Source organism: Homo sapiens, chromosome 6 (genome assembly GCF_000001405.40).
Source record: "Homo sapiens chromosome 6, GRCh38.p14 Primary Assembly".
In the NCBI taxonomy this organism is placed as follows: Eukaryota; Metazoa; Chordata; class Mammalia; order Primates; family Hominidae; genus Homo; species Homo sapiens.
Genome location: NC_000006.12, coordinates 85,908,743 through 86,052,921, shown reverse-complemented (window position 1 = coordinate 86,052,921; position 144,179 = coordinate 85,908,743). Strand labels below are relative to the sequence as shown.

The 144,179-nt window shown below is 38.8% G+C and overlaps 1 long non-coding RNA gene and 1 pseudogene across 5 annotated transcripts, besides 1 other annotated feature; one reads left to right on the top strand and one right to left on the bottom strand.

Moving 5' to 3' along the window:
- Positions 1-54,243: 54,243 nt before the first annotated feature.
- On the bottom strand, positions 54,244-142,562 carry LOC101928842 (uncharacterized). Of its 5 annotated transcripts, XR_002956361.1 has the most exons (9): positions 142,158-142,562; positions 140,322-140,460; positions 137,877-138,881; positions 136,626-136,788; positions 103,128-103,264; positions 102,830-102,971; positions 59,362-59,542; positions 58,869-59,097; positions 54,244-54,758 (listed from the first exon to the last, which is right to left on the bottom strand). It is a non-coding gene; the product is annotated as an uncharacterized LOC101928842 (long non-coding RNA). The 5 variants fall into 5 exon arrangements; XR_001744239.1 differs by lacking the exons at positions 136,626-136,788; positions 137,877-138,881; positions 140,322-140,460; positions 142,158-142,562 and adding an exon at positions 107,128-108,417; XR_001744243.1 differs by lacking the exons at positions 103,128-103,264; positions 136,626-136,788; positions 137,877-138,881; positions 140,322-140,460; positions 142,158-142,562 and adding an exon at positions 107,128-108,417.
- RNU4-12P (RNA, U4 small nuclear 12, pseudogene) lies at positions 59,763-59,912 on the top strand (annotated as a pseudogene).
- Positions 141,800-142,410: an enhancer, noted in NCBI's record as "H3K27ac-H3K4me1 hESC enhancer chr6:86620230-86620840 (GRCh37/hg19 assembly coordinates)". NCBI's record gives its function as "activates a minimal SCP1, AML or CMV promoter by ChIP-STARR-seq in naive H9 embryonic stem cells {active_cell/tissue: H9 hESC(naive)}" and the evidence as "EXISTENCE:reporter gene assay evidence [ECO:0000049][PMID:30033119]".
- Positions 142,563-144,179: the final 1,617 nt, after the last annotated feature.

Below are 144,179 nucleotides of genomic sequence, written 5' to 3'. Positions count from 1 at the left end.
CCTAGGCATTACCATTCAGGACATAGGCATGGGCAAGGACTTCATGTCTAAAACACCAAAAGCAATGGCAACAAAAGACAAAATTGACAAATGGGATCTCATTAAACTAAAGAGCTTCTGCACAGCAAAAGAAACTACCATCAGAGTGAACAGGCAACCTACAAAATGGGAGAAAATTTTTGCAACCTACTCATCTGACAAAGGGCTAATATTCAGAATCTACAATGAACTCAAACAAATTTAGAAGAAAAAAACAAACAACCACATCAAAAAGTGGGTGAAGGACATGAACAGACACTTCTCAAAAGAAGACATTTATGCAGCCAAACAACACATGAAAAAATGCTCATCATCACTGGCCATCAGAGAAATGCAAATCAAAACCACAATGAGATACCATCTCACACCAGTTACAATGGCAATCATTAAAAAGTCAGGAAACAACAGGTGCTGGAGAGGATGTGGAGAAATAGGAGCACTTTTACACTGTTGGTGGGACTATAAACTAGATCAACCCTTGTGGAAGTCAGCATAGCAATTCCTCAGGGATCTAGAACTAGAAATACCATTTGACCCAGTCATCCCATTACTGGGACTATACCCAAAGGACTATAAATCATGGTGCTATAAAGACACATGAACACATATGTTTATTGCGGCACTATTAACAATAGCAAAGACTTAGAACCAACCCAAATGTCCAACAATGATAGACTGGATTAAGAAAATGTGGCACATATATGTCATGGAATACTATGCAGCCATAAAAAATGATGAGTTCATGTCCTTTGTAGGGACATGGATGAAATTGGAAATCATCATTCTCAGTAAACTATCGCAAGAACAAAAAACCAAACACCACATATTCTCACTCATAGGTGGGAATTGAACAATAAGAACACATGGACACAGGAAGGGGAACATCACACTCTGGGGACTGTTTTGTGGTGGGGGGAGTGGGGAGGGATAGCTTTAGGAGATATACCTAATGCTAAACGACGAGTTAATGGGTGCAGCACACCAGCATGGCACATGTATACATATGTAACTAACCTGCACATTGTACACATGTACCCTAAAACTTAAAGTATAATAAAAAAAAAAAATCTCGTCCGGGCGCGGTGGCTCATGCCTGTAATCCCAGCACTTTGGGAGGCCGAGGCGGGCGGATGACGAGGTCAGGACATCAAGACCATCCTGGTTAACACAGTGAAACCCATTTCTACTAAAAATACAAAAAAAATCAGCCAGGCATGATGGTGGGCACCTGTAGTCCCAGCTACTCGGGAGGCTGAGGCAGGAGAATGGCATGAACCTGGGAGGCAGAGCTTGCAGTGAGCTGAGATCATGCCTCTGCACTCCAGCCTGGGTGACAGAGCAAGACTCCGTCTCAAAAAAAAAAAAAAAAAAAAAAACTCAAAAAATAGGCATAGAAGAAACATATCTCAAAATAATAATAGCTGTATATGACAAACCCACAGCCAACATAATACTGAGCAGAAAAAAGTCAAAATAATTCTCGTATGAACTGGAACAAGATAAAAATATCCACTTTCACCACTCCTATTCAAAGATAATACTGGAAGGTCTAGCCAGAGCAATCAGATAAGAGAAAATATATAAAAGTCATTTAATTTGAAAAAGGGAGAGACAAATTATCTCTTTGCTGATGATATGATCTTGTGTGTAGAAAATCCTTAACAATACTCCAAAAAACTCCTATTTGATAAACAAATTCATAAAGTTTTAAGATCTAAAGTCAAAGTGCAAAATTTAAAGGCATTTCAATACCAATAACAATCAAGCTGAGAACCAAATCAGGAAGTCAATTTCATTTACAGTAGCTACAAAAATCTCACCTAGGAATATATTTTTTGTTGTTGTTGTTTTGTTTATATATATATAATTTATGTTCTGGGATACATGTGCAGAACATGCAGGTTTGTTACAGGAGTATACACATGCCATGGTGGTTTGCTGCACCTATAAACCTGTCAACTACATTAGGTATTTCTCTTAATGCTATTCCTTGCCTAGACCCCCATCTCCTTACAGGCCCTGCTGTGTGATGTTCCTGTCCTCGTGTCCATGTGTTATCATTGTTCAACTCCTACTTATGAGTGAGAAAATGCAGTTTTTGATTTTATTTTCCTGTGTTAGTTTGCTGGGAATGATGGTTTCCAGCTTCACCCATGTCCCTGCAAAGTACATGAACTCATCCTTTTTATGGCTACATAGTATTCTGCCTAGGAATATGTTTAAACAAGTAAGTGAAAGATCTTTACAAGGACAACTACAAAACACTACAGAAGAAATCATAGATGACACAAATGAGTGGAGAATCATTCCATGTTCATGGATCAGAATTAGTATGGTTGAAATGACCATATTGCCCGAAGCAATGTACAGAGTCAAAGCAATCCCTTTCAAAATTCCAATGCCATTTTTCAAAAAATTAGAAAAAAAGAAATCCTAAAAATCATATGAAACCAAAAATGTACTTGAATGGCAAAGCAATCCTAAGTAAAAAGACGAAAGCTGGAGGCATCATATTACCTGACTTCAAGTGTTACTACAAGGCGACAATAAGCATGGTACTAGTATAAAAATAGATACACAGATCAATGGAATAGAACAAAAAATTCAGAAATAAAGTTACATATCTACAGACAACTGGCCTTTGGCTGTCAACAAAAATATACAATGGGAAAAGAACACCCTTTACAAAAAGTGGTCTTGGGAAAATTGGATTGCCATTTGCAAAAGACAAAAATTGGATCCCTATCTCTTACTATATGCCAAAATCAACTCAAGATGAATTATAGGCTTAACTGTAAGACCCGATACTGTAAAAATATTAGCAAAAAACCTAGGAAAACTCTCCTGGACATTGGTCTCAATAAAGAAGCCATGACTAAGACCTCAGAAGCATAAGCAATGAAAACAAAAATAGACAAATAGGATGTAATTAAACTATAGAGCTTCTGCACAGCAAAAGAAATAATTGACAGATTTAACAGACAATCTGCAGGATAAAAGAAAATATTTGCAAGCTATTCCTCTGACAGCAGAGTAATATTCCAAATATACAGGAAACTCAAACAAGTCAACAAGAAAATATCTCCTAAATAATCCAATTAAAAAGTAGGCAAAGGACTTTAATAGGTATTTTTCAAGGACGTCACACAAACGGCCAACAAGTATATATAAAAATTATCAATATCAGTAATTATTACAAAAATACAATCCAAACTGCAATGAGATATCATTTTACCCCAGTGATAACGGTTATTATTAAACAGAAAAAATAATACATGTTGGTGAGGATGTGGAGAAAGGAGAACGCTTATACACTGTTGATAGAAATGTAACTTAGTACAACCTCCATGAAAAACAGTATGAAGATTTTTCAAAGGACTAAAACTAGAACTACCATTCAATCCAGCAATACCACTACTGAACATACACTCAAAGAGAAAAAAAATCATTATATCATTACATTATAAAGATATCTGCACTCATACGTTTATAGCAGCACTATTCACATTAGCAAAAATATGAAAACAACCTAAGTATCCATCAGTGGATGACTGACAAAGAAATTGTAATTCAATTCTTTGCCTTCTACTTTTAAACTTAACTTCCTCGTAAAGCAACATTTTCAATTACCTACTCCACCCTAACTCATTCTGATCACCTGCTCCACCCTAACTCATTCTGATTACCTGCTATCTGCTTTGCCCTGACTCTTGCCAAAGCACTCACCCCATCATTCTCTTTAAATTAGCTAATTGGAATTAGTTTAGCCTGTGCTGTCTAACACTAGTCAATAGGGGAACCACACAGCAGCAGGGGCCATGTGTGTCAGGGATAAGAACTCCTTCCCCTCCCTTGTCCAAATGTGCGCTTGCCATTGTTCCATCTGTAAGGGTACACCCTTCTATATAGAAGTAAATTGCCTTGCTGAGAATTAAAAAGAAAATTAAAAAAAGAAATTGTAATAAATATAATAGTATAAAATACACACATGCACACGCTAGAATACTATTCAACCATAAAAAGAAAGCAATCATGTCTTTTTCAGCAGCATGGATGGAACTGGAGGCCATTATTTTAAGTGAAACAACTCAGAATCAGAAAGTCAAATACCATACGTTCTCACTTAAAAGTGGGAGTTAAATAAAGTGTACATATGGGCTTAGAGTATGGAATAATAGTCATTGGAGACTCAGAGGGTGGAAAGATAGGAGGGGGTTGAAGAATAAGCAATCACTTAATGGGTACAATGTACACTATTCCAGTGATGGATACACTAAAAGCCCAGAGTTCACTGTTACTCAGTATATCCATAGAACAAAAGTGCACTTTTACCACCTAAATTTATACAAATAAAAAGAAACCAATTCAATCTACAAAAAAAATAAAATACCTAGGATTTAATTGAACCAAAGTGAAAGATCACTATTAGAAAAACTAAAATACTGATGAAAGGAATTGAAGAGGAAACCAAAAAATGGAAAGATATCTCATGCTTATGGATTGGAAGAATCAATATTTTGAAAATGTCTATACTGCAAGTGTTCTGCAGATTCAATGCAATCTCTATCAAAATACCAATGACATTCTTCACATAAATAGAAAAACAAATTTTAAAATTCATATGGAACTACAAAAGACCCCAAATAGTTTAATCAATTCTAACCAAAAAAGATGAAGCTGAGGTATCATACCACCTGATTTCAAATTGTACTATAAAGCTATAATATCCAAATCAGCCTGGTAGTGGCATAAAAACAGACACATAGACTACAGGAACAGAATAGAGAGTCAGAAATAAATCCACACACTTACAGCCAACCCATTTTCAATAAAGGTGCCACAAACATACATTGAGGAAAGGACAATCTCATTAGTAAATGGTGCTGGGTAAACTGGATATACGTATGCAGAAGAATAACCCTAGATCTCCGCATTATAACATATACAAAATTCAACTCAAAATGGCTTGAAGACTTAAAAGTAAGACCTGAACCTATGAAACTACTAGAAGAAAACATTGGGAAAATACTTCAGGACATTGGTCTGGGCAAAGAGTTTTTAAATAAGACCTCAAAAGCACAGGCATCAAAAGAAAAATAGATGAATTAGATTATATCAAGCTAAAAAGCTTCTGTATAGCAAAGAAAATAATTAACAAAGTGAAGAAACAGTTTACAGAATGGGTAAAAATATTTACAAACTATTCATATGACAAGGAATTAATAACTAAAATATATGAGGAACTTAATAGCAAATAAATGAAGATAATAATAGTAATCCAATTTTTAAGTGGGCAAAAACCCTGAGTAGATATTTCTTAGATGAAGATATACAAATAACAACCAGTTACATGAAAAAAAATTCTCAACATCAGGTAAATACCAATCAAAACCACAATGAGACATCATCTCACTCAAGTTAGAATAGATATCATCTAAAAGACAAAAAATTACAAGTGCTAGTAAGGATGCAGAGAAAGCATACACTATTGATGGGCGTGTAAAGTTGTAAAGCCACTATGGGAAATCAGTATGGCATTCATCAAAACACTAAAAATAGAACTACCATATGATCAAGCAAGTCCACCACTGGATATATATCCAAAAGAAAGAAAATCCATTTATCAAAGAGGAATCTGCACTCCCATGTTTACTACAGCACTATTCACAATAGCCAAGACATAGAATCAACCTAAATGCTCACCAACAGATGAATGGATAAAATAAATGTGGTATATATACAAAATTGAATACTATACAGGCATAAAAAATAATAAAATTCTGTTGTTTGCAGCAACATGGATAGAACTGGAGATCATTATGTTAAGTGAAATAAGCCAGCACAGAAAGACAAATAGTGCATGTTCTCACTCACATGTATGTGTTAAAAAAGTGGAACTCATGGAGGTAGAGAGTAGAATGGTGCTTACCAGAGACCAGGAAAAGAAAGAGGTGGGAGACGTAGAGATGTTGCTTAATGGGTACAAAAATACAGTTAAATAGAAAGAATATGTTCTAATATTTGATAGTACTGTAGGAAAATTATAGTTAACCATAATTTATTGTATATTTCAAAGTAGCTAGAAATCTAGAATTTTAATGTTCCCAACACAAAGAAAAGATAAGCATTTGAGTTGATGGATATCCCAATTACCCTGATTTGATAGTTACACATTGTATACATGTATCAAAATATCACATGTCCAATAAAATGTACAGCTATGATATATTGATTAAAAATAACCAAAAAAGTAAAGTGGCTCATGAAGAACAAATTTAAGATACAAAAGTTAACATCCTTAATGCATTAAAAACTCTTAAAAATGAATTTTAAAAAATTAACAGAAAATTGGCAAAAGACATGAGCATACAAGTCACACATCCAACAGAAACACAAATGGTTAAAAAATATATTCTAAAATGTTCAAACAAATTGAAATTAAAGCTGGGAATTGTGACTCTCACCTGTAATCCCGACACTTTGAAAGGCTGAGGTGGTAGGACTGGTTGACCTCAGAAGTTCAAGGCTATAGTGAGTTGTGATCATGCTACTGCACTCCAGCCAGCCTGGGCGACATAACAAGACCCTGTCTCAAAGGAGGGAAGGGAGAGAGACATTTTTCATCTATCAAATAAAACGAAATGGTACTGTGGGTAAAACACTGGTGCTATGAGAGATGAAATGTCAAAGTCTGCTAGTATGAGTATAAATTGATACTTGTTTGAAGGATAGAGTGGATTCATTATTCAGTCTTTAAATTGTTCATACATTTTCAATCAATTATCCCACTTCTTGAAACCTTATGCAAATAATCAAAGAAAAAAATTTAATGTGGAAAATAAGATATATAAAGGTAAAAAAACTTGAAAATAAACTGAATATGAGAATAGCTAAATACATTATGAACCTCTATAAAATGGAATATAATGTCATTCAAATCATAATTTTGAAGAATATTTAAGGCAAATTCTCAAGATATAATGTTAATGAAAGAACAGGATGAAAAACTACACTAAAAACAACGATGTATTTTTAAACTCTTCAGATACATATCAAACAAAAAAGACCAAAAAAAATGTTTTAATGGTTAACAGACATCAATTCTGGGTGTGGTAGTTTTAGTAGTTTTTAATTGCTTTTTACCCTCTTCAGTACATTTCAGGTTTCCTACAGAAAGCATCTATTACTTTTATTTATTATATTTAATAGCATAAAAAGATATTATAACATATCACATTGTTATGTATGAAGGGACTCTGGAATCTATTATACTGACTACACACTGATGATAAGTGCACCATTGGGTAATTCAAGACCAATTACTCTAAATTGCCAACACTGAGGCAAATACACAGGTTGATCTAATCATTGTGTTAAAATTGTATTTGAAATTGAGATAAGTGGTACAAATCACACATTTTCAGAACCACAATCTGTTAGCAAAACATTTTTTTAACATCAGAAAACATCTTGATGTTTATTTGGGTACAAGAATTAAAGGTGAAGTAAGAGAAGATAAAAAACAAGTTCAAAATCATTTAACTGCAATTACCCAATCTAGAATTTTGAAAATTCAATAGTAATTGGACCTTGATCTTTCATTAACAGTACTGAGTCTGGGACACTGAAATCACATCACTCTTCTAACTTTGGCATGTCATTTCTACAACTGATTTATCACCAAAGCAAATCTGACTCCAGCCATATCTAGAGCAACAGAAGTCTCACCTCTGAGGAACAGAAAAGCAGCCAGAACATCTGATGATCTCTTTTGATTACAGTTAATATTAGTGGTTAACTTAATGTCTTCTGGAGCTAACTTAAGTTTCTGAAAATCAGTGCCATTATAATCTTCCTCTGTCCTAATCCTAAAAATAGACAAAGATGGTTTCTAGATCTAAACATGTAAATCCTCTTTTACAGTTGTTTTAAAAACACCAATACATGGCAAAAGCCTGAGAAAGGGTTTTAATGAAGAACATGAAGAAAACGTTGGTGTGGAGACAACTGTATTAATGAATTCCACTTTACATTCAGTGATACTGAGAAAGGAAGAAGTTTCAAGGGTTAGGAAAAGGTTGATAGCCTTTAGACATTCACAATGATTCACTTTCCCAGCACTTTCTGAAAGAGAATCATGAACTGAGTAACAATCAATAAATACATGCAAAACTATCTTCACTTTATTCTCTTTCTGGTAAGAAGACTGACATCTATATAACCATGGATTTTGAGAAAACCATAATTTATCACTTTAGAAGGAAACATAAGAATAAGAGTAGAATTGAGGCTGGTCACAGTGGCTCACACCTGTAATCTAACACTTTGGGAGGCTAAGACAGATGGATGACTTGAGCCTAGGAGTTCGAGACTAGCCTGGCCAACATGGTGAAACCCCATCTCTACTAAAAATACAAAAATAGCCAGGCATGGTGGCCCATGCCTGTAATCTCAGCTACTCAGGAGGCTGAGGCAAGAGAATCCATTGAACCTGGGAGGCAGATCTTGCAGGGAGCCAAGATCGTGCCACTGCATTCTAGCCTGGGTGACAGAGCAAGACTCCGTCTCAAAAAAAAAAAAAAAAAAAAAAAAAAAAAATGTTATTTGAAGAGAAGTAAAAGGAAAATAGCAACTGGGAGAATAAACAGAATATAACTTACTGATATTTCCTCATTTTTTCACATAAAGAATATGTTGATAATCTTTCACCTCAAAGCAAATCCTAGTAAGAAATATATTTACTTTGACTGATTTTTGTAACTTCTAAAATTATGTAAAATGTAAAACACATTTTATAAGTTTTAGGAAATTTATATAAAAGGAGTCAGCATATCTACCAGTAAGTATGGTACCTGATTTTACTTGTGGTTACTTGTGATTTTCAGTAAATAAGTTTAATGAGACATATGAAAATGGTACTAAATAGAGATTTTCTCATTTTTGCAGGCTTTACTTTTGGTATTATATTATCTTTAAGAGAAAATATTTTTAGCAGGGAATAATATTACTAACATATATAACATTGTCAGGAATTGTTATAAAAAATAAAAATTCAACATTGGTTTAATGCAGTAAAATAGTGTACTTTTGATTACAGATTTTTAAAAATTGTTTCCCTAATGGAACAGAAAAAAAAGTAAAAAAGAAGCAGCATTAATTCAAGAAGAAATTAAGTATCTAACACCAAAAACATTTTGAGTCAAGACTTGACATAGTATTTACACCATAAACAGTCAAACCCTAGCATGGTGAATCTTCATACACACACAAAAACAGAAGAAAAAAAAAAAAAAAAGGTAACAATTCTCAGGGAAAGTTAATCACACAAAATAAGCATGTGAAGAAAAAGTGAGTTTATAATATGCTTTGTTATGTATACAACCAGCATTTGATGGTAAATTATCAGCCAAAAGAAAAAACATTTTTACAAACACTGTGAAAATGAGATTTATTATAGCTTAATTAAGTATAAAGAGTTATTTGTCAAAATACTAAGTAAAATCTGACTAAATCCATTATGTCATTTGCTTAAAACAATAATTTAAAATAGTATCTTTTCTGAATCCTTTTCTTTTTGTTCAAATTTTATTTAAAAAGGAAAGCAACCACTAACTCTGAAATCAGCAACTTGTATGTGTAGTAATAATCCTTGGCTATTTCTGTGTGCTATAAAGATGTGGGCCTGGGAATTTTCACTGGATTGAGGGTAGATTTTTATTTTCATTTACACATAAAAAATCATTGAGTTTGATTTAAGGAAACCTGTAACTGTTAGTATTTCTATTGACATGACATATATACTTCAAGGTTTCATTCTGTCCCTTGACAAACAATAAATAAAAATAAGATTATCATTCTATAAGTGGCTTTACACATTGTCATGACAAAAATAAAAGAACTAAAGATGAATGAGAAGGAAGAAGAGAAAATTAAGGAATGGAAAGAGAGAAGGAGAAAGAGAAAAAAAGCAAACATGAGCTTCATGTTCTTGAAGGAAAACTTGACTTTGGGATTAGATTTTTAGATATGGCAGTTACTGCCACAAAAGTACAGTCATCATTCTTAGGTAAGAAGAACTTATGAACACAAAGAAGAAAATTACAGGCACCGGGGTCTACTTGAGGCAGGGGTGGAAAGAGGGAGAAGAGCAGAAAAAATAACTATTGTATACTGAGCTTAATACCTGGGTGATGAAATAATATGTACGGCAAACCCCTATGACACGTGTTTACCTATCTAACAAACCTTCACGTGTATGCCCAAACCTAAAAGTTAAAAAAAAAAAAAAAGAAAGAACTGGAGTCAGACACAGTCTTGGGGAACAAATGACAATTTCTATGCAACTCAAAATTTCTGCTTGTTTTTTAAACTAAAATTGACCACCACTAAAGCCTAGGTAGCTTAACAGTGCTTGATCCACAGGAAACACTCATTAAATACACTTCTTGATTGACTGAGTGACTGAGGACTTTGAAAAATCAATATTTTATCTATGTTAGTATTTATATAATCACTTTTTAAACTCTGATCTGTGGAAATTAGTTGTGTCTGGGACTTACCCTGGGATAGTAACCATATAAAAGCAGTGACCATCTAGTGACTTATGGTAAAATAAACCCTTAAAAAAATGCATGTTCTTAACTTTAAAGAAATGTATAAAAATATATTTAATAATATTAATACCTCAATGAAACATTTGACAGATAAAGAATTTTAAAGATACATTTAAATTTTTTCTTATTCTATTTATCATCAGTGAAAACAAACCTCATTAACATTTTCTTTTAAATCAAGGTCAAAAAAGGCAGTGCCATAATTAATTTTTAGTGCCTCATGACTAGATCAGGTTTTTAGTTTTATTTAATTTAAAAATTATAATCACAGACCTCAGAAACTTCACAGCATTTCTCAAGGAGACTAAATTCTTCCAATATATAATTTTATGATTTCATCTTTTATTTCAGATTCAAGGGGTACATGTGCTTGTTTGTTAGGTGGGTTTATTGCATGATACTGAGGTTTGGGTTATGAATGACCCTGTTAGCCAGGTACTGAGCATAGTACCTAATACGTAGATTTTCAGCCCTTTCCCCCTTCCTCTCTCCCCGTTCTACTAGTCTCCAGCTTCTGTTGTTGCCATCTTTATGTCCACGTGTACCCAATATTCAGCATTTACTTATAAGTGAAAACGTGGTATTTGCTTTTCTGTTCCTATGTTTATTTGCTTAAGATAATGGCCTTCTGTTGCATCCATGTTGCTGCAAAGGACATAATTTTATTCTTTTTATGGCTCTGTAGTATTTCATGGTATATATGTACCACATTTTGTTTACCCAGTCCACCATTGATGAGAACCTAGGTTGATTCCCTGTCTTTGCTATTGTGTATAGTGATGCAATGAACATAAGAGTACATGTGTCTTTTGGTAGAACAATTCATTTTCCTTTGAGTATATACACAATAATGGTATTGCTGAGTTTAATGGTAGTTCTGCTTTATGTTCTTTGAGAAATCTCCAAACTGCTTTCCACAGTGAATAAACTCATTTACATTTTCACCAACAGTATATAAGAATTACCTTTTCTCTTCAGCCTTGCTAGCAAGTTATTTTTTGACTTTTTAGTAATAGCTGTTCTAACTGGTGTGATATGATATGTCATTGTGGTTTTGATTTGCATTTCTCTGATTAGTGATGTTGAGCATTTTTTCATATGCTTGTTGGCTGCTTGCTTGTCTTCTTTTGAGAAGTGTCTGTTCATGTCTTTTGCCCACTTTTAATTAGGTTTTTTTTGGCTTGTTCAATTGTTGCTTATAGACTGTGGATATTAGAATTTTGTTGGATGCATAGTTTGCAAGTATTTTCTTCCATTCTGTAGGTTGTCTGTTTACTCTGTTTATCGTGGTTTTTTTTTTTTGCTTTTTTCTTTTTTTTTTTTTTTTTGCTGTGCAGAAGCTATTTCATTTCATTAGGCCTCATTTGTCAATTTTTATTTTTGTTGCAATTGCTTTTGAGGAGTTAGTCATGATTTCTTTCCTGGGTTGATATACAGAATGGTATTTTCTAGGTTTTCTTCTAGGATTCTTATAGTGTGTGGTCTTACATTTAAACCTTTAATCCAACTTGAGTTAATTTTTGTTTATGGTGAAAGGTAGGGGTCCTGTTTGCATATTCTGCATCTGGCTAGCCAGTTATCCCAGCACCATTTATTGAATAGAGAGTCGTTTCCCCATTGCTTATTTTTGTCAACTTCATCAAAGATCAGATGGCTGTAAGTGTGTTATGTTATTTCTGGGTTCTGTATTCTGTTCCATTGATATATCTATTTTTTTCTTTCCTTTTTTTTTTTTACCTTGGCTAAATCCATTTATTTATTTATTTATTATACTTTAAGTTTTAGGGTACATGTGCACAATGTGCAGGTTAGTAACATGTGTATACATGTGACATGGTGGTGCGCTGCACCCACTAACTCGTCATCTAGCATTAGGTTTATCTCCCAATGCTATCCCTCCCCCCTCCCCCCATCCCACAACAGTCCCCAGAGTGTGATATTCCCCTTCCTGTGTCCATGTGTTCTCATTGTTCAATTCCCACCTATGAGTGAGAATATGCAGTGTTTGGTTTTTTGTTCTTGTGATGGTTTACTGAGAATGATGATTTCCAATTTCATCCAGGTCCCTACAAAGGACATGAACTCATCATTTTTTATGGCTGCATAGTATTCCATGGTGTATATGTGCTACATTTTCTTAATCCAGTCTATCATTGTGAGACAGGGTCTCACTGTGTTGCCCAGGCTGGAGTATAGTGGCACAATCTCAGCTTACTGCATTCTAACCTCCTGGTTCAAGCATCCTCCCACCTCAGCCTCCCAAAGTAGCTAGGACCATAGGCATGCATCGCCACACCTAGCTAATTTTATTTTTTATAGAGATAAGTTCTCCTTATGTTGTCCAGGCTGGTCTCAAACTCCTGGGCTCAAGTGATCCTCCCGCCTCAGCCTCCCAAAGTGCTAGAATTACAGGTATGAGCCATCACACCTGGCTAATCTATTTTTCTATATAATTTTTGTAATCTATTTTTAATATATTTTAAAACTTACATACTAATTATGAAAGTATTTTTAGAATTTAATCAAATTGTTAAAATCATTTTATAATATATTGGCATTTACCTTAAACATATTTTTGCCTTCACACAGAAAAGTGGTAACTAATATTTTTATCCACTGCTTAAGTTTGTAATTAGCTGCAAATCAAGTAATGTGGCAAATAACAAGCAATGATTAGTATGAAACTGAAATAATTAAGTAATTCCAAAATATGTTTTTTAACCACTGGGTTTTCTCACTCTTCAATTTTCCAATCAGGTATTTAATTGGAGCTATTAAATATTTTCAAGTCTATTTTTACTTCATTTTCCATATTTCTCTCTCAGATCTCTAGTAGAGATAAGAGAAGAAAAATGACCGCTAAGCATCAAGGAGACTAGACATCAACTGACAACTGTGAGAGCCAACTACACATGAGGCACTATCCTAGGCCATTTTGAATTTGATAAATTTAGCAATCTTTAAATGATTGATGATGGCAAGAGATTTCTACCTTTTCATTTTTCTAAATTAAAACATTTGAAAGCAACAACCATCTAATCTCAAAATCATTTCATGTTTAAAATAAAGATACTTTGACAACAAAAAAATGTTAAAAATTATCTCAGAATCAGTTACAATCCTTTAAATTCTGCATCTTCAGGTTTATGGAAGACAATGGTTTTACTTTTCTCATTTGGCTGAAGCCTAGAACAAATTTTATCACAGTTCAGTGTTTATCTATGGATCTGTTCTTAGGAAAACCTGGTTTGTGAGTTTGTGGAATGAAAAGATGAATAATACACAGTAGCTGCCTTTAATAAATTTAGGATCTAGGAGAGAGATAAGAGTAGTGTACAAAAAATTAAAATGGACACAGCAGTTGCACATAATAAAAACTGCAAAAAAGGCATAATTTGCATAGTTATTATGTATTAAGTCATTCCAGTTGCTTGTCATGAACCCTATGGTAGATACTGTTACTGTTCTCATTTCAGATGAGGATACTAAGGCTGGGAAAAGGTATGTAATTTATTCTAAGTGACAGTTTCTAAGTGATGAGCTGGGATTCTCACATATATCAATTTGACACTAAAATTCTCTGTTACTGGAAGAATTCAAGCAGAACCTATAGAATTTGATTTGTGGAAGAAGTTTCAAGTAGATGATCCCTAACCTTTCTCCTCCATTTGTAGCAGGCTATGTTCTCACAGGAGGTTGAAAACTAAAAAGAGGATGCTCGACCAAGAATTCAGAGAGGGGTGTGTGTGTGCATGCATGCATATGCAGGCAAGCACGTTCCTGTGTGTGGAGTGGGGGGATGGTTGTTGTCCATATAGAGGGCAGAGTTGCAGCAAGCTGTCTTGAATGAGACTTTTCACTGTACAACGTGGAAAGAAAAGAGTAGATATTTTAGAGCCAAACCTTGTGGAATATTTCCATTTGGGGAACAGCAAGATAATATTGTTAAAGCAAATAGAAAAGGAGTAATCAAAGTAATAGAAGAGATAATATTTATGGATAAACCACCCACAATGAAGCATAGGCAACTGTACATGTATTGAAACATTTGTCATCCCTCTTCAACTAAGACATATTTCCATATCATTATAAACTGAAGTCATATCACTCTAAATTTCCAGTGAAAGGCTTTTGTAGAATTATAAAATCATAAATCAGAGTGGATCTCAGATTCTGTTCCTTTTAAGGCTTAGAGATTTTAGAAATAAATTGTTAGGAAATTTTAAATCCTTTAGAAAGAAGAAGTTGGGAAATTTTAAATCCTTTCTTTTTCTTTTCACATGAGAACCCTGAACTTGCACAATAGAAACATCCTGTCCTTTGAATTTGATTGTCTTTATTTTTTAGTCAATTTGAGGATAAGCTTCAGAGTGTTTTATATTCTCTGAAAAAAAATGTGTCTGCTTCTGAAGCACGTTTCCTATTGAATATCTTTATAACTCATCATTAAATTTTCAATCTTCTATTCATTTTCAACCTATCTAATTTTCCCAAGCCTTTTGATCATGAATGTGAATTACTAGACTTCTAAAAGTAATTATATAATTTATCCAAATATAAGTTGAAAGGCTTAGAGTTTATTTAGTCTCTCGGTGGTATCAAGGATTAATGAAAGCCCCCAAGAAAAAGCAAAGGAAATGACATAATTTCAGTATTAGTTTGAGCTCAATATCTCCATATTAAAAAGGAAGAACATCTGAAAACTTTTTCTTGGCAAATCTAAATATTGCTAGGAAAGAGTTCTCAGAACCAGTGATCCAGAGTTTATCAGATCTGAAGGATTTCTCAGACAGAGCCTAAGATGCTGACTAGTGACCATTTCTAAATTATAGAAAAACAAAAACTTAGATATCATAATTAATACATTTTTGAGAAAAAGTTAGTTGTAATTTTTCTCAAGGTAACACTGTTACCTGAGTTAATATATATAACAGCAATGCCTCTTTGATCCAAAACCCTGCGGGAAAGTGGTACTGCACCAAAGCAGTGTCCAGCTAACCGAAGCTTACTCCTTTAGGCAAGATGCTATTTGAGTCATTCTTATTAGAAATCTTTTAATACCTTCATTGATACCCACCTTATTAAACAGAAAACACTGCTCTTCATCTTTTCTTCATGATTTGAACACTCTTACTATGATCCTCAGTTATTGTCAGGAGAGATGCACAAAAAATAGTGCATGTGCAGCACATGATATAGAAGTACCTCAGAAGCTACTAGGGAATGGTGAGTCATCTGCCTTCAGCTGAGTAGTTTTTATACTTCCTCTGATTCCACTGTCAGCCCTGACAGTGTCTACTGCTGTATCTCTGTCCTTTCTATTTTCAATTATTTTTATTACTGTGTCTAGAATTCTGAAAGAATCATAAGAAGGCCTATTGAAAACTTAAAATGAGTAGTGTGTGTGTGTGTGTGTGTGTGTGTGTGCGCGCGCGCGTGTGTTATTTTTTATTTATTTATTTATTTTGAGATGGAGTCTCGCTCTGTTGCACAGTCCGGAGTGCACTGGCGTGATCTCAGCTCACTGCAACCTCCACCTCCCGGGTTCAAGCAATTCTCCTGCCTCAGCCTCCGGAGAAGCTGGGGCCACAGGTGTGTGCCACCATGCCCAGCTAATTTTTGTATTTTTACTAGAGACAGTGTCTCACCATGTTGGCCAGGCCGGTCTCGAACACCTGACCTCAGGTGATCCACTCACCTCGGCCTCCAAAAGTGCTAAGATTACAGGTGTGAGCCACCATACCCAGCCATGTATAATTTTTTTTACTATATGATAGGTTATCAATAAAGATGTCTTTTGTTTATTCCTGGGATTAAATCTTGTTCCAAAGAAACAGCAGTCCAAACTCCAAGTAAGTAATAATTGTAGTTTTTTGTTTTCATTGCATTGCATAACTTCCCTATTACCATTTTTGTCACTGAAACCTGTCAAACAGAGACAATGAGGAGTGTGCTGAGAGCAGTGGCTTACTATGGCCTCACTTGGAGGTCAAGGCACTGGGGTTACAGGCATGAGCTACTGCACTCAGGAAGATTGCTTAAGGCCAGGAATTTGAGACCAGCCTGGGATCCTGTCTCTACAAAAAAAAAAAAAAAAAAAAAAATTTAAACATTGACAATAATTAGTCAGGCATGGTGGCACAAACCTGTAGTCCTAGCTACTTGGGAGGCTGTGGCAGGAGGGTCACTTGAGCCCAGGAGTTCATGGTGACAGTGAGCTATGATCATGCTACTGCACTTCAGCCTATGTGACAGAACAAGACCCTGTCTCAAAAACAAAAAAAGGTGAAACATCAATCAAAATTATACCATATGGTTAGATAAGCAGAATTACCTTTCATGAACAACTTTTTTTAATATACTTTAAGTTCTGGGATACAAGTGCCGAACGTGCAGGTTTGTTACACAGGTATACACGTGCCATGGTGGTTTGCTGCACCCATTAACCCATCAACTATGTTAGGTATTTCTCCTAATGTTATCCCTCCCCTAGCCCCCCAACCACTGAGAGGTCCTGGTGTGTGACATTCCTCTCCCTGTGTCCATGTGTTCTCATTGTTCAACTCCCACTTATGAGTAAGAACATGCAGTGTTTGGTTTTCTATTCCTGTGTTAGTTTACTGAGAATGATGGCATCCAGCTTCATCCATGTCCCTGCAAAGGACATGAATTCATCCTTTTTTATGGTTGCATAGTATTCCATGGTGTCTATGTGCCACATTTTCTTCATGCAGTCTATCACTGATGGGCATTAGGGTTGGTTCCAAATCGGTGCTATTGTGAACATTACTGCAGTAAACATATGTGTGCATGTGTCTTTATAGTAGAATGATTTATAATCCTTTGGGTACATACTCAGTAATGGTGTTTCTGGGTCAAATGGTATTTCTGATTCTAGATCCTGAAGGAATCACCACACTGTCATCCACAATGGTTGAACTAATTTACACTCCCACCAACAGCGTAAAAGTGTTCCTATTTCTCCACATACTCTCCAGCATCTGTTGTTCCTAACTTTTTAATGGTCACCATTCTAACTGGCATGAGAGGGTATCTCATTGTGGTTTTGATTTGCATTTCTCCAATGACCAGTGATGATGAGCTTTTTTTCATTTTTCTTGGCCACATAAATGTCTTCTTCTGAGAAGTGTCTGTTCATATGCTTTGCCCACTTTTTGATGGTTTTTTTTTTCCCTGTAAATTTGTTTAAGTCCCTTGTAGATTCTAGATATTAGCCCTTTGTCAGATGGATAGATTGTAAAAACTTTCTCCCATTCTGTAGGTTGCCTGTTCACTCTGATGATAGTTTCTTTTGCTGTGCAGAAGCTCTTTAGTTTAATTATATCTCATTTGTCAATTTTGGCTTTTGTTACCATTGCTTTTGGTGTTTTAGTCATAAAGTCTGCCCATGCCTATGTCCTAAATTGTACAGCCTAGGTTTTCTTCTAGGGTTTTTATGGTTTTAGGTTTTATGTTTATGTTTTTAATCCATCTTAAATTAATTTTTGTATAAGTTGTAAGGGAGGGATCCTGTTTCAGTTTTCTGCATATGACTAGCCAGTTTTCCCAATACCATTTATTAAGTAGGGAATCTTTTCCCCATTGCTAGTTTTTGTCAGGTTTGTCAAAGATCAGATGGTTGCAGATGTGTGGCATTATTTCTGAGGCCTCTGTTCTGTTCCATCGGTCTATATATTTGTTTTGGTACCAGGCTATTTTGGTGACTGTAGCCTTGTAGTATAGTTTGAAGTCAGGTAGTGTGATGCCTCCAGCTTTGTTCTTTTTGCTTAGCATTGTCTTGGATAGACTGGCTCTTTTTTGGTTCCATATGAAGTTTAAAGTAGTTTTCTCTAATTCTGTAAAGAAAGTCAATGGTAGCTTGATGGGGATAGCATTGAATCTATAAATTACTTTGGGCAATATGGCCATTTTCACGATATTGATTCTTCCTATCCATGAGCATGGAATAAGTAGGCAATCTTTTCCCCATTGCTTGTTTTTGTCAGGTTTTGATGGGCAGTATTTTATGAGGATTTTTGCATTGATGTTCCTCAGGTATATTGACCTGAAATTTTCTTGTTGTTGTTTTTCCATTTGATTGTGTCCTCTCTTATTTTCTTGAGCAGTGGTTTGTAGTTCTCCTTGAAGAGGTCCCTTACATCCATTGTAAGTTGTATTCCTAGGTATTTTATTATCTTTGTTGCAATTGTGAATGAGAGTTCACTCATGATTTGGTTCTCTATTATTGGTATATAGAAATGTTTGTTATATTTGCAAATTGATTTTGTATTCTGAGAATTTTTCGAAGTTGCTTATCAGCTTAAGGAGATTTGGGGCTGAGACGATGGGGTTTTCTAAATATACAATCATGTCATCTGCAAACAGAGAAAATTTGACTTCCTCTCTTCCTATTTTAATACGCTTTCTTTCTCTTGCCTGATTGCCCTGGCCGGAACTTCCAATACCATGTTGAATAGGAGTGGTGAGAGAGGGCATCTTTGTCTTGTGCCAATTTTCAAAGGGAAAGTTTCCAGCTTTTGCCCATTCAGTATGATATTGGCTGTGGGTTTATCATAAATAGCTTTATTTTGAGATACGTTTCATCAATACTTAGTTGTTGAGAGTTTTTAGCATGAAAGGCTGTTTAATTTTATCTGAGGTCTTTTCTGAATCTATTGAGATAATTATGTAGTTTTGTCATTGGTTCTGTTTATGTGATGGATTACGTTTATTGATTTGTGTATGTTGAACCAACTTTGCATCCTAGGGATGAAGCTGACTTGATCGTGGTGGATAAGCTTTTTGATATACTGTTGCATTCGGTTTGCCAGTATTTTATTGAGGATTTTTGCATTGATGTTCCTCAGGTATATAGACCTGAAATTTTCTTTTTGTTGTTGTTGTTGTTGTGTCTCTGCTAGGTTTTGGCATGAGGATGATGCTGGCCTCATAAAATGAGTTAGTGAGAATTCCCTGTTTTTCTATTGTTTGGAATAGTTTCAGAAGGAATGGTACCAGCTCCTCTTTGTACCTCTGTTAGAATTCGGGTGTGAGTCCATCTGGTCCCGGGTTTTTTTTGGTTCGTAGGCTATTAACTACTGCCTCAATTTCAGAACTTGTTATTGGTCTATTCAGGGATTTGACTTCTTCCTGGTTTAGTCTTGGGAAGGTATATGTGTAAAGGAATTTATCCATTTCTTCTAAATTATGATGGACTTTTCCTTTCCATTTTGTTCATTTTTGTGTAGTTGATATTTTTAGTGATTATATTTATCCTTCTCTAGAGATAAAATTATATTACATACTAAATATCCTTTTTTAAAACTTGTATTCAAATATGTCCCTCTAGGAACACTGAGAGTCACTGATCTAGTTTTTCAACTGGAAATCAGAAAGTTTTATTATTAAATAGACCCACATATTTGTTAATTTAAAATCACTGAACATTACCATAGAATGCTCAGGGAGAAATCTAAGACTATAAGATATACACAATTGGCTGGGTGCTGTAGCTCACGCCTGTAATCCCAGCACTTTGGGAGGCCAAGGTGGGTAGATCACGAGGTCAGGGCCAGCCTGACCAACATGGTGAAACCCTGTCTCTACTAAAAATACAAAAATTAGCCGGGTGTGGTGGCACACACCTGTAATACCAGCTACTCAGGAGGCTGAGGCAGGAGAATCGCTTGAACCCAGGAGGTGGAGGTTGCAGTGAGTTGAGATCATACCACTGCACTCCAGCCTGGGTGACAGCAAGACTCTGTCTGAAAAAAAAAAAATAAAAAATACACACAAGTGAATTCTTAGAGAATTAGTGGCTGATTTTTCAAAATGATTAATGGTATTAGAAGGCTTCTTGTCTTTAGCAAGTATAATAATCACATGAACTCTGCTTCAGTGTGCTTTGGAGTGACAGAATATCTATCCCTTACCCCTGCCCAAGCCCTGCCTCAGGGATGGAAGTTGGTAATAGGCTGTGCCTTACATAGAGTGTGAGGATATTGAAGAGCTGCCAATTTTAAAAGCTAAAAATATTAGTTTGCTTGTTAAAATGTACATGGCCTTTTAATAGCTTTATCAAAATAGCTACATCAAAATATTTCAATGAAAGTGTCCAGTACCTATCCAGACAGTGCATGCTGAACACTGCACACATGCTTGAGCACATAGTAGTGCTCAATAAATGGTGACTGTCAGTATCATTTATCTTCACTACAACCATTCTAGATTCCTAGTGCTGGCAAAAAATTCAGCTAACATTTGCTAAGGACCTACTCTGTCCCTAGGACTGGCCCAGCATCTACGAGGACAGAGAGGAGCTATCAGCTCCAGCAGTAGCTTTCCTTATTTTTCTGGAGCTTTCCCAGGAGCTGACCCAGCAACATAAAAACTCTGCCAAGGCTGGCATGGGGAATGCAAGAACTGGCCTGGAATGTTTTATTTGAACTCCAACTGATTTATTATTGCGTTTTTATTTATGCTCACAGCTGTGGCTATAGTGAGTATTATTTTTAGAAGCTGAAAAACACAAGTAAGGGGAAAGAAAAGGTGCTTTTCCCTACTGAATTCTTTAACATTTGAAAAACAATAAATTGTAAAATTCAGGGGGACATTTAGAGAAAATGGTAAAAACAGAAATTATTTTAAGATATTTTTGTGCTTCCAATGCATTTGGAAAATAGTTTTGAAAAAAGTAATGAAAAATGCAATGCATAGATCCAGGGAGGGCAGGGATTAAAAGCTAAAACATCAGTGTCCGATGCCCCCAATATTCCTACAAAACCAGACACTTGGTTCATACAGTTATAGAATTTTATATTCATAAAAATGATCCAGGAATATTCATATATTTATTTAAGATGAGAAATACTTTACATTATACATGGGGACCTAGTTTGTTATGGAGGAAAAATAAAATGTGCTTTCAGTCTAACTAAAATTCTCTCTAAATCTAAAGTTTGAATATACCTCAAGTAATGAGATCTTCAGAATATTCCTATAATTGAAGGTCAGGGAAAATTATACAGTTATAGTCTGTATTTAAAACTTTATGCTGAATACAAATCTACAGTGTTTTTTAGAATTCTTGAGACTGGAGAAAAGCCTTGGTTAGGTATCATCACACAGCAGGAAAGTCAGAGACCTCAAGAAAAGCAAAACTGACAGTTCAGATTTCAAAAACATACCTAGGTTAATGATTAACTGTCCAGAATTGTGGTCAAGTTAAAGTTTACAGAAGAGGCAGGGATGGATCTAGATTTTTGTGAGATACTGAAGTTTATATAATTGAGAGTAGAGGAGTCCTCTTTAAGAAAAAGAAATAGGCCGGGCGCAATGGCTCATGCCTGTAATCCTAGCACTTTGGGAGGCCGAGGTGGGCAGATTGTCTGAGCTCAGGAATTTGAGACCAGCCTGAGCAACACAGTGAAACCCCATCTCTACTAAAATACAAAAGAAATTAGCTGGGAGTGGTGGCATGCGCCTGTAGTCCCAGCTACTTGGGAGGCTGAGGCAGGAGAATTGCTTGAACCCGGGAGGCAGAGGTTGGTTGCGGTGAGCCAAGATCACATCACTGCACTCCAGCCTGGGCAACAGAGAGAGACTCTCTGTCTCTACAAAAAAAAAGAAAAAAAAAGGAAAAGAAAAGAAAAAGAAATAAAAATTACAAACACAAAATTAGATCCATATGAGTTAGCTATTATGCTAAATGCTGGGGATACTAAAGTTAACAAGACAGGTAAGGCCTCTGTCTTTGTGGGGCTTCATTTGAGTTGAGGGTGAGAGATTACAAATGAGTAAGAAAAAGGTACAGCAAAACGCAGTAATTTCAGCTAGTGTTAATATCTCTTAAGAACATAAAACAGGAGAATGGAATAAGGGGCATTCATTTATTAAATTAACTTCTCTGATATATCATTGTAAAACATGCAAGGGTGAAGGAAATGTCATCATGACCCTCAAGAAGCTTATCTAGTCAAACAAATAAAATATTCTACAATGCATGGAAGGCAAGCAGCATCAAATATGGAATGGAAAGTAGAAGAAAAAAAGGCTGGGATGTTCAAAGGAAGGAGGAAGAACAAGGAAGGTTACCTGAAGAAGGAGTTGCTATTTCAGCTGTGCTTTAAAAGATGGACAGATTTTACCCAGACAACTATAGGAGTAGAAGAAGCAGTACATCCCATGTGAGTATCTGAAATGCTAAAGTTTAAATACTCAAAGTTCAGTGAGATAACATCCCTGTTTAGAATTCACATTTGAGCATCTTTAAATGTCCAGCAAAATATTTTAACTTTTTTATTTTTTCTAGTGTCATCTATATATTTCACATAGCTATGGTACTTTCTTGAGAAAACTTAGTTGATGTGCAAGTTAGAGTTCTGTTAATATATATCAGTATTATTTTTCATTAACTGTGACATAGTTACAGCAGCTTACTAATTAATGTGCAGTTTATTAACACATTGAAACTGTTTCCACTAATAGCAAAAACTCACTTGCATTGCTAAATAGCATTAATGTTATTTATTGTTGAGAGCATCTTAAAGATTTGAGCTGCAAGGATAGTTGTCTGCAAACCAAAATAATTTGAAGACAGAGTTGACATACATTTTAAATTTTATTAAAACATTTTAAATGGAAATAAAATTACTTTAAAAACAAATAAAAGATTAGGCAGCTATAAACCTACTCTAGAAGCCAGTGGCAAACTTCAAGTTCCCATTCGAAGACAGCAAGCTTTCTCTTGTTGTTTTCTTCTCAAACCTAATCCTTTTCAGTTATTTGGTTGTGGTGGTGGCAGTGGTGGTGGTAATAATGGTGGTGGTGGTGATGGCTCTAGCCATCTTCAGCGCCTGTCATAATGTGAGCTGCCTTGGGAATGAGGTGTGTCTGACCTTGGCAATATCAGCCAGGGAGAAAGAGGATTTCACCAGAACCAGGTAACAGATCATTAGGAAACAATATATAGACATTATATCCAGAGCATGGTACATAAAGCTCATAGGAGGGTGAGACCTCAAGGTCTCTTGATTGCCATTGAGAGACAATCTTGCAGGTTTATCACAATCCAAGGAAATTCTGCTCTTATGGGGATGCAGTGCCTGCTCTTTAGGAAGCAATAATTAAGTAAAAACTTCTACTTGTTATTTACTATTAGCAATCAAACTGCTGATATACTTCCTGCTCAGAAACTGAAGAATTCTTGGTCTTTCAGTGGGGACAGAAAGATATTACTATGTAAATATGAAGGGAAAGGCTGGAGCTGATGGCCAGAAATTTAGACACTGTCTTAGAGATGTCTCATCTGTTTTTCAGTTGCAAGGGTAAAGTTACTTTAAATCACTTCTCATCAAAACCATGGTCACAGGCTTGCCAATGAGATAACTTTCTTTCTCACATAGAGTACAATTTTAACTAAGATAATTGCTTCTCCAGATTAATACCAAAGATAAATACTACCCCAAGAAGGAAAACTGCAAAAGAGAGTTCTCAGAAGAAAGGGAGTAAGGTTAGAATCCCATTTTAATCATCTTTTCTTGCATTCACGGAAAATCATTTGCAAGGCATCACTTTGGTGGTCACTAAGGGAATGCAACAGAAGAGTGCCTGTAGTTTGGTTAAGAAAAGCAACATTCAGCAGCCTGCCACTCTCCACTCTGAGAGCCAACTCTGACTCTGGTACTCCTGGACTCTCCATCCTGCTCCTGTTGTAATCACCTTCCTTGCCCAAACCTCAGCCTATATTCAATACCTGAATCTCCTGTGTGACTGCCCCCAGAATCCCTACTAATACTCTCTGCCCATTTCTCCATTTCTGGAGACATCTTGGTACTTCATATTGAGCTCTTTGTTGACAACTGTTTGCAGAAGTCTGACTCTGTTGCAGCCTCCAATGGGTGCAATTTTAAGTTCTAATCCAGCCAACTTCTGTCAATCCCAAGACACAACACCCTGTCAATAAACCCTAACCATTGCCTCACCTTTTCCATGAAAAGAGAATGCCTTGTACATCCTAGGAAGCTCATAGTCCTGGGGCATAGCAACCCAAACTAAAAATAAAGAAAGCATTTAATCGGGTTGGGCGCAGTGGCTCACGCCTGTAATCTCAGCACTATGGGAGGCTGAGGTGGGTGGATCACGAGGTTAGGAGATCGAGACCATCCTGGCTAACACGGTGAAACCCTTGTCTACTAAAAATACAAAAAATTCGCCGGACATGGTGGCGGGCACCTGTAGTCCCAGCTACTTGGGAGGCTGAGGCAGAAAAATGGCATGAACCCGGGAGGCAGAGTTTGCAGTGAGCCGAGATTGCGCCACTGCACTCCAGCCTGGGTGATAGAGAGAGACTCCATCTCAAAAAAAAAAAAAAAAAAAAAAAAAGCATTTAATCAAAAGTAAGAAAGGGGATGTGTCTGTTTTCTATCCTGCATGTAACTGATGAGATCATGCCCAAGATACTCTCAGTATTCTTAAAGAGAATCTGAAATAAGCTAATAAAAACAAAAATGTGTCCAAACATGAAGAGAGTGGTTGATGAAGAAAAACCTTGAAAATATTAAATATCTCAGAAAAGACATAAGGAAAGAAGTGTCAATGAGCATTTAAAAATGTAAACTAAGCAAACAAGTGTTTAGTGAAATAAAACAACCAAAAGAAATATAATTGAATTAAGAAAAACATACCATTAAAAAAGTAATAGAAGTAACGGTGAGTTGGATATCAATAATTAACTTTCAAAGGAAAGTTAATTGGGGGGAAGGAGCCAAGATGGCCGAATAGGAACAGCTCCGGTCTACAGCTCCCAGCGTGAGCGACACAGAAGACGGGTGATTTCTGCATTTCCATCTGAGGTACCGGGTTCATCTCACTAGGGAGTGCCAGACAGTGGGTGCAGGTCAGTGGGTGAGTGCACCGTGCGCGAGCTGAAGCAGGGTGAGGCATTGCCTCACTTGGGAACTGCAAAGGGTCAGGGAGTTCCCTTTCTGAGTCAAAGAAAGGGGTGACGGACGGCACCTGGAAAACTGGGTCACTCCCACCCGAATACTGCGCTTTTCTAATGGGCTTAAAAAAAGGTGCACCACGAGATTATGTCCCGCACCTGGCTCGAAGGGTCCTAGGCCCACAGAGTCTCCCTGACTGCTAGCACAGCAGTCTGAGATCAAACTGCAAGGCGGCAGCGAGGCTGGGGGAGGGGCACCCACCATTGCCCAGGCTTGATTAGGTAAACAAAGCAGCTGGGAAGCTCGAACTGGGTGGAGCCCACCACAGCTCCAGGAGGCCTGCCTGCCTCTGTAGACTCCACCTCTGGGGGAAGGGCACAGACAACAAAAAGACAGCAGTAACCTCTGCAGACTTAAATGTCCCTGTCTGACAGCTTTGAAGAGAGCAGTGGTTCTCCCAGCACGCAGCTGGAGATATGAGAACGGGCAGACTGCCTCCTCAAGTGGGTCCCTGACCCATGACCCCCGAGCAGCCTAACTGGGAGGCACCCCCCAGCAGGGGCACACTGACACCTCACACGGCAGAGTACTCCAACAGACCTGCAGCTGAGGGTCCTCTCTGTTAGAAGGAAAACTAACAAACAGAAAGGACATCCACACCAAAAACCCATCTGTACATCACCATCATCAAAGACCAAAAGTAGATAAAACCACAAAGATGGGGAAAAAACAGAGCAGAAAAACTGGAAACTCTAAAAAGCAGAGTGCCTCTCCTCCTCCAAAGGAACGCAGTTCCTCACCAGCAATGGAACAAAGCTGGATGGAGAATGACTTTGAGGAGCTGAGAGAAGAAGGCTTCAGACGATCAAATTACTCTGAGCTACGGGAGAACATTCAAACCAAAAGCAAAGAAGTTGAAAACTTTGAAAAAAATTTAAAAGAATGTATGACTAGAATAACCAATACAGAGAAGTGCTTAAAGGAGCTGATGGAGCTGAAAACCAAGGCTCGAGAACTACGTGAAGAATGCAGAAGCCTCAGGAGCCAATGTGATCAACTGGAAGAAAGGGTATCAGTGATGGAAGATGAAATGAATGAAATGAAGCAAGAAGGGAATTTTAGAGAAAAAATAATAAAAAGAAATGAGCAAAGCCTCCAAGAAATATGGGACTACGTGAAAAGACCAAATCTACATCTGATTGGTGTACCTGAAAGTGATGGGGAGAATGGAACCAAGTTGAAAAACACTCTGCAGGATATTATCCAGGAGAACTTCCCCAATCTAGCAAGGCAGGCCAACGTTCAGATTCAGGAAATACAGAGAACGCCACAAAGATACTCCTCGAGAAGAGCAACTCCAAGACACATAATTGTCACATTCACCAAAGTTGAAATGAAGGAAAAAATGTTAAGGGCAGCCAGAGAGAAAGGTCGGGTTACCCTCAAAGGGAAGCCCATCAGACTAACAGCGGATCTCTCCGCAGAAACCCTACAAGCCAGAAGAGAGTGGGGGCCAATATTCAACATTCTTAAAGAAAAGAATTTTCAACCCAGAATTTCATATCCAGCCAAACTAAGCTTCATAAGTGAAGGAGAAATAAAATACTTTACAGACAAGCAAATGCTGAGAGATTTTGTCACCACCAGGCCTGCCTTACAAGAGATCCTGAAGGAAGCACTAAACATGGAAAGGAACAACCAGCACCAGCCGCTGCAAAATCATGCCAAAATGTAAAGACCATCGAGACTAGGAAGAAACTGCATCAACTAACGAGCAAAATAACCAGCTAACATCATGATGACAGTATCAAATTCACACATATCAATGTTAACTTTAAATGTAAATGGACTAAATGCTCCAATTAAAAGACACAGACTGGCAAATTGGATAAAGAGTCAAGACCTATCAGTGTGCTGTATTCAGGAAACCCATCTCACGTGCAGAGACACACATAGGCTCAAAATAAAGGGATGGAGGAAGATCTACCAAGCAAATGGAAAACAAAAAAAGGCAGGGGTTGCAATCCTAGTCTCTGATAAAACAGACTTTAAACCAACAAAGATCAAAAGAGACAAAGAAGGCCATTACATAATGGTAAAGGGATCAATTCAACAAGAAGAGCTAACTATCCTAAATATATATGCACCCAATACAGGAGCACCCAGATTCATAAAGCAAGTCCTGAGTGACCTACAAGGAGACTTAGACTCCCACACATTAATAATGGGAGACTTTAACACCCCACTGTCAACATTAGACAGATCAATGAGACAGAAAGTCAACAAGGATACCCAGGAATTGAACTCAGCTCTGCACCAAGCAGACCTAATAGACATCTACAGAACTCTCCATCCCAAATCAATAGAATATACATTTTTCAGCACCACACCACACCTATTCCAAAATTGATGACATACTGGGAAATAAAGCTCTCCTCAGCAAATGTAAAAGAACAGAAATTATAACAAACCATCTCTCAGACCACAGTGCAATCAAACTAGAACTCAGGATTAAGAATCTCACTCAAAACCGCTCAACTACATGGAAACTGAACAACCTGCTCCTGAATGGCTACTGGGTACATAAAGAAATGAAGGCAGAAATAAAGATGTTCTTTGAAACCAACGAGAACAAAGACACAACATACCAGAATCTCTGGGACGCATTCAAAGCAGTGTGTAGAGGGAAATTTATAGCACTAAATGCCCACAAGAGAAAGCAGGAAAAATCCAAAATGGACACCCTAACATCACAATTAAAAGAACTAGAAAAGCAAGAGCAAACACATTCAAAAGCTAGCAGAAGGCAAGAAATAACTAAAATCAGAGCAGAACTGAAGGAAATAGAGACACAAAAAACCCTTCAAAAAATTAATGAATCCAGGAGCTGGTTTTTTGAAAGGATCAACAAAATTGATAGACCACTAGCAAGACTAATAAAGAAAAAAAGAGAGAAGAATCAAATAGACGCAATAAAAAATGATAAAGGGGATATCACCAGGGATCCCACAGAAATACAAACTACCATCAGGGAATACTACAAACACCTCTACGCAAATAAACTAGAAAATCTAGAAGAAATGGATAAATTCCTGGACACATACACTCTCCCAAGACTAAATCAGGAAGAAGTTGAATCTCTGAATAGACCAATAACAGGAGCTGAAATTGTGGCAATAATCAATAGCTTACCAACCAAAAAGAATCCAGGACCAGGTGGATTCACAGCCGAATTCTACCAGAGGTACAAAGAGGACCTGGTACCATTCCTTCTGAAACTATTCCAATCAATAGAAAAAGAGGGAATCCTCCCTAACTCATTTTATGAGGCCAGCATCATTCTGATACCAAACCCAGGCAGAGACACAACAAAAAAAGAGAATTTTAGACCAATATCCTTGATGAACATTGATGCAAAAAGCCTCAATAAAATACTGGCAAACGGAATCCAGCAGCACATCAAAAAGCTTATCCACCATGATCAAGTGGGCTTCATCCCTGGGATGCAAGGCTGGTTCAATATACGCAAATCAATAAATGTAATCCAGCATATAAACAGAGCCAAAGACAAAAACCACATGATTATCTCAATAGATGCAGAAAAAGCCTTTGACAAAATTCAACAACCCTTCATGCTAAAAACTCCCAATAAATTAGGTATTGATGGGACATATTTCAAAATAATAAGAGCTATCTATGACAAACCCAGAGCCAATATCATACTGAATGGGCAAAAACTGGAAGCATTCCCTTTGAAAACTGGCACAAGACAGGGATGTCCTCTCTCACCACTCCTATTCAACATAGTGTTGGAAGTTCTGGCCAGAGCAATTAGGCAGGAGAAGGAAATAAAGGGTATTCAATTAGGAAAAGAGGAAGTCAAATTGTCCCTGTTTGCAGATGACATGATTGTATATCTAGAAAACCCCATCGTCTCAGCCCAAAATCTCCTTAAGCTGATAAGCAACTTCAGCAAAGTCTCAGGATACAAAATCAATGTACAAAAATCACAAGCATTCTTATACACCAATAACAGACAAACAAAGAGCCAAATCATGAGTGAAATCCCATTCACAATTGCTTCAAAGAGAATAAAATACCTAGGAATCCAACTTACAAAGGATGTGAAGGACCTCTTCAAGGAGAACTATAAACCACTGCTCAAGGAAATAAAAGAGGATACAAACAAATGGAAGAACATTCCATGCTCATGGGTAGGAAGAATCAATATCGTGAAAATGGCCATACTGCCCAAGGTAATTTACAGATTCAATGCCATCCCCATCAAGCTACCAATGACTTTCTTCACAGAATTGGAAAAAACTACTTTAAAGTTCATATGGAACCAAAAAAGAGCCCACATTGCCAAGTCAATCCTAAGCCAAAAGAACAAAGCTGGAGGCATCACACTACCTGACTTCAAACTATACTACAAGGCTACAGTAACCAAAACAGCATGGTACTGGTACCAAAACAGAGATATAGATCAATGGAACAGAACAGAGCCCTCAGAAATAACACCGCATATCTACAACTATGTGATCTTTGACAAACCTGAGAAAAACAAGCAATGGGGAAAGGATTCCCTATTTAATAAATGGTGCTGGGAAAACTGGCTAGCCATACGTAGAAAGCTGAAACTGGATCCCTTCCTTACACCTTATACAAAAATCAATTCAAGATGGATTAAAGACTTAAATGTTAGACCTAAAACCATAAAAACCCTAGAAGAAAACCTAAGCATTACCATTCAGGACATAGGCATGGGCAAGGACTTCATGTCTAAAACACCAAAAGCAATGGCAACAAAAGACAAAATTGACAAATGGGATCTAATTAAACTAAAGAGCTTCTGCACAGCAAAAGAAACTACCATCAGAGTGAACAGGCTACCTACAAAATGGGAGAAAATTTTCGCAACCTACTCATCTGACAAAGGGCTAATATCCAGAATCTACAATGAACTCCAACAAATTTACAAGAAAAAAACAAACAACCCCATCAAAAAGTGGGCAAAGGACATGAACAGACACTTCTCAAAAGAAGACATTTATGCAGCCAAAAAACACATGAAAAAATGCTCATCATCACTGGCCATCAGAGAAATGCAAATCAAAACCACAATGAGATACCATCTCACACCAGTTACAATGGCAATCATTAAAAAGTCAGGAAACAACAGGTGCTGGAGAGGATGTGGAGAAATAGGAACACGTTTACACTGTTGGTGGGACTGTAAACTAGTTCAACCACTGTGGAAGTCAGTGTGGTGATTCCTCAGGGATCTAGAACTAGAAATACCATTTGACCCAGCCATCCCATTACTGGGTATATACCCAAAGGACTATAAATCATGCTGCTATAAAGACACATGCACACGTATGTTTATTGCGGCATTATTCACTATAGCAAAGACTTGGAACCAACCCAAATGTCCAACAATGATAGACTGGATTAAGAAAATGTGGCACATATACACCATGGAATACTATGCAGCCATAAAAAATGATGAGTTCATATCCTTTGTAGGGACATGGATGAAATTGGAAATCATCATTCTCAGTAAACTATCGCAAGAACAAAAAACCAAACACCACATATTCTCACTCATAGGTGGGAATTGAACAATGAGATCACATGGACACAGGAAGGGGAATATCACACTCTGGGGACTGTTGTGGGGTGGTGGGAGGGGGGAGGGATAGCATCGGGAGATCTACCTAATGCTAGATGACGAGTTAGTGGGTGCAGCGCACCAGCATGGCACATGTATACATATGTAACTAACCTGCAGAATGTGCACATGTACCCTAAAACTTGAAGTATAATAAAAAAAAAATTAAGAAAAAAACAAAGGAAAGTTAATTGCTGTCATGTCCATTGCCCACATAGAGCAAATTGACTATATCATAAGAAAGCTTTGCCCAATAGCAATAAAGCAATCACTACGTAGCCAGAGCACTTGAATAAGATAGGAGTGAAAGGGCAGCATTATAACCTGTTCCTCTAGGAATTGAGCTCTGCAAACCTCTGATCTAAGTGTGTGTGATTAGATTTTAATATAGGCAACACCCTAAGCCACAAACTACTAAATGAGGCTGTTAATAGATACTCAGTCTAAAACCCCAGTTATACTAGCACACTATTGAATGCCAATTTTTTTTCATAAAGTAAAGCACAATTTTCCCCCAGAAATTGTCCCTCATCTCATCCAAAAATTGCTTTGCCTTATTAGCCTTGCAACTCTGGAAGCTAAAACTTGAAGTTAAATTCCATTCTGGCCTTGCTCTTCCAAAATCAGTGTAGGGTATGGGACTAGAACGCTAGACTTAGTATAAGGACAGATACTAGTCCTGACCCCATCATTAATAAGCTTTTTGGCCCTGAACAAGTCACTTCTCCTGATCCCCTTCTCATTCATTAACTGAGAATGCTCTTAATTAATAGCTGCCTTTCTTAAATCTTTAGTGCTATGAGTATAAAATGAGATGATGGTTGTAAAAGGGGTTGAAGCATGGAGGAGGGCTGCCCAGGGATGCCTAAGCTGACTGAAAGAACAGACAGTAGGCATGTGGCAAGGGGTCATTTAAGGAAGAGGGAACATAGATGCAACAGAAATAATGAGGTTTCCAGAGAACCATAAGTGATGACTTATGTATGTCAGAAGACTGAGCTGCAGAAGGACTCAATTAAGAGAGACTGTGTGCCAGGCTAATTAGCTCACATTTTATCCTTGTGGAGAAAGTTGTGCTCAAGTTTGACCTCTTGCAGTTTTCGTCTCTCAAAGAATCAGCAAGTGCAGAAGCCTCCTAACAGAATGTGGTCACATATATTTTCATTAAAGTATGTTTAACATAGACAAAGGTTGGAGAAAGATCAGCAGTGTGCTGCCTTTTTCAGAGCATTTAGGCTACCAAATCAACAATATTCTGCTGATAACAAACTTCCATGAAGCCATGGAAATAGTTTGATTATATAAAAACTATAACTTAGATGATCTGGTAATCCTGATTCCAGCAAGGATGGGTGGTCAGGGACCTGAGATAAAGCTTGAGTTCTCTTTTCCAAGGCCCTGTGAATTCAATATTCAGATTTAAGGATCTTCCTCTAAAATTACAGAATCGTGATGCCTTAGGCTTTTGAATGAGTGGCACTTCCTCCTAAATTAAAAATGCTTTTGTGGAACACCTTCCACATAGCATACACTGAAGTAGGTACTTTCACATATAATGTCCCTTTTAATTCTCCTAAAAACATGTTTTTTTTCCTTTAAATTTAGTATCAAAAATTAATTATATTCTGAGAACTTCATAATATCCTTTGAGATCATTAGCATAGCTCTAGAGGGTCCTCCCTGATACCATAAGAATCACTAGTTTATGGAGAGTCATCTGTCAGTAGCTTTGGCATTATCTACCATTACTCCTAATCTTTGAACACCTGTTTTGAAATAGTTATTAAATCCTCATTCATGTTACTGCTATTTTCTCTCCTTTTTATTAAATTGCAATAGAAATGGATAGTCAATCCATCCAACATTTTAAGATGTCTCTCTTTTTTGTGAATAGAATGAGTAGCCAATAGCAAAACACATCCTCACATAGAATTCTAAGTTACACTTCTTTTCACAAAATTCTGGTGCCAAAAAATGTCCCCAGAAATAAATAATCTGCAAATATCACTGAAACAGATCAGGACTGATGGATGAATCAACCATGATCATAAATCTTGGGTGAAAGCTGAAAGGAATAAATAACTTTCCTTTTACTTTCTCATGTCACCAACTCGGTAATGACAAGATCCTCTTTGAAAAGATATAGATTTAAAAGCTGTCTCTCCCATTATATTTTGAGTACATTTTCCCTTCCTCAGACATCTCCAGTTAGGGAGGTATAGAATACCAAATAAAAGGTGATATTAAAATTATTAGCCAAGTTTTCAGCAGTCAGCTAGAATTATGAATATGTTGCAAGAAGTTTCCAAAAGTATTGACTGCTGCCCTTAAAAATATTTCAATAAAAGTTACTTCTATGGACAGTATTGTTTATAGTTTCACACCTATTGACCCTTCATAGCTTGATATATTGGGGGAACCTGCCCCCAATATTTTAACATAGGTTCTTTCTATTTTCCATAAGTGTTGGCCAGCTGAAAAATAAAGAGAAAGAGTACAAAGAGAGGAATTTTACAGCTGGGCCACTGGGGCTGACATCACATATGGGTAGGACCGTGATGTCCACCTGAGTCTCAGACCAGCAAGTTTTTATTAAGGGTTTCAAAAGGGGAGGGGGTGTAAGAACAGGGAGTAGGTACAAAGATCACATGCTTCAAATGGCAAAATGCAGAACTACCAATAAGGGTCTAACAAAGATCACATGCTTCTGAGGGAATAGGACAAAAGGAAAAAGCAGAACCACTGATAAGGGTCTATGTTCAGCAGTGCACGTATTGTCTTGATAAACATCTTAAAAAACAGAAAACAGGGTTTGAGAGCAGAGAACCGATCTGACCACAAATTTACCAGGGTGGAGTTTTTCCCCACCCTAGTAAGCCTGAGGGTACTGCAGGAGACCAGAGCATATCTCAGTTCTTATCTCAACCGCATAAGACAGACATTCCCGGAGCCGCCATTTATAGACCTCACCCCAGGAATGCATTCCTTTCCCAGGGTCTTAATATTAATATTCCTTGCTAGGAAAAGAATTTAGTGACATCTCTCCTACTTGCACATCTGTTTATAGGCTCTCTGCAAGAAGAAAAATATGGCTCTTTTTGCCCAACCCCGCAGGCAGTCAGACCTTATGGTTGTCTTCCCTTGTTCCCTAAAAATTGCTATTATTCTGTTCTTTTTCAAGGTGAACTGATTTCATATTGTTCAAACACACACGTTTTACAATCAATTTGTAGTTAACACAATTATCACAGTGGTCCTGAGATATCCTCAGCTTATAAAGATAACAGGATTAAGAGATTAAAGTAAAGACAGGCATAAGAAATTATAAAAGTATTATTTGGGAACTGATAAATGTCCATGAAATCTTCACAATTTATGTTCCTCTGCTGCAGCTCCAGCTGGTCCCTCCGTTCAGGGTCCCTGACTTCCTGCAACATTGATATGTCTAAAGTTTGCCATTCATGTCAAATTCTTTTCATGAAATTTTGATTACTTTCAGAGCTGCCTCCTCTGGAACATTTATTTATACTTGATTTTTTTTCTCAAAAAAAAAAAAAAAAAAAGTACTCCACTAGGGGTTAGGAAAACAATTATCTAATCTACTTAAACTTGTAAGTTAATTAAAATTAATAAAATTCTGTATGTTAGAACTCCCAAAAGCAGTTTTATGGCCTAAAATTCTGCGTTTGTTTTAATGGAAGCAAGTTTAGGGGCAAGGAATTAACATCATTTCAACTAATTCAAATAAAAAGGAACTCACAGGCTCACAGGACAGGGAGCTAGGGATAAGGAAGCCATCAAGAATCCAAGAAAATATTCCCTTGGCCACTTGGTCTGTTTCTTAATCTCTCTCCCCACCACTCCCACCTCACCTCTCCTGCAACCCAGCATTGGCTTCCAACTCTGTTTCTCTTTGCTATATTCTCTCACTGCATTTCTACTCTTATCCATAATTTCTTTGCCCACAACTTTAGCTTCTAGTTGGTTTTGGCTCTAAAAACACAGACCCTGACCCCAACGTTACATAAACTCAAGATCCAGCACCCATCACAAACTGAGTCTTTTGACTCAAGTTCTTGAGAGGAAGAATTTTGGGGGCACATGCCAGACAATAGAGTCAGCCTGCTGTCCAGATAACCACTGTGGTCCAAACTGCTTGGCCAGATAACAAGGTCACATGGACACTTAGGCACATCATAGCACAGCCTATGTAGGGTGCAGCCCCCAGAGAAAGTGGTGAAGCTGGGCAGCCTCTAGTGTTGCTTCTGAGGTATCATTAGGTTCCCTCAGGAAACTGATGATTTGCATAATTCCTCAGCTACACCCCCAAAATGACTGGAGCTGAATAAAACTGAGAATCTTGGTAGCACTTGGCATGCTGAACTCAGCTTTTCCACTCCTGACACACTCTGCCTCAAAGGACAAATAAAAGCCCCCTGAGTTAGGCAATACTTTTAGTTACAAAGTGTCCCACCCTTACCCTTAATATGACATTGGGTTTAAATGAAATTTCTCCTGAAAAGCAAAACAGTTTTTAGAAATATTACTAAAGTATTGATGTCAGTTGACATTTTTCTCTCAAAAAAAAAAAAAAAAGTACTCCTTTAGGGGTTAGAAAACAATTATCTGAGCTACTTAAACTTGTAAGTTAATTAAAATTAATGAAATTCTGTAATACATTAAAACTCACCAAAGGTACAGGCATTTGCTTCTGCTACAAGCACAGCTGGCCTCTCCCTAGCTATTCACATACACCTGCCAGATTTATTAGCCTGAAATGACCATGAAACCTTAACAGAGCTGGGATCCTGGGACATTCGCAGCCCTCCCAGCCCCACCGCCCCCCTTCCTCCCTGGTCTGTGCAGAGCTCCCAGGTCTTTCTGACTAAACCTCAGCAACAGGCTCCAAACCTTTTGCTACAGCGGCCTCACCTGCATCCCACTGCTTGTTTGTCAGAGTCTCTTTGACTGCCTTCCTCATCTCTGGGATTCTGACCTAGCTGACCCACCAGGAGCTCAAAATCCTGTCTCTACCACACACCCCTCTTTCTCACTTCTCACACCTTTTTTCCTGTGTCATGCCTCACACTTGTAAACTGATTCTAACAACTCCAGATTTCGTTTTCCTGCCCATATCTGTGGTGTTTTTCCACCTGCTCCCTGTCCAACTGCTCTGATCCCTTGGGCTGACCAGACCTTCCACATCCTGCACCAGCCTGCCTCCACACTTAATTCTCTGCTGTTCATTTACCAGATTAAGTGCTGTTATTCAAGTTAATGTCTCAGAGAAATTAGTTCATTTGCCTCTGAGATAAGAACTAAAGAAACTCGAAAGTACTGCATATGACTCAGAACATTTACCAGACTTGTCAAAGCATCCAAACATGAACAAGGAAAACTGACCTCTGAGGTGAAAGTTGTCAAACATTTCAGTCTGCTTGGAAATGCCAACATGGTTGATGTTTCCTATACAAATTCCACAAGGCTGTGAATAGAAATAAAAACATAGTTGGCCAGGCACAGTAGCTCAAGCCTATAATCCCCGCCCTTTGGGAGGCCGAGACGAGTGGAGCACCTGAGGTTAGGAGTTCAAGACCAGCCTGGCCAACATGATGTCTCTATTAAAAATACAAAAATTAGCCAGGTGTGGTGGCGGGCGCCTGTAATCCCAGCTACTCGGGAGGCTGAGGCAGGAGAATCACTTGAACCCCTGGACTGTCAAGAGATGGAGGCTGCAGTGAGCCGAGGTCGCGCCACTGCACTCCAACCTGGGCGACAGAGCGAGACTTCATCTCAAAAAAAAAAAAAAAAAGAAAAGAAAAGAAAAGAAAGAAAAACATATTTAACCAAAGAAAAAGACCAGAAGACTAACAGAGTTAAAGGATGACCTGCTCTTTCAGATTCAGATCTTAAATTGCATTATAAAAATCATATTTAAGAATTAAACCTAGTAAAATATCAGTTAAATTATATATTTGAAATTTAGTCCATCAAGTAAACTTGCTTGGTAAAACTGTGTATGTACTTTGAAAAATAATTGCACTCACATCATAGAGTAGAAAAAAATTATTTTGAAGTGTGGCTTGAATCTTGGACTTGGTAACAATCTTCTATGTTAATTTCCTAAAACAGGTAAAACTTGGAAATACTGTCTTAATAGGGTCTATCCCATTAAACTGTATTCCATTTTATAAAGCCCTCAATGGGGTGACACAGAAAAGGTCTGATGTCTTTTGGAGTACTATTCTCACTGTGTTATATACCAAACTTTTTTCTTTTTATTTTTTTGAGACAGGGTCCCACTTTGTCACCCAGGCTGGAGTGCAGTAGCATGATCTCTGCTCACTGCAGCCTCAACCTCCTGGATTCAAGCAATCCCCCTCCCTCAGCCCCCCAAGTAGCTGGTACTACAGATAAGCAGCACCACATCCAGCTAATTTTTGTAGAGACAGGGTTTCATCATGTTGCCCAGGCTGTTCCCGAGCTCCTGGGCTCAACCAATCACCTGCTTCAGCCTTCCAAAGTGCTGGGATTACAGGTATAAGCCACTGCACCTGGCTATAATGAACTTTTTAATGTACTTTCTATAGCCTTAAGTCTTACTTAAATGAGAATTAGTTAATAGTATCGGACAAAAGTGTAATGAAGTATAGGCTAAGATAGAGAATACTGATAACCCACACATTTAAAAAGTTTTTTTTTGTTTGTTTGTTTTGAGACAGAGTCTCGTTTAGTCACCCAGGCTGGAGTGCAGTGGTGCGATCTCAGTTCACTGCAACCTCTGCCTCTCGGGTTCAAGCAATTCTCCTGCCTCAGCCTCCCAAGTAGCTGGGATTACAGGTACACACCACCATGCCTGGCTAATTTTTGTACTTTTAGTAGAGATGGGATTTTACTATCTTTCTTCAGCTTCAGGTATATATGTGCTGTTGAGAGGCCATTTTTCCCTGATTAACAAATTTGGGGAATGAGAAAAATTTTCAACAACTACTGAAACTGAAAAATTTTTGTCAAGCCAAGAGAATTATTGGGAGACTTGCTGTATTAGTCTTCTAGGGCTACGATAACAAGGTACACAGACTGGGTGGCCTAAAAAACAGAAATTTATCTTCCACAGTTTTGGAGGGTGAAAGTCCAAGATCAAGGTGCCAGCAGGTTTTGTTTCTCCTGAGGCCTCTTGTCTTGGATGGCAAACAGCAACCTTCTCTCTGAACCCTCATATGGCCTTTTCTCTGGGTGTCCCCATCGCTGGTGTCTGTGTGTCCAAATTTCCTGTCTTTATTAGGACACAAGTCATATTGGATTAGGGCCCACCTGAACAACCTCATTTTAACTTTTCACCTCTTTAAAAGTCCTGTCTCCAAATACAGTCATATTCTGAGGTACTGGGGATTAGAGCTTCAACATAAGAATTTTGGAGGGACACATTTCAGCCCATTAAACTTGCCAAGAGATGTTCATAAAATTTAGAATAATTATTAATCAAACTGAGATTCTTAAATAGAGGAGACAGTCTACTCACAGCTTCCATAGCATTACCCTGCTGAATTCACAAAACAAAGGAGGACTGTGTTATATCCACCAAGGCCACAAAGCAATGTACTTGTTGATTATGATAGTACAACTGTCACAGGATGCCCTAATTTACAATGCCATAGAGAGCTCCTACATTTACTAAAACTGTGATTTGATTGTTAAACTCTTAAAAATCTAGTTGTATGCCTTCCAAAAGGACAGTGGGGTAAAATTTTTTGCCACATATTCTGATTTTGAGTCTTGAATATTATAATATTCTCATAGATATGGATTTTCAGAGATTCTTTTTAAACAACTTTAAAGCAGTTATTTACAGATTATAAGTGTATATAATATAATCAAAATAAATGAAACGTGGTATTAAAACTTCTTACATTATTCAACAAAAATGAACCATTAAAAAGGGCTTTATAGCTTTAATTTGCTATAGCATTAATTAAAAGGAACAAATAAAACAAATTATTGGTAACGCAGACAAAAAGTAACAAAAGCATGTCAATTTCTTAAAAATCAAAGTACTAATGCTTCATACAGAAGGAAAGAATACATTTATGAACAAGAATTAAGGCAATATATGAAATAGAAATAGCAAAATAAAGTTTCTAGTTGTATAGTGTTTCACCAGTAAATCAATTAGAAATTATTTGCACTCTGCAGACAGATAACCTACAAAATGGGAGAAAATATTTGCAAACTATGCATCCGACAAATGTCTAACATCCAGATTGTATAAGAAAATTAAATTTACAAGCAAAAAACAACCCCTTAAAAAGTGGCAAAGGACATGAACATTTTTCAAAAGAAGACATACATGTGGCCAACAAGCATATGAAAAAATGCTCAACATCACTAATCATTAGAGAAATGCAAATCAAAAAAACCACAGTGAGATACCATCTCACACCAGTAAACAGCTATTATTAAAAAGTCAATAAATAACAGATGCTGGTGAGGTTCTGGTAGAAAGGGAACCCTTATACACCGTTGGTGGGATTGTAAATTAGTTCAACCATTGTGGAAAGCAGTATGGCAATTCCTCAAAAAGCTAAAGGTAGAACTACCATTCAACTTTGCTATCCCATTATTGGGTATATACCCAAAGGAAAATAAATCATTCTGTCATCAAAACACATGCACATGTATGTTCATTGCAGCACTATTCACAATAGCAAAGATATGAAATCAACCTAAATGCCTATCAGTGAAAGCCTGGATTTTTAAAAAATGTGTTACATTTGCACCATGGAATACTGCACAGCCATAAAAAAGAATGACATCATGTTCTTTGCAGCAACATGGATGGAACTGGAGGCCATTATCCTAAGTGAACTAACACAGGAACAGAAAACCAAATACTGCATATTCTCACTTGTAAGTGGGAGCTAAACATTGAGTACATATGGACACAATGAAGGGAACAATAGATACCAGGCCTACTTGAGGGTGGAGGGTAGGAGGAGGGTGATGATTGAAAAACTACCTATCAGGTACTGTGCTTATTACCTGGATGACAAAATAATCTGTAAACCAAACCCCCATGACACAGTTTACCTATGACAAACCTGTACATGTACCCCTGAACTTAAAATTAAAAAGGAAATCATTTGTATTCTGGGACAAAAAATAAAAATCACTTTAAAAGATTGAAATGACATGCCAAAAGGAATTTTAAATCACAACTGATGGACATGTAAGGAAGTAGAAATAAACTAAAAATATGAACCTGAATTATAGAAGTAAATAAAATAGATTTCTCTTTAAAAGGAGTTATTATGGGGATTTCAATAAAAATTAGAACAAAACAAGCCAAGGAAACAATGACATTAGAATTAGTGTCAACTGAGCCACGTATTTTGTTGCAATTCTCTGCAAAATAAAGGATGATGCCACCATTGAATGCCTAGTTTAAACTGTGCTTTTAAACTACTGTGGAAAAATCTATGGTAATCAGAATAATACATATACAAAAATCTAAGATTTAGAATCTTTCAAAAAATATAAATTTCTCCCCCAAATTTTTTAAATTTAACTCATAGGTATGAAAAATGTTTTAAGTTTGATTTTTTTTTTTTTGGTTCTTTGCTAACAAAATACAGCAAAGAGATGCCACTCCCAAAAGAGATATTTTCCAAAACAAATGAAATGAAAATGGAATTCCTACTATTTGGCAATTCAATATTTATTAAATACCTAACAGAAAACACCTGAAACCAGGCCAGGCTTTGTGCCAGGCAGATATATCAATGATTAAAATATCAAGTACTTACTAACTGATTCCTATGTGCCAGGCACTGTTGTAAACATTTTATATTCATTATCTCATTAAATTTTCACCAAAAAAGCCTTTGGGGTCACTCCCATGACCAGAGGCAAGGACAGGTGAATGACAGAGCTAGAGCTAGAACCTGGGACATGTGATTTCAGGGCATAAACTCTTCAATGTCACTACCAAGCTAAGGAGGACCCGTTACCTGTGGAAGGTATCTGAGTTACCGGTGGCCTATCCATACAGGTCTGCAGCGATGTCAATACTTGTCTCCTCAGAAGAAGGAATTCGACTGAGGGCCATAAGGCAAAGGAGCTGTAAGTGAGTTTTCGAGCAGGAGTGGGAGTTTATTTAAAAAAAAAAAAAAAGGCTTTAGAACAGTAAGGAAAGGAAATAAAAGAAGGAAAGTACAACTTGGAAGAGGGCCAAGCAGGCTACTTGAGAAACCAAGTGCTCAGCTTGACCTCTTGACTCTGGATTTTATATGTTGACATACTTCTGGGATCTTGAGTTACTTCTCCCCACTCTGAGATCTTATTGGGAAGCTGCTGATCAATTTCAGGTGTTTTCTCTTTCTTTTTTTTTATCTTGCAATCTTATTGGGAAGCTGCTGATCAATTTCAGATGTTTTCTTTTCCTTTTTTTTTTTTTTCCTTTGGAGACAGAGTCTCACTCTGTTGCCCAGGCTGGCATGCAGTGGAGTGATCTCAGCTCACTGCAACCTCCACCCCCCAGGTTCTAGCGATTCTCGTGCCTCAGCCACTGCCACCCCCCACCACCCACATTCCCCGCTATAGCTGGGATTACAGGTGTGTGCTACCACCCCTGGCTATTTTTAGTATTTTTAATAGAGATGGGGATTTCACCGTGTTGGCCAGGCTTGTCTCAAACTCCTGGTCTCAAGTGATCCACCTGCCTTTGCCTCCAAAACTGCTGGGATTACAGGCATGAGCTGCTGTGCCTGGCCTGGTTTCAGGTGTTTTCTGTTGGGGGGGCCCTCCATTCCCTGGCACCAGCTGTGACCAATTATTACTTTAGAGAAACAGTTAACAACTACCTGACCATCACCTGATGGTCACCCGACACTCCTAGTGTCTGCGCTGGGGGGTTGGAGAGGGAGCCCTCTCCTGCCCTACTCAAACCTAATGCTACCCACTGTAACAGACCCAGGGCTAGGTCCCAGAGGGGTCATAAGTGAGTTATAGAATCATGAATGATAAAATGAAGGTCATAAAGGACATTAAAGAGTCATTTGTTTATTCATTCAACAAATATTTGTTGGGTGGTTACTCAATAAAGGTTCTGTTTTAGATACACAAAGATCCAGCAGTAAAGACAAAATTGCTGGTCTCATGGAATGTGCATTCACTTGAAGAAACACACAGTAAAAAAAGTGAACAATTTCAGTTAGTGATAAGTTCAAAGAAGAAAGCCCCTCTCTCTAAGGAGATGGCATGTGGATGGAGACTTGAATCTCAGCAATGAGAAGGCACTACTCCTGCAACTACCCAAGGGAGAACGTTCCAGGTAGAGGGAAAAACATATGTAAAGACTCTAAGTCTAGACGAACATGTATGCATTCCAGGTCCCAGGGAGATGGAAAAGCTGAACCAGTCAGATATAAAGTCAAAGAAACAGTAGAAATGAGAGTAAACAGGAACTTTAAGATTACCTTCTTAATCTTCTTTTGGGGAAGAAATTTCATATTTGAAAGAATAACACCACAAAGATCTGCATTCTCTTTATCCAGATTTGTCTAGTGTTAACATTTAACCCATTTGCTTTATCATTTGTTTTCTCTTTACATGTGTCTGGGTGTATGTAGATGCATTTTTTAACCATTTCAGAGTGAGTTGCATGCATCCTGGCCCTTTGCCCCTAAACACATCAATGTGTATTTTCTAACAATAGGAATGTGTCTTACATAACCACCTGATAATAATCAACTTGAGTCAAATTAACATTAATACAGTACTTTTATCTAATCTCCCACCTGTGATCCAATTTAATCAATTGGCCTAAAACTGTCCTTTTTCCCTCTACTCAGAATCTCATCTAGTAATCAGATACTTCATTTTGTTGTTATGTCTCAAATAAAACATTACTCATTTTGGTTTTGTCCAATGGTTCCTTTGTGATTAGGTTCAGGTAATGGATCCCAGCCAGACTAGTACCTTAGTGATGTGTCCTCCTAAGGGTACTGTATATAGAGAAACTCAATGTCCATATGCCCCTCACTGATAATGTTAATGTTGATCACCCAGCCAAGGTGTTATCTGATTTCTCCACTATAAAATTATCATTTTTGTTCTTCCAACTAATAAGCAATCTGGAGAAAATCATGCAAACATCCTAGTCTTTGTCCAAGTCTCCCTCTAGATTTATACCCCATTAATGATTTGTGCCTGACCCTATCTTTACTATGACAGTTGCAAAGTGGCTATCTCAAACTCCAGGATTCCTTCCCCATTTACCACTGGTCTTCGGCATTCTACTATAAGCAAGAGTCCTCTCTTCTCTCTAATTTATTTATGTTACTTGTCATCAGTGTGAATGGATTTGTATTCTTCCAATGGTACACAAGTTACTAAAGTTTCTAATCATTTTAATATTTTCTAGTATTTCAATGCCCACATTTTCCTAGTCTTGGCCAGTAGCAGACCCTTTAATCTGGTTTGTATGTCATTGTGATTATTATTTCTTGGAGCATTCCTTTGTACTTGCTAGCATAATGCCGTCCGGTGAACTTTCGGCAATGATGGAAATGTTCCGAATCTGGGCTATTCAGGAGTTTAGCCACTGGCCATGTGTAGCTATTGAGCATTTGAAATGTGGCCAGTGCAACTGAGGAACTGACTTATTGATTTTATTTAATTTTAATTAATGTAATTTTAAATAGCCACAAGAGGAATGCTTCCAGTTTTTGCCCATTCAGTATGATATTGGTTGTGGGTTTGTCAAAAAGAGGTCTTATTATTTTGAGATACGTCCCATCAATATCTATTTTATTGAGAGTTTTTAGCATGAAGCGCTGTTGAATTTTGTCAAAGGCCTTTTCTGCATCTACTGAGACAATCATATGGTTTTTGTCTTTGGTTCTGTTTATATGCTGGATTACGTTTATTGATTTGCATATGTTGAACAAGACTTGCATCCCAGGGATGAAGCCAACTTGATCATGGTGGATAAGCTTTTCGATGTGCTGCTGGATTCAGTTTGCCAGTATTTTATTGAGGATTTTTGCATCGATGTTCATCAGGCATATTGGTCTAAAATTCTGTTTTTTGGTTGTGTCTCTGCCAGGCTTTGGTATCAGGATGATGCTGGCCTCATAAAATGAGTTAGGGAGGATTCCCTCTTTTTCTATTGATTGGAATAGTTTCAGAAGGAATGGTAACACTCCTCCTTGTACCTCTCATAGAATTCGACTGTGAATCCGTCTGGCCATGGACTTTTTTAGGTTGGTAGGCTATTAATTATTGCCTTAATTTCAGAGCCTGTTATTGGTCTATTCAGGGATTCAACTTCTTCCTGGGTTAGTCTTGGGAGGGTGTATGTGTCCAGGAATTTATCCATTTCTTCTAGATTTCCTAGATTATTTGCATAGAGGTGTTTATAGTATTCTCTGATAGTAGTTTGTATTTCTGTGGGATCGGTGGTGATATCCCCTTTGTCATTTTTTATCGTGTCTATTTGATTCTTCTCTCTTTTCTTCTTTATTAGTCTTGCTAGCAGTCTATCAAGATTGCTAAACTTGATCTTTTCAAAAAACCAGCTCCTGGGTTCATTAATTTTTTGAAGGGTTTTTTGTGTCTCTATTTCCTTCAGTTTTGCTCTGATTTTAGTTATTTCTTGCCTTCTGCTAGCTTTTGAATGTGTTTGGTCTTGCTTCTCTACTTCTTTCAATTGTGATGTTAGGGTGTCAATTTTAGATCTCTCCTGCTTTCTCTTGTGGGCAATTAGTGCTATAAATTTCCCTCTACACACTGCTTTAAATGTGTCCCAGAGATTCTGGTATGTTGTGTCTTTGTTCTTGTTGGTTTCAAAGAACATCCTTATTTCTGCCTTCATTTCATTCTGTACCCAGTAGTCATTGAGGAGCAGGTTGTTCAGTTTCCATGTAGTTGAGTGGTTTTGAGTGACTTTCTTAATCCTGAGTTCTAGTTTGATTGCACTCTGGTCTGAGAGACAGTTTGTTATAATTTCTGTTCTTTTACATTTGCTGAGGAGTGCTTTACTTCCAACTATGTGATCAATTTTGGACTAAGTGCGATGTGGTGCTGAGAAGAATGTATATTCTGTCAATTTGGGGTGGAGAGTTTTGTAGATGTCTATTAGGTCTGCTTGGTGCAGAGCTGAGTTCAATTCCTGGGTATCCTTGTTAACTTTCTGTCACGTTGATCTGCCTAATGTTGACAGTGGGGTGTTAAAGTCTCCCATTATTATTGTGTGGGAGTCTAAGTCTCTTTGTATTTCTCTAAGGACTTGCTTTATGAATCTGAGTGCTCCTGTATTGAGTACATATATATTTAGGATACTTAGCTCTTCTTGTTGAATTGATCCCTTTACCATTATGTAATGGCCTTGTCTCTTTTGGTCTTTGTTAGTTTAAAATCTGTTTTATCAGAGACTAAGATTGCAACCCCTGCCATTTTTTGTTTTCCATTTGCTTGGTAGATCTTCCTCCATCCCTTTATTTTGAGCCTATGTGTGTCTCTGCACATGAGATGGGTCTCCTGAATACAGCATACCGATGGGTCTGGACTCTTTATCCAATTTGCCAGCCTGTGTCTTTTAATTAGAGTGTTTAACCCATTTACATTTAAGGTTAATATTGTTATGTGTGAATTTAATCCTGTCATTATGATGTTAGCTGGTTATTTTGCTCGTTAGTTGATGCAGTTTCTTCCTAGCCTTGATGGTCTTTACAATTTGGCATGTTTTTGCAGTGGCTGGTACCGGTTGTTCCTTTCCATGTTTAGTGCTTCCTTCAGGAGCTCTTTTACAGCAGGCCTGATGGTGATGAAATCTCTCAGCATTTGCTTGTCTGTAAAGAATTTTATTTCTCCTTCACTTATGAAGCTTAGTTTGGCTGGATATGAAATTCTGGGTTGAAAATTCTTTTCTTTAAGAATGTTAAATATTGGCCCTCACTCTCTTCTGGCTTGTAGAGTTTCTGCTGAGGAAAAGAGGAAGTCAAATTGTCCCTGTTTGCAGATGACATGATTGTACATTTAGCAAACCCCATCGTCTCAGGCCAAAATCTCCTTAAGCTGATAAGCAACTTCAGCAAAGTCTCAGGATACAAAATCAATGTGCAAAAATCACAAGCATTCCTATAAACCAATAACAGACGAACAGCCAAATCATGAGTGAACTCCCTTTCACAATTGCTCCAAACAGAATAAAATATCTAGGAATCCAACTTACAAGGGATGTGAAGGACCTCTTCAAGGAGAACTACAAACCACTGCTCAATGAAATAAAAGAGGACAGAAACAAATGCAAGAACATTCCATGCTCATGGGTAGGAAGAATCAATATCATGAAAATGGCCATACTGCCCAAGGTAATTTATAGATTCAATGCCATCCCCATCAAGCTACCAATGACTTTCTTCACAGAATTTGAAAAAAACTACTTTAAATTTCATATGGAACCAAAAAAGAGCCTGCATTGCCAAGTCAATCCTAAGCCAAAAGAACAAAGCTGGAGGCATCATGCTACCTGACTTCAAACTATGCTACAAGGCTACAGTACCCAAAACAGCATGGTACTTGTACAAAAATAGAGATATAGACCAATGGAGCAGAACAGAGGCCTCAGAAATAATACCGCACATCCGCAACCATCTGATCTTTGACAAACCTGACAAAAATGAGAAATGGGGAAAGGATTCCCTATTTAATAAATGGTGCTGGGAAAACTGGCTAGCCATATGTAGAAAGCTGAAACTGGATCCCTTCCTTACACCTTATACAAAAATTAATTTAAGATGGATTAAAGGCTTAAATGTTAGACCTAACCACAAAAGCCCTAGAAGAAAACCTAGGCAATACCATTCAGGACATAGGCATGGGCAAGGACTTCTTGACTAAAACATCAAAAGCAATGGCAACAAAAGACAAAATTGACAAATGGGATCTCATTAAACTAAAGAGCTTCTGCATAGCAAAAGAAACTACTATCAGAGTGAACAGGCAACCTACAGAATGGGAGAAAATTTTTGCAATCTACCCATCTGACAAAGGGCTAATATCCAGAATCTACAAAGAACTTAAACAAATTTACAAGAAAAAAACAAACAACCCCATCAAAAAGTGGGCAAAGGATATGAACAGACACTTCTCAAAAGAAGACATTTATGCAGCCAACAGACATATGAAAAAATGCTCATTGTCACTGGCCATCAGAGAAATGCAAATCAAAACCACAATAAGATACCACTTCAGTTAGAATGGTGATCATTAAAAAGTCAGGAAACAACAGGTGCTGGAGAGGATGTGGAGAAACAGGAACACTTTTACACTGTTGGTGAGACTGTAAACTAGTTCAACCATTGTGGGAGACAGTGTGGCAATTCCTCGAGGATCTAGAACTAGAAATACCATTTGACCCAGCCATTCCATTACTGGGTATATACCCAAAGGATTATAAATCATGCTGCTGTAAAGACACATGCACACATATGTTTATTGTGGCACTATTCACAATAGCAAAGACTTGGAACCAACCAAAATGTCCATCAGTGATAGACTGGATTAAGAAAATGTGGCACGGGGGAGGAGCCAAGATGGCCGAATAGGAACAGCTCCGGTCTACAGCTCCCAGCGTGAGCGACGCAGAAGACGGTGATTTCTGCATTTCCATCTGAGGTACCGGGTTCATCTCACTAGGGAGTGCCAGACAGTGGGCGCAGGCCAGTGTGTGTGCGCACCGTGCGCGAGCCGAAGCAGGGCGAGGCATTGCCTCACCTGGGAAGCGCAAGGGGTCAGGGAGTTCCCTTTCCGAGTCAAAGAAAGGGGAGACGGACGCACCTGGAAAATCGGGTCACTCCCACCCGAATATTGCGCTTTTCAGACCGGCTTAAGAAACGGCGCACCATGAGACTATATCCCACACCTGGCTCGGAGGGTCCTACGCCCACGGAATCTCGCTGATTGCTAGCACAGCAGTCTGAGATCAAACTGCAAGGCGGCAACGAGGCTGGGGGAGGGGCGCCCACCATTGCCCAGGCTTGCTTAGGTAAACAAAGCAGCCAGGAAGCTCGAACTGGGTGGAGCCCACCACAGCTCAAGGAGGCCTGCCTGCCTCTGTAGGCTCCACCTCTGGGGGCAGGGCACAGACAAACAAAAAGACAGCAGTAACCTCTGCAGACTTAAGTGTCCCTGTCTGACAGCTTTGAAGAGAGCAGTGGTTCTCCCAGCACGCAGCTGGAGATCTGAGAACGGGCAGACTGCCTCCTCAAGTGGGTCCCTGACTCCTGACCCCCGAGCAGCCTAACTGGGAGGCACCCCCCAGCAGGGGCACACTGACACCTCACACGGCAGGGTATTCCAACAGACCTGCAGCTGAGGGTCCTGTCTGTTAGAAGGAAAACTAACAACCAGAAAGGACATCTACACCGAAAACCCATCTCTACATCACCATCATCAAAGACCAAAAGTAGATAAAACCACAAAGATGGGGAAAAAACAGAACAGAAAAACTGGAAACTCTAAAACTCAGAGCGCCTCTCCTCCTCCAAAGGAACGCAGTTCCTCACCAGCAACAGAACAAAGCTGGATGGAGAATGATTTTGACGAGCTGAGAGAAGAAGGCTTCAGACGATCAAATTACTCTGAGCTACGGGAGGACATTCAAACCAAAGGCAAAGAAGTTGAAAACTTTGAAAAAAATTTAGAAGAATGTATAACTAGAATAACCAATACAGAGAAGTGCTTAAAGGAGCTGATGGAGCTGAAAACCAAGGCTCGAGAACTACGTGAAGAATGCAGAAGCCTCAGGAGCCGATGCGATCAACTGGAAGAAAGGGTATCAGCAATGGAAGATGAAATGAATGAAATGAAGCGAGAAGGGAAGTTTAGAGAAAAAAGAATAAAAAGAAATGAGCAAAGCCTCCAAGAAATATGGGACTATGTGAAAAGACCAAATCTACGTCTGATTGGTGTACCTGAAAGTGATGTGGAGAATGGAACCAAGTTGGAAAACACTCTGCAGGATATTATCCAGGAGAACTTCCCCAATCTAGCAAGGCAGGCCAACGTTCAGATTCAGGAAATACAGAGAACGCCACAAAGATACTCCTCGAGAAGAGCAACTCCAAGACACATAATTGTCAGATTCACCAAAGTTGAAATGAAGGAAAAAATGTTAAGGGCAGCCAGAGAGAAAGGTCGGGTTACCCTCAAAGGAAAGCCCATCAGACTAACAGCGGATCTCTCGGCAGAAACCCTACAAGCCAGAAGAGAGTGGGGGCCAATATTCAACATTCTTAAAGAAAAGAATTTTCAACCCAGAATTTCATATCCAGCCAAACTAAGCTTCATAAGTGAAGGAGAAATAAAATACTTTATAGACAAGCAAATGTTGAGAGATTTTGTCACCACCAGGCCTGCCCTAAAAGAGCTCCTGAAGGAAGCGCTAAACATGGAAAGGAACAACCGGTACCAGCCGCTGCAAAATCATGCCAAAATGTAAAGACCATCGAGACTAGGAAGAAACTGCATCAACTAATGAGCAAAATCACCAGCTAACATCATAATGACAGGATCAAATTCACACATAACAATATTAACTTTAAATATAAATGGACTAAATTCTGCAATTAAAAGACACAGACTGGCAAGTTGGATAAAGAGTCAAGACCCATCAGTGTGCTGTATTCAGGAAACCCATCTCACGTGCAGAGACACACATAGGCTCAAAATAAAAGGATGGAGGAAGATCTACCAAGCCAATGGAAAACAAAAAAAGGCAGGGGTTGCAATCCTAGTCTCTGATAAAACAGACTTTAAACCAACAAAGATCAAAAGAGACAAAGAAGGCCATTACATAATGGTAAAGGGATCAATTCAACAAGAGGAGCTAACTATCCTAAATATTTATGCACCCAATACAGGAGCACCCAGATTCATAAAGCAAGTCCTCAGTGACCTACAAAGAGACTTAGACTCCCACACATTAATAATGGGAGACTTTAACACCCCACTGTCAACATTAGACAGATCAACGAGACAGAAAGTCAACAAGGATACCCAGGAATTGAACTCAGCTCTGCACCAAGCAGACCTAATAGACATCTACAGAACTCTCCACCCCAAATCAACAGAATATACATTTTTTTCAGCACCACACCACACCTATTCCAAAATTGACCACATAGTTGGAAGTAAAGCTCTCCTCAGCAAATGTAAAAGAACAGAAATTATAACAAACTATCTCTCAGACCACAGTGCAATCAAACTAGAACTCAGGTTTAAGAATCTCACTCAAAGCCGCTCAACTACATGGAAACTGAACAACCTGCTCCTGAATGACTACTGGGTACATAACGAAATGAAGGCAGAAATAAAGATGTTCTTTGAAACCAACGAGAACAAAGACACCACATACCAGAATCTCTGGGACGCATTCAAAGCAGTGTGTAGAGGGAAATTTATAGCACTAAATGCCTACAAGAGAAAGCAGGAAAGATCCAAAATTGACACCCTAACATCACAATTAAAAGAACTAGAAAAGCAAGAGCAAACACATTCAAAAGCTAGCAGAAGGCAAGAAATAACTAAAATCAGAGCAGAACTGAAGGAAATAGAGACACAAAAAACCCTTCAAAAAATCAATGAATCCAGGAGCTGGTTTTTTGAAAGGATCAACAAAATTGATAGACCGCTAGCAAGACTAATAAAGAAAAAAAGAGAGAAGAATCAAATAGACACAATAAAAAATGATAAAGGGGATATCACCACCGATCCCACGGAAATACAAACTACCATCAGAGAATACTACAAACACCTCTACGCAAATAAACTAGAAAATCTAGAAGAAATGGATACATTCCTCGACACATACACTCTCCCAAGACTAAACCAGGAAGAAGTTGAATCTCTGAATAGACCAATAACAGGCTCTGAAATTGTGGCAATAATCAATAGTTTACCAACCAAAAAGAGTCCAGGACCAGATGGATTCACAGCCGAATTCTACCAGAGGTACAAGGAGGAACTGGTACCATTCCTTCTGAAACTATTCCAATCAATAGAAAAAGAGGGAATCCTCCCTAACTCATTTTATGAGGCCAGAATCATTCTGATACCAAAGCCGGGCAGAGACACAACCAAAAAAGAGAATTTTAGACCAATATCCTTGATGAACATTGATGCAAAAATCCTCAATAAAATACTGGCAAACCGAATCCAGCAGCACATCAAAAAGCTTATCCACCATGATCAAGTGGGCTTCATCCCTGGGATGCAAGGCTGGTTCAATATACGCAAATCAATAAATGTAATCCAGCATATAAACAGAGCCAAAGACAAAAACCACATGATTATCTCAATAGATGCAGAAAAAGCCTTTGACAAAATTCAACAACCCTTCATGCTAAAAACTCTCAATAAATTAGGTATTGATGGGACGTATTTCAAAATAATAAGAGCTATCTATGACAAACCCACAGCCAATATCATACTGAATGGGCAAAAACTGGAAGCATTCCCTTTGAAAACCGGCACAAGACAGGGATGCCCTCTCTCACCGCTCCTATTCAACATAGTGTTGGAAGTTCTGGCCAGGGCAATCAGGCAGGAGAAGGAAATAAAGGGTATTCAATTAGGAAAAGAGGAAGTCAAATTGTCCCTGTTTGCAGACGACATGATTGTTTATCTAGAAAACCCCATCGTCTCAGCCCAAAATCTCCTTAAGCTGATAAGCAACTTCAGCAAAGTCTCAGGATACAAAATCAATGTACAAAAATCACAAGCATTCTTATACACCAACAACAGACAAACAGAGAGCCAAATCATGGGTGAACTCCCACAATTGCTTCAAAGAGAATAAAATACCTAGGAATCCAACTTACAAGGGATGTGAAGGACCTCTTCAAGGAGAACTACAAACCACTGCTCAAGGAAATAAAAGAGGATACAAACAAATGGAAGAACATTCCATGCTCATGGGTAGGAAGAATCAATATCGTGAAAATGGCCATACTGCCCAAGGTAATTTACAGATTCAATGCCATCCCCATCAAGCTACCAATGACTTTCTTCACAGAATTGGAAAAAACTACTTTAAAGTTCATATGGAACCAAAAAAGAGCCCGCATTGCCAAGTCAATCCTAAGCCAAAAGAACAAAGCTGGAGGCATCACACTACCTGACTTCAAACTATTCTACAAGGCTACAGTAACCAAAACAGCATGGTACTGGTACCAAAACAGAGATATAGATCAATGGAACAGAACAGAGCCCTCAGAAATAATGCCGCATGTCTACAACTATCTGATCTTTGACAAACCTGAGAAAAACAAGCAATGGGGAAAGGATTCCCTATTTAATAAATGGTGCTGGGAAAACTGGCTAGCCATATGTAGAAAGCTGAAACTGGATCCCTTCCTTACACCTTATACAAAAATCAATTCAAGATGGATTAAAGATTTAAACGTTAAACCTAAAACCATAAAAACCCTAGAAGAAAACCTAGGCATTACCATTCAGGACATAGGCGTGGGCAAGGACTTCATGTCCAAAACACCAAAAGCAATGGCAACAAAAGACAAAATTGACAAATGGGATCTAATTAAACTAAAGAGCTTCTGCACAGCAAAAGAAACTACCATCAGAGTGAACAGGCAACCTACAACATGGGAGAAAATTTTTGCAACCTACTCATCTGACAAAGGGCTAATATCCAGAATCTACAATGAACTCAAACAAATTTACAAGAAAAAAACAAACAACCCCATCAAAAAGTGGGCGAAGGACATGAACAGACACTTCTCAAAAGAAGACATTTATGCAGCCAAAAAACACATGAAGAAATGCTCATCATCACTGGCCATCAGAGAAATGCAAATCAAAACCACTATGAGATATCATCTCACACCATTTAGAATGGCAATCATTAAAAAGTCAGGAAACAACAGGTGCTGGAGAGGATGCGGAGAAATAGGAACACTTTTACACTGTTGGTGGGACTGTAAACTAGTTCAACCATTGTGGAAGTCAGTGTGGCGATTCCTCAGGGATCTAGAACTAGAAATACCATTTGACCCAGCCATCCCATTACTGGGTATATACCCAAATGAGTATAAATCATGCTGCTATAAAGACACATGCACACGTATGTTTATTGCGGCACTATTCACAATAGCAAAGACTTGGAACCAACCCAAATGTCCAACAATGATAGACTGGATTAAGAAAATGTGGCACATATACACCATGGAATACTATGCAGCCATAAAAAATGATGAGTTCATATCCTTTGTAGGGACATGGATGAAATTGGAAACCATCATTCTCAGTAAACTATCGCAAGAACAAAAAACCAAACACCGCATATTCTCACTCATAGGTGGGAATTGAACAATGAGATCACATGGACACAGGAAGGGGAATATCACACTCTGGGGACTGTGGTGGGGTCGGGGGAGGGGGGAGGGATAGCATTGGGAGATATACCTAATGCTAGATGACACATTAGTGGGTGCAGCGCACCAGCATGGCACATGTATACATATGTAACTAACCTGCACAATGTGCACATGTACCCTAAAACTTAGAGTATAATAAAAAAAAAAAAAAGAAAAAAAAAAGAAAATGTGGCACATATACACCGTGGAATACTATGCAGCCATAAAAAAGGATGAGTTCATGTCCTTTGTAGGGACATGGATGAAATTAGAAACCATCATTCTGAGCAAACTATCGCAAGGATAGAAAACCAAACACTGCATGTTCTCACTCACAGGTGGGAACTGAACAATGAAAACACTTGGACACAGGATGAGGATCATCACATACTGGGGCCTGACATGGGGTTGGGGGAGGGAGCAGGGATAGCATTAGGAGATTTACCTAATGTAAATTGCCAGTTAATGGGTGCAGCACACCAACATGGCAGATGTATACATATGCAACAAACCTGCATGCTGTACACATGTACCCTAGAACTTAAAGCATAATAATAAAAATAAATAAATAAATAGCACAAGAGACTAGTGGCTACCATACTGAACCCCACAGTAATCTAACAGAATGAGACTACTGATTTTAGGATCATGTATTACCTTTTCTGCTACAGCACTGGAATCAGCAATTTCTCCAACGGATCCTGTTTTTTTTTTAACAGGGAACAATCTTAGAGACCAAGATCCGCTACAAGATTTTGCTTGTGGACCCTTTCAGTAGACAAAGCTAGGAAATATATACATGTGTACATATATGTATACATATATATTACACACACATTTAAACATACATACATAAACTTCTGGATATATACAAGCATAGACATCAATATATAACTATTTTAGAATCATGGTTCATACTAATGCTTCCAATTCCAATCCATCTCTTCAGAGATCTTCTTTGCCTTCCTTCATTTTATTTTTCTGTGTCTCTTCATCCACTGAGAACTCTGGTTCCCAACAGTCAATATCAACTCATTTCATTGTGTGCTCAAACCTATAGATATCAAAAGTAATTTTAGAATTGTTTCACTCATACCAACATAAAAATCAAACCTATTAAGAAGAGCTGAGGATGTGTTTGCTTTTCCCTCCCTACCTTCCCCCAACTACAATGCAACCCAAGACAGAGGTTATAGTGTTGTTCAAAAAAATTTTTCAAAATTAAACAAAAAGTATACTCAGAGATGTGTCACTGTATGACCTATCCTTTCCACCCTGTTCCCCTTCCCTAACCATTCCATATAGTTAACCAACTTCATCTTTTTGTGGATGATACTTCTGGTGTTTCTTTTTCTAAAGATAGGTAGATTTGTGCACATTTTCTTCTTTCCTCTTATTTGTCACACAAAAGGTAGCATACCATATACACTTTCAGCACTTTGTTTTAGCATTTAACAACAAAGGTGATTAATTTTTACTGTTAGTGTGAGGAGAAGCCATTGAAGAGTTTTAAGTCTAAGAGTGATGGAATCTGATTTATGTTTCTGAAAAATCACTTTGGGCTCCTGTACTGGGAGCATGAGAAGAACTGGGGAGACCATTAGGGAGGCTATTGATATCATTCAGGTCAGAGATGATAAAGGCTAGAAACAGGGTGAAGTTGCACAGAGTATTATTTGTTCCCAACTTTTTTCTTCCACTTGGCCTTTGTTGTGGCTTTTCTGCTGGTGAAGTGTACTTCTCTGATCTACTGACTTGTGGCTTGGCCATGTGATTTAGTTTGACCAATAGAATATGAGCAGAAGTGAAAGTGCCAATTTTGAGCAAAGCTGTTAGAAAGCCTTGCCCATTTCTACTTGCCCACGTGTGCTCCTATTCTGTGAGAATAGAGAGAAACATGCTCTGACTAGACTCCACTCTTTTGACCTGTGTCCAAGAATAAGAAACAGATGAGGCATACCTGAACATCACTCATAGTCTTGCAGAGTCATAGACAACCTATAGACTGGTAGGTCAAAAAAAATTTCAGTTCTTAGCCATGAATATTTCGGAGCTATTTTTTACCATCATTACCACAGCAAAGCCTGACTAATGCAAGTGGCAGTAGTAGTGAGCTGAGAGTTGACAGATTTGGGATGGATTTTTATGATAAAGTTTATTGACACTGCTACATTAGATGTAGGGAGTAAGGTAAAGCAAAAAAATCAAGAATGAGATCTAGGTTTGGAGATGGATAGTGGTCCCTTTTACTCAGGTAGAGAAAAATAAGGAGGTTCAGAATGTGTTGGAAGCTAGAATAAACTACTGGTATTTCATCAGGAGTGATTTTGCCCATGAGGGGAGATTTAACAAGCTCTGGAAACAATTTTTGTTATCACAACTGGGAGGTGCTACTGGCATATAGTGGATAGAGGCCAGGGATGCTTCTAAGCATCCTACAGTGCACAGGACAGTCCCCCAAAACAAGAATTATCCAGCCCAAAATTTCAATAGTCCCAGGACTCAGAGATTCTAGAATACAGTGGTGTGTTATGTTTGAAGTGTCTATTAAATATCCAAGTGGATAAATTGTAAAAGAGATTTCTAGAGATTAGAGGAAGATCAGGGAGATAAAAGGTTGTGAGTAATTAATATACATAGACAGTATTTAAAATCATGGAACTGAATGAGACCACCTAGGGGAGGATATAAAGAGAGAAAAGAAGAGGCTTGAGGATTTGTCCCTCGTCCCTCCAACATTTAGAGATTGTAATGAAGAGGCAAACCCAGCTAAGGAGACTGAGAATGTTTAGTCAATGACGTAGGAGTAGACCAAGAGCCTGATATCCTGGAACCAAGCCAAGAAACTATTTTAAGGAAAAGAACACCTATTATGGTATATTTATTATTTAACATTGAATTTCCATTGTACAATTGGTGATATTTAATATTATAAACTCTGACAATAAAACCTTGCATTTTACACTTTATACATGTCAATGAGCTTTCAGACACCATATCTTGTATGGTTCTCACTACCGCACTGAATGAAATAAGGACAAAATTTGAGGTTACTAAAATTCAAACAGCCTCTGCTCTGATTTTACATAACAAGCTAGTGACAAACACAGGCCATAATTCATAATGGGAACAATCCAGAGACTGAAACAAATATTCCTGAGAAAAATCAATACTTATTGGAGATAATGAATCAAAATGGTTACAAACATGATTTTACTGGCAACAACTAAAATAAATATTTATCCAGTACATCCTAAATATCTGTCAAAGTTCTAAGACTACAGCAGTGAACAAAACAAAATCACTGCCCTTGTGGTGTTTACCTTACAGGGGCTCTCCAAAAGACCTGGGCTTGTATCCCAGTTCTTCTCTGTGACCTTGAGCAATTAACTTCCTGCAAACTTAGTTTTCTTTTCTAATGGCATTGATGATTCCTACCTCAGATTTCTGATTGAACATGGTGGAGCAAACTCAAGGTTCGCCTCTACACTCTCCTGAAACTCTATACTAAAATTACACTAAAGGAAGCAAAAGGAATAAATCCACAAAGACAAAAAGATTGAAAGAAAATAAAATGATAATGAACTTTGAAACCTAGAAAATAGATCAATAAATGGTAAACAATTTAGTAAATCAGAAAGCACTCAAACCCAAGGTAGCAATAGGGGAAATCCAGAAGCAGGTTGATTCATACTGTAGTGTAGTACAGTTGTCAGTACATTTTTTATGTAAAGGTCCAGATAGTAAATATTTCAAGCTTTCCATGCCATAGGGTCTCTGTCACAACTGTCCGTCTCTGCAGTCATAGATAATACATGTCTATGGACATGGCTGTGTTCCAAGAAAACTTTATTTATAAAAACAGGCAAAGATTGAAAGGACAAAGCAAATCATGATTTGGTTGGCAGATTACAGTTTGCCAAACCCTGGTATAACACCTCAGGGATGAAGGTACCAAATACTTCTGAAAGCAGCAGAGTAGGATCTAAAAATAGGATTGAAAGTGTGTAAAAAGAGGCAGATAGAATTCCAGGGCTCCTTTTCCACCCATCACAGACAGCTGACAGACCCCCATATCATACCAGGAGTCTCGAGGATTACTATGTGGAAAACTGAATTCAGCGGATGCCGGATGCAGGCACAGATTAAGGTGAATACGAGATTCCCTGATAAAAACAAGGGTATTAACTAAAAGAAATTCTCAAGCCCTAGTCCCCAGTCAGCTGGCAGAACCTGCAAGCAGGCTTAGATTCTTTTGACAAAAGATTAGTGGAGTCCTCTCTGGAAAAAGTTACCAACCCTCCAAAAATACCTAAAGATACTGCAAGTTGATGGCTCTCCAACAAAAAGGCCCAGCCAGAACCTTCTCGAGTAAAGCCTACCAGTTTATATCCATTCTCCATCCAAATACAGTTTCTAGTCTGTTTTGTTATTACTTCTATCTTAAAGAATAGCCCTCTCTTGAAAGACAGGATTCAAAATGAAAAGAGAGACAAAAATGTTAAAAAGAAAGACAATCCAAGAAACAGAGAAAATAGCCAAGAAAGTTTCAAAATATAATAATTAATCTCCTTGTAAAAGAAGAGAGTATATTGTATCCATGAAATAAAAATAAGAGGCTGAAAAAACAAAGAACCATCAGAGAACAAACAAACAAAAAAGGCTCTTGGAAATTGAAAATACAATATAGGAAGTGAAGAATTCAAAAGAAGGGTTGAAAAATAAAGTTGAGAAAATCTGCCAGAGACTAGAACAAGAAAATAAGAAAAAATAATAATAAAATGAGATGATTGACCAAGGAGGGTCTAACTTCCAAATAACAATCATTCCAAAAAGAAAGACCAGAGACAAATATGCTGTTTTCTAAAACTTTGATGTATTTTTATGAAAGCTTCCATTTTTTGGAGAGCAAAGAAATAATGTTATAAATTCATAACCCTTTAGATTTCTCTGTTGAGGCAAAACCTCCAGACAAGCCAGAAAAGGATCATTCACATTTCACCTCCAGTTTCTTCCGACACATATTATTCAAATCAGAAAAGCACTAACAAGTTAGTTTCCTCTTTTCCCAGACATACAAAAATGTCTCAAAAATTTCAATAAAATTCTCTTAAAATTCTCTACTATTTCTACTGAAAGATTTTATCAAGGCTTGTCATCCCACCTTCATTTGGGCCTGAGCATCCCTAGAATTCAATCTCTCCAGACATAATCCTCCAGTCTTCTGATAGATGTGGGAGGATCTTTCCCTGGCTGCAGTGGTAGGACATGAATACAGGATCCTAGCTGCCTCTTTTGAGCACTTTCAATCCATCATCCTGTTCAGATTCATTGCTCCACCACTTTCAGGTGTATCTCGTGCCTTCGATTCCTGCACCTTTTTCATATGCCTTCTGTTAAATTAGACATTAAACCCTTCAGACATTTGTGCACAAATGACAAATTCCTATAATCAATTATCCCCCAAAAGTTTTCCCATAAAAGTCACTAGACACAGATGCAAAAGGGCTACAGTTATGAATGGACACTTATAAAAAACCAATTCATTTGTATGCAAGAAGAGAAAAGTACTTACAGAGATGTGGCAGCCTGTTTTACAATTTCAGCCAAGGTCAAGAGCAAATACTATAGATCTATGAAAGTCCATTACTGTTTACCTTTCAAATTGTCATGGACCTTCAGATACTTTCACACACAGTTCAAAGACTCTCCAGCACAAATCCTGATTTTCAGTCTCTGAACTGAACTGAACAACAGGCGGTCAATCAGGTCCACCAGGCTCTCATCCTATACACAGCTCCTGGCATCCAGACTAGATCCTTTAGAATGCAGGATTCTCTGTTTAAAAAAAATAGTATTTTTATTATTTAACTGATTTTCAACCAGCAGTCATGATTTATAGAAACAGATTATTTTAGTTTCAATTTTATAAATGACAGAGATGTTTTAACCATGAATGGGTACAAAATAATAGCGTGAATAAGACCTAGTATTTATAGGACAACAGGGTGACTACATTCAATACTAACTTAATTGTACATTTTAAAATAACTAAAAGAGCTTTGCACCATGGCAGTATTGTAGCCAATGAGGTTTATCTGAGGTGTGATTATTGCTAATTGAAAACTTTTCCCAATACTCCACCATGATGACTTGTAACATAGTCAGTATTGGCAATTTTTGACAGTCTCCAGGGATATGGAGACTGAATATTTCAGTAAAAAAAATTATATATATATATATATATATAAAATAAATAAATAAAATACTAATTGGATTGTTTGAAACACAAAGAATAAATGCTTGAGGGGGATGGATACTCCACTCGCCATCATGTGATTATTTCACATTGCATGCTTGTATCAAAACATCCCATGTAGCCCATAAATATATACACCTTCTATATACCCATAAAAATTAAAAATTAAAAAACCTAAAAAGAGACATTTTAACAAAGACAGACATGTCAATGGCCATCTTTGACTCATGAACTTTGAAACTGAACACACTTGTCACCCTCTCATTAAAAACTCAATAGTCAGTAGTAACAGCATCAGAACATGAAAGTCAAGGAGTCACAAAAGGCTTAAAGTTACAGTTGTTGCAATATTCCTTGATCTAGGGACTGCTTCTCTGTTACACTGCATGCTTACAAGGTGAGTGAGAGTTTTGTTTTTGTTGTTGTTGTTGTTGTTGAAACCAAGACAAATAGCAAAGATAATTTTATCAGCCATCAGAAAATCAAATATTCAATGGCACAGAAAGTGGTGTGAGTAACTTGTCAACCCCACAGTTGAGAAAGACTATTAGTCCAACTAAACCAAAATCTGGTGGCCTTGAAGCAAACACATGGGTGTCCCAAGTGCCAGGAGATAAGACACTCCTTGAGAAATAAAAAACAAACAAACAAAAAGGTCATACATAAGTACCTAAATAGTCATCTATATTGCCTGTTATCTTCTACCAAAAGCAAACACATGCAGTGTTTTTGATAGCAAAGTCAAAAAAACAAAAACATATTTCAACGTTTCCTCCATTAATGAAGGCAAGAGAAGGGTGGCTTAAAAAAACAGAACTAGACTTAATCTAGAATCAAAGTAAGTGAAAGTGAAATCTTTATCACAAGATGGTAAGGTTCACCCCGAGAGTTAAGAAAGGCCAATCTGGGTTCAAGGGGCCCATGAGATTGCATATCTCAAACAATACAGTGTAGGTGACTCCAATAATTGGATGGGTCTGCGTAATCTTATCAAGGTCTCCATGGTAACTGTCCAAAGAAGACTCAAAGTTTAGCACTTAAAAAGTAATTTTATTTGCAAAATTTTATAAGGGGTTGTATCTGTTAGACAAAGTGGGTTCTCAATAAAGGGTATACCAAATATTTAAATTTAAAAACCTCTGGCCAGCTGCAGTGGCTCACACCTGTAATCCCAGCACTTTGGGAGGCAGAGGTGGGTGGATCACCTGAGGTCAAGAGTTCGAGACTAGCCTGGCCAACATGGAGAAACCTCTACTAAAAATACACACAAAAAATTAGCTGGTTGTGGTGGTGCACACCTGTAGTTCCAGCTACTCTCGGAGGCTGAGGCAGGAGAATCACTTGAACCCAGGAGGCAGAGATTGCAGTGAGCCAAGATCGCACCACTGCACTGCAGCCTGGGCAACAGAGGGAGACTCTGTCAAAAAACAAACAAACAAACAAAAAAAAACCTTCAAATTTTCAGTCTGTTTATAATTCTCTTTGGTGGAAAATAACAACTACTACACATAATTACCCTGTTTGCAAGGATCTTATGTATCTATCAGTATCAGCATTTTATTTAAGGAATCATCAACTTACAGGAAATGAAATTAAGCCTTCATCTACATTAGAGACTAGAAGAAAATACTGCATTCACAGGCACACATGTGTGTGCATGCACGTGTGTGTGTGGTTTATCTCAGAGAGTTTAAATGTTCTTAAACAAAATTGCAGCAGAGTAGGATATCTGTTTTGCTTCCTCACACTTCTATGACCTAATTACATCTTCTGTTTAAAGTACTTCACAGATAAAGCTCATATTATAGCCAATACCACAGAGAGCTTTATTTGAATGCCAGTTATGTCTTAGGAACTATTCTAAACGCTGGAAATATAGTGGTTAAGAAGATAGGAAAATCCCCTGCCCTCATCTGTGAAAACTGAGTAACATCCCCCAAAGAAAATTACTCAGTACCTCACACGTACACAAAATAGATGTCTAAGAAATATTTGCTGATTTAACTGAATTTTTATTAGAAGTTGAGTTCTAAGTGAAATTGTATTGTAGCAAGCTATTTGTAAATGGATAGTTGGGTGCATTTATTAAATCAACCAAATGTGAATTAATTAAAACTCACTATTTTTCACACACATATACACAAATAATGAAGCTAATGTTTGTTAGAAGGAGTCAGCCAAATTAATGATTGTTACATACTAACACATTAGTACCTAACGATAGCTGCCTTAATCTTAATCTTTTGACTATTTCCATTTCTAAGTCATTACAATTAAAAATCCTCTTATATTTGTCCATAGACACCTGAACTCCTCCTTTTAAATTAAAAATGAAGGTTGGGTGTGGTGGCTCACACCTGTAATCCTAACATTCTGGGAGGCCAAGGTGAGCAGATTCCTTGAGTCCAGGAGTTCAAGATCCACCTGGACAACATAACAAAACCCCGTATCTACTAAAAAGTACAAAAAACTAGCCAGGCACAGTGGTGCATGCCTGTAGTCCCAGCTACTCAGAGGCTGAGGTGGGAGGATCATCTGAGCTCAAGAGATCAAGGCTGTAGTGAGCTGAGATCACACCAATGCACTCCAGCCTAGGCAACTAGAGTAAGACTCTGTCTCAAAAAAATTAATTAATTAATTAAAAATGAATTGTTGGCCGGGGCGGTGGCTCACACCTGTAATCCCAGCACTTTGGGAGGCGGAGATGGGCGGATCACGAGGTCAGCAGATCGAGACCATCCTGGCTAACATGGTGAAACCCCATCTCTACTAAAAATACAAAAAATAAGCCGAGCATGTTGGCAGGCACCTGTAGTCCCAGCTACTCAGAAGGCTGAGGCAGGAGAATGGTGTGAACCCGGGAGGTGGAGCTCTCAGTAAGCCGGGATCACACCACTGCACTCCAGCCTGGGGGATAGAGTGAGACTCCATCTCAAAAAAAAAAAAAAATGAATTGTTGAAGGGATTTCATATATTGCAATTTAGCAAAAGTTTTTTAATGCAAATTTGGCTCACAGTGAGTACAGTTTTTTTCCTCAGTCACTAATATTGACAGATCCCTTCCCAAGTCACCCAAAATTTGTGAAGCTGTGGGCAACTCTGAGGCAAGGATTCTCTCCTCAAAAAGTCCAGCATACCACCAGACATAGAGCAAAACTGCAGCCAATGACTGTTAGATTGGCCAAATTTATTGCTTTCCACTAGAAAGCCAGTGTTAACACAACATTGCAACTAATTTCTTTTCATATTTCTTTTTTAGAATTTGGCTTATGATACAGTGATGTCAGGAAGATGGAGTGAATCCATCCTTTGTCTCTCACATAGAGAACAACTGGACAGCTATCCATGAATAAAAATAGCTCTGGAAGAGCTCAGAAGTCCACTTAAGAAGCTACAGAAATGCAGTGGAATAAATCCAAAAATAACCACATAAAATGGGGAGAAAAAACATTTTTTACTTTACCTGCATCATCCTATCCCCTGGCCATCACTTCTAATCACAGAGAGGGAATACTCTAGCTCATGAGTTCCCCTCAAGGAAAAAAAGAATAAGTTAAACAACCGACTTCCTTAGACTTCTGGAGCACTGCCTGAATTACATTCTTCGGCTTCACCCCATCTAGATCACTGGGGAGACTGGCATAACTAAGATGTCTGGAGACAGCTTGGAACAAAGAGTGGGCACTAACAATATCAGCCACACAATGGGAGCTACCATGGTTCCCCATGGCATACTCTGCACAGGAATTCTGAAGCCCCCTCCACTGAGGACTTCAACAGCCCTTGAAGCCATTGTGCAGCCCCACAGCTTTCACTGCTGAAGAACCATCCCCCAACCCTGCCAGAGTTTGCCATGACAGACCCCAGTGGCCTACTCTGCAGAGGACCCTAGCAGCTTTTGCTGGTGAGGAAACCAACAGCCATCACAACTGCAGCAGAATCCCACAACTTTCACCACTAGGTTGTGCCTGCCACCATCCCTGGCTTCTGCAGCTGTGTGTGCCAAGTAGTGGGTCCCAACTCCCACCACCAGTCCCTACCACCATTCTCGCTTCTACAGCTGGCCCCTGCAGTCAAACATATATATACCAAAAGCCTGGTTCTCACAGCTGTGCACTTTTGGTATCAAAGTCTATTTTATCTGATATGAGTATAGCTAACTCTGCTCTCTTTTGGTTTTAATTTGCTTGAAATATCTTCTATCTCTTCACTTTTAGTCTATGTTCACTGTTTTTTGTCCTTAAAAGTGAAGTGAGTCTTCTCAGCAGCATATAGTTGTGTCTGTTTTTTATCCATTGAGTCACTGTATGTCTTTTGATTGATAAACCTCACCCCCAACATAAGCTATCACAACCAAATATGGGACCATAGCTGCCTGTGTAGCTATGCACATAATCAGCATCATTCCTGGCCCCTGCAGATGCAAACACACAATCAGCTTGTTCTGACTCCTATTGCCAGCCCCTACTACCAAACACATGCCTGCAGCTGGCCCATGCAGCTATATACATGTTCGCCAGCAGCCCCAGCCCCCATAGCTGCATATGGGCATGCAATCAGCCCCACTCCCCAGAACCTACACCCACCAGCATGTTTGCACTCACAGCCAGCCCCTGCAACCACACATATGCCCACTGCTAACTTGGGCCCACAGCTGCACACAAACACAATCCCTGTTGCTGTTACCTACTTTTGGGCATGTACTCATAGCTCTCTTTGCAACCACACACATACATGCTGCTCTGGTTCCTATAGCCATGCACATGCATACCACTGGCCACCACCACCATATGTCTGCCTATAGTCTGCCCCAGACCTCCCCCTTGACTCTGGCCCTCACTGCTGTACATGTGCCCTCAACTAGCCTCTATCATCACAAATGTGTTTCAGCCAGCCACTTCAGCCAAGCGTATATACAATGACAGCCCCTACTGCTGAATACCTCATTCCCTTGATGCTGGACTCACAGGCAACATAGAGGATGACAACAGCCCTCACAGCTACTGCAGACATTCTGCAGTTCTTGCCTCCAAGGACCATGTAGTTGTCAATGTCGCAGACCTCAGCTGTGTAAGAAGACAAGTCACCCTGCTCTTCCATGACCTGGAGCCACTGCATTCCCCCCAGCCTTGGTGTCCCACATCTCTAGATCCAATGTCACAGCACACTTCAGCATGCTCCCCCATAGGTGAATGTCTTTTACTATCAAAGCCAGTCCATTAAGTCTGGAAGATATGAATGCATCTTCAAATGTGTAGAAAAGACTACAAGGATCACAATAAATCAGGAAACATGACATCACTAAAGAAATACAATAAATTTCCAGTAACAAATCCCAAAGAATTGGAGATGTGCATATTTCCTGACAAAGAATTCAAGATAATTGTTCTAAAGAAACTCAACAAGCTACAAGAGAACATAAATAATTTTATGAATTCATAGAAGAATAAAATAAGTTCAACAAAAAGATAGGCAATTTTTAATAAAAGTTTTGAAGATGAAGAATACAATGACAACTATAAAATACAATAGAAAGCTTCAACAATATAATAACCAAACACAAGAGAGAATAGGCAACCTTGAAGAGAGATCATTTTGAATTATCTAGTTGAAAGGGAAAAAAGAAAAAAATAATGAAAAGGAATGTTTTAAGCCTATAGGATTTATGGGACACCATCAAGAGACCTAACATTTACATTATAGGGGTTCCAAAAGAAGAAAAAAGGATAGAAAGTTTATTTGAAAAAATAATGCTTGAAAACTTCCCAAATCTTGGGAAAAATATGGATACCCAGATACATGAAGCTCAGAGATCTCTAATAACATTCAACCAAATAATATTTAATCAAGGCACATTATCATCAAACTCAAATATCAAAGAAAGAGAGATGTGTTTGAAGGTATCATGAGAAAAGAAGCATACCACATCCAAAGGAACACAAACAAAGCTATCAGCTGATTTCTCAGAAGAAATCTTGCAGGGCAGGAGAAAGTGGGTTGACATATTCAAAGTGGTAAAAGAAAAAGAACTGTGAGCACAAATAATTTACTCAGCAAATCTGCCCTTCAGAAACTAAGGAGAGATAAGGGCTTTCTGAGACAAACAAAAGCTAAGGGACTTTATCACCACTAGGCCGGCCTTACAATAAATGTTAAAGAAAATACTTCTAGCTGAAGAAAAGCCACTAATTGGCTGCATAAATGTCTTCTTTTGAGAAGTGTCTGTTCATGTCCTTCGCCCACTTTTTGATGGGGTTGTTTGTTTTTTTCTTGTAAATTTGTTTGAGTTCATTGTAGATTCTGGATATTAGCCCTTTGTCAGATGAGTAGGTTGCAAAAATTTTCTCCCATGTTGTAGGTTGCCTGTTCACTCTGATGGTAGTTTCTTTTGCTGTGCAGAAGCTCTTTAGTTTAATTAGATCCCATTTGTCAATTTTGTCTTTTGTTGCCATTGCTTTTGGTGTTTTGGACATGAAGTCCTTGCCCACGCCTATGTCCTGAATGGTAATGCCTAGGTTTTCTTCTAGGGTTTTTATGGTTTTAGGTTTAACGTTTAAATCTTTAATCCATCTTGAATTGATTTTTGTATAAGGTGTAAGGAAGGGATCCAGTTTCAGCTTTCTACATATGGCTAGCCAGTTTTCCCAGCACCATTTATTAAATAGGGAATCCTTTCCCCATTGCTTGTTTTTCTCAGGTTTGTCAAAGATCAGATAGTTGTAGACATGCGGCATTATTTCTGAGGGCTCTGTTCTGTTCCATTGATCTATATCTCTGTTTTGGTACCAGTACCATGCTGTTTTGGTTACTGTAGCCTTGTAGAATAGTTTGAAGTCAGGTAGTGTGATGCCTCCAGCTTTGTTCTTTTGGCTTAGGATTGACTTGGCAATGCGGGCTCTTTTTTGGTTCCATATGAACTTTAAAGTAGTTTTTTCCAATTCTGTGAAGAAAGTCATTGGTAGCTTGATGGGGATGGCATTGAATCTGTAAATTACCTTGGGCAGTATGGCCATTTTCACGATATTGATTCTTCCTACCCATGAGCATGGAATGTTCTTCCATTTATTTGTATCCTCTTTTATTTCACTGAGCAGTGGTTTGTAGTTCTCCTTGAAGAGGTCCTTCACATCCCTTGTAAGTTGGATTCCTAGGTATTTTATTCTCTTTGAAGCAATTGGGAATGGGAGTTCACTCATGATTTGGCTCTCTGTTTGTCTGTTGTTGGTGTATAAGAATGCTTGTGACATTTATGCAGCCAAAAAACACATGAAAAAATGCTCATCATCACTAGCTATCAGAGAAACGCAAATCAAAACCACTATGAGATACCATCTCACACCAGTTAGAATGGCAATCATTAAAAAGTCAGGAAACAACAGGTGCTGGAGAGGATGTGGAGAAATAGGAACACTTTTACACTGTTGGTGGGACTGTAAACTAGTTCAACCATTGTGGAAGTCAGTGTGGCGATTCCTCAGGGATCTAGAACTAGAAATACCATTTGACCCAGCCATCCCATTACTGGGTATATACCCAAAGGACTATAAATCATGCTGCTATAAAGACACATGTACACGTATGTTTATTGCGGCATTATTCACAATAGCAAAGACTTGGAACCAACCCAAATGTCCAACAATGATAGACTGGATTAAGAAAATGTGGCACATATACACCATGGAATACTATGCAGCCATAAAAAAGGATGAGTTCGTGTCCTTTGTAGGGACATGGATGAAATTGGAAATCATCATTCTCAGTAAACTATCGCAAGAACAAAAAACCAAACACCGCATATTCTCACTCATAGGTGGGAATTGAACAATGAGATCACATGGACACAGGAAGGGGAATATCACACTCTGGGGACTGTGGTGGGGTGGGGTGGGGGGAGGGATAGCATTGGGAGGTATACCTAATGCTAGATGACGAGTTAGTGGGTGCAGCGCACCAGCATGGCACATGTATACATATGTAACTAACCTGCACAATGTGCACATGTACCCTAAAACTTAAAGTATAATAAAAAGAAAAAAAAAGAAAAGCCACTAATTAGTACCATAAAAACACGTGAAAGCATAAAACTCACTATTAAAGTGAATTTGTGCTCAGAATATTCAAATACTGTCATGGTGGTGAATAAATTACCTATAGCTCTATTATAAAGGTTAAAAGACAAAAGTATTAAAAATAACTATAGATACAATAATTTGTTAATGATACACAATATAAAACGATGTGAATTGTGATATCAAAAACATAAAATGTGGGAGGGATAGTAAAAGTGCACAGCTTTTATATGCTAAAGTTAAGTTGTTGTTAACTTAAAACAGGCTTGTAAAACTATAAGATGTTTTATGATGTTTTATGCATGCCTCATCATAACCACAAAACAAAAACCCATAGTTGATACATAGAAGACAAGGGAATCAAAGCAAACCACTACAGAAAAATCATCAAATCACAGAAGAAGGCAACAAGAGAGAAAGAAAGGAGTTAAGGATCTATAAAACAATCAGAAAATAATTAATGAAATGGCAATAGTGAATTCTTACCTACCAATAATTGCTATAGATGAAAATGGATTAAAATTCACAAATCAAAAAACATAGCATTATGTCTACAAGAGACTCACATTACCTTTAGAAAATGCTGTGATGGTTAACATTAGTTGTCATCCTGACTGGATTAAAGGATTCCTAGATGGCTGGCAAAGTATTGTTTTGGGGTGTGTCTGTGAGGATGTTGCCAAAGGAAATTTACATTTGGGTCAGTGGACTGGAAGAGGAAGACCTAGGTGGAAGAAGTCATGGGGGTAGTCTTGCTTGCTGAGTCTTCTGGCTCCCACTTTCTTTCCATGTCAGATGCTTGCTTCCTCTCCTCCTGCCCTTGGACATCAGACTCCAGGTTTTTCAGCCTTTAGACTCTGAGACTTGCAGAAGTGCCTTTGATATGGGAAAGGGAGTCAATGGAGATTATTTTGGACCTTTTAAGATGTAACAGCTACCCTGCTGGGTTTTGAACTTGAATGGGGACTGTAGCCCCTTTCTTTTCTCATTTTTGGAATAGGAATGTTTATACAATGCCTGTATTCCTATTGTATCTTGAAAATAAATAATTTGTTTTTTATTTTATAGGCTCATAGGCAGAAGGAAATTGTGATATCTGAGCATACTTTGGACTTTGGACTTTTGAATTGATGCTGGAATAAGTTAAGACCTGGGGAACAATTAGGAAGGCGTGATTTTATTTTGCAATGGGAGAGGGACATGAGATTTGGGGGTGCCAGAGGCAGAATGATAGAGCTTGGGTATTTGTCCCTGCCCAAATCTCATGTTGAAATGTAATACCCAATGTTGGAGATGAGGCTGGTGAAAGGTGTTTGGATTGTAGGGGAGGATCTCTCATGAGTTGGTGTTGTCCTCATGACAGTAAATGAGTTCTCAAGTGATCTGGTTGTTTAAAAGTGTGGCACTTCCCCCTTCCTTGCTCCTGCTTTCACTTTGTGACTTACTGCTTCCACTTTGCTCTCTGCCATGAGTAAAAGCTCACCAGAAGCCGAGCAGGTACTGTCATCATGCTTGTATAGCCTGCAAGAACAGCAAACCAATTAAATCTCTTTTCTTTAAAAATTAACCAGTCTCAGGTATTTCTTTATAGTAATACAAGAACAGCCTGATACACGTGCAAACACTTAAAGTGAAGGGAGAGGAGAAGATATTCTATGAAAATGGAAACCAAAAGCATAGCAGGGGTATCTATACTTATACCTAACAAAACAGATTTTAAGTCAAAAACTGTAACAAGAGATTAAAAAATGTTATTATATCATGATAAAGAGGACAACACATCAATAGGACACAACAAATGTAAATATATATGCACCCAACATTGGAGAAATTAGTATATTTTTAAAATATTAACAGGGCTGATGGGAGAAATGCACAGCAGTACAGTAACAGTTGAGAACTTTAATGCCCCACAACAATGGGCAGATCATCTAAACAGAAAATCAATAAGAGAACACTGGACTTGAACTATATACTAAACAGACCTAATAGACATAAAGAACATTCCATCTAACAGCAACAGAACACACATTCTTTTCAAGCACACAGGAAACATTCTCCAGGATATATTATATGTTAGGCCAGAAAATAAGTCCCAAAATACTTAAGAACACTGAAATCATATCAAGTATCTTTTCTGACCACAATGTTATGAAACTAGAAATCAATAAAAGAAGGAAAATTCACAAGTATGTGGAAATTAAATGACATGCTCATAAACAATCATGAATCAAAGTAGCAATTCAAAAAGGAAAATAAAAAATATATTAAGAAACACAACATATCAAAACTTATAAGATGCAGCGAAAGCAGTTCTGAGGGAAGATTGTAACAATAAATAACTACATTAAAAAAGACGCCAATTTTTTAATCAGCGTGGCAGATTAGAGGCTTTTAGCATGCCTTGGCCACTTGAAAATAGCAAGATAATGTATAAAGATCAACTCTGTGAGCTTTAATCCAAGAAGTAAAATGGGAATCCACTGAATCATGAAGGACAACCCAGATCCCAGTGAGGATAAAGCTGACAAACAACCACTGTAACAGTGTCCTCTGATAAAGCTGACAAACAACCACTGTAACAGTGTCCACCTGATAAAAATGAGTAAAGCCCAGGTATGTAAGAGAGGCAGAGAGCTTCCCTCTGTGATTCACCTCTCTACTGGTGATCAGAGCAACCCATGCCATGGTAGAGCAATTTGATTTTCCCTAGCCCTTGAGTTAACTTGGGGAGAGGCTTGGAGACATCATGAAGAAAAGACACTGGGAAAAGGTGTAGACATTTCCTCAGACCCAGGACCAAGTGCAGGATGCCATTTTTAATATGAGTGCATATAAATTTAGCCATTCTTTAGCAACCTGGCAGCATGGCCATGCAGGCATTTTAGTCTCGGGCCAGAGACAGAAGCGCCTGCTCAAGTGTGGGGAAGGAGCCACCACAGCCAGAATTACGGAAAGAGTCTCAGCAGTAGGAGCTGGAAATTTGTTTTCACCTGTTGCAAGCCTGGGGCAGGAGGAGAGCAGGTAGCATTGCAGATTCTTTTGAGCAGTAAGATTTCAGCCAAGCCTAGCTTGCTGTCCTGGAACTGGTCTGTATGTGACATTGCTGGGTGCCCCATACTGCTCACCGGAAATTGTGGTGCAGCAGGACCCTCTCTAATCCATCCCAGGCAGAAATCCAGGCATTTAAAGCACATGTTTGCCTGGACTAGAAGGCTGAGTTGCCCCACAGTTTATGGAAATAGATCAGGGTACAGCAACACCCTCTCTGCCCTTTTACCAGACAGATCACCAGGAATCTCGAGCACTCATGTGCCTAGTTCAGCAGCCTGAGCCATGTCAACCTTCCCATATGTAGATTGAGGTACCATGGGTCCTTCTCCACTCCATGCACATTCAGATATCCAGGGATTTGGAGTACCTAGTCACCTGGATCACTAGCCTGAGCTGCCCTACACTTCCTGTGCAGAGATCCCAGTGCAAGGAGGCCGTCTCAGATTCATGCTCAAGCAGATCTCCAGGCATTCACAGTACCTACTCATCTGGCTCAGTGGCCTGAGCCACTTCACACATTCTGAACATAGATCATGGTGCAGTGAGGCCCTCTCTGTGCCAAACCCAGGCAGATCTCCAGGCATTCGAAGCACCAGTTCACCTTAATCAGCAGCATAAGCTGCATCACCATTTCTTGTGCAGAGATCCATGTATGAGGGGGAAGGAGGCTGTCAGCTACACACCCAGGCAGATCTCCAGGCATTCAGAGCAACTGTCTACTTGGATTAACACCCTGAGTCAGTCCACCCAATCGTGCAGAGATCTTGGTGCAGTGGGACCCTCCCCACAAGCCACAGCAAATCTCCAGGCATTCAGAGCACACACTAGCCTGCAATAGCAGCCTGAATTGCCCAAATATTCCTGTCAAAACTGTGATATAGGGAACTCTCCCTGCTCCATGTACAAGCAGGTCTCCAGGCATCTGGAACACTCACTCTCTTGGGTTAGGAGTGTAGGCAACCTCCCAGCCCCATGCAAGAACCTGGAGGCAAGGAGATCTAACAGATTCATGCCTAGGCACACCTCTGGGTACTTAACAGCTGCTCACTAGATTCTCCCCTGGCATGCCTGTCATTTGGGGACCTGTAGGTGGTCTAACCCAGTTCAATCCCACCCATTTTTGTCCTCACCACCTGGGGACTGAGCAGGGAGCTCAGACCACTGTGCACTGAATTTTGTTCAGTTCTGCTCTGATCATAGTTTTTTCTTTTCTTTTGCTAACTTTGGGGTTAGTTTGTTCTTATCTTTTTGGTTTCTCTAGATGTGGTGTTAGATCGTTAATTTGAGATCTTCCTAACACTTGGAGGTAGGTCTTTAGCATTACGCTTTCCTCTTAACACTGCTTCTGTTGCATCCCAGGGATTTTGGTACATTGTGCCTCTGTTTTCATTATTTCACAGATTTTTTTGATTTCTGTGTCAATGTTGTTTACCCAAAAGTCATTTAGGAGCAAGTTGTTTAATTTCCATGTAATTTTGCTGTTTTGAGAGATCTTCTTGGTATTAATTACTGTTTTTATTTCACTTTCACTGAGAGTGTGCTTAGTATGATTTTGACTCTTAAAAATATATTGACATTTGCTCTACATCTGTGCATGTGTTTGATCTTCGAGTTCCATGTGGAGACAAGAATGTATATTCTGTGGCTGATGCATGGAGTGTTCTGTAGATGTCTATTAGGTCTACCTGGTCACATGTCAAGTTAAAGCCCAGAATTTTTTGTCAGTTTTCTGCCTCTATGGTCTGTCTAGTGTTGTTTGTGGGGTTTTGAAGTTCCCTACTATTATTTTGTGGCTGTCTATGTCTTTCCATAGGTCTGTAAGTACTTGTTTTATGCATCTGGGTGTGCCCATGTTAGGTGCAGATATATTTAGAATAGTTAAGTCTTCTTGTTGAATTGAACCCTTTATTGGGTTCAATTTATCCTTTTTTTTACTTTCGTTGGTTTAAACTCTGTTTAATCTGATATAAGAATAGTGACCCCTGCTCTTATTTGTTTTCCATCTGTGGGGCTGATCTTTCTCCCTTTACTTTGAGCCTATAGGTATTGTTAAGTGTGAAATGGGTCTCTTGAAGACAGCAGACTGATGGGTCTTTTTTTAGCCACTGTGCCATTCTGCAATTTAAGTGGGGCATTTAGAACATTTATATTCAAGATTCATTTAGATTCAGGATTAATATTGATATGTGACCTTTTGATCCTATCATGAAGTTGTTAGCTGGCTGCTTTGTAATTTCTATTGTGTGGTTGCTTTGTAGCATATATGGACTATGTACAAGTGTTTTTGTGGTAGCAGGTATCTTTGCTTTGTTTCCATGTTTAGAATTCTCTTAAGCATCTCTTGTAAGTCTGGTCTAGTGATTAAGAAAATTCTCTTAGTGCTTGCTTGTCTGGATAAGATGTTATTTCTCCTCTACTTATGAAGCTTTGTTTGGTGAAATATGAAATTCTTGGTTGGAATTTCTTTTTTTAATGAATGCTTAAAATAGGCCCCCAATCTTTCCTGGCTTGTAACTTTTCTGCTGAGAAGTCTGCTCTTAGACTAATTAGGCTCCCTTTTTAGGTTATATGACATGTTTCTTTAACTGGCTTTAAGATTTTTTTATTGAGCATTGACCTTGGACAGTCTGGTGACTCCATGCCTTGGTGATGTTTGTTTTATACAGTATCTCGCAGGTATTCTCTGGATGTCTACCTCTCTAGTAAGATTTGAGAAATTTTCTTGAATTATTCCCTCAAATATGTTTTCCAGGTTGTTTACTTTTTCTCTTTCACACTCAGGAATGCCTAAACTTATAGGTTTCCTTGCTTTACATAATCCCATATTTGTCAAAGACTGTTCATTTTTTAAAATTCTTTTTGCTTTATTTTTGTCTGACTGGGCTAGAGTTTGAAAGACTAGTCTTCAAGCTCTGCAATTCTTTCTTCTGCTTGGTCCAGTCTATTACTATAGATTTCAATTGTATTTTGAAAGTCTTTAAGTAGGTTTATCAATTCCAGCAGCTCTGATTCATTCTTTTTAGTATGCTTATCTCTCCCTACATTTCCTGGAGTGCTTTAGAAATTTATTTGTATTTATTTTGTCTCAGAGCTCATTGAACCTTCCTTGCAGTTGTGAAATGAAAATATCTTGAGCCCCTTCAAGCTGGGAACCACTCAGGGCAAATCTGCTTCCCATTTTATTCAAAGTCATCCCTTTTGCTCACAGAGATAGATGCATATTCTGATTGCCTCCTTTGGAAAGACTTATCAGAAACTCAAAAGAATGCAACCATCTGTCTCTCACCAACCTGTGACCTGGAATCCCCCAGGGAGTTGGGGTGGGGGGGTCCTTGCTTTGAGCTGTCTCCGCCTTTCTAGATAGAACTAATGTACTTCTTACATATTGATTGAAGTCTCATGTCTCCCTAAAATGTATAAAACCAAGCTGTGCCCTGACCACCTTGGGCACATGTCATCAGGACTTCCAGAGGCTGTGTCACAGGCACGTCCTCAACCTTGGCAAAACAAACTTTCTAAATTAACTGAGATCTGTCTTAGATTTCCTGGGTTCACACAGTCGTTTCTTTGAATTCTTTATCTGTCGTTTCTGAGTCTCCATTTTGGTTAGGAGAGCCAGTGCAGTCCTTTGGTGGTATCAGCACATTCAGATTTTTTGTAGTATCAGAATTCTTGTGCTGGTTCCTTCTCATCTGGAGATGTTGTAACTTCTAACTTTTGTATTTATTTTCATAGGCAGGATTTTTTCCTTTCCTTTCTTTTTCCTATAACATTATTAGGGAGTTTCTCTTTTCCTTTACATCCCTGCCCCCTGCCCTGCTCTCTAGTGAATGTGACTGTAGAGAATGCTGGGTAGGGTCTTTTGGCTTTGCTTTTGCAGCCCTATGCACTTCTAATGGCAGGTTTTCTATTGGGCTGTGTAGTGGACCTGCTGGGCTGTAGATGGTGCTTATAAATAAGAGTGAGCTGTAGCCAAAGTGGCTGGGTAAATACTTGATCCTTGTTTACTGGGAGAGGCTTTCTGTTACCTCAGGCAATGGGCTGATCCATGGAGTGCAGAGTGGTCTGAGCTCCCTGCTCAGCCCTAGGGTGGTGGGGACAAAGATGGGTGAGACTGAACTGGGGGAGTCCACATACAGGTCCCCAGATGACAGGCACAAGAACCAATGCCAGGAGAGAATCTAGTGAGCAGCTGCTAAGCACCCAGAGGTGTGCCTAGGCATGAATCTGTTAAACCTCCTTGGCCCCAGGTTCTTGCATGGGGATGGGAGGTTACCTACACTCCTAATCCAGGAGAGTAAGTGTTCCAGGTGGAATGTCTTTCACAATTCCAGTGCATTCCCATTTTCATCTTGAATTAAAGCTCACAGTTTATGTATTATCTTCCTCACAGTTTATCTTTATGTATTATCTTGCTCTTTTCAACTGGCTAAGGCACACTAAAAGCCTCTAATCTTGGAGGAGAAAAGGTTCCTTATGACTTTTAAAAGTAACTCAGAAGTAGCTTTGGTTTTGTCATTTGGGTTTCCTAGATTATATTAGATGCCTCAAGTTGTTTCTTTGTTTCTGAGGAAAACACTCAGACTCCTCATTATTATTTCTTTGTTCTGATTTGTATTGCAAGAAAGAAAACATTTCTGTTCCTCCCAGACACAAAGCTATTCTCTCTAATACAAAAAAGTATCTCCTGATTAAATATGTTTTACACCAGCACTTTCTTGAAAAGAGGGACACTCTGAACATATGTATTAGGATAAATGTCCATATGTTCAGCTATGCAAAAAGCACATATTTATTCTCTTGTAACAATATAATTTTCTTCTTCCTATGAGAGATAATATAATCTTAGGCAAACTTGCTAAATTGGGTATTTTAGTTAAAATTCAAAAAAATTAGTTTAAAAATAGGCATAGGACTGGGTGCAGTGGCTCACACCTGTAATCCCAACATTTAGGAGGCCAAGGCTGGCAGATCATGAGGTCAGGAGATCGAGAACATCCTGGCTAACGTGGTGAAACCGTCTCTACTAAAAATACAAAAAATTAGCTGGGCGTGGTGGCACGCACCTGTAATCCCAGATACACGCGAGGCTGAGGCAGGAGAATTGCTTGAACCCAGGAGGCAGAGGTTGCAGTGAGCCAAGATCACGCAATTGAACTCCAGCCTGGGCAAAAGAGTGAGACTCCATCTCAAAAAGAAAAAATAATAAATAGGCATAGAACTTTCCCATCACCACTTTTTCACTTTAGCATTTTCTAAGCTCCTGAGGCAGGCATTACCTAGCATCATGGCATGAGGAAGAGGCATTTGTGTGTTCTGCATTCTCTGTCCAGACTATATTTGTTTTCCACATTAGCACCCTGTGGTTCTCAGATGTTGTCTTTTATCTACACTGGCATCTATAGAAGTGTCCACACTCTTTGCCAGACTCTGGTTATATACTCTGCTTTATTTCCACCAAAATCATCATTCATCACAACTCTAAACCACTCTAAGTTGGCCATCTCTCTTTCTCAGCCTGGACAGGCAGAAAACCTGACATAATGGGCTAGGGCCCCCTTAGTTCCTGATACCGAAGCTCTCTGTCTACTACGTACAGTGATTATTTCTACTTTCTTGCCCCCACACCAAGGTGGTAACAGGAACTGCAATGTCATGGTTTTAGGAAAGAGGAAGAAAAACCTCCCTACTGTTCTCAGACTCTCACACCTATTGATGGCTCTGTTATCCCTCCTTGGTGTGAATCTGATGGGGAGGGGCAAGAAACAGAGCCTCCATTTCAGAAACCTTCAAAAGTTTCTAAGTATCTTGCTTTTTTCTCCTATAGTTTTTGCCTCCTTCTTACCTTTCAGAATGAGGGGTGGAGTTGGCAGGACTTCCTTGGCCAGTTTAGGGACTTTTGCAAAAGATCCCTATGACTCAGTGTTTTGAGTTCTTAACCAATCGAGTGAAGGATTCAAAATTAACCACTCCAAGAGAGGATTGAAAAAGAACTACTCTCTGGACAAAAAGAAAGAAAGGGGAGGGGGTAACACAGGGATATAAGCCTTAGCCACCCGAGCCAGCAATAGCAACCCTTCCAAGTCCCCTTCCACCATGTGGAAGCTTTCCTTTCACTTTGTTCAATAAACTGTTCTGCTGCTCACTCTCCTGGTCTGTGGACTCTTTTTGAGCTGTAACATACACCGCGAAGTTCCGTAGCTTCATTCTCCGAAGTTAGTGAGACCACGAACCCATCAGCAGGAAAAACTCCTAACTCATCAAGGGGGCTTGCCTGGGATTTCCAAAGTGGTGAGTAACATCGGAACTCTTTCTCTTGCTACTCTGCTCTATTTTTCTTTATAATTGGGGGTGAACAACGGCACCTGTCGGCCATTTAAAAGCGACAAGTGCGGCCGCCTGACTAAAGACACAGGTGGAAGGCTTTCTGGGAAAGGGCTAACAACCCCCCGACCCTTCTGAGTCAGGAGTGTTGGTTTGCCTGGAATGAGTTCTCACTTTCTCTGCATTTTCTGTGTTGAACTGAGGGCCAGCCAAAGGTGGAAAACAGTAGCCCTGGGCTCCTGGTACCACCGGTCGAGATCATGGCGCTGTGTGAAACCTTTGTTAAAAAGCCTCCCAAACGTGCTTCACCCACCCTTCTAGACCCATGCCTCCGGGGTCCAAATGTCTGTAGGGAAGACTTTCTTGAGACCCTGTCTTCCAGGATTTTCTCTACCTCTGGGATGAAAACTCTCTGGATTAGGAATCTAAAACAATTAGGATGGCAACCCTCAGATCCATTTTTCTGGTATCCCATGGCTTATTCTTATGTAGATGGGCAACAATACAAATATACAGGACCTGTTCCTCATATTCAGCACCTGAGGCAACACCCAGGACAATATAGTGTGTGCCAGTGGTTACTGGAAGACTTAGGCCATTTCTCTTTCTGTCATCTCCACCTCACTGGGAACCGTCTCACCTATCATCTTTCTTGTTTGTGATCAGCAATCCGAACTATGGAGCTCTTCCACTTGGGGTACCACTCACTGTTGTGGGAGTTAAGTAATATAATAGACCATTGACTGGGAGATCAAAAGTCATATTCTTATGATGGAAAGCGGGGACAAAAGGCCTTAGTACATGAGATGCTATTTCAACCTTGGCCCAATGCCCTGTTGCCCCCCACCTTAAAATTGCTATGTCTATGTACAATCTTTAAGGAGTTTATCTTACTGGGGCAGTTTCAAGCTCAGAAATATGCCAACTGGAGCCTCGTCAACCACCTAAGAATACACCCTGGACTTAGAACCCACTCACAGGAAAAAAAAACTCTTTCAGGCGTGCTGGTAAAAGGCCATTAAACCCAGCAGCCTGGCCTCCTTCTTTGTGGCTAAGAAGGGAGGGAAAAGACTGTAGTTGAAACTGCTACGTTGGTAAGCACAATTAAATCTGATAAGCAGTGTTCCATGGGTGATTTCGCACCCTGGAAAAAGGACACTAAAACAGTATAGAACTCCCTAGAACCAGTGTCCACAGGGAATGACTAGGGGTGTGGGCATCCCTATGCTCTCCTTTCAGATGGGAGATGTTCCCTCCAAAGCAAAGTCACCCCTGAGGTGTATTCTGAATAACTGGGACCAATTTGGTCCCCAGACATTGAAAAAGAAGCGGCTCATATTTTTCTGCAGCACTGCCTGACCACAATATCCTCTTCCAGGAGGAGAACAATGGCCACCTGAGGGAAGTATAAACTATAATACCATCCTGCAACTAGATCTTTTTTGTAAACAAGAAGGCAAGTGGAGTGAGGTACCATTATGTTCAGACCTTCTTCTCATTAAGGGGTAACCCATGATCGTGTAAGACATGTAACCTGCACCCCACGAGGAGTCCTCAAAGTCTACTCCCATACCCAGGCCTCCCCACAGCTCCTTCTCCTACTAATGCTGAAGCCTCTCTGGGCTCTACAGCCCAAAAGGGAACAAATAAAAGAGCTTCCAAAGAGCCAAGAGACCCCATTGCTCCCTGCTTCCTGTCCCTGGAGCACGAGTTTTTCTTAATGCAGCTAGCCACCAGTTTGCCTTAGAGGAACCCCATAATATGTCCTTGACAAATTCTATTCAGTTCCAACCACTAGGAGTGGCTCATTTGTCCCGAAGCCTTAAATCATGGGAATGAGAAATTAATGCAGACCGACCTCAGCCCTTATTAGATTTTCAGCTACAGGGGTGTATAGAACCCCGGCAAGGAGTTTTCTTTGTGTGTGGAAGATCCTTCTATATTTGCCTCCCCACCAACTGGATGGGAACTTGTACTTTAGCCTACATAGTACCTCCTGTGACTTGTTCCTTTTCAGAAGAGGCAGTAGCTGTGCCCATTCATGCTAAGCTTCAGCCAAGAGCAATCTCACTACTTCCTCTATCGGCTGGTTTAGGATTTACTATCACACTAGGAACTGGAACCACTGGACTCACAGTGTCCTTAACACTCTCTAAAGAATTAAGAGAAAGCCTAGATGAAATCTCTCTCCAACGTATTCAAATCCAGGACCAAATAACTCATTAGCAGCCACGGTTCTCCAGAACCGGCAAGCACTAGATCTCCTCACTGCTGAAAGGGGAAGAACATGCCTTTTTCTGAACGAGGAATCTTGTTTTTATGTCAATAAATCAAGTAGTCAGAGATGGAATTAAATGACTTCAGGATAGAGCCAGCAGACTACACAGTGGGACAACCGAAGCTACCTCATGTTTCTCACAGCATGTTCTCCCCTGGCTTCTTCCATTTTTAGGTCCCCTCCTTGTGATTATTCTGGGAGTAACCTTTGTCCCAAGTCTTTTCAATTCCCTCATCCATTTCATTTCTTCTCGAATAGAATCAATGAAACTACAAATGGTACTGCAGATGGAACCTCAGATGACTTCAACCAGCACCTATTATCAAGGACCTCTAGACCAGCCTGCCAGCCCATACCCGGACGTTGACACCCAAACCACCTCTCATGAGGAAACCTCAGGTGCAGGGCCCCTTCTACACCCCTATTCAGCAGGAAGCAGTTAGAGTGGTCATTGTCCCACACCCCAACAGCAGTTGGGCTCCCCTGTTGAGAGGGAGGACTGAGGGGTGGAATTGGCGGGACTTCCTGGGCCAGTTTGGGGACTTTTGCAAAAGACCCTTGTGACTCAGGTTTTGAGTTCTTAACCAATCGAGTGAAGGATTCAAAATTAATCCCTCCAAGGGAGGATTGAAAAAGAACCACTCTCTGGACAAAAAGAAAGGGGAGGGGGTAACACAGGGATATAAGCCCTAGCCACCCAAGCCAGCAACAGCAACCCTTCCAGGTCCCCTTCCACTGTGTAGAAGCTTTCCTTTCACTTTGTTCAATAAACTGTGCTGCTGCTCACTCTCCTGGTCCGTGGACTCTTTTTGAGCTGTAACACTCACCGTGAAGGTCCGCAGCTTCATTCTTCGAAGTTAGCAAGACCACGAACCCATCAGCAGGAAAAACTCCTAACTCAAGAATATTTATATAGTCAGAGAGGGAGGCAGAAAATACTTATTGTTTATGAGAAAAAATTTGTGTCCCAAGACCTCTGTATTTGAGAAACCAAAATTCAAGGTCTTAAAGCTCAACATTTTTGTCTCTGCTCTGGCCTTGGAAAGAATACTTTAAAAAAACAAAAACATTTATCAGTAGTCTTTCACTCCTGCACTTCCACAGTGACAACCTAACCTGAAGATAACAATCTTGGTATGTTTCAGCTACCTCGGCTTTAGGAAAGCTAAGATACATGCACAGCTCAGGGTCCAGGGTGTAAAATGGATATTTCAAATGCAAGAAGTTTAATACAGGAAATTGTTTAATAGGCTTTTGAACTCAAAGCTAATAGAACAACAATTAGAGTTTTGGGTAACTCTAGAAGGCAACCACTACCCCTAGGGCTTGGAGGACAGAAGAGAAAAGATAGGGCAGAAGAGGTGGTGCTGTGCAGCTGAGGTTCTGACCATACAAGAGGTGCTCCAAACTCATGTACACCCCTCTGGACCTGGGTGGGCCCCACACAGCTGACACTTGGACCTCTGATGGGACACCGCAATTCAGTGCTTGGACTCCTAAGGAAGGCACCACATGTTAGGCTTTCAGAACATAGAGGAAAGCACTGCTCATCTGGTGCTTGGACCTGACTGGGCTCCTTGAACAACTGGTACTCAAAGATTAGAGATGGCACTGCCCATCTAATTTTTGAGGTTTTGTGGGAGGGGATGTATGTGTCTTACAAAGGCACTCAGATCTCTAAATCAGGGCTTCTTTGGGGCTGTTTTTCAAGTATGTTGAGGAAATACTGCACATCTGGTGCTTAGGCCTTTGAGGGGAGTGCCTTGCAGCTGCTGCTTAGCATACCAAAAAATGCAAGAGCTGGAGTTGTCTGTGGCTTCTGTAGCTACTGCTGTTGGGATGCTTACAAAACCTGGGAACAGGAGGAGTGTGCCTTCTCTCTTCCTCCTTTTTTTGAATCTCCTGCCAACTCCTCCCAGTAGAGCTACAAAGGAGTCCTGAAAATTCAGTTTGCAGATTCAGCCTGTCATCATGAAGCCAAGGATAAGTTAAGAAATGGTAAGTAAGTAGCTAGCACAGCACAAAAAGAAAATGTGTCACTGGAGAGGACAATGAGGATACTCCAAAATGTTGTGAAGGACACACTTTTCAAAGTAACAGATACTGCAGAAGTACTTAGACTGTGGCATGAATTTTCTCATCTGTTTTCAATTGAAGGAGCTTATATTTTTATTAACAAAAGGTTGGTATTTGCTGTCTTAAACTACTCAGACTACTAACACTTGGCTATGCTAAGCATTCAGCAACATCCTAATAAAATGAGACACAGGACAAGTATGTTTTGCTGGAGAAATAAGGGAAACAAAATCCTAGCCTCTGCCCACTTGAGCAAGACCTGCAGTGGGAAGCCTTGGGAGTTTTGATCTACTATCTTTACCATCGCCCAGTGAACTAAGCTAAATCTAAAAAGGCATGATGGGGTCAAGCTCAGCATCAGTACAACTTGTATCTTGTGCTTTTCCAGCCCTGACCAACCAGACATAGCTGTTTACTTCCCATCACAGACACTGAGTTTGTCTATGGCTCTTCTCAGGCTTCTGGCCTAGCTCTTCCTTTTCATGTGGGCTTTCACTGTCCCTCTTTTGGTGCCAATCGTGGTTAATTTTATGTGTCATCTTGGCTAGGCTATGGTGCCCAATCATTTTGTCAAATACTAGTCTACATATTGCTGTGAAGGTATGTTTTAGATGTGATTAACATTAAAATCAGTAGACTCTAAGTGAAGCAGATTATCTTCCCATGGTGTGAGTGAGCCTCATCCGATCAGCTGAAGGCCTTAAGAGAAAACAGACTGAGGTTTCTCAAAGAAGAAATTCTGCCTCAAGACGACAACATAAAAACCCTGACTGCCTCCAACCTGCTGGTCCGCTCTAGAGACTTTGGACTTGCTGGCTCCTCAATCGCATTAGCTAATTCTTTAAAATAAATAAATAAATAAATATATATATATATATATAATATTTATATATATATATATAATATTTATATATATATGTGTGTGTGTATATATGTATGTATAACCAATAGAAGATATAGATAAATGTATCTCCTATTGATTCTGTTTCTCTAGAGAACCCTAACAAATAGAGTTACCATAAACCCCGCACTTCTCCCTGCTCCCTCCCACCCTTATTAATTCAAGTCATCTCTGGTTCCAACTATCTGGGGCTTCCAATTTCAACTTCCAGCACAATTTTTGAAATGCACCTTGCTGAGTTAAGTATATCCTTCACCTGATCTATATATGTCAAAACACTTTCAAGGTCTCTGGCAGCCCTAACCCAGCCTCCTGTCCACCTGAGTGACTGGGGATGGAGAGTCATTCCATTATTATTCCATTATTATTTTTTGGCTCCTAATCACTGTGGTATGACCTGCCTAGGGTTCTCACATTCTGGCTGAAATTAGTTATGTGGTTGCTGACAGCCTCTTCCCTGGTCTAACTGAGCAGCTGGGGCCCTGGAGGTCTGTTAGAAGAGTAAGTGGAGATGTTGAAAGGAGGGGTCTGGGGACTTATACAGAAATCTGGCAGGGTGAGGGTTGCTGCCAGGACCTTCACCTGCTACCCCACTGTGTGCCCCCAAGGTTTTGGGGATGAGCCTGTCATGAAGGAAAGAACTGTGGCTTTATACCTATATTTTTTTAACATAACTCAAACAGTGAAAGATTAAGTACTGTTCTCATGATGAAGCATCCAGCTGCCAAATCATTTTTACTTTCCTTAGAAAAGAAAGCAAGCCTTGGGTGTTTTCAGACTGATTACAAAGGTTTTGCTCTGAATTTTATTGAAGCAGATGCATTTGGCTGCTTTTTCATGGCTAAAAGCATGCTCACCCAAATCACTCATATCTTTCTATCACTTTAATTGCCCCACAATTCACTTTGAGAAGCTCTTAACAGCTTTTCTTTCTATTTTGAAGTATTGCAGGGAGAGGTGAGGTTGGTGTTCAAGCATGCAGCTTTACCTTCAAGCCTCTCAATGCCCAGACTGTGAAAGTTAAATATACTTACTAAACCTCCTCTCCCCAAGATCAGCAGAGACCTTCATAAAGACAAATCCAATGACCTTTTATCCATCCTTATTCTATTTAACCTCTTACATTCATTCAGAAAAAAATATTTACTGAAAGCTTACTGGGTATCTGGCTTTAACTAGGCAGCAGGGACAAAGAAATCGGCAAGAAAGATACAGTTCCCATTCCCAAATAGAGTAAAAGAAGAAGGTTGAGATAAACATTAAATAAACAATGTTGAGTTAAACATTAAAATATAATGTGATGGCTCCACAAGAGCATGTGAATTAAAGGTATGCGTGAAGGAGCACAGAGAAACACTGCCTTATTCAGGCTGGGATTTAAAGGGATGGCTTCCTGGTAAAGGTAGCAGGAAATAATTTATAAAGCATAATTAAGAATTAGCTCAATGGATACAGAAAGAAAGGTGACCCAAAAGAATAAATCACCTGTGTAAAAGTAGCAAGGCATAAGAGAGCAGGAAGCATTCTAAGAACTACCAGAAGAATGACTGGAGGAAAACAAGTTTATGGGAAGTAGCTAGATGTGAGACAGGATAAAATGAGGGTAGGGATGGGGCCCAAAGGATTTTAAAAGAGCATTCTGGCAGCAACATGGAGGTAGATTGCTATCATATGGGGGAATAAGGAGCAAAAAGATTCTTTAGCAAGTTATTAGAATAGTCCATGTAAGAAATGATGAGAACCTGGCCTAGGGTATTTACAGTGAGGGTAGAAAGAAGGGCATGGAGAGGAATTGGTAGTGGTTTGGATTGGGAGGTTTGGAAATGGGAAGGTAGGAGGCCAATGTTGGGGGTTCTGGGGAAAGAAGGAGTCTAAGGTGTCAGTGTGGAACTGGTTGAATTCTCCCACCATTAAATGAGATGGCACACACAAGAGAAGAAAGCATTCACTGGTGAATGGGTTCAGTGTGTTGACTTTGAGGCACCTACAGATTAACCAGATACAAGGTTCAGGGTTAGAATATAGATTTGGAAAATCAGGGTATGCTTAGCAATTAAAATAATTAGTATGGTTAAGATCATTCAGTATAGAGAATGAGAGGAACAATGGCCTGCAAATGGAACTTTTGAAAGGAGCAATATTTCATAGAGGCACAAAGGGTGATGAGCCTGAAAATTAGAGAAAGAGCAGACAGGAGAAGAAAAATCAAGAAACAGTAATATCAGAGAACCATTTAAAAACATTGGCCAGCTAGGAGAGGATGGTAGAATATGGGTCAAAAGGTAATTGTTTCAAATTTTACAAATGTGCTTTGTTCCTTTTGCTTTTCTGAGTATATCATACTTTACATTAGGCATCCATCTGCCAATAGGTAGATTAAATTTGTTATATAAGAAATGTAAGGAAAAGAACAAAGAGGAAGTTTGTTTTTTGCCCCTACATACAAATTGGACATACAGCAAGACAATAAATTTTGCTCACCAGAATGTTATCTTGGGGAAGAATGTTTTACTTGTCTTTATTCCCTTCATTAACTTACCAACAACTTAGGCTGATGGATTTAGAATCTAGGGTTTGCTAATGTGGAGGGGTGTCTCATACTCCTACCAACAGCCAGGATCACTCTATAGAAGAAGAAAAGATAAAGGAGAAATAAAATAAGCATCTGGCTTGGGAGACAATGAGAAGAAAACAGAGAAAGAGATTGAAAATTATCAAACTGATGTCTCCCCTTTTACCCTCCCTGGATTTCAGGGGGATGTGTTTCACATAAGTGAAAATAAAATAAATGTTAAAGATAAGAGCTATAGTGACCTACTTCTCATGGAAGACTCTGGAAAATGAGCACCTTTCAAGTTTTTCCCTTCTCCCTAAATACAACAGCCTGGGATGCAGACACAGCTACTTGGCTATGCACTATGTGCAAAAAAAAGAAAGATTATGAGGTTGAGTTTTCCCAAATCTCTCCAGTTCCTGCATGTTTGCACCTGAGAGACAATGGGCCTGCCACAGGGCCTGCTGGGCAGACAAGTGACCTCACAGAGGAGACTTGGGGGTAGACACCAGGGTGGCAGGCTCACAGAGGAGCGAGGTGAGGCCAGGTCAGCCAGGAGCCCTGCTGAGGGACAGCAAATAGAGTTCCATTAGGTGCACACTGTCTATAACAGGGCCGGCAGCACTCAGTCATCCAAGAGACACTGCTCCTAAGACCAGCAGAAAACAGCAAGCCTATATCCCAGGACGAGCACAAGCCAGGGAGCCCTGTCCTTGACACAACTTAGGGAAAGAAGCCAAGACTGGCGAAGGCCATCTGAGAGACTGAGTAAACATTTATCTCAAAAAAGAAACCAAAAACTCGTCATATTGGTCTTTGTTTATCACACATGACATGAGTCCATTTGTTTCCCTGCTACTTCACAGATAAAATCTTGGGAAAAAGAAGAGATTCATTGTAGATAAAATAATTTACTTTTTTCCCTACATTACAATGTCAGACGCAATACAACCTTGCTGTACAAGTAAAAATGAGGAATAATATTTCCCAAAGTATGTTCCACAGAACACTAATTCCTTAGAACACTGAAAGATTTTATATAGGCCAAAAAAAAAAATTGTGGTCATTTAAATTGAGGGAATTGGTTTAAAAAACAAACAAAAAATTTAATGCAAAGTGTTCAGAGAGCATACAGTAATATGGAATGCCTCATTTCCTGAATCTATTTATCCACAGAACTTCATTTTCCTTTTTTTTTTCTTTTTTTTTTTTTTTCTTGTTTTGAGACAGAGTTTCACTCTTGTTGCCCAGGCTGGAGTGCAATGGTGCAATCTTGGCTCACTGCAATCTCCACCTCCCGAGTTCAAGCAATTCTCCTGCCTCAGCCTCTCGAGTAACTGGGATTACAGGCGCCCACCACCACACCTGGCTAATTTTTTGTATTTTTAGTAGAGACAGGGTTTCACCATGTTGGCCAGAGTGGTCTTGAACTCCTGACCTCTGTTGATCCACCCACCTCAGCCCCCCAAATTGCTGTGATTACAGGCGTGAGCCACCATGCCTGGCCCAGAGCTTCATTTTCAAAGATCACCTCTCATAAACACTTTTGGAAGTAATTCTCACATTTAAAAAATGGATATACCCCCAAATCTTTAGAACAGTTAAGATCACAAGCCCTACTCCACTGCTTCCCCTATGCTATAGTTCATCAGTTGGTGACATAAGATATTGCCAAACAGAGGCCAGTCACAATGGCTCATGCCTGTAATCCCAGCACTTTGGGAGGCTGAGGTGGGAGGATTGTTTGATCCCAGGAGTTCAAGGCTGCAGTGAGCTATGGGCATACCCCTACACTGCAGCCTGAGCAACAGAATGCAACCCTATCTCTAATATAAAATAACACAAAATAATACCATATTGCCAAACTGAAAAGTATCGCCTTGAGCCAAATGTTAAGACACAAGAAACAAACATTTGATAAGTACAGAATTCCATCTCCCCTCACTTTGGGCACATTTCTTCCCCCTCCCTACCTCCTAATAAAACTTAACTTGTCAGAATTCTCATTTATTCTAAACTACATTGGATCTATTTATGAATCATGACAGTGGACAAACCACACAAATTTGCCTCATCTTTCTCACAGGAATCAAAGGAGTATTGTGTAGTGGGTGAGAGTCGGGAGCCAGACTATCTGAGTTTGAATCTTGCCTTACTACTTCCTAGCTGTGTGATGATCTTGGGAAAGTTAGTAACTTTTCTGACCCTAGCATCCTTATCTTCAAAGTAGATAGAAGAACAGTACTTACCTGTTGTACTGAGAACAGTTGTTCTCTGTTTATATATATTAAATGAGTGTGTGTGTGTTAGGACATATTTATGCCACATACATTTTAGTGGGGTTTTTTTTTTATTTGTTTGTTTGTTGAGACAGGCTCTTGCTTTGTCACCCGGGCTAGAGTATGGTGGCACAATCACAGCTCACTGCAGCCTCAATCTCCTAGGCTCAAGTGATTCTCCTGCCTCGGCCTCTCAAGTAGCATTTTATCCATTTTTTTAGCTTCCCAAAATATTAGCAAAGGAATAAAAATGAAATGAACTGACAACAACAAAGACAAGAGAAGGAGCCATCAATACAGTTGTATCAATGAATATATAAAAGACACAAAGGAGATAAAAGAACACTACTGACAGAACAGAGCAGAGGACCTACCACCTAGTGTCAGGGATGGCAGACTGTTTCTATAAATGCCATATGGTAAACATTTTAGGTTCTGTAGGCCAAGAGGCAAAATAAAGGATATTATTTAAGTCTCTGTTACCACTACTCAATTATGTCATTGTAGCATGAAAGCAGCCATAGACAACATAGACATGAATAAACATGACTACATTCCAATAAAACTTCACTTATGGACACTGAAATTTTAGTTTTATATAATTTTATGTGTCACAAAATATTATTTCTTGGATATATTTTAAAATTCAATTTAAAATATAAATATTAAAGTGTAATTTAAAATGTAGAAACCATTCTTGGCTCTCAGGCTATACAAAAACAGATGACTGGCAAGATTTGGGCCACAGAACATAGCTTGCCAATCCCTATCCTATGAGATGTTAATGTGAGAGATAGTTAAGAAGTTTCTAGACTTAAAAAAATCAGACACCATGGAAAGCAGAAAAAAAGGAGACTAAAAACAGGGGGATTCACTGAAAGTCTATATATGGAACAGCCATTCCCCTGACCCTCCCTAAACTCCTCCAGAGAAAGAAACTTAACTCGAGAAATAAGAAACCCCTCTCCAGTCCCCTTCTCTGCCATTAATTGGAGGGACCATGCATCCTTAGTTACTTGCTAAGTATTTATCTTACCATATGTGATAAAAGGTTTGGTTTCTTTCTCTTTTTATTTTAACATGTTCCTTTTTGTTACCTATGCTGATACCTGAGTAAGTGTCGTGCTTACTTGATTCCTCTCTGGGTTATTTTCAGCACTGCTGACATTAGGGTACCTCTGGAAATACTTTCATCCCTTCCCTGCCCACCCAAGCTCTTCAGGGCTGGAGAGCTGCTCAAATTAGAGCTCCCCATGGCGGGAGCCTATCAGGCACCTTGGGGAATTGTTCTCCCCTGTAGCTTTTCTCTTTGCTTAGCCTTAGGCTCTGTTTCTTCCCTCTCTTTATGAAATCCTAAAGAACATGACTGAGTTTTTGGAGATGCACATATTCATATACAAGCTACATTAAAAACTATACTACCTTTTGGTAATTTCTTAATATCAACACTATTTGAACATTTTAGGAAATTCTAAAAAGGGGTCAGAGGGAAATATACCTTTTCTTTTCTATAGCAGAGAAGGAACAGATTCTAAGAAAAAAGGGGAAAGAGTGAAGCTATATGAGATCAGAAAAGCTGCCATCCAGGAAAAGAGAAGGGGCTAGGAGGGATTGATTTTTAGAATCAAGGACATATCAGATCCTAAAAATTCTTTAAACACCTTAAAAGGAATATAAAATAAATGCAATGCTTCTAGAATTGATTAGTACAGGTATTAGAAAACTATTAGAAAATCATGAATAACATAGATTTAAATATATTAATGTCTTTTTTATTATATTATTCAATTTACTTTTTCTTATGCAGCTACAGTTATACTCCATTGCCTTGAGAGACTAGGATACCTTCCCAACCAGCTAAGTTTGCAGTTAGAGTTTGAAAATCCTAAAAACAAAAACCCTATCATCATCTCAATAGATGCAGATAAGGCATTTGATAAAATTCAGTATTCCTTTGTAATAAAAACCCTCAACATACTAGATATTGAGGGAACATGCCTTAAAATAATAAAAACCATATAGGACAAACCCACAGCCAACTTCCTACTGAACATGGAAAAGTTGAAAGCATTCCCCATAAGAACTGGAACAAGACATGGATGCCAGCTTTCACAACTGCTATTCAACATAGTACTGAAAGTCCTAGCCAGAGCAATCAGACAAGAGAAGGAAAAAAGGCATCCAAATAGAAAAAGATGAAGTAAAATTAGCTCTGTTTGCTGATAATCTTATACCTAGAACACCCTAAAGACTCCTCCAAAATACTCCTAAATTTGATAAATGAATTCAGAAAAGTTTCAGAATACAAAATCAATGTAAAAAAATCAGTAGCATTTATATATACCAAAAGTTATTATATTAAACTGAGAACCAAATCAAGAAGTCAATCCCATTTATAATAGCTACAAAACAAATATACTTAGGAATATATATAACTAAGGTGGTAAAAGATCTCTACAAGGAAAACTACAAAACACTGATGAAAGAAATTATAGATGACACAAACAAATAGAAAAACATCCCATACCCATGAATGGGAAGAATCATGACCATACTGCCCAAAACATCTACAGATTCAATGTAATACTTATCAAAATTCCAATGTCATTTTTCACAGAATTAGAAAAACCAATCTTAAAATTCGTTTTTAAATTCAATTCATATTGAACCAAAAAAGAGCCCAAAGAGCCAAAGCAGTCCTAAGAAAAAAGAACAAAGCTGAAGGCACCACATTATGGGACTTCGAATTATGCTATAGGTTATAGTAACCACAATCGCATGTTACTGGTATAAAAATAGACATAGATCAATGGAATAGAACAGATAACCCAGAAATAAAACCAAATACCTACAGCCAGCTGATATTTGACAAAGTCACCAAAAACACATACCGAGAAAAGGACATCGTATTCAATAAGTGGTGCTGGGAAAATTGGATTGCCGTATGCAAAAAAAAAAAAAAAAAAAAAAGAAAGAAAGAAACTGGACCCTTATCTCTCGCCACATACAAAAATTAACTCAAGATAGATTAAAGATTTAAATGTAAGATCTGAAACTACAAAAATGCTAGAAGAAAACCTAGGAAAAACTCTTCTGGACATTAACATGGGCAAAGAATTTATGACTAAGACCTCAAAAGCACGTGCAAAACCAATAATAAATGAATGTGACTTAATTAAACTAAAAAGCTTATGTACAGTAAAAATAATAATAATAATCAACAGAATGAACAGACAATCTGCAGAATGGGATAAAATATTTGCTAACTATGTATTCAAGCAACTAATATCCAAAATCTACAAGAAAATCAAACAACTTAACAAATAAAACAACCCCATTAAAAATCTGGCAATGACATGAAAAGACATTTTTCAAAAGAACACATATAAATGACCAACAAGCATGTGAAATAATGCTCAACATCACTAATCATTACAGAAATGCAAATTAAAACCACAATGAGATAACACTTTACACCAGTCAGAATGGCTATTATTAAAAAGTCAGAAAATAACAGCTGTTGGTGAGGATGCAGAGAAAAGGGAATGCCTATATACTGTTGGTGGCAATGTGGGCTAGTACAATCTGATAAAGAATTAACTAATAATTATTAATCCAAATTATTAGATTTAATTTTGTTTTTATGACCTAAACTTTTCCTCTAAAATGGTGCTTAGTCTGAATGTCTTATCTTTACAGAATATCTGATAAAAGAACTATCTTGCCACAGTTTTTTCTCCATACATTTCCTTTCTTTAACCCAATCATCGTTTTGTAACCACTTGTTCTGAGTGAGGCAGGTTGGTTTTGTTAAATCTATAGATCTGGGTTACTTTAAGTCACCAAAATTACAACTTCACTATGGATTTGGCCATTAAACCAGACAATATTTATCAGACATGCCTAGATTCATCAGAGGGATAGTTAGGTTAAAGCCTCACTGAGAATATTTTTTAATCTCGCTCAGTTTGTCCTACTGTAGAGATGTTTGGTTATCAAGTACAGGAGCCAAAACATTCATAAAAGAATGGTCTTTATCAGAGCCTTGTTTAACTTGGATTAATGCCTATCTGTAATTAAAACACTGAGGGTACAGTGGGAAAATAAAAGAAAGCTGTCATGGATTTTTCCCTAAACCCTTACCTCTATCCCTTTCCTCTCTCCCAGAGCCAGTTCTACATTTCCTGGTGACTGCTGGAGACTTCTGCCCAGATATTCCACTAATACCTCAACTCAATATGACTGAAACTAAACCTTCTTCCTCAACCCACTCATTTTACTTACTCAAACATCCATTCAATCACCAATAAAAAGGTCCCATAAAATGCTTTCTTCATCTTGTTACCCATTTTTGTTAACTTGGTAACCAATTATAGAAAAAGCTGGACTCTTCTAAGCAAAGAGAAACTCCTCTGTGATAAACCAGATCTGTTGAAAAGTTATTTCCACCCTCAGATGAGATCTTGGGCAGGTCTCTTCATTTTACAATCTCTTATTAAGAAAAAGTAATCTGATCATTTACAGATAATAGAGTCTAGAACCATCTAATAATCACACAACTTGTTTGGTGCAGTTAATAATTAAAACTCTGCATGCTGATCTAATATGAAACTTCTCCTTCCTTCTCTGTCCTGACATAGGCTTGGGAGTAGACAGTGGATGCTGTTCAGTCTCAACCTACGTTTCCCAGGTTCCTTTGTTTCTAGAGGAGCCATGCAACTAAGTTCTGGCCAGTGGAATACAGGGAGAAGTGATGTTTGCACTTTCCAGTCTAAACCACAAAATCTCCTCTAAAACCCTCCACAGTCTATCTTTCTCCATACACTGGCTTGAAGCTAAAGATTCTGAGGCTCTAGGGGAAGGTGAAATCATGCAACAGAAGAGCCTAGGTCCCTGAGTCACTTCAGGGAAGACTGCCCATTGAACACCCTCTGAACAAAGCAATTGAGTAATAAATCTCTATTTTATTATGCTGCTGATAGTTCAGGAGCTATCTGATTTAAAACTAGCATTACTGTAAATAATATATTTTGCCTATGCCATTTTGTTGCCAGGAATACCTATTCTATTGTATCTGACTGTCAAAATGCGTAAAAGTCCAGCTCAAATGCCACTTCTTTCTCAGGTTACACAGCCAAAATTATCCTTCCTTCTTCTAACATTGAATATACTCTCCTTTTATCTTTTTATAGCACTGATCACAGTAGACTATATGCTTCCAGAAAGCAAGGGTTATATTTCTTTCACCATTATATGTCCCATGGTATCCGGCAGAGTGACTGGAACACAGACACTGTAGACGTATTGAATTATACAGGCAGTCTGTGTTACACATCATTTATCTCCCTTAAGTCACCTCAGCAAGAGAAGGTCATCAGACTGGTCCTCCTGGGGCATAGTTTGTACATTGGAACCTGATTTTCCATTTCTTGAATGTGATTTTTGCTCTGACTCCACCATTTTTTCTCTGTCCTTTTCTCAGAAAAGCATCCAGGCAGCCTTCCTTCCTAAAACTCCTTTTAAACACTAAATTTTTTCCATATAGAAGTTTCTGCTTCTTACAAACATTTGGCTCAGAAAAATCACTAAAAAAAAAAAGATTCATTATAGGAACTCAGTAGGTTCCCCATCCTTCCCACCATGTCTGACAAAAATGAATCATGGTATTCATCCCTAAGCTATACTGTTGTCCAGGGCATCTCTTTGAGTACTACCTCCTAGGACATGTAGAGTCAAGTTTTATTCCCTAGAACTTCCACAGCCAGTTAACTTTGTTTCTCTGCACTACCCTAAGGAATAAGCTTGTTCACTTATCTTATTCTTTTTTTTTTTTTGAGATGGAGTCTTACTCTGTTGTCCAGGCTGGAGTGCAGTGGTGCAATCTCAGCTCACTGCAACCTCCACCTCCCAGGTTCAAGCAATTCTCCTGCCTCAGCCTCCCGAGTAGCTGGGACTACAGGCTCATGCCACCACACCCAGCTAATTTTTCATACTTTGAATAGAAACGAGGTTTCACTGTGTTAGCCAGGCTGGTCTCAATCTCCTGACCACATGATCCATCCACCTTGGCCTCCCAAAGTGCTGGGATTACAGGCACTTTGTTTCTTATCTCTTCTGAAGTCTAATTCTTCTTAAAAATGTTTGTTATAAGAACTAAAAGTATACCTACTATTCAATCCAGCAATCCCACTATATACCCAAAGGAAAAGAAGTCATTCTATCAAAAAGACACCTGCATGCATATGTTTACTGTAGCACAATTCACAATTGCAAAGATATGGAACCAACCTAAGTGTCCATCAATTGATGAGTGGATAAAGAAAATGTGGTATACATCATAGAATACTACTCAGCCATAAAAAATAATGAAATAGGGGGGAGCCAAGATGGCCAAATAGGAAGAGCTCCAGTTTACAGCTCCCAGTGTGAGCAACGCAGAAGACAAACGATTTCTGCATTTCCAACTGAGGTACTCGGTGCATCTCACTGGGGATTCTCGGACAGTGGGGGCAGGACAGTGGGTGCAGTGCACCGAGCCTGAGCTGATGTAGGGCAAGGCATTGCCTCACCCGGGAAGTGCAAGGGGTTGGGGAATTCTTTTCCTAGCCAAGGAAATGGGTCACAGATTGCACCTGGAAAATTGGGTCACTCCCACCCTAATACTGCGCTTTTCTGACAGTCTTAGCAAATGGCACACCAGGATATTATATCCCACACCTGGCTCAGAGGGTCCTATGCCCATGGAGCCTCGCTCATTGCTAGCACAGCAGTCTGAGATCGAACTGCAAGGTGGCAGCAAAGCGGGGGAGTGAAACACACCACTGCTGAGGCTTGAGTAGGTAAACAAGGAAGCTGGGAAGCTCGAACTGGGTGGAGCCTACCGTAGCTCAAGGAGGCCTGCCTGCCTCTGTAGACTCCACCTCTGGAGGCAGGGCATAACCAAACAAAAGGCAGCAGAATCCTCTGCAGACTTAAATGTCCCTGTCTGACAGCTTTGAAGAGAGTAGTGGTTCTCCCAGCACACAGCTAGAGATCTGAGAACGGACAGACTGCCTCCTCAAGTGGGTCCCTGACCCCCGAGTAGCCTAACTGGGAGGCACCCCTCAGTAGGGGCAGACTGACACCTCACACGGCCGGGTACTCCTCTGAGACAAAACTTCCTGAGGAAAGATCAGGCAGCAACATTTGCTGTTCCCCAATATCCGCTGTTCTGCAGCCTCTGCTGCTGATACCAAGGCAAACAGGGTCTGGAGTGGACCTCCGGCAAACTCCAACAGACCTGCAGCTGAAGGTCCTGACTGTTAGAAGGAAAACTAACAAACAGAAAGGACATCCACACCAAAACCCCATCTGTATGTCACCATCTTCAAAGACCAAAGGTAGATAAAACCACAAAGATGGGGAAAAAACAGAGCAGAAAAACCAGAAACTCAAAAAATCAGAGCACCTCTCCTCCTCCAAAGGAATGCAGCTCCTCACCAGCAATGGAACAAAGCTGGATGGAGAATGACTTTGACGAGTTGAGAGAAGAAGGCTTCAGACAATCAAACTATTCCAAGCTAAAGGAGGAAGTTCGAACACATGGCAAAGAAGTTAAAGACCTTGAAAAAAGATTAGATGAATGGCTAACTAGAATAACCAATGCAGGGAAGTCCTTAAAGGACTTGATGGAGCTGAAAACCATGGCACAAGAACTACGTGACAAATGCACAAGCCTCAGTAGCCGATTTGAACAACTGGAAGAAAGGGTATCTGTGATGGAAGATCAAATGAATGAAATGAACCAAGAGGAGAAGTTTAGAGAAAAAAGAATAAAAGGAAACAAACAAAGCCTCCAAGAAATATGGGACTATATGAAAAGACCAAATCTACGTCTGATTGGTGTACCTGAGAGTGATGGGGAGAATGGAGCCAAGTTGGAAAACACTCTGCAGGATATTATCCAGGAGAACTTCCCCAACGTAGCAAGGCAGGCCAACATTCAAATTCGGGAAATACAGAGAATGCCACAAAGATACTCCTCAAGAACAGCAACTCCAAGACACATAATTGTCAGATTCACCAAAGTTGAAATGAAGGAAAAAATGTTAAGGGCAGCCAGAGAAAAAGGTCGGGTTACCCACAAAGGGAAGCCCATCAGACTAACAGCAGATCTCTCGGTAGAAACTCTACAAGCCAGAAGAGAGTGGGGGCCAACATTCAACATTCTTAAAGAGAAGAATTTTCAGTCCAGAATTTCATATCCAGCCAAACTAAGCTTCATAAGTGAAGGACAAATAAAATACTTTACAGACAAGCAAATGCTGAGAGATTTTGTCACCAACAGGCATGCCCTACAAGAACTCCTGAAGGAAGCAGTAAACATGGAAACGAACAACCGGTACCAGCCACTGCAAAATCATGCCAAATTGTAAAGACCATCAAGGCTAGGAAGAAATTGCATCAACCAACAAGCAAAATAACCAGCTAACATCATAATGGCAGGATCAAATTCACACATAACAATATTAACCTTAAATGTAAATGGGCTAAATGCTCCAATTAAAAGACACAGAATGGCAAATTGGATAAAGAGTCAAGACCCATCAGTGTGCTGTATTCAGGAAACCCATCTCACGTGCAAAGACATGCATAGGCTCAAAATGAAGGGATGGAAGAAGATCTACCAAGCAAATGGAAAACAAAAAAAGGCAGGGGTTGCAATCCTAGTCTCTGATAAAACAGACTTTAAACCAACGAAGATCAAAAGAGACAAAGAAGGCCATTACATAATGGTAAAGGGATCAATTCAACAAGAAGAGCTAACTGTCCTAAATATATATGCACCCAATACAGGAGCACTCAGATTCATAAAGCAAGTCCTTAGTGACCTACAAACAGACTTAGACTCCCACACAATAATAATGGGAGACTTCAACACCCCACTGTCAACATTAGACAGATCAACGAGACAGAAAGTTAACAAGGATATCCAGGAATTGAACTCAGATCTGCACCAAGTGGACCTAATAGACATCTACAGAACTCTCCACCCCAAATCAACAGAATATACATTCTTTTCAGCACCACATCACACCTATTCCAAAATTGACCACATAGTTGGAAGTAAAGCACTCCCCAGGAAATGTAAAAGAACAGAAATTATAACAAACTGTCTCTCAGACCACAGTGCAATCAAACTAGAACTCAGGATTAAGAAACCCACTCAAAACCACTCAACTACATGGAAAGTGAACAACCTGCTCCTGAATGACTACTGGGTACATAACGAAATGAAGGCAGAAATAAAGATATTCTTTGAAACCAACAAGAACAAAGACACAACATACCAGAATCTCTGGGACACATTCAAAGCAGTGTGTAGACGGAAATTTATAGCACTAAGTGCCCACAGGAGAAAGCAGGAAACATCTAAAATTGACACCCTAACATCACAATTAAAACAACTAGAGAAGCAAGACCAAACACATTCAAAAGATAGCAGAAGGCAAGAAATAACTAAGATCAGAGCAGAACTGAAGGAAATAGAGACATAAAAAACCCTTCAAAAAATCAGTGAATCCAGGAGCTGGTTTTTTTGAAAACAGGAACAAAATTGATAGACCACTAGCAACACTAATAAAGAAGAAAAGAGAGAAGAATCAAATAGATGCAATAAAAAATGAAAAAGGGGATATCACCACCGATCCCACAGAAATACAAACTACCATCAGATAATACTATAAACACCTCTATGCAAATAAACTAGAAAATCTGGAAGAAATTGATAAATTCCTCGACACATAAACCCTCTCAAGAGTAAACAAGGAAGAAGTTGAATCTCTGAATAGATCAATAACAGGCTCTGAAATTGGGGCAACAATTAATAGCTTACCAACCAAAAAAAGTCCAGGACCAGATGGATTCACAGCCGAATTCTACCAGAGGTACAAGGAGGAGCTGGTACCATTCCTTCTGAAACTATTCCAATCAATAGAAAAAGAGGGAATCCTCCCTAACTCATTTTATGAGGCCAGCATCATCCTGATACCAAAGCCTGGCAGAGACACAACAAAAAAAGAGAATTTTAGACCAATATCCCTCATGAACATCAATGAAAAATTCCTCAGTAAAATACTGGCAAACCAAATCCAGCAGCAAATCAAAAAGCTTAGCCGCCATGATCAAGTGAGCTTCATCCCTAGGATGCAAGGCTGGTTCAACATATGTAAATCAATAAACGTAATCCAGCATATAAACAGAATCAAAGACAAAAACCATATGATTATCTCAATAGATGCAGAAAAGGCCTTCGACAAAATTCAACAGCCCTTCATGCTAAAAACTCTCAATAAATTAGGTATTGATGGGACGTATCTCAAAATAATAAGAGCTATCTATGACAAACCCACAGCCAATATCATACTGAATGGGCAAAAACTGGAAACATTCCCTTTGAAAACTGGCACAAGACAGGGATGCTCTCTCTCACCACTCCTATTCAACATAGTGTTGGAAATTCTGGCCAGGGCAATCAGGCAGGAGAAAGAAATAAAGGGCATTCAATTAGGAAAAGAGGAAGTCAAATTGTCCCTGTTTGCAGATGATATGATTGTATATCTAGAAAACTCCATCATCTCAGCTCAAAGTCTCCTTAAGCTGATAAGCAACTTCAGTAAAGTCTCAGGATACGAAATCAATGTGCAAAAATCACAAGCATTCTTATACACCAATAGCAGACAAATAGAGAGCCAAATCATGAGTGAATTCCCATTCATAATTGCTTCAAAGAGAATAAAATACCTAGGAATCCAACTTACAAGGGATGTGAAGGACCTCTTCAAGGACAGCTGCAAACCACTGCTCAGTGAAATAAAAGAGGATACAAACAAATGGAAGAACATTCCATGCTCATGGGTAGGGAGAATCAATATCGTGAAAATGGCCATACTTCCCAAGGTAATTTATACATTCAATGCCATCCCCATCAAGCTACCAATGACTTTCTTCGCAGAGGTGGAAAAAACTACTTTAAAGTTCACATGGAACCAAAAAAGAGCCCGCATTGCCAAGTCAATCCTAAGCCAAAAGAACAAAGCTGGAGGCATCACACTATCTGACTTCAAACTATACTACAAGTCTACAGTACCCAAAACAGCATGGTACTGGTACCAAAACAGAGATATACACCAATGGAACAGAACAGAGCCCTCAGAAATAATGTCACATATCTACAACTATCTGATCTTTGACAAACCTGAGAAAAACAAGAAATGGAGAAAGGATTCCCTGTTTAATAAATGGTGCTGGGAAAACTGGCTAGCCATATGTAGAAAGCTGAAACTGGATCCCTTCCTTACACCTTATACAAAAATTAATTCAAGATGGATTAAGATTTAAATGTTAGACCTAAAACCATAAAAACCCTAGAAGAAAACCTATGCAATAGCATTCAGGACATAGATATGGGCAAGGACTTCATGTCTAAAACACCAAAAGCAATGGCAACAAAAGACAAAATTGACAATTGGGATCTCATTAAACTAAAGAGCTTCTGCACAACAAAAGAAACTACCATCAGAGTGAACAGGCAACCTACAGAATGGGAGAAAATTTTTGCAATCTACTCACCTGACAAAGGGCTAATATTCAGAATCTACAATGAACTCCAAAAAATTTACAAGAAAAAAACAAACAACCCCATCAACAAGTGGGTGAAGGATATGAACAGACACTTCTCAAAAGAAGACATTTATGCAGCCAAAAGACACACGAAAAAATGCTCATCATCACTGGCCATCAGAGAAATGCAAATCAAAACCACAATGAGATACCATCTCACACCAGTTAGAATGGCAATCATTAAAAAGTCAGGAAACAACAGGTGCTGGAGAGGATGTGGAGAAATAGGAGCACTTTTACACTGTTGGTGGGACTGTAAACTACTTCAACCATGTGGAAGTCAGAGTGGCGATTCCTCAGGGATCTAGAACTAGAAATACCATTTGACCCAGCCATCCCATTACTGGGTATATACCCAAAGGATTATAAATTATGCTGCTGTAAAGACACATGCACACATATGTTTATTGCGGCACTATTCACAATAACAAAGACTTGGAACCAACCAAAATGTCCAACAATGATAGACTGGATTAAGAAAATGTGGCACATATACACCATGGAATACTATTCAGTCATAAAAAATGATGAGTTCATGTCCTTTGTAGGGACATGGATGAAGCTGGAAACCATCATTCTCAGCAAACTATCACAAGGACAAAAAACCAAACACCCTTGTTCTCACTCATAGGTGGGAATTGAACAATGAGAACACATGGACACAGCAAGGGGAACATCACACACCGGGGCCTGTTGTGGGGTGGGGGGATGAGGGAGGGATAGCATTAGGAGATATACCTAATGTTAAATGACAAGTTAATAGGTGCAGCACACCAACATGGCACATGTATACATATGTAACAAACCTGCACGTTGTGCACATGTACCCTAAAACTTAAAGTATAAAAAAAAAAGAAAGAAACTGAGCTCACACAATATGGCAAAAAAAAAAAAAATTTGCCAACTTAAACAAAATAGAAAAAGGTATTGAAATACGCAAATCCCTAAAAGTGATTTCAGAAGAAATAGTCAAATGACTTAATATCTGTTAGAGAAATTGAGTTTATTGTTTAAAAACCTTGCCAAAAATAAACTATAAGTTTAGATGGTTTTACAAAAACATAATAATAATAATGAAATAATGTCTTTTGCATCAACTTGGATGAAACTGGAAGCCATTATTGTTAATGAAGTAACTCGGGAATAAAAAACCAAATACTGTATGTTTTCATTATAAGTGGGGGCTAAGGTATGGGCACACAAAGGCATACAGATTGTTACAGTGGACACGGGAGACACAGAAGGGGAAGGGTGGGAGGGGGGTGAGAAATAAAAAAAAAACTACATATTGGGTACAATGTACACTATTTGGCTCATGAGTACAGTAAAATTAGAGTTCACAACTATAGAATTTATCTGAATACAAAAAAACCACTTGTACCCCCCAAGTTACTGAGATAAAAAGTATATATTAAAAATAAACAAGTAAATAAAAATAAAATGTTGTGTTATCTATCTGATGTTCATCACTTTAAGTATACAAATTACCTTGTATATATTATCTCATTTAATCATAATCATAATCATATGAGGAATTATTCTTTTTTTGAGGGTCATTTTCTTTTATTATTATTATTATTATTATTATACTTTAAGTTCTGGGATCCATGCGCAGAATGTACAGGTTTGTTACATAGGTATACACGTGCCATGGTGGTTTGCTGCACCCATCAACCCGTCATCTACATTAGGTATTTCTCCTAATGCTATCCCTCCCCTAGGCCCCCACCCCCCAACAGGCCCCGGTGTGTGATGTTCCCCTCCCTGTGTCCCTGTGTTCTCATTGTTCAACTCCCACTTACAACTAAGAACATGCGGTGTTTGGTTTTCTGTTCCTGTATTAGTTTGCTGAGAATGATGGTTTCCAGCTTCACCCGTGCCTCTGCAAAAGACATGAACTCATCCTTTTTATGGCTGCATAGTATTCCACGGTGTATATGTGCCATATTTTCTTTATCCAGTCTATCATTAATGAGCATTTGGGTTGGTTCCAAGTTTTGCTATTGTCAATAGTGCTGCAATAAACATATGTGTGCATGTGTCTTTATAGGAGAATGATTTATAATCCTTTGGGTATATACCCACTAATGGGATTGCTGGGTCAAATGGTATTTCTGGTTCTAGATCCTTGAGGAATCGCCACAGTGTCTTCCACAATGGTTGAACTAAATTACACTCCCATCAACAATGTAAAAGTGTTCCTATTTCTCCACATCCTCTCCAGCATCTGTTGTTTCCTGACTTTTTAATGATCACCATTGTAACTGGTGTGAGATGGTATCTCATTGTGGTTTTGATTTGCATTTCTCGGATGACCACTGATGATAAGCTTTTTCTCATATGTTTGCTGACTGCATAAATGTCTTCCTTTGAGAAGTGTCTGTTCATAACCTTCGCCCACTTTTTGATGGGATTGTTTGTTTGTTTTTTCCTTGTAAATCTGTTTAACTTTTTTGTAGATTCTGGATATTAGCCCTTTGTAAGATGGATAGAGTGCAAAAATTTTCTCCCATTCTGTAGGTTGCCTGTTCACTCTGAGGATAGTTTCTTTTGCTGTACAGAAGCTCTTTAGTTTAATTAGATCCCATTTGTCAATTTTGGCTTTTTTTGTCATTGCTTTTGGTGTTTTAATCATGAAGTCTTTCCCCATGCCTATGTCCTGAATGTTATTGCCTAGGTTGTCTTCTAAGGTTTTTAGGATTTTAGGTCTTCCATTTAAGTCTTTAATCCATCTTGAGTTAATTTTTGTATAAGGTGTATGGAAGGATTCCAGTTTCAGTTTTCTGCATGTGGCTAGCCAGTTTTCCCAACACCATTTATTAAATATGGAATCCTTTCCCCATTGCTTGTTTTTGTCAGGTTTGTCAAAGATCAGATGGTTGTAGACGTGTAGTGTTATTATTGAGGCCTCTGTTCTGTTTCATTAGTCTATATATCTGTTTTGGTACCAGTACCATGCTGTTTTGGTTACTATAGCCTTGTAGTATAGTTTGAAGTCAGGTAGCATGATGCCTCCAGCTTTGCTCTTTTTGCTTAGGATTGTCTTGGCTACATGGGCACTTTTTTTGTTCTATATGAAATTTGAAGTAGTTTTTCTAATTCTCTGAAGAAAGTCAATGGTAGCTTAATGGGGATAGCATTGCATCTATAAATTACTTTGCGCAGCATGGCCATTTTCACAATATTGGTTCTTCCAATCCATGAGCATGGAATATTTTTCCATTTGTTTGTGTCGTCTTGTATTTTCTTGAGCAGTGGTTTCTAGTTCTCCTTAAAGAGGCCCTTCACATCCCTTGTAAGTTGTATTCCTAGGTATTTTATTCCCTTTGTAGCAATTGTGAATGGGAGTTCACTCATGATTTGTCTCTCTGTCTATTATTGATATATAGGAATGTTTGTGATTTTTGCACATCAATTTTGTATCCTGAGACTTTGCTGAAGTTGTTTATCCGCTTAAGGAGATTTTGGGCTGAGACGATGGGGTTTTCTAAATATATAATCATGTCATCTGCAAAGAGAGACAATTTGACTTCCCATATGAGGAATTATTCTTATCCCCAACCTAAATTTTTTAAACTGATGCTCTGAGAGTTTTAGAAGATTACCCTAGCTTACACAACTACAAAGTAACAGAATAAGCTTAAAATAAATAAATAACTTTTCTGCTCACCTCATTTTTCAACTATTCATCTTCATTGTTCTGTTCTTCCAGGGAAAATTTCTGTGTCCCACAGCTTAAGTCCAGTGGACAAGTTGACTAAGGGAACTGTTTCAACCAAGTGATCCAAAGTAAGGTAGCCAAAGACCAGGTCCTGGAGAAATAGAAACACGGCCCAAAAAAATGCTGCCAAACATAGCATTTCAAGAGACAGAAGAGAACAAAAATGGGAAGATTGGCATGAAAGTTAGTAGGACAAAAGAAGGTGCAAAGAGGAGATCACAGAGGCCAATGAGTGCCTAGAGCTCACCATTTATGCAGCACCTGGAGGAGAGCAGCTAGACTTGAGAGGTCTGGTTTTCAGTTTGGGAAGATAAAGCTTTTAAAGTCCTGTATAGTCCTGAACATGATTTCCAAGTTTTTCTTAGAATTCTGATATCCTGTAGACTTAGATTAAAAGAATATAGATTTGTAGAGAAGAGTTTAAACATTAATTATATTATTTCATGTGCCTAATTTTGAGATGGAATAAGAAAAAAACACACATATAAAATATAAAGTTCTCCAGTTTATTTAATGGAATGAGATTTGGGGCAGAATTTCATAATTGGAGTATCCAACATATTACTCTTATCTGCCTTTGAAGATCTGGGTAGAACAAGTTTAATATAGACTCTGCATCTCTTTTCAGCCTCTACTTTTATCAGTAGCATTTTAACTTTCACTATGTTTCACATTCAAATTCCTGAGAGAGAGCATTTCCTAGGCTCAGTTGATCACCATCATCTTTGCTGGATAGAACTCTGGGTTTGACCACCTCAAGGTCCACTGCTCAGGCCATCCATGGACTTGCCTTGGATCAGATGCCTGTTCTTCCTGCATCCTATGGCAAGGTGTTTGTGCTATGTTGTGTAGATCATGGCCACTTATTCATTTTTGAAGATGATTTATAGATGAAGGGTTGTTCTACTAGGCAAAAGTTTTTCTATCTATCAAGTTATTCCCTTAAAGGTCTCTATTTTCCTCAAAATTTTTAAGTATGTTTTGTAAGTATAATTCCTTCCTTCTGATGAAGGTGGAATGCCTTATTTAAACTTGAAAATAATTAAACTCTATGATTTGAAAATTCATTCATACTAACATGCTGAGGGTAAGGTCAACATGAATTTATAAACAAACTTCCTTTAGGTTGCTTTGTAGTTGTTTGAGTATAATTTTAAAAGTCTAGTTCTTCATGTATGTGTTTTTCATAGTTACCCAACTGAAAAATCCTTGAAGGCAAGAACCATAGTTTATTACTTTTTATCCCTGACAACATCTAAGATGCTGTGCTCGTCAAGCGTGTTAAATGTTGCTGAGTGACTGAGCCTACGGATCTCTAGGAGTTATTGAATAGTTGACTTTAACTGCTTTGTTAGCTGTCTGTATCCACAGAAATTTGAGATCAGCTGTTTGGAATAATGCACACAAAAGCCTTCTGTTCTGTAATGTCAGTAAAAGATATTTAAATTAGAGCAATGGAGTCCTAAATGTGAACCATAAAGGAAATTATTTCCACTCTATGTGAGAAGAACTGGATGCTCCTTATTTCTTTGCAAACTAATAAAATTCTCATTAATAGGCCAATAGCATGTAATTGAAATTTTCTAGGCCCAGAGCAAATTTTGTTTAAAGTGACCCAACTGTTTCTTAAGGTTCCAAAGCAAAGGGAAAAGTCAAGCAGGCAAGGATTTTTTTTTTCATGTCAGGGCTTCCTCCTTTAAATGAATCTTGCCCATCTTTGAGATTTTGTTTTTAAGAAACATGCCAGCCCAGTAGAAAGTTATTTTAGGCATTTAGCAAACCCACCAATCTAGGTGACTGTGAATAGTAAAATAAACTTGGTTTACTGCAGTGGCTCTCTTGGGCCTTAGCAGCAAGTACATATGCCTTGTAATCAAGCTTTATATACCATTAAGAGTAATCTGAAACTTGGTATACATAACATTTTAACTGCAAAGTCACATAAATTTTTAAAAAACACTCCATTTGCTTTAGGTAAAATCTTTGCTTGGAGACTCCCTCCCTCTTTTGTTTTTTTCTTTTCTTCTTCTTCTTTTTTTTTTTTTTTTGAGACGGAGTTTTGCTCTCGTTGCCCAGGCTGGAGTGCAATGGTACGATCTCAGCTCACCACAGCCTCCGCCTCCTGGGTTCAAGCGTTTCTCCTGCCTCAGCCTCCCGAGCACCCAGGATTACAGGTATGCACCACCATGCCCGGCTAATTTTGTATTTTTAGTACAGACGGGGTTTCTCCATGTTGGTCAGGCTGGTCTCGAACTCCCAACCTCAGGTGATCCACCCGCCTCGGCCTCCCAAAGTGCTGGGATTACAGGCATGAACCACCAAACCCGGCCTTCTTTTTTTTTTTTTTTGAGTCAGACTATTTCTCTGTCGCCAGGCTGGAGTGCAGTGGTGCAATCTTGGCTCACTGCAACCTCTGCCTCCTGGGTTCAAGCAATTCTCCTGCCTCAGCCTCCTGAGTAGCTGGGGCTATAGGCACGCACCACCAAGCCCAGCTAACTTTTGTATTTTTAGTAGAGACGGGTTTCACCATGTTGGACAGGATGGTCTCAATCTCTTGACCTCATGATCTGCCCGCCTCAGCCTCCCAAAGTGCTTGGATTACAGGCATGAGCCACTGAGCACGGTAAACTCCCACCGTCTTAAAGAGCTGTAGAGATTTTTAGTTTTCTCTCTTACTGAAGAGATTAATAATAGGTTTCTTCATTGTCACCAGAAAAAAAAAAATCTCATTTGTCTTTAACCTCAATATATCAGGGTTATCTCAATATTACAATCAGCAAATAACATGAGTTTTTGTTTTTCAATGTGGAATCAGTTCTCGCATGCAAAAGTTGGATAACAAATTAGATTTTTCTTTTAATCTGCCACATTGGGAAGGGTCTTCTTGCCAAAAATCTTCAGCTCGGAAGTCATGACCTCTCCTCACTACTCTTTATAACTCCACTCACAAACAAATACAAAAGGAAGAAAAATTATACATAATATATAAAGGTACAAACTACAACCCTATGCAGGAAGCTACCTGTTGAAGCATTTTTAACTCTTCCCCAATTGTAATATGCCATGCCTCAAATGTACAATACTACACACTAGATCATAAGTTCCTCCAAGTCAAGATTTTATCCATATTTTATAATTTCACTGCTTCACAGTACCCTTTCCTCTGGCAATTAGAGTCTCATATACTGTAGGCACTGTTTAACAAATACCTTGAAATGCCATTAAATGGAAACAAACTAAGCTACCAGTACAGTTATTCGCTTTGATACAGGAAGAGAAAGAGAAGAAGTTTATCCTAGCATTCCCCAAACCATGTACCCACATATTCTACAGAAAATAAATAAATAAATAAATGGTAGTCAAATTGATTTTGGATACTTCATACACTAGATTACATTCCTGGAAATTCACAATGTGCATAAGCATATTGTAGCTACAAGGTATGTTGTCAAAAAAAATTGTTTAAGTTGATTTAGGACATAATTTCCCATTAGTATTTGACAACAGAGCCCTTTGCAGAGGATACACACCTACTAACATTTAGAGGAACATCAGTGTCCTGTGGAGCAAGATTTGAGAAATCTTTAGTTGTCCAGTATTTTTGTTGCTTTTTTGTCTGTTTGTCCAGCTTTTTGTTCTTCTCCAAAGGAAAGACTACCCATTCCCCTTAGGAGGATAGAAGAAAGAGGAAAGTAGCATTCCCTTAGGATAGTAGTTACTTACAGATATGGGAAAATTAGGAACAATTAGGAATCAGTTCTCTTGTCCTGCAATTAACTGAGAAAACAAAACATAAAATGTATTCTAAAATACTAACTTATCCATGCTAAGAAAAGTATAATGGTAAAAGCAAGAGAAATGGGAGATATGGGAAAGACCCTTTTCTGCCAGGCCTATGAAACAGTGAACTTCAGAAGACTGTCTGTGGGTTTGCAAAAGAATAGAACGGCATTTGTATCAAACCCAAACTCTCTGAACATTCTGCACACTTCAGAGCAGGACAGGCTGAACATAAGGTTTTTGTCACCTAACACTGGGGATTTGGGCCTAACTCTAATTCATCAACTGCAGAAATCCAGTCCAACCGAGATATTCAGTTTCTTTTCAGTTGGTATTGATGTGTGGTAACAATATCTCAGTCCTTGACAAAGAACAGCCAGCCTGCACCACAGACAGAAAAAAAAAAAAAAAAAAAAAAAACTCAAAAGCATTACAATTGGAAAGATAGATTAGAAAAATTTACTCACCAAATCTCCAACTACTGCATTAGACTTGTCAGCATGTTACACAGGGGTTTAATTTAGTAGCTTTCCGACATATGGGCAACAATATGGTCTCAGTGGTTCCCTGCTACTGGCGTGGTTGAGGAGGAGGGAGAAATAATTAGACATCTGACAGGCAAGTGACTGCTCTCACAGCTCAGCCAAGGCTTTTGCAGAGCACACTAGATATTTTTAAACCACATTTCCGTGACAGCTAAAGAAATTGTACATTTTCTTCACGTAAATAGGTATTAGTTTCTTTCAGAGTCTGATGATAAAGAAATGAAAGAAGTCATAAACCCTCTAATCCTAATTCTTTCATCTAGTTTCCCATGAAAAATTATGTATGCTGCATATAATATATGAAGGGGGATACTACGAAGCAAAAACATTGATATTATTTTTATTCTTCTCTTCTTGAGAATGCATCCACCTAAACAATTTGTTTTTAGTTGTCAGAATCTTCATTTTGCACATTAAATGAGGGGGAACCTGAGGATTCTGTATAAAGCCGGCAAAACAAATCATAGACATATACATGGGTGAGAGCTAGAGCAACAAATGCTTTCCTCCATCAACCTGTAAACTGTTCAAGGCCAGTGAATCTATCTTGATTCCCACCCACAACACCACCACAACCATGAGCAACCAGAATAGGACTGGGTATCCAGCAGCATTTCATAAATATCGACCAATGTATTGATATTTATTCATTATGTAGGCTCTCTGTGCATGAATTCTGGGAAAGTGCAACAAAATCACTCAGGATAAAAGTCTAATGCTTTTTCTTTGAGCTCGTCTGTCTTATCACACACAACAGGACCTGACAGAAGGTCAGCCCACAGGAAGGTTTAATTTGTCTGAGATCAGACACTTTTTTGAAAGTAAATAGGATTTTCTCCAAAGAAACCCACATATAAATTTCAACCAAGTTTTACTTCTTATGCTTTCTTTGTAAAACAAAGAGTGTGTACTTTTACGATCTAAAGAAGAAAATTTCTTGTCTAATGCTCATCTCTTGTTCTTATCCAGTGTTGCAGACAATGTTTGTGACTCCACAAAATTCATATGTTGTAGTCCTAAGCCCCCAATGTGATGGTGTTGGGACATGGGGCCTTTTGGAGTTAATTAGGTTTAGATGAGGCCATGAAGATGATGCCCTCTTGATGAAACTGGTGCCCTAATAAGATGAGATACCATCGAGGTTGCTCTCTCTCTCTCTTTCTCTCTACCATGTGAGGACACAGAAAGAAATCTCCTTCTCCAAGTCAGGAAGAAGGCCCTCACAAGAACTCAATCATGCTGACACCCTGATCTTGGACTTCCAGCCTTCGGAATTGTGAAAAAATAAATGACTGTTGTTTAAACCACTCGGTCTATGGTATTTTGTTATAGAAGCCCAAGAAGACTGATATCCAGGAAAACAATGACTAAGAAACATGATTAAGAATACAGCTAGTGGTCCAAGGGAAAGGACAGCAGTGATACATATATTCATAATACCAGGATATGTTTTCCCCTGACTCTTTTAAAAGATGAGAAGTTATAGGAATTCTGAGAGTCAGAAAAGGTAAGTCTGCCTTTGTCAGAGGTCACTTTGTTAGAGGGTTAGGCATTACTGCTATGAAAATTTAAAAGTTCTGTGACAGGACACAAAACTTAGTGAGCTTGAAGGTGAACAAACAGGTCTCCAACAGCAACCCTATGAGACAGATACAGACCAACAACATTTGAAAACTCAGATCTTTGATGCAATTTCCAGACTCATTGGAATTTAGTTCTATGGATTCAAAAGTCCAATCAACTCTCAGGCTTCTATTTTCATAAAGAGGAATGAGAGGTCGTTATTATCTAAAACCCCCTAAAGCATTTTACTTGTCTCTATAAATTTGCTCTAGAGAATGGCATTGTATTAGTCAGGTTCTTCAGAAAAACAGAACGAATAAGAGATAGACATAGACACACACACCCACACATACATGATAGACAGATAGATAGATATAGAGATATACAGAGAGAGAAATTTATTTCAATGAATTGATTCATGTGAGGTGGAGTTTGGCAAGTCCAAAACATATAAGGTACGCTAGGAATTTAGGTAAGAGTTGCTGTTGGCCGGGCACGGTGGCTCACTCCTGTAATCCCAGCACTTTGGGAGGCGAGGCGGATGGATCACGAGGTCAGGAGATCGAGACGATCCTGGCTAACACGGTGAAACCCCGTCTCTACTAAATATACAAAAAATTAGCCGGGCGCGATGGCGGGCGCCTGTATTCCCAGCTACTCGGGAGGCTGAGGCAGGAGAATGGCGTGAACCCAGTGGGCGGAGCTTGCAGTGAGCTGAGATCGCGCCACTGCACTCCAGCCTGGGTGACAGAGCGAGACTCCGTCTCAAAAAAAAAAAAAAAAAAAGAGTTGATGCTGCAGTCTTGAGTTTGAAATCTTCAGGCTATCAGGTTAAAAACTCAGGCAGCAATTCTGAATTGCATGCTTGAGAACTTCTTCTTTGGGAAACCTCAGTCTTTGCTCTTAAGACCTTCAACTGATTAGATAAGGCTTATCTACATTACGGGAGAATAATCTGCTTTACTCAAAGTCTACTGATTATAAATGTTAATCATGTCTAAAACATACCTCCACAGTAATGTATAAACTAGTGTTTAACCAAACAACTGGGCGCCATAGACTTGTCAAGTTGTCACCAAAAATTAACCACCAAAACATAAAATGGGAAGTGAAAGGGACAACAAACCTCCAAATTCTTCAAATTTCTCATCTGTCCTCACTAGCAAATGTTCTTAGGTATATACTTTATTCATTATCTCATTAAACAGCTCCCTGAATGCAAGATGGTCTATTATGTCCAAATGAGTACCTTGCATTTTTACTAATGTCAACACAGCAATTGCAAGATCAGTTATCTGGGATGCAAGAAATAAACATGGTCAGCCCTGAACCATGAGACATCAAAAGAGTAAACTAAGGCAAAGCTTATAAAAAAGATGTGCTCATGAAGGATGTGATACTGCTTCTATGTTCAGCATTTTAGCCTCATGGGCTAGCCTTATGCCCTGGCACATGGTTGGTGCCCCAAAAATATTTGTTAAATGAATACATGAATGAATTAGGGAGGTAAAAGAGCTTAACATTATTGAAGATGCTTCCTACTTTGAGATAACATTGTTTACCTGTTTTTTGCACATCATTACAAAATAGATATTAATAATTACTTCTGCAAATTCAACAAGTTGTGAGTTTACTGTAACTACTCTTAGTTCTTAAGTCAGTAAGATATCTTGGGTATTTTGGACCTATAAACTTTCATCCATGTTGTAGCATTCAGAATTCAGTAAGCATTTTTTTTTTTTTTTTTTTTTTTGAGAGGCAGGGTCTTGCTCTCTCGCATAGGCTGGAGTGCAATGGCACAATGTCAGCTCACTGCAACCTCCACCTCCCAGGTTCAAGCGATTCTCCTGCCTCAGCCTCCTGAGTAGCTGGGATTACAGGGGCATGCCACCACGCCTGATTAATTTTTTGTATTTTTAGTAGAGACGGGGTTCCACTGTGTTAGCCAAAATGGTCTTGATCTCCTGAACTCATGATCCACCTGCCTTGGCCTCCCAAGTGCTGCAGTTATAGGCATGAGCCACCATGCCCGGCCACAGTAAGCATTTTTACTAGCTGTGTGACCTAGGCTAATAACAATAATAGCTAACATTTATTGGGCATTTACATAATGCCTAGTCCTGCTCTTATTGTCTATATTTGCCCATTATATTCTCATGGTATGAGTTTTATTATTAGCACCCTTTTTACAGAGAGGAAACTAAAGCAAAAGTAACTTCAAGAACTCACTCAAAAGTCAGACTAGTAGTTAATGGCTGGGTTGGAACTAGAGCTCAAACAGTTCCACACATCTCTATACTGCAAGTTACTTAACTACTCAGAGCCTCACTGTGCTCACTTACAAAAGGAAGATAATAGTTCTCCCCCTGCAAAATTCTCTTAGGATTGGAGCCAATTTATATAATGCTCATAGCACTGTCCTGGCTCATGGCTTATAGACCCTGGGTAAATGACAGTAGTCAATAGGACATGTATCATCTCTACAACTTGATTCATAAAATTAATAATAAAACTCATACTAATAAATGTGAATTCAGGAATGCAGATTAATCACTTTAAATTGTGTCATGCCACTCACTGTTAACACAAAATTTTAGACTAAAATTTTAGAATGTGGTAAATTAAAGATGACCACAAATTCTTTGCTACTCCTCTTATTGAAGGCTAGATTTTAATTTCCCTCTCCATGAATCTGGACTAGCCTTAGTGAGTGGCTTGGCCAATAAGAATGTGACAGAACTGACAGTTCACAAATTCTAAGACGAGGTCATGGGAGCCTTCCAGCTTCTTCCTGGGCCACTTGGAATACTTGCCCTAGGAGCCCTGAGCTTCATGGAAGGAGTCTACTTACCTTGAGTCGCTAAGGTCAGTCTTCCAGCCATGTCCATCAAAGTGGCAGACATGTAAGTAAAGCCATCTTGGGCTCTGCAGATCAGCCCATCTGCCAGCTGAATACCACCAAGAGACCTCCATTAATGCCACAGGAAATAGTTGTACCACCCAAATTTCCAAATTTCTGATCAAGAAAATAGTGAGCTGTAATAAATAGTTGTTTTAAGCCTTTTGCTCTGTGGGCAGTTTGTTAAATAGTTTGTTAACTGGACAAAAAGAATTCAAAAAAATACCAAATGAGAAATTGCACAGCACTATGTCCTGAGAGAAAATACTTTTTGGATTCAGCTTCCAATCAATAAAATCCACATGAATGATGCTGAGCAGACAGCCCTCATTGGAGAGGAATATTTTTACTGGAAAAACATTTATCAGGATTAGTAAGTAGGAGTAGAATATGTGATGTCAGTGAATTCAAGGTAATGCTTACAAGTCACCAAGACCAGCTGAAGATAAGAGAGCAGAAACTACATAATGTTTTCATTCTTGCTATCACAAAATTGAAACAAATCTAGAACAGAATTTGATCAGATGGAGGGTCCAACTGAGACTAAAATACATGTGTCATGTAGATTCCCTTACAAACAGGACTATCTCAGGTTAATAATATTGCAATGAGAGAGTCAGATGTAAAGTAAGTTTACAGTAGTTAAAGGCGAGATGCATGTGTCTTGCAAATGCCACTTTAAGAGGGTCTGGAGAGGAATGAGGGAGCCATTTCTGCAGCAGACAGAAGATGAGATCCTGAGTATAAAAATCACTACAATCCAATACCAAATTATATATAATTTCCCAGCAGTATGAAACCTAAAGAAATTCTGACCCACAAATACTGATTTCTTTATTTGCTAAAAAAAAAAAAAATACATTTGAGGAGATATACAGCTTCAGAAATGTCTTTTGCTGGTTTTAGAAATAAGAGACTAAAGATTTTGTTATAAATAAAGACAGTCAAAAATCCTTGAGTCACAAACCATTTTCTAAACTATCTTAGAAAAAATATTCTCTTCCCTACGTAATGTAAACATAGGCTTAAGACAGCCCCAAAGAGAAAGTAAAAGATTTTATTTTTAAATGTTAATTAATAAAATACCAAGTTTTATCTTGTAACTTAAAAATAAATACATAATAAGCTGCCGGTAACTCTATTTTCTTTTGGATCTATAATCAATTACTGGACAGTTGCCAGTAATTTTGTTTTCTTTTGGATCTGTAATCAATTACACCGTCATGTATTGTCTCATCTTTCTTTTCTCTCCAAGAAGGTTTTGAACTCTGAATCTCAGGAACTCTTTCCATTTGAATTCTCACTACAGAAAGTCTAATTCTAGACATACAAGATAATCTGTTTTTCTTAATCTAAAATTCACACAAATTGATATAGTACATGTTTGATAATGTGTGACATATCTTTTTCCCAGAATTATGCAAGATTTTTAGAAAGTTGATGATGGATTATTTATACAACTATTTAAAACAATTCATTATTGTTTATTAATAATAAATTTATATAAACATGATTAACATTTTTATCCTAGGAAGCAAAAGTTTCAAAGATCAAATAGTGAGTATTACTAATTCCAAGCACATATGCTAAGACCATTTAAAACACTAACAGAAATATTAGAAATATTTTCTATTAATATTTTTGAATATTAATAGGAAATGTTTTATTAACAAAATAAATGGAAAAAAATAGGAGGTGAGATATTTAGGCTGTAATCACTAATGAAAGAATGAGAAATAAATTACAGTCTACTAAATTTCCACAGAGATGTCCAGGAAAAAAAATGTGATGTATATACCACTATGATTTCTAGAAGGCTTATCCTTTTTTTTTTTTTTTAGAGAGGAGGTCTGGCTTTGTCAACCGGGCTGGGATGCAATAGCATAATCGTAGCTCACTGTAACCTTGAACGCTTGGGTTCAAGCAATCCTCTGGTCTCAGTCTCCCAAATAGCTAAGTCTATAGGCATATGCCACCATGCCCAGCTGATCTTTTTAATTTTTTTGTAGCAACAGAGTCTCATTATGTTGCTCAGGCTGGTCTCAACTCCTGGCCTCAAGTAGTCCTCCTGCCTCGACCTCCTAAAGTGTTGGAATTACAGGCATGAGCTAATGCTACTGGCCTCCATAAGCATTTTAAATGATTGAATTTGAACTTCCAAGTTAACATGTAGACAGATTTTACATGATAAGATAAACCTGAGGGCCAGGTGCTGTGGCTCATGCCTGTAATTCCAGCACTTTGGGAGGCTAAGGCAGGCAGATCACTTGAGGTCAAGAGTTCAAGGCCAGCCTGGTCAACTAAAACTATAAAAATTGGGCATGGTGGTGAGCACTTGTAATCCAAGCTACTCGGGAGGCTGGGGCAAGAGAATCCTTACACCCTGGAGGCGGAAGTTGCTGTAGCCGAGAACACGCACCACTGTAATCCAGCCTGGGCAACACAGCAAGACAGCAAGACTCCGTCTCAAAAAAAAAAAAAAAAAAAAAAGATAAACATGATAGGCTCCTTCTTAACTTTCTAATAAAATACTTAGGCTTCTTCTTAACTTTCTTTTTTTTATTATTAGACTTTAAGTTTTAGGGTACATGTGCACAATGTGCAGGTTAGTTACATACATATACATGTGCCATGTTGGTGTGCTGCACCCATTAACTCTTCATTTAACATTAGGTATATCTCCTAATGCTCTCCCCTCCCCCCTCCCCCCACCCCACAACAGGCCCCGGTGTGTAATGTTCCCCTTCCTGTGTCCATGTGTTCTCATTGTTCAATTCCCACCTATGAGTGAGAACATGCGGTGTTTGGATTTTTGCCCTTGCAATAGTTTGCTGAGAATGATGGTTTCCAGCTTCATCCATGTCCCTACAAAGGATATGAACTCATCCTTTTTTATGGCTGCATAGTATTCCATGGTGTCTATGTGCCACATTTTCTTAATCCAGTCTATCATTGTTGGACATTTGGGTTGGTTCCAAGTCTTTGAAATTCTGAATAGTGCCACAATAAACATATGTGTGCATGTGTCTTTATAGCAGCATGATTTAGAATCCTTTGGGTATATACTCAGTAATGGGATTGCTGGGTCAAATGGTATTTCTAGTTCTAGATCCCTGAGGAATCACCACACTGACTAATACTCTTGAAGACAGACAAAATTGTGAAAGCTTGGACTTGGAACCCCATGGTAAAAGAAGATCTTGGAAAATACTGGTGGAATTTCTACTAAATGCATCACCATTCAAGATAGAGTGGTATGTTATTGAACCACATATTACATACTCTATCCTCTGAAATAGAAGAGAAAGCCACCCCATCCTCAGCAAATCATTATTGAAAAGCAAGAAGCATAAAAGAAAAACAAAGAGAAAACAATGAGAGGAGATAATATATTTGGAAGGTAAAGGACAAAAAGCCAGCTAAGATTATAAATGTTTCAATAAAAGAAAAAAAATTCTTTCTCTGATGTGCTGAACAAAAAGAAAAAATAAATAAAACAGAGTAATAATCAACTAGAAGAAAATATCTTAGCTGCAAAAATATCTGAGCCTATGTGTTCTTAGAGTCCTATGAAAAAATAGAATAAAATGCAAAAATTACATATATAGATGTATACATATGTATGTATGTAGGCTTGCAACATTTCATAATTTCAAAGATAAAGAAAACACTATAAGCATCTGGAGAAAATATCTGACTTCGTATTTTTCCCCATCCCTAAATACACCAGAAGACAGTAAAGCAATCAAAGTCTACTGAATGATGAGATAAAACAGCTGTGACCTAGGAACTACATATTCATCCAAGTAATTATTTATTTGTGACAACAACAGAAAGACTTCCTCAAATAAGTAAATAGCAAAAGACAAACTACTGAAGAATGCTCTTTTTTAAATTTGAAGATAATCACAAGCATTTTGTTTAAATAATACATCTGCAGAGTAATTTTATTTTACCTCAACCATGTGAAATAAAAAGGAAATACCAAGGCTTTCCTTCAGACTTCCAGAGTTCACAAATCATACACCTTTTATGAGAAAGTGATGTCTACATCCAAATTATTTCCAATGAAACACATTATTAAGTAAAACAACCAATTAAAGTTAGTTACTAACTTTTCAGGGGTTAAACATTACTGTCAAAGTATTTCGCAACAATCTCTGAAGACCAGGTATCTTATAAGAATTTTTATCTAGCATTAATATAAGCAAGAATAGTTTCTATTTTTCTCTGCAAGTGCAGGGAAAGAGGAACAAACATTTCCTTCTTATATTGAAGTGCCTTCCTTTATTCATGATTGGAAGGCTAAGACTTAAGTACTGGGATTTCATCAGTTAACACTGGCAGAAAAAGAAGCAGACCTGAGAATCTCAAAGCATATAATAAGAGAAAAAAAAAAAAAGGAGAAAACAGCATTATATACATCAGAATGTGGGAGGTACAAAGCTTTGCATCTAAACTTTCCCAAACATGCTAACAATAGATTGATTCCAACTGTCTGAAGAATAAGTCAATATGGGCCACATGTGCTGTTTCATGACTGTAATTCTAGCACTCTAGGAGGCTGAGGTGAGAGGACTGCTTGAGCCCAGGAGTTCCAGTCCAGCCTGGGCAAACAGCAAGACCCTGTATCTACCAAAAAAGTTTAAAACATTAGCCAGGCGGGAGGGTGGAGCCAAGATGGCCGAATAGGAACAGCTCCAGTCCACACCTCCCAGTGTGAGTGACGCAGAAGATGAGTGATTTCTGCATTTCCAACTGAGGTACTGGGTTCATCTCACTAGGGAGTGCCAGACAGTGGGTACAGGACAGTGGGTTCAGCACACTGTATGTGAGCCAAAGCAGGGCGAGGCATCGCCTCACCTGGGAAGTGCAAGGGGTCAGGGAATTCCCTTTCCTAGTCAAAGAAAGGGGTGACAGACGGCACCTGGAAAATCGGGTCACTCCCACCCTAATACTGCACTTTTCCAACAGGCTTAACAACCAGCACACCAGGAGATTATATCCCGTACCTGGCTTGGAGGGTCCTATGCCCACGGAGCCTCACTCATTGTTAGCACAGCAGTCTGAGATCAAACTGCAAGGTGGCAGCGAGGCTGGGGGAGGCGCGTCCGCCATTGCCCAGGCTTGAGTAGGTAAACAAAGCAGCCTGGAAGCTTGAACTGGGTGGAGCCCACCACAGCTCAAGGAGGCCTGCCTGCCTCTGTAGGCTCCACCTCTGGGGGCAGGGCACAGACAAACAAAAGGCAGCAATAACCTCTGCAGACTTAAATGTCCCTGTCTGACAGCTTTGAAAAGAGTAGTGGTTCTCCCACCACATAGCTTGAGATCTGAGAATGGGCACACTACCTCCTCAAGTGGGTCCCTGACCCCCGAGGAGCCTAACTGGGAGGCAACCCCCAGTAGAGGCGGGCTGACACCTCACACGGCCGCGTACTCCTCTGAGACAAAACTTCCAGAGGAATGATCAGGCAGCAGCATTTGTGGTTCACCAATATCTGCTGTTCTGCAACCACTGCTGCTGATACCCAGGCAAAGTGGGTCTGGAGTGGACCTCCAGCAAACTCCAACAGATCTGCAGCTGAAGGTCCTGACTGTTAGAAGGAAAACTAACAAACAGAAAGGACATCCACACCAAAACCCCATCTGTATGTCACCATCATCAAAGACCGAAGGTAGATAAAACCACAAAGACGGGGAAAAAACAGAGCAGAAAAACTAGAAACTCTAAAAATCAGAGAGCCTCTCCTCCTCCAAAGGAACGCCAGCTCCTCACCAGCAATGGAACAAAGCTGGACAGAGAACGACTTTGACGAGTTGAAAGAAGAAAGCATCAGAAGATCAAACTACACGGAGCTAAAGAAGGAAGTTCGAACCAATGGCAAAGAAGTTAAAAACTTTGAAACAAAATTAGATGAACGGATAACTAGAATAACCAATGCAGAGAAGTCCCTAAAGGAACTCATGCAGCTGAAAACCATGGTATGAGAACTATGTGACAAATGCACAAGCCTCAGTAACCGATGTGATCAACTGGAAGCAAGGGTATCAGCGATGCAAGATGAAAGTAATGAAATGAAGTGGGAAGAGAAGTTTAGAGAAAATAAAACAAAAAGAAATGGACAAATCCTCCAAGAAATATGGGACTATGTGAAAAGACCAAATCTATGTCTGATGGGTGTACCTGAAAGTGATGGGGAGAATGGAACCAAGTTGGAAAACACTCTGCAGGATATTATCCAGGAGAACTTCCCCAACGTAGCAAGGCAGGCCAACATTCAAATTCAGGAAATACAGAGATGCCACAAAGATACTCCTCAAGAAGAGCAACTCCAAGACACATAATTGTCAGATTCACCAAAGTTGAAATGAAGGAAAAAATGTTAAGGGCAGCCAGAGAGAAAGGTCAGGTTACCCACAAAGGGAAGCCCATTAGACTAACAGTGGATCTCTCAGCAGAAACTCTACAAGCCAGAGGAGAGTGGGGGCCAACATTCAACATTCTTAAAGAAAAGAATTTTCAACCCAGAATTTCATATCCAGCCAAACTAAGCTTCATAAGTGAAGGAGAAATAAAATACCTTACAGACAAGCAAATGCTGAGAGATTTTGTCACCATCAGGCCTGCCCTAGAAGAGCTCCTGAAGGAAGCACTAAACATGGAAAGGAATAACCGGTACCAGCCACTGCAAAAACATGCCAAATTGTAAAGACCATCAAGGCTACGAACAAACTGCATCAATTAACGAGCAAAATAACCAGCTAACCTGATAATGACAGGATCAAATTCACACATAACAATACTAACCTTAAATGTAAATGGGCTAAATGCTCCAATTAAAAGGCACAGACTGGCAAATTGGATGAAGAGTCAAGACCCATCAGTGTGCTGTATTCAGGAAAACCATCTCACGTGCAGAGACACACATAGGCTCAAAATAAAGAGATGGAGGCAGATCTATCAAGCAAATGGAAAACAAAAAAAGGCAGGGGTTGTAATCCTAGTCTCGGTTAAAACAGACATTAAACCAACAAAGATCAAAAGAGACAAAGAAGGCCATCACATAATGGTAAAGGGATCAATTCAACAAGAAGAACTAACTATCCTAAATATATATGCACCCAATACAGGAGCACTCAGATTCATAAAGCAAGTCCTTAGTGACCTACAAACAGACTTAGACTCCCACACAATAATAATGGGAGATTTTAACACCCCACTGTCAACATTAGACGGATCAACAAGACAGAAAGTTAACAAGGATATCCAGGAATTGAACTCAGCTCTGCACCAAGCAGACCTAATAGACATCTACAGAACTCTCCACCCCAAATCAACAGAATATACATTCTTTTCAGCACCACATCACACCTATTCCAAAATTGACCACATAGTTGGAAGTAAAGCACTCCTCAGCAAATGTAAAAGAACAGAAATTATAACAAACTGTCTCTCAGACCACAGTGCAATCAAACTAGAACTCAGGATTAAGAAACTCACTCAAAACCACACCACTACATGGAAACTGAACAACCTGCTCCTGAATGACTACTAGGTACATAACGAAATGAAGGCAGAAATAAAGATGTTCTTTGAAACCAATGAGAACAAAGACACAACATACCAGAATCTCTAGGACACATACAAAGCAGTGTGTAGAGAGAAATTTATAGCACTAAATGCCCACAAGAGAAAACAGGAAAGATCTAAAATTGACACCCTAACATCACAATTAAAAGGACTAGAGAAGCAAGACCAAACACATTCAAAAGCTAGCAGATGGCAAGAAATAACTAAGATCAGAGCAGAACTGAAGGAAATAGAGACACAAAAAACCCTTCAAAAAATCAATGAATCCAGGAGCCGGTTTTTTGAAAAGATCAACCAAATTGATAGACCACTAGCAAGACTAATAAAGAAGAAAAGAGAGAAGAATCAAAGAGACACAATAAAAAATGACAAAGGAGATTTCACCACTGATCCCACAGAAATACAAACTACCATGAGAGAATACTATAAGCACCTCTATGCAAATAAACTAGAAAATCTAGAAGAAATGGATAAATTCCTCGACACATTCACTCTTCCAAGACTAAACCAGGAAGAAGTTGAATCTCTGAATAGACCAACAACAGGCTCTGAAATTGAGGCAATAATTAATAGCTTACCAACCAAAAAGAGTCCAGGACCAGATGGATTCACAGCTGAATTCTATGAGAGGTACAAGGAGGAGCTGGTACCATTCCTTCTGAAACTATTCCAATCAATAGAAAAAAAGGGAATCCTCCCTAACTCATTTTATGAGGCCAGCATCACCCTGATACCATAGCCCGGCAGAGACACAAAAAAAAAAAGAGAATTTTAGACCAATATCCTTGATGAACATTGATGCAAAAATCCCTAATAAAATACTGGCAAACTGAATCCAGCAACACATCAAAAAGTTTATCCACCATGATCAAGTGGGCTTCATCCCTGGGATGCAAGGCTGGTTCAACATACGAAAATCAATAAACATAATCCAGCATATAAACAGAACCAAAGACAAAAACCACATGATTATCTCAATAGATGCAGGAAAGGCCTTTGATAAAATTCAACAACGCTTCATGCTAAAAACTCTCAATAAATCAGGTATTGATAATAAGAGCTATCTATCACAAACCCACAGCCAATAACATACTGAATGGACAAAAACTGGAAGCATTCCCTTTGAAAACTGGCACAAGACAGGGATGCCCTCTCTCACCACTCCTATTCAACATAGTGTTGGAAGTTCTAGCCAGGGCAATCAGGCAGGAGAAGGAAATAAAGGGCATTCAATTAGGAAAAGAGGAAGTCAAATTGTCCCTGTTTGCAGATGACATGATTGTATATCCAGAAAACCCCATCATCTCAGCCCAAAATCTCCTTAAGCTGATAGGCAACTTCAGCAAAGTCTCAGGATACAAAATCAACGTGTAAAAATCACAAGCATTCTTATACACCAATAACAGACAAACAGAGAGCCAAATCATGAGTGAACTCCCATTCACAATTGCTTCAAAGAGAATAAAATACCTAGGAATCCAACTTACAAGGGATGTGAAGGACTCTTCAAGGAGAACTACAAACCACTGCTCAATGAAATAAAGGAGGATACAAACAAATGGAAGAACATTCCATGCTCATGGGTAGGAAGAATCAATATCGTGAAAATGGCCATACTGCCCAAGGTAATTTATACATTCAATGCCATCCCCATCAAGCTACCAATGACTTTCTTCACAGAATTGGAAAAAACTACTTTAAAGTTCATATGGAACCAAAAACGAGCCCGCATTGCCAAGTCAATCCTAAGCCAAAAGAACAAAGATGGAGGCATAACGCTACCTGACTTTGAACTATACTACAATGCTACAGTAACCAAAACAGCACGGTACTGGTACCAAAACAGAGATATAGACCAATGGAACAGAACAGAGCCCTCAGAAACAACGCTGCATATCCACAACTATCTGATCTTTGACAAACCTGAGAAAAATAAGCAATGGGGAAAGGATTCCCTATTTAATAAATGGTGCTGGGAAAACTGGCTAGCCATATATAGAAAGCTGAAACTGGATCCCTTCCTTACACCTTATACAAAAATTAATTCAAGATGGATTAAAGACGTAAATGTTAGACCTAAAACCATAAAAACCCTAGAAGAAAACCTATGCAATACCATTCAGGACATAGGCATGGGCAAGGACTTCATGTCTAAAACACCAAAAGCAATGGCAACAAAAGCCAAAATTGACAATTGGGATCTCATTAAACTAAAGAGCTTCTGCACAGCAAAAGAAACTACCATCACAGTGAACAGGCAACCTACAGAATGGGAGAAAATTTTTGCCACCTACTCATCTGACAAAGGGCTTGTATCCAGAATCTACAATGAACTCCAACAAATTTACAAGAAAAAAACAAACAACCCCATCAAAAAGTGGGCAAAACATATGAACAGACACTTCTCAAGAGAAGACATTTGTGCAGCCAAAAAACACATGAAAAAATGCTCATCATCACTGGCCATCAGAGAAATGCATATCAAAACCACAATGAGATACCATCTCACACCAGTTAGAATGGCAATCATTAAAAAGTCAGGAAACAACAGGTGCTGGAGAGGATGTGGAGAAATAGGAACACTTTTACACTGTTGGTGGGACTGTAAACTAGTTCAGCCATTGTGGAAGTCGGTGTGGTGATTCCTCAGGGATCTAGAACTAGAAGTACCATTTGACCCAGCCATCCCATTACTGGGTATATACCCAAAGGTTTATAAATCATGGTGCTATAAAGACACATGCACACATATGTTTATTGTGGCACTATTCAGAATTGCAAAGACTTAGAACCAACCCAAATGTCCAACAATGATAGACTGGATTAAGAAAATGTGGCACATATACACCATGGAATACTATGCAGCCATAGAAAAAGGATGAGTTCCTGTCCTTTGTATGAATACATTTATATTCTGAATATAAAATCTAATAAATTTGCTTATTTAATTACTTTCAAGCACCTATGCTACTTGACTATGAATCCCTGGGGTATTTTTGCATGATCAAGCTCAAGCTCCATTGATAAGAGCATGGTATTGAGCCACCGTTGATAATCCTAGATCATTCAATTAACCTAACCTAAAAGCAGAAAGGGAACAGAGCCTGTTACAGATTGTATTAGTTATCTATTGCTGAGTAACATTACCACAAATTTAGCAGCTTAAAATAACATATATGAGTCTGGGACCCAATGGCTTCACTGCTGAATTTTAGCAAGGAATGAAGAAGAACTAATACCAGTCCTATTCAAACTATCCCAAAAAATAGAGGGGAAGGGAATACTTCCAAACTCATTCTACAAGGCAAGTATTATCCTGATAATAAAAGCAGACAAAGACACATTTAAAAATAAAACTACAGGCCAGTATCCCTGATGAGTACTGATGCAAAAAATCCTCAACAAATACTAGCAAACTGAATTCAACAACATATTAAAAAGATCATTCATTGTGACCAAGTGGGATTTATCCCAGGGATGCAAGGGATAAATGTAACACATTGAACCATCCTTGGTTCAACATATGCAAATCAATCAGTGTGACACATCATATCAACAGAATGAAGGACAAAAAACGTAAGATCATTGCAACTGATGTTGAAAAGGATTTGACAAAATTTAACATCGCTTTATGATTTAAAAAGAAAACTCTAAAAACTAGAGTTAGATGGAACATACCTCAACATAAGAAAACCCATATACAGCAGACTCATAGTCAGTATCATACTGAATGGGGAAAAACTGAAAGATTGGGAACACAATAAGAATGCCCACTTTTGCCACTGTTATTCAACATAGTACTGGAAGTCCTACCTAGAGCAATCATACAAGAGAAAGAAATAAAGCACATCCAAACTGGGAAGGATGAAGTCAAATTATCCTTGTTTGCAAGTAATATGATTTTATATTTAGAAAAACCTAAAGACTCCACCAAAAAAACTATTAGAACTGATAAACAAATTCCGAAAAGTTGCAGGATTCAAAATCAACATACAAAAATCAGTGGCATTTCTATATGCCAATGGCAAACAATCTGAAATAGAAATCAAGAAAGTAATTGCATTTACAATATCTATAAATAAAATTAAATACCTAGGAATAAACTTAACCAAAGAAGTGAAAGATCCCTATAATGAAAACTACAAAACATTGATGCAAGAAATTAAAGAAGACACCAAAAAAAAAAAAAGGAAAGATATTCCATGTTCATGGATTGGAAGACTCAATATTGTTAAAATATCCATACTATCCAAAGAAATCTACAGATTCAATGCAATTCCTATCAAAATACCAATGACATTGTTCACAGAAATAGAAAAAAGCAATCCCAAAATGTGTATGGAACCACAATAGACCCAGAACAGACAAAGCTATCCTGAGCAAAAAGAACAAAACCGAAGGAATCACATTACCTGACTTCAAATTACACTACGGAGCTATAGTAACCAAAACAGCAAGATACTGGCATAAAAACAGACATGTAGACCAGTGGAACAGAATAGAGAACTCAGAAACAAATCCATACACCTACAGTGAATTTATTTTCAACAAAGATACCAATAACATACATTGGGAAAAGGACAGTCTCTTCAAAAAATGGTGCTGGGAAAATTGGGTATCCATATGCAGAAGAACGAAACCATATATGAAAAGCAAATCAAAACGGATTAAGAACTTAAATATAAGACCTCAAACTATGAATGTGATCAAAGAAAACTTTGGGAAAACTTCCCAGGACATTGGAACGGGTAAAGATTTCTTGAGTAATGTACCATAAGCACAGGCAACCAAAGCAAAAATGGACAAATGGGATCACATCAAGTTAAAAAGCTTCTGCATAGCAAAGGAAACAATCAATAAAGTGAAGAGACAACCCATAAAATGGGAGAAAATATTTGCAAACTAGTCAGCTGACAAGGGATTAATAACTAGAATACATAAGGAGTTCAAACAACTCTATAGGAAAAAAATCTAATAATCTGATCAAAAATGGGCAAAAGATTTGAATAGACATTCCTCGAAAGAAGATATATAAATGGCAAACAGGCATATGCAAAGATCAACATCATTGATCTTCAGAGAAATGCAAATCAAAACCGCAATGAGATATCATCTCACCCAAGTTAAAATGGCTTTTATCCAAAAGACAGGCAACAACAAATGCTGACAAGAATGTGGAGAAATGAGAATCTTCCTAAATTCTTGTGGGGAATGTCAATTAGTCAAAGAACAGTTTGGAAGTTCCTCAAAATCAATAAATAGAGCTATTATATGATCCAGCAATCCCACTGCTGGGTACATATCCAAAGGAAAGGAAATCAGTATATCAAAGAGATATCTGCACTCCCATGTTAACTACAGCACTATTCACAATAGCCTATATTTGGAAGCAACCTAAGTGTCCATCAATAGATGAATTGAAAAAGAAAATATGGTACATATACACAATAAAGTACTATTCAGCCATAGAAAAGAATGAGATTCTGTCATTTACAACAGCATAGATGAAACTGGAGGTCATTATGTTCAGTGAAATAAGCCAGGCACAGAAAGACAAACTTTACAGGTTCTCATTTATTTGCAGGAGCTAAAACAATAACCATAATTCAACTCATGGAGATAAAGAGTAGAACTATGTTTACCAGAGGCTAGGAAGGGGAGTGGGAGTAGGAGAGTGGGGATGGTTAATGGGTACAAAAATAGAGTTCAATAGAATAAATAAGATCTAATATTTGCTAGTACAACAGGGTGACTAAAGTCAGTAATAACTTATTGTACATTTTTAAATAACGAAAAGAATATAATTGGAATGTTTGTAACACACACACACCCACACAATAAAAGCTTGAGCCATATGTAGAAAGCTGAAACTGGATCCCTTCCTTACACCTTATACAAAAATTAATTCAAGATGGATTAAAGACTTAAATGTTAGACCTAAAACCATAAAAACCCTAGAAGAAAATCTAGGCAATACCATTCAGGACATAGGCATGGGCAAGGACTTCATGTCTAAAACACCAAAAGCAATGGCAACAAAAGCCAAAATTGACAATTGGGATCTCATTAAACTAAAGAGCTTCTGCACAGCAAAAGAAACTACCATCAGAGTGAACAGGCAACCTACAGAATGGGAGAAAATTTTTGCAACCTACTCATCTAACAAAGGGCTAATATCCAGAATCTACAATGAACTCAAACAAATTTACAAGAAAAAATCAAACAACCCCATCAAAAAGTGGGTGAAGGATATGAACAGACACTTCTCAAAAGAAGACATTTATGCAGCCAAAAGACACATGAAAAAATGCTGGCCATCAGAGAAATGCAAAATCAAAACCACAATGAGATACCATCTTACACCAGTTAGAATGGTGATCATTAAAAAGTCAGGAAACAACAGGTGCTGGAGAGGATGTGGAGAAATAGGAACACTTTTACACTTTTACACTGCTGGTGGGACTGTAAACTAGTTCAACCATTGTGGAAGTCAGTGTGGCGATTCCTCAGGGATCTAGAACTAGAAATACCATTTGACCCAGCCATCCCATTACTGGGCATATACCCAAAGGATTACAAAACATGCTGCTACAAAGACACATGCACACGTATGTTTATTGCAGCACTATTCACAATAGCAAAGACTTGGAACCAACCCAAATGTCCAACAATGATAGACTAGATTAAGAAAATGTGGCACATATACACCATGGAATATTATGCAGCCATAAAAAATGATGAGTTCCTGTCCTTTGTAAGGACATGGATGAAGCTGGAAACCATCGTTCTCAGCAAACTATCGCAAGGACAAAAAACCAAACACCGCATGTTCTCACTCGTAGGTGGGAATTGAACAATGAGAACACATGGGCACAGGAAGGGGAACATCACACACTGGGACCTGTTGTGGGGTGGGGGGAGGGGGGGAGGGATAACATTAGGCGATATACCTAATGTTAAATGAAGGGTTAATGGGTGCAGCACACCAACATGGCACATGTATACATATGTAACTAACCTGCACGTTGTGCACATGTACCCTAAAACTTAAAGTATAAAAAAAAAGAAAAGAAAAAAAAAAGCTTGAGCTGACAGATATCCCATTTACCTTGTGTGATTATGACACATTGTATGCCTGTATCAAAATATCTCATGTATCCCATAAATCTATACACCTACTATGTATCCATAAAATTAAAATAAAATATAACACACATGTATTATCTTACAATTTCAGTCCAAGCATCTAAAGGAGAGGGTCACTATGAATCCAAATTGTTTTAAGCATATGAATAGGTGTCAACAAACATGAATTGAACACTTAATATTTGCAATGTCCCACATCATACATTGTAGAAAACTAAAATAAATAAACCATAGTCCATGCTGTCAAAGAGCTGACACTCTAGCAGAAGAGAAACAGGGACATAGTTACAAATCACTATAATAATGTAGAATGCAATAAACATCGCTGAAAAAAATTATAGATGACACAAACAAATGGAAACACATCCCATGCTTGTGGATAAGTCAAATCAGTATTGTGAAAATGACCATACTGCCAAAAGCAATCTACAAATTCAATGCAATTCCCATCAAAATACCACTATCATTCTTCACAGAACTAGAAAAAAGCAATTCTAAAATTCATGTGGAACCAAAAAAGAGCCTGCATAGCCAAAGCAAGACTAAGCAAAAAGAACAAATCTGGAGGCATTACATTGCCCGACTTCAAACTATACAATAAGGCCATAGTCACCAAAACAGCATGGTACTGGTATAAAAATAGACACACAGACCAGTGGAAGAGAATAGAGAACCCAGAAATAAACCCACATACTTACAGCCAACTGATCTTTGACAAAGCAAACAAAAAAATAAAGTGGAAAAAAGGCACCCTATTCGACAAATGGTGCTGTGATAATTGGCAAGCCACATGTAGAAGAATGTAACTGGATCCTCATCTCCCATCTTACACAAAAATCAATTCAAGATAAATCAAGGACTTAAATCTAAGACCTGAAACTATAAAAATTCAAGAATGTAACATCAGGAAAACCCTTATAGACATTGGCTTAGGCAAAAATTTCATGACCAAGAACCCAAAAGCAAATGCAACAAAAAACAAAGCTAAATAGGTGGGACTTAATTAAACTAAAGAATGTTTGCACAGCAAAAGAAATGGTCAGCAGAGTAAACAGACAACCCACAGAATGAGAGAAAATCTTCACAATCTATACATCCGTCAAAAGACTAATATCCGGAATCTACAAGGGACTCAAACCAATTAGCAAGAAAAAAGTAAACAACCCCATCAAAAAGTGGGCTAAATACATGAATCGACAACTCTCAACAAAAGATATACGAAAGACCAACAAGCATATGAAAAAATGCTCAATATCACTAATGATCAGGGAAATGCAAAACCACAACGCACTACCACCTTACTCCTACAAGAATGGCCATAATCAAAAAATCAAAAAATAATCGATGTTGGCATGGATGTGATGAAAAGGGAACACTTCTACACTGTTGGTGGGAATGTAAACTAGTACAACCACTATGGAAGACAGTGTGGAGATTCCTTAAAGAACTAAAAGTAGAACTACCATTTGATCTAGCAATCTCACTACTAGGTATCTCCCCAGAGGAAAAGAAGACATTATACGAAAAAGATACTTGCATATGCATATTTATAGCCACAAAATCTGCAATTGCAAAAATGTGGTACCAGCCCAAATGCCCATCAATCAACGAGTGAATAAAGAAAATGTGGCATGTATGTATACCATGGAATACTACTCAGCCATAAAAAGGAATGAAATAATGGCATTTGCAGCGACCTGGATGGAATTGGAGACCATTATTCTAAGTGAAGTAACTCAAGAATGGGAAACCAAACATTGTATGATCTCACTCATAAGTGGGAGCTAAGTTATGAGGATGCAAAGGCATAAGAATGATACAATGGACTTTGGGGACTATGCGGGAAAGGGTTGTGGGAGGGAGGAGGGATAAAATACTGCACATTGGCTACAGTGTACACTGCTTGGGTAATGGGTACACCGAAATCTCAGAATCACCATCAAATAATTTATTCGTGTAACGAAGCACCAACTGTTCCCCAAAAACCTATTGAAATAAAATAATAAAAAATATTTAAAATTAAAAATTAAAAAATAAAAGTTATAATAGAAAAATAAAAAAGAAAAGTGGTTGGAGCATAGAGGATGGTAAAGTTATAAAATAGTAGAGTTGTAAGTAGGTAATCATTCCCAAAGAATAGACTGCAGAACGGTCATGAGGAATGTGAAAAGACAAAGAACAAATCTGAGAGCAAGCAGGCCAAGGACAGCACACCAGCTTTCATCTAATCTGGGTTATCAGCCCTTGCTGTCTCAAAGAAGAGCTGTGAAAACACAACATATTGAAGAGGACACAGAGCAACCAGGATCTCAGACATTCATGATAGGAGAATATAACGATGCAACCACTTTGAAAAACTGGAAGTTCCGTAAAAAAATGAAACATACATCACCCCCCACATCCCAGAAGTTCTACTCCTAGGTATTTGTTTAAGGGAAATGAAATCTTATGACAGCAAAAAGATTCCACAAGAAGTTTCATGGCAACTTTACATATAATAGCCAAAAACTAGAAACAACCCTGATGTCCATCAACAGGTGAATGGATCAGCAAAATGTGATACAGTTATACAATGAAATACTAGTTGGTAATATAAAGGAAAAATAGATTATAAATAGATAATTAGATAGATAGATAATAGAGACATAGATATGCATGCAACAGGGATGAATCTCAACATTGTACTGAGTGAAAGGGAAGAGTTCACTTAAGATCTGAGCATTTCATTGCATGTAAGTTGTATCTTATATCTATCAGATTCCGATCAGGAGACAGAACCACACAGTAATTTGAACAGGGGAAGTTTAATATAAAAAATTATTAACTATAAACGGGAATTACCTACTAATAGATAAAGACAAGCTTAAAGGATAAATACATAGAAAACATACATAGCAATCAATACCTCTAGCACTGAAGCACAGCACCTAGGCATGCATCAAATACAGAAGAGGCCTCCAGAGCTGAAATCCAAACTTTCACTGGGAAGGACACCATCCACCTGTGTGGAAGTTCATGCAGATGCCATGCTGGTAGAACTTACTGAGAAGCTGCCTTCTGGGATGCTGAAGGAAGCCCTCAACAAGGTGTTGTACCTCAGAACTCACTGCAAAGCCTCCCACAGAGATGGTGAGCTGGGAAACTACTTCCTTGGTTGCTAGGTGAAGCTGCCCACAGAAAGATGCCATGCTGCAGAGCTCACTGAGAAACTACCCATAGGGGTGGCCCAATAGGAAGCAATCCCCTGGGGTGCTAGGGAATGCTGCCCATGGGGAAGTAAGTATCAGCCAATTGTCCTATATGCTCCTGACTCATGCACTGCAATAGCAATCGCGCAGAGCACACTAGGAACCAGAAGAAAAGCCCTTTCATCCTCCAGCATACATCCAGTGCCCTCTAGTGACAAAATTTAACATTGTGCCAGCTGATAATGAAAACATGCTTCAGAATCACAAGCAGGGCAATGAAGGATAGATCTAAAACTGAGAGGCAACAAATAGATAACTAACACATGCCTCAAGGAGATGAAGAAGGGGGCGGGAGGAGAAGAGGAGGAAGAGGAGAAGGAGGAAGAAGAGAAGGTCATCTGTGGGATTTGAGGTATGATGGAAGATCAGAGACTTAAACAGAATAGATATAACTGGCTAAACATGAACAATAAATGATAGCTGGTGAACCTTGAGTATTTGCAAAGAGTGTACTAGGCACAGTATTTTGTTTAGTAAAATATTTCTAGAAGTTAGTTATTGTTATTCTCATTTTGGTGAAGAAACTGGGACTCAAAGGGGATGGACAACTTACCCTAAGGTCACACAACCAAATGGTAATAGACCCAAAATTTTCACCCAGAACTCTGACTCCAAAGCCTCACTACATTGCATCTCCTCGATGATATATAATCATTCCAATGCCAAAACGGAAAGTCAAGATTCTGGTCCCCCCAGTAATTGCTTTTATACTTATCCCTAAGTCTGTCATTGAATACAAGAAGCTACAGGACTGGTTTCAAGTGGTGCTACATTTTTATAATCTTAGTGCAGAAATGGAAAGAGCAACTTGCCCATTCACCCAAGACTAACAACTGGCATGAAGTGAATTGCTTCTGTAGACAGTAAACAAGAGTAAGCTGGTATTTTTTTCTAAGTCAACTTTAGGACAGCTTTTCAAACAAACACACATTGCCTTTATTCCCAGGACAAAAACCAGAAACTCTAATAGTCCCTGGCTGTTATAATTTGATGCTTAATGTACTTCTATCTATGTAAGCCGTATCACATACCTTTCTAATAAGGCAAGGAAGAGTGAATAACATCAATTATATCACGATTGTTTCTCTTATAAAGTTAATTAATATTAATAATGGTTATTTATATTGGAGTTACCATTATCATCACCTTATATCATTCAATATTTATTCTGAAAGTCAAAGAATTATAATGTGGGTGGAAGGGTACTTGGAATTGTCTTGTTTAATCACCAGTGACCTATGAGTGCATGGCGAACTGTTAAAAAAATAAGCTAATGCTCTCTACTCAATTATTATGCCATAACTGAATCATAATATTTATTCACTTTCTCCCTGAATGACTTTATCCAATTTCTAGACTTCACATATCTATGCTGAAAATTTCCAGATTTGTATTTTCAGCACTGAACTCTCTCATGATCCAGATTTCTTATATCTTATTGACTACACAGATCTCAAATATGCTTCTCAGATTTAACAATTCCAAAACAGAACTTTCTGTCTGTTTTCCTCCAGTCTTTTAGAGCTAATGAATGGCATTATTATCCACCTACTTGCTCAAGCTGAAAACCTAGAGGTCATTCTTGATTCTTTTCTTTACCTTATCACCCAAATCCAATTCATCAGCTAGTCATACTATCCCTACCTCAAATAATGTATTAATATATCCATTTCTTTCTAGCTACACTACCATCTTCCTAGTCCAATTTACTACCATTTCTCATTTAGACTATTGATATAGAACTGCTCAACTTGCTTATACCTATGACTGTCCTCAATTCATTCACATTACTGCATGCTGCCAAAAACTATCCAAAAGATTCTTAATGCATTAAGAATAAAATCCACACTCTTTATCATGGCCTATTAGTTCAAACCCTAATTGCCTCCCTGTATCAGGATTCAATCAGAAAAGAGATCCACTATAAGTGATATAGAATAAAGTTTATCATAAGGGTTTGATATTGAGCCCCTAGCAATTGTGAGAGCTAGTAACGATTCTATATAAGGATGTTGCTTCTATATCTGATGCTGGACTGGAAAGAAGGATGAATGGGAAATGTGAAGTGGGGAGAGCAAGAATGAACTGAAACCTGAAAGGATGAGCTGAAGCTCATGAATATGAACTAAAACTTGGATCTATCTTTTGCTACATTCAGGCCTCAATTTCAACATTGTGGGTGACTTGCAGAGGAAGCTAACACTCTTTGTCATAGATTTAGGCCACATACCTGGCATAGGATTAGGAGGAGCTAAATAAGGTGTTTCATCAGCAGTTGAAGTAGCTGTAGGCTTGGCTGCCGTCCCATGCCACTAATGTGAGCCAACAGAGCAGAGACAATGTGTGTGAACTGGAGCAGAGACAATGTGTGTGAACTGCAGCAGAACCTGACTGAACACAAAACATCTGAACACAAATGCAACTGATGCTTTACTTATGCCTCCCAAATCTCATGCAAATTTTTCTTGTCACCAACCCTAAACAGAACTATATGGGAAAGGGAATTCTTGTAAATGTAGTTCCAGCTTAGCTAGGTTAACAAAGTATAAAGCCACCACTAACCACTCTTATCAATGTGGCCCAACCATACTTCTTTTAACCATACCTAATTTCCAAATAAAAATAAATTATGCTTCTGCCTCATATAATGCAACTATCCTTTGTAAAACTGAAAATATGTTAAACTTCTCAAGGGTCTATAAAATTTCTTTGTATATTTTGGGGTAGTATTTATTCTTCTCGTAGCTGAGTCACACTCTCCCTTTGATATTCTGTAATTTAAACACTGAGCTATAAGAAGTGGTTCACTGATAAATGTTTAGCAACCAGTTCTCCAAAGGGGAAAAAGCCCTTACATAGATTTTGCTAGTTTCTATGGTATTAATACTCCCACCATGGCCAGTTTTATCCCAGCAAATGTGATATCACTGAACACAGAGTTAAGAAGAGGTAGGCGGTTGCACATCAATATGTAGTAGTTCCATTATACAGATACAGTATACATAAATAACTTCCAGAGTACAGATAATACTAACTATCATACAATAATTTAAAATTATGAGACTTTGGGAGCTGGAAAGTCTATCTATAGGGCAAGATTACAGGTTGGAAATTTAGGTAAGAGTTGGCGTTGCAGTCTTGAATCTTAAATCTGCAGGGCAGACCAGCAGGTGGGAAACTGGCAGTGTTTTTACATTACAGAATTGAGACAGAATTCCTTATTTTCCAAGAAACCTCAATTCTTGTTCTTAAGGACTTCAACTGATTGTATGGAATGCACCCATTTCATGAAAGGTAATCTTCTGTACTTGAAATCAACTGATTGCAAATGTTTGCCATGTTTATAAAATAGCTTCACAGCAACATCTTTACTAGTGGTTGACAAAATAACTGGGCAGTAGCCTAGCCAAGATGACAGATAAAATTTACCTTCACACCATCTGAATGCAATTGCTCTTAATTGTCTTTACTAACAAATATAGGGAAAAAGGCATCCATCAGTTCAATTGCTATGTGCCATGTGTCAGGTGATATGTGTTGATTTGCTCCTGTTGAGAGACAATTCTCTAGGGATCGCTCACATTTCTACACATTATGTATTACGTTTTGTTATGCACTATCTTTTCAAGAATGTTTGCTTAAAAACATCAAAAGCAATTGCAACAAAAGCAAAAACTGGCAAACGATACCTGAATAAACTAAAGAGCTTCTGCACAGCTAAAGAAACTATATCAGAGTGAACAGATAACCTATGGAATGGGAGAAAAATTTTGCAATCTATCCATCTGACAAAGGTCTAATATCCAGAATCTACAAGGAACTTAAGCAAATTTGCAAGAAAAAAGCAAGCAACCCCATCAAAAAGTGGGCAAAGGACATGGACAGGTACTTCTCAAAAGAAGACATACATGTGGCCAACAAACACACAAATAAAAGCTCAACATCATTGACCATTAGAGAAATGCAAATCAAAACCACAATGAGATACCATTTAACATCAGTCAGAATAGTGATTAAAAAGTCAAGAAACGACAGATGCTGGTGAGGCTGTGGAGAAACAGGAACACTTTTACACTGTCAGTGGGAGTGTAAGTTAGTTCAACCACTGTTGAAGACAGTGTGGCAATTCCTCTAGGATCTAGAACCAGAAATACCATTTGACCCAGCAATCCCATTACTGGGTATATATGCAAAGGAATATAAATCATTCTATTATAAAGATACATGCACACATATTTGCTATGTACAATAGCAAAGACATGGAATCAACCTAAATGCCCATCAATGATAGACTGGATAAAGAAAATGTGGCACGTATACACCATGGAATACTATGCAGCCATAAAAAGAAATGAGATTATGTCCTTTGTAGAGACACGGATGGAGCTGGAAGCCATTATCCTCAGAAAACTAACTCAGGAACAGAAAACCAAACACTGCGTGTTCTCATTTATAAATGGGAGCTGAACAATGAGAACACATGGATACAGGGAGGGGAATGACACAAACCACGGCCTGTCAGGGGGTGGGGTAGGGGGAGGGAGAGCATCAGAATAAATAGCTAATGCATGCTGGGCTTAATACCTAGGTGATGGGTTGATAGGTGCAGCAAACCACTATGGCACATGTTTATCTGTGTAACAAACCTGCACGTCCTGCACAAGTATCCTGTAACTTAAAATAAAATAAATAAAAATTTTTTAAAAAAAGTTTGCTTAGCAAAACACCTTGGAAGATAGAAATAGTGTCTCCCTCTGAGAAAGAGCACAGATTTGTTTGTTGTATAAGATAGTAAAGAAAATGTCTTCTTCCAGAGAAAACATTGGACAGGTTTACCAGCAATACTTTTAAAAGGTCAAGGTTCCCTAAGCTTAGGGATCCTCAGCTCTAACATAAATCCACTGAATGTTCAGATTTCACCCAGGGTCCTCCACATTGCTTTATGAGACTTTTGAAGCAAGGAGAACCAATGCAAACATGAAACTCATGCTGTTTGCTGTGATGTGAATCATACAAAGGCTACAGTCTCTGATGAAGGAGTCTCATATCATCTGCCAGCATGTATAAAACTATAGTATGCTAACTTATTACCTTGCAAATATAGTAAAACCTCAGACACTTCACAATTCTTGATAGCTCCAGCCGTGAAATCATATTTGGAATAGCAGTTGTAATTGGTTACATTTACGATAATTTGGCATTATTCTCCAAGACCCATTATCTTCTGTACAGGACCAAATAGCAGTTTGAAGGAGGATGCTGTAGGAATGACTGTCCTGCATTCTTAAGCCCTTGATTATTGTGATAATGTCTATACCTTTTACAGAAACAGTGGCTTACTATTGGTAGGTAGAGACAGTTCTAATGGCTTCTACTTGGCCTTTCCCACCATAATAGCCTTAATTCCATGGAGTAGGGAATCAATGTAGAGATTCTTCCAGGCGCCAAGTATCTCTGACCTAACTCTGCATTCTGGAACTGAAGAAATAAACCACACAGTGGTTTCTGAGACCCACCTGACTCACTATGAGAAAAACCTGAGCTAAAACTGGTCTTACTCTGACTGGTGGACCCAGTAGTATTTTGGGTCTATAGAAATTAGTATCAGCAGTGAGTATCCAGTAATATCCAGAAAGTTTCATTAGTCCCCTTTCCCCAATGCACAGTCAACTTGGAAAATGGCTGCAGGTCCACTTGGGGAAGAGTAGGAGGAAGATTTTCAGTACAAATTTTTGGCATGAAGCAGGGTCTTTTCTCAAGGTAAATGGCCTCTCTTCCATTTACAGAACTGTAGGTCATGAGCTGGCTCAAATCTGGGAATTGATTGGGAACTGCAACTCTGTATTGTGATGATTCAAGTCAGACTTCTATCCACCAGACCTAGAGCTTCTCAGCATCAATAAATCCAGAAAGACTTTAAAGGCTCCCTATCTATTTCAGTTTTAGGTAATTCATGATCAATCAGTCAATGCCAAAAAATCTCTGTGGGTTAAACTGTTTTGATTATTACTTCCTTTTGTTGCCCATTATGATAACCACCCCCACCTTAATTCTGGAGATTCAATGACTCATCCTGGTCCCTGCCACTCCTTTCCATCATAGCCATGAATAAGGAAGCCAAGTTGATTGGCAGGTCCACTATTCCTGGCCTACAAAGAATAAGCACCGCAGAAGTCTTCAATGATGCTGAAGCTCCCCTCACAAGTTTATCTTCCACCACCTTGGTGAAAGAATTGTCCTCTGGACCCTCTCAAAGCACATGTTTAAGAGGTAGGTGAGGCTGGGCGCGGTAGCTCACGCCTGTAATCCCAGCACTTTGAGAGGCCGAGGCAGGTGGATCACGAGGTCAGGAGATCGAGACCATCCTGGCTAACATGGTGAAACCCCGTCTCTACTAAAAAATACAAAAAATTAGCCAGGTGTGGTGGCGGGTGCCTGTATTCCCAGCTACTCGGGAGGCTGAGGCAGGAGAATGGCGTGAACCAGGGAGGCGGAACTTGCAGTGAGCTGAGATCGTGCCACTGCACTCCAGCCTGGGTGACAGAGCAAGACTCCATCTCAAAAAAAAAAAAAAAAAAAAAAAAGAGGTAGGTGAGCAGAGCTTACAGGATAAATCCACTCAGCATTCCAAATCTTCTGAGTCTTTGGATACCCTCTTCCGCAGCATATCAGGAAAGTTTTAGTTTTTCACCTTCATTTAGTATATATTGCCTTTGGATTCAGGTTTTGGTCACAATCAAGCCAAATAAGAGCCACTCCCAAATGCTCAAGCTGATATATTGAACCCAGAATCTGAACTAGTGAACCCATATTAATAAATTCAGCCCAGGCCAGCATTATATTTGTTCTACCCCGATTCAACACCTTCAAGATCTACTCCCACATGTTTCCCAGATTTCTGTTTATACAAATTGGCAAAATACTGCAAATATTTTAGTATATATCACACTTCCATTTGGGTAACACTTTTTACCTTGCTCTCTGGAGCCTGCAACTTCAGTTTAGTAATAGGTCTAGAAGCGATGGCAGGTATTTGGGAGAAGCTCCTGATGAGGATAATCAGTCCCTTGTAAATACATCAGTAGAGGCAGGAGAGAATCTAATATTCTCAGGTAGGAGAAGAAGGGTTGCTCCTACTGGCAAGAAAAATGCAGCATAATTTAGAAGTTGGAGATCTTCAGTTTCATCAAAATGTACTCATATTTCCTTATCCTAATTTTCAGGGTACCACTCCTTTCCAATCAATGTCCTAACATTAATACAAAAGACCTAGAGAAATTAGAAACCCAGATTATCCTGTCAATCAGCCCCTCCTGAGCTCAGACTTTAGGTTTTCTTTTCAGAAATCAGTCCTGCAGCTATAGGAGATAAGTGTGTTTTTAGAACAGTTATAGAAGTTTCCAGGAATTTGAAGCCCTGAGCTCATCATTTTCTTTCTACTTGTAGAATCAACTACCCAAACCCATTACACTCCTTGTTTTCATTTAAATGTTCTATGGCAGGGAATGGTGAGTCACCTAAGGACTTGCCTTCTATAGGCATTAAATTACAGGTGTCTACAGATGGTGATGTAAGTTAAGTGTTTTACCTCTGCATGTTATGAACTAATAGTGTGTCCTTTACCACTGGAAACAGGATTATTATGCCTCTAAATCTAATCTGAAGAGAGAACTGATTTCAGAGAATCCAGAACCAACTCAGAGAACCTAGAACTCACTCAGAGAATGCTTCCTTAAGCTTCCATTCCTCTAGAACTACTTCCTGTACTAAATTCTGTGTCAGTTTAGGTTTGATCAAGACTTACTATAGGAGTTTGACCTTAGGCAATTATAGAAGGTAAACAGTCTATATAAGGTTGTTGCCTCTACATCTGGTGCCCAGCTAGAGTTAGCAAAACAGGTAATCTGGAAGAAAAGACAACTGGAGGAGAGCAGGAACTAACAGGAACCCCAAAGAACAAGCTGGACCCCAAAGAACAAGCTGAATACCAACAGATTAACTGGTACATGCATCTCTCTCCCACCACCTCTAAGCTTTCAGCTTGGATTATATGAGTGACCTGCAGGAAAATCTAGTGCCCTTCACCACATACACATACACATGAACACGTACACAAACGCACACACAGCACAGTATTCAGAGAGGCTTAGGAAAGATTCTGGCAGGAGCTAAAGGAGCTGCAAGCTGTCCCACACCACCCAGTTGAGCCAGCAGAGCAGCTGACCTAATGTGTCTCTTTTCTATCCTTCAGTCCATAAATGGTGGCTTCAACTTAGGGCTGATGTTCTCAGGGTTGGAGGATGTTTGTCAGCAGTCAGGGTCCAATGCATCTTAGTTCATGTTCAGCAAGGCTTCCATCAGAGCATTCTAGTAAAAGGGACTGGATTCATTAGCTTAGGTCTTGTGTTCATGCCTGTATCAATGACTGAGGCCAGGAATAAAATCTTCTGATTCATTTAAGCCAGTTGGGGACCTGGATGTGGTGAGAGACCGATGCAGGCACCAGAGCAGGGAGAGAGGGGCTGCATGGGAAAGGGTGCCTGAAAAAAAGATCTGCCTACTATTAGTAAGAAGAGAGGGGAGGAATTGATGCTGGCCAAGCCACTAAAAACGTTCACTTTAGAGAGCAATGAGGAGCAAGAAATACTTTATATAGGGGAAAGAGGTAATATGAAGGTGGAAAAGTGAATGATAAGAAAAAGCTATGTAAGGAGATATCTGGGGAAATACTTCTTCACTTCCAGCAGAAGTAGTACCAAGTACACAGGCTCTGAGGTGGAAATTCCAAGAACAGAAACATGTTGGTGTGATTGGAGTGGTGGGCAATGTCGGAGAGATGGGGCAGTGTGGTAACCTAGTATTATGTCAATTTAGCTAAGCTGGAGCTACATTTCCCAAAATTCCCTTCCTTGTATGGTTTCAGATTAGGGCTGGCCACATGCAACATTTATGTGAGATTTAAAAAGCAGAAATAAAGCAGTAGCCATGTTTACATCCAGAAGACTGGTGTATGATCAGGCACTGTTGCATTTCTTACATACTTGTTGTTGCTCCACTGTCTCAACTTGGTGGTGTTGAACAGCTTGCAGCTCCTTCAGCTTTTGCCAGAATCTTCACTAAGCCTCTGTGAATACTAGGCCCTGGGCTCTAGGCTGTGGGGGCCATGGGGAAGGAGGGTGAAGGGCACTAACTTTTCCTGGAGGTCACTTATATCATCCAAGTTAAAGACCTGGAGGTGGTGAGAGACAGATATAGGCACCAGTTCATTGACTGAGGGTGTCTTTTTTTTAAAATTTTAACAAAAATCATCATAAATGATGCACCCTTATCAGACTATACTGTTTTATTACCTTCAAGGCGAGTGGCACTTCACTATCTGTAATTATCTTGTTTACTTTTTGTCTTATTTTTTTTTTAATGGAGTCTGACTCTATTGCACAGGCTGGAGTGCAGTGGCGCAATCTCGGCTCACTGCAACCTCCGCCTCCCAGGTTCAAGTGATTCTCCTGCCTCAGCCTCCCAAGTAGCTGGGATTGCAGGCACCCACCATCACGCCCGGCTATTTTTTGTATTTTTAGTAGAGACGGGGTTTCACCATGTTGGCCAGGCTGGTCTCGAACTCCTGACCTCAAGTGATCCGCCCACCTCAGCCTCCCAAAGTGCTGGGAGGCTCCTGGCCCTACTTTTTGTCTTGTTTTTAACTTCTGCATCCTCTGCTAGAATGTAAACTCAATGAAAGCAGAGACTTCGAGTCTTTTAATCCAAACTCCCAGAGCAACACCCAACACACATTAAAAATTCAAAAATACCTGAGGAATAAATGCATAAAATGGATCTACATAAGGTCTTCTCTTTCTATAGAAGGTAAAATGCAGAAGAGGTACTATGCTGCCATCAAACATTGACATGTTTTAATTCAATTGGACCAGAAATCCCAAATGTGCCTTTCTTTTGTTCTGATTTCATCATTTTCTTTAGAGCTGAGCTCTACATGAAATAGTTGTGACCATAATATAATTGCTAAATGGCTAGCATGCCTGGCATTGTAAAGCATCATGGGTGTTCGACTGAAAATGTATAGCCAATGATTCAGATTGCTATGTAATGAAACAGCTAACCTTTAAATGTTTCTCAATTCCCTAAGCAGCAGGTGCTGATTTTCCACTTAGGCATCCTAGAAACACAGGCGTTGTTTTTCCATTAAAGAGTCTTTAAAGACCCTCTAAGAATTTCATCAGCTGACTATATTTGTTACAGTTTTGAAAAGGAAGGCAACAACAACAGAGACTACAGCTAATCCTTAGGAAATAAAGAAATAAACCTCCTCATCCACCCTCAGGATTTATTTTCTAATTTTCTTTTTGCTTTTCATCACCTGATTTTACGCAGCTTAGAGAAGTACACAGTAAAAAGGGTCACAGTTTCCAAAACATATGCTTTCTCAGGCAATCTTTATTGTGCCAGGAACTATGGTAACTAGAAGTGCAAACATCGAGAAACATAGTGATCAACTCTGTGGCTCTACTGTAGGACCTCTGTGCAGGAGAATGCTTCTAATCTTTTTTTTTTTTCTCCCATGTTGTGGAGTCCTAAACACTGAGATTTTTATAGCACCCTGAAGCAGTGTGTGACATTTGATAAATATTTTAACAATGATAATCATACTTACCTGAAGAGTCGGCCTTCCCAAGAAGAAGGTAGATTTTAGATACCTGCATTCCAACTAATTTCTTCCTTAAAGTCATATACATATATAGCTTCCTCCTGAAGCCATCTCTCAACAGACGCAAGATACCTCCCAAAAAATCCTAAGTATAACAGGCAGGAGAGGATAAGATAGAATTGAAGATTACTTGAAATGATCAATACCCCAATTCCAGACAATTATACACTAAACCATTGCACACATGTGCATCTCAACACTATTTCCAACACCTCTAAAAATGATCTGATTTTAATATCTCATTTTCCTCCATAACCAGAAAATGTTGTAGATAGCTTATAATTCTGTCTGGGAGGGTAGTTGTTAGAATTAAATTGGGTAAGGTGCGTAGAAAGTGCTTAACTCACTGCCTGTACCAGGATGCGCCTTTAAAAAGACATAATAACTATCTCCCAGGTATAGTAATTAAGAGGATGGTAGTAAACTGTTAATTTGGCCTATCTGCCCCATTGCTTATACATAATTAGTGTGTTTATTACAAGATTGAAATTGTTCAGTATTTTATAGAGAGAGAAAAAGAGCACTAACATGAACTTTTGATATTTTAAGTAAAAACTGTAGTTTTTCCTATTAACCTAAAGCTATGGTAAATAAAATCAGAGCTCAGAAAAGTAGAAAAAAGGAAGGAACAGTGCCTTTGTCCTTCGTCTGCAGTTGATCATTCCCTCTTCTTTTTTATTATACAGAAGGAGATGACCTACCATTGGTGCTTAAAAATTGTACTCTTAAGTAACTGCTGCAGATTCAATGTTTGTGTGTCCCCCCAGAATTTATATGCTGAAGCCTTAACTCCCAGTGGAGTTAAACAATAGAAATTTATTGTCTTTTAGTTCCAGAAGCTAGAAGGTAAAGGTCTGGCAGGGTTGGTTTTTAGTGAGGGTCCTCTTTGTAGCTTGCAGACAGCAGCCTTCTAACTGTGTTTTCACAAGGCAGGTGAATGAGAAACACTTTCTAGTGTCTTTTCCTATACGGAAGCTAATAATTTTGACCTAATTTAACCTTAATTACACTCCTAGAGGCCTCATCTTCAAATATAGCCCTGCCCAGTGAGGAAGATGGATCCAGGTCCCACCTACAGAAGCAGTCTGGCCACAATCTGCCACAGCCACTGTGCTGTGCTGTGCTGTGGGGGAATACTGCCTAGTCCAAACCACCCAGGCTCCCTAGCCCTGGCAGGGAGAAACCACCGACTAGAGCTGCAGTAATGGCGGTCGCTTCTCCCGCCAGAGACTCAGTCATCTTAGGCAGACTCCAGGCTGCTGTACTGGCCAGCCGGGATTCCAAGCCAGTAGGTCTTAGCTGGCGGGGATCCATGGGAGTGAGACCCGCTGAGCAAGGCTGCTTGGCTCCCTGGCCTCAGGCCCCTTTACACAAGAATGGACAGATCTTCTGCCTCTGGAGTTCTGGGAGCCGCCAGATTATGTAAAAACTCCTGCAGCTCAGTGCCTGCCCAAACAGACGCCCAACAGAGCAGCTATGCCATGAGTCTGCCCAGTTTTGTGCTTGGGGCCCAAGGCCCTGGTAGTGTAGGCTCACGAGGGAATCTCTTGACCCACGCGTTGCAAAAATCCATGGGAAAAGCATCGTGCCCCGGGTAGGCAGCACATTCCCTCACCTCCTCCCTTGGCTGGGGAAAGGAAGGTCCCTTTGCAACGTGCAGCTGCCAGGTGAAGCTGTCACCTCATCCTGCTTTCCCTTGCTCCCCGTGGGTTGCACCAACTGCCTAATCAGTTCCAAAGAAAAAACCTGGGTTCCTCAGTTGGCAATGCAGAAATCACTCACCTTTTTGTTCGTCTCAGTGGGAGCTGCAGATAGGCGCTGTTTCTACTCAGCCATCTTGGCCATTCCCCTTTCTTTTCTTCTTATAAAGCCACCAGTTCAATCATGAGGGCCGCAACACGATGACCTTATCTAATTCTAATTATCTTCTAAAGGTCGTACCCCCAAATACCATAAACATACAAGTTAGGAGATTAAGTTTCCAAAACATGAGATCTTATAGACAAATTCAAACCATACCACAGTCCAAGCAGACTAACACAGCAAAAATCACCAGTTCTTTTTTCTTATTTAAAATTTACATTCCGTGCTATATTTGACATAATATATTTGAAAATACCCTGAAAAGAGAACAAGTGCAAAAATGAAAGATGATAGTCACCCTACTTGAAAATGCGAGTTTTTTTAATCTTTTTTTTTTTTTTTTTGGTCTTTTGTCACTTACTATATTTTGGGCATGTTTCTTTTTTTTTTTTTTTCAATATACTTTAAGTCCTACGGTACATGTGCACAACGTGCAGGTTTGTTACATACGTATCCATGTGCCATGTTGGTTTGCTGCACCCATTAACTCGTCATTTACATCAGGTGTCTCTCCTAATGCTATCCCTCCCCCATGCTCCCACCCCAGGACAGGCTCTAGTGTGTGATGTTCCCCGCCTTGTGTCTAAGTGTTCTCATTGTTTAATTCCCACCTATGAGTGAGAACATGCGGTGTTTGGTTTTCTGTTCCTGTCTTAGTTTGCTGAGAATGATGGTTTCCAGCTTCATCCATGTCCCTGCAAAGGACATGAACTCATCCTTTTTTATGGCTGCATGGTATTCCATGGTGTATATGTGCCACATTTTCTTAATCCACTCTATCATTGATGGACATTTGGGTTGGTTCCAAGTCTTTACTGTTGTGAATAGTGCTGCAATAAACATATGTGTGCATGTGTCTTTATTGTAGCATGACTTACAATCCTTTGAGTATATACCCAGTAATGGGATCGCTGGGTCAGATGGTATTTCTAGTCCTAGATTCTTGAGAAATCACCACAGTGTCTTCCACAATGGTTGAACTAGTTTACACTCCCACCAACAGTGTAAAAGCATTCCTATTTCTCCACATCCTCTCCAGCATCTGTTGTTTCCTGACTTTTTAATGATCGCCATTCTAACTGGCATGAGATAGAATCTCACTGTGGTTTTGATTTACATTTCTCTGATGACTGAGAATGATGAGCATTTCTTCATGTGTCTGTTGGCTGCATAAATGTCTTCTTTGGAGAAGTATCTGTTCATATACTTTGCCCACTTTTTGATGGGGTTTTTTCTTGTAAATTTGATTAAGTTCTTTGTAGATTCTGGATATTAGCCCTTTGTCAGATGGGTAGATTGCCAAAATTTTCTCCCATTCTGTAGGTTGCCTGTTCACTCTGATGGTAGTTTATTTTGCTGTGCAGAAGCTGTTTAGCTTAATTAGATCCCATTTGTCTATTTTGGCTTTCACTCATGATTTGGCTCTCTGTTCATTTATTATTATAAAGGTATGTATCTTAAAGTACAGTACTTTATTAGGGAAAAGAAGTTGCTTTTAAAAGATAAGAAACTCGAGTAAGTTCCAAGATGGCCAAATAGTAAGAGCTCTGATCTAGAGCTCCCAGTGTAATCGCCGCAGAAGATGGGTGATTTCTGCATTTCCAACTGATGTCCCTGGTTCATCTCATTGGGCCTGGTTAGATAGTGGGTGCAGCCCATGGAGGGCAAGCTGAAGCAGGGCAGAGCATCACCTCACCTGGGAAGTGCGAGGGGTTGGGGGATTTCCCCTTCCTAGCCAAGGGAAGCCGTGACAGACTGTTCCTGGAAAAATGGGGCACTCCTGCCCAAATACTGTGCTTTTCCAATGATCTTAGCAAATGGCACACCAGGAGATTATATCCCTTGCATGGCTCAGTGGGTCCCAAGCCCACAGAGCCTTGCTTTACTGCTAGCACAACAGTCTGAGATCCACCTGCAAGGCAGCAGCCTGGCAGGGGGAGG